Below are 144,179 nucleotides of genomic sequence, written 5' to 3'. Positions count from 1 at the left end.
ATATACATTGCTGAGGTATACATGTGTTACTAAACCACATTTTACTTTGCACTTTCTTTCTTCACCTAGTACTATACAGAGTTTATTTTTCTAAGGTAATGCACATCATATAACCACACAAATTCAACTTTTCAATACCGAACCTCTGTTGTTGTTGTTGTTGTTGTTGTTGTTTTTATTGTTTAATAACGCTTCCTTAACTCCCTGAATAAAAAGAAACTTCTCCTTCATACATACCTTTCTGTGGCATTGTCTCTTTTTTTTTTTTTAAACGTTTATTTATTTTTGAGACAGAGAGAGACAGAGCATGAACAGGGGAGGGACAGAGAGAGAGGGAGACACAGAATCTGAAACAGGCTCCAGGCTCTGAGCAGTCAGCACAGAGCCCGACGCGGGGCTCGAACTCACAGACCATGAGATCATGACCTGAGCCGAAGTCGGATGCTTAACCGACCAAGCCACCCAGGTGCCCCCATTATCTCTTTTTTAATTCAGTAGGTTTCTTATTCTGTTAGTAACTGTGGTCTCTGAGAGTAGGATCTGTTCTTGATTATCCTTATGTTCCTTAAATTGTAGCTGCATAATAAATACTTATTGAATTAATGAACTTTAGCAATGGGAATTGAAATCCTGAACCTTTATGTTTTGATCTTAGTTCTGCTTCTGATTTTAGTTGGTAACTGTTTACCCAGAGACAGAAGGAAAATAAAGCAATTTCTCTCATATTTGCTATGAAGTATGCTGCAGAAGGTAAGTTATTGGTATGATTAAAAATAATTTCTTGGGGCGCCTGGGTGGCGCAGTCGGTTAAGCGTCCGACTTCAGCCAGGTCACGATCTCGCGGTCCGTGAGTTCGAGCCCCGCGTCCAGCTCTGGGCTGATGGCTCAGAGCCTGGAGCCTGTTTCCGATTCTGTGTCTCCCTCTCTCTCTGCCCCTCCCCCGTTCATGCTCTGTCTCTCTCTGTCCCAAAAATAAACGTTGAAAAAAAAAATTAAAAAAAAAAATAATTTCTTAATATTAACCATTTTGAAATAATGGTTTTCATCAATTTATATCCTATGATCTACATCTACATCTCTTTCTGATGCACTACAAGCTTTATTACTTTTTTTTTTTTTGGAAGCAAAACATACTAAACAGTTTGAAAATATAAAGGAGAAAAAACAACCAATCTATAATTCTACTACCCGGAAATAATCTTTATTCTTATTTTGATGTGTGTTTTTCCAGCCATTCTTTTCTATGTATTCAATGCATATGAGATATGATTTTCACTTAGATTTTTATCAAAATGGGACCATAACAAATTACTATTTATAAGTGCTTTTTTCTTAAAAATTTTTTTTAACGTTTGTTTATTTTTTGAGATACAGAGACAGAGTGTGAGCAGGGGAGGGGCAGAGAGAGAGGGAGACATGGAATCTGAAGTAAACTCCAGGCTCTGAGCTGTGAGCACAGAGCCTGATGTGGGGCTTGAACCCATGAACCATGAGATCATGACCTGAGCTGAAGTCTGACGCTTAACCGACTGAGCCACCTATGTGTTCTTATAATTGCTTTTTTTCTCATTAACAGAACATTTTTACATGATGAGTTTATGCCTAATCATCAGTGTTGATGGTTGTATAGTATTCCACGATGGAGATATGCCATGATTTACTTACTTATCCTCCCCTTATTGGGTATTTAAGATGTTGTCTACTTTATGCATTATACAAACAACATTGTAACAGATACCCTGGTTCATACATCTGGGCACTTGCCTACAAAAGGTTTTAAAAATCCTCTTTTAAAATATCAGAAGTTAGGTAAGCTTATAGTCCCCTTTCCTTACATCCCCAAATTAAAACAAAATTGCTTATATGTATTTCTTTAGTGTATGATATTGCTTAAGATTTAAATAATTATTATTAAACCAGGGCATGTTACCCTGGTTGGTGATAATGGAATTACTTTCTGTTTTAAATTCATTCTAGAAGACTTGTTTGGCTTCATTTGATCTTTTGTGACATACAAATTGTACTTTTTTTTTTTTTTTTTAGAAGATATATATATACAGAAGAAATAAAAATTTAAATGTTCACATTTCCTGGAAGAAGCTGATATATCTAGCTAAATCTTTGTGTCATTTCATAAAACTATAGGCTTGTAGGGAGATTGGTTTCTGTGATCCACTCTGTTCTCCAGTTTCCAATTTTGTAAGTAGGGATACTACTAATCATGCTTCTTATAGGGCTGTAAGAGTAACAACTAATGACAACAACAGCAGAGTTATCATAAATGGCTATGAAAATGTGGGCAGTATTACAAAAGTGCCTTCAATTAGAAAACACTGTGCAAACTGCATCCATACCGGTGGGACTTTTTAAATTCTTGAGAAAAGCATTTGCATTTGCCTCAGCTCTTGCTTTAATGCTAAGTAATGTTTATAGCTAAGCTAGTGTTTATACAAGATCGAAATATTTACTAGATCAAAACATTTGTAAGAAAGAGAATGGCAAAGTCAAGTCACTGATGTAGACTGGGAACTCTAGGGCTCCGTGTGTTGTCACACTGAGTAAGTCACATAACTTCCCGGCCTTAACTTCTTAATCTGTATTTTAAAAAATTTAATATTTATCAAGTGTTTACTAAAAGATAGGTTCTTTCTGAGTGTTTCTCCCAAATACATATTTATTATTATTATTATTATTTATTATTATTATTATTATTACTATTATTATTTATTCCTCATTCCATTTTATTGCTTCCTAGGAGTCCATTGTAAGTATCATGGTTTATTCAGTCAGTCTTCTCTGGGCACTTGGGTAGCTTCTGATATTCTGCAAATACAAATACGGTACAATGAAGAAGTGTACATATATAGTCATACGTATTATTTCTGGAAAGGTAAATGCAAAAACCATTCATTAGACATTGGCAAATGACCCATTCAGAGGGGTTGTACTATTTTCCATTCTCTGTAGTACTATTTGTCTCCCCATAACCTCACCAACAGAGTGAGTCTCTAGATGTCTGTACAGTCGTCCCAAGATCATATTAAAAAGCCCTCCTTTGCCTCAGTTGTTTGCTTACCATACACTAGATTTCATATGTAGTTGGACTATTTCTCTACCTTCTATCCTCTTACATTGGTCTGCCTATTCATTTGCCAGAACCACATTATTTTCACTCAAGAGGCTCCATAGTAAGTTTTGATATTTGTTAGAGCTTCTCATCTCTTGTATTTCTTCTCAGTGTTTTATTAGCTATTTTTGCCAAATACGTATTATTTTACTTAGTCCTCACAAAACTAATGAGGTAAATGTCATCATTACCCAATTTTACAGATGAGAATACTGAGCTACATAGAAGATAGTCTACTTGACCAACTTCATAGAATGGAAGATGATGGAGTCAGGATTTGAACTCTGGCCATCAAATTCCAGAACGCGAGCTCTTAGCCACAAGACTAGGTTGTGTGCATATATATATATATATATATATATATATATATATATATATATTTTTTTTTTTTTTAATTTTTAAAAATGTTTATTTATTTTTTTGGAGAAAGAGAGAGAGACAGAGTGTGGGGGAGAGGGTCGCTCAGAGAGAGGAAGACAACAGAATATGAAGCAGCCTTCAGCTCTGCGCTGTCAGCACAGAGCCTGATTTGGGGCTTGAACCCATGAATCATGAGACCATGATCTGAGCCAAAGTTGGATGCTTAACTGACTGAGCCACCCAGGTGCCTCTCTTTTTTTTTGAAAGAAGGCTAGGACTATATGATCTTTATGGCCCCTTATATCTATAACTCATATGAAACTCTAACTTCAAGTATCTTTGTGAAAAATAAAAAATGAACCAGTTTCCTGATGACTCATATGCTCCCAACATCCAGATATCTGCCCTTTTTAAGCTTTTTAATTCCAATGCTTTACATTCTGTGTCCCAGCCTTTGTGGTTGTATTGCCATGATTTTGTGTTTTAACACTGGGTAGGTCTAGGTGAAAAAATCACACTCTGTAGGAGATGACCACCTGGAAGTATCATAGTTGAACTTCTAGAAAGAAAATGACAGTTGTTACTAGGAAAGAACTTTGAAAATCAGGATTGCAGTGTTTACCCATTTTGATGGCATCTATCATGCTAGGTTTTTAAAGAGCTTCAGCCCTCTGATTTGGGGTAGAGGAAGCACTAAAGTAACATTATGCATTTTTGGAATGAGTGAGAAAATAAAAAGTTGCTACTATTTTTGCTTAAAATGAATCACTGTTAATTGGGGACTGTGAGATTTTACAATTGGGAGCTAGAGAATAAAGAGAGATCACTACTTTTGCTTTTTTATTTTTTAAATATTTATTTTGAGAGAGAAAGAGAAAACGAGAGTGAGGGGGAAGGGCAAAGAGAGAGGGAGAGACAGAATGCCAAGTAGGCTCTATACTGTCAGCACAGAGCCCAGAGCCCAATGCAGGGCTTGATCTCGAGTCAAATGCTTAACCTACTGAGCCACCTAGGTACCCAGCTATTTTTATTTTAAATAAATCAATGCTGTTAATTGAGATCTGGTTCTATTCAAAAATAGGGGGAAATAGGAGATTACTATTTAGTATTGTTAAGTAACACCGAATAATATTAAGTTTGGTTGATTAGAGACTCCCCCCACCCTACCCCCAATAACCTACCAAGAGTAAGTGGCCCAGGCTGTGATGTCTTAGAATTAAAAAAACCAAAAACTTAAAAAACAGAAATTAAAAAAAAAACTTTAGAAATTGACAAATTTTGTCATGGTTTCAGTTAGTAAAATCACTGTTAGCAGAAATAAATCTACAAACACATCCTGGATTTTCACACAGCAATTTGGAATATTTAGGTAAAAGCAGTGGTCCTGGCTGCCCAGGATTTTTCTCCAGCAGTTGAGCAGTTGTGTGGTTGTTGACTTTAACCATTCTGTCACACCACAGAAGAATGATCTGCAAAGCAGATGCCAGATAGGAAAGAGGTAGGAGGTAAGAAGGGAAGAAAAGAACCATGGTTGACCAATGCAGTCTGAAAGGAAAGGTGAAAGATGTCTGAGCCTTAGGCCAAAGTGTCAAGGTAAACCTAGCTCTTGCGAAAAGGATCTTTGGGCCCCACAGAGCAGATAGGCCTCTGCTTTGTAGGTCTTACTGGGAGCCATTCATGCAGTAAGTGGTATGGGACTTGAATTTGAATTTGCCTACCTTAGAAGGAAGCTATGTGAACCTTGCTTGAATCTGCAAACTGATGGCTCCAGAGAGCCAATGCTTAGAGGGCTGAATTGTGTAGAGGAAGAAGCACAGGATGGGAAGAGGGTTGGCTGGATTCTAATGTCAGTGCTGCCACTCACTGGCTGCGTTGCCTGGACAAGTCTCTTAGTCTGTGGTCAGGTTCTTCTTGCATAGAACAAGGAGTTGATATCAAATCCTGGTACAGTGATCTCTGAGATCATTCCCAAGTTTTGGGCATCCTGGTCACAGGTAGCCTGTGTCCCCAGGACTGGGGATTTTGTTTGCTGTGGATGATTACAGTGACTAAAAGACAAACTTTGTCCTGAGGCTTACACTTTCTGTCACTGTGATACTCAAGGTGGGGTGCCTACTGACATTAATGTTGAGGTTTTTGAAGTTTATTTTGATATGTTGGTACATGTTATTCTTTCCTAAATTCTTAAACTGGTCTTGTGTATGTACAAGCAGCACATATACCCTGTGAACCTATTTATGTTTTGGAATTTCAGTAGAAAGAAATGCTATCAGTTAATGTTTGAGGTCGATAAGGCATTCTGATAAAAAGGAGTTAATTTTGTTCTTTATTCTTTTTAAAGTTTATTTATTTAGAGAGAGTGTGAGTGGAGGGGGCAGAGAGAGAGAGAGAGAGAGAGAGAGAGAGAGAGAGAGAGGAGAGAGGGAGAGGGAGAGAGAGAATCTCAAGCAGGCTCCACACTGTTAGCATGGAGCCCAACATGGACGTCACACTCATGAACCGTGAGAACATGACCTGAGCTGAAACCAAGAGTTAGACACCTAACCAGCTGAGCCACCCAGGTACCCCAGGAGTTACTTTTGTTTTTGATCTGACTCTAGAGTTATCAAGAAACAAAGAAGGTTATGCTAACGTAATCCTCAGGAAACTACTTATAAATAAACTTATGGATATATAATTTCATTAAATATTATTCTTAGCCATTTACCTTTATCATTTACCTTCTTACCATTAGAATTAAGGTATTTACAATCCTTAAAAAATAGTATCCTTTCTATAACAAAATGGCAAGTTATTTAAAATTTATTTAAATTATTTTAAAACAAACCATGCTAGTGTAATATCTAACAATTCTATTGAATAAATACTTTAAAAAATGTTTACTTATTTTTGAGTGAGAGAGAGACAGACAGAAAGAGAGAGAGAGAGTGGAGGAGGGGCAGAGATAGAGAGGGTGACAGAGGAGCTGAAGCAGGCTCTGTGCTGACAGCAGAGAGCCTGATGCAGAGCTCGAACTCCTGAACCGTGAGATCATGACCTGAGCCAAAGCCAGATGCTTAACCAACTAAGCCACCCAGGCACCCCCAGAAATACATTGGTATTTGAGAAGTTTAGAAAGCAAATTTCCAAATAAACAAGTGTTTCTTTACTTGTTTATGTAAAAATGGCTCATTAGTTATTTGTTTTTGAACTGGTATGGATCCAGAAATACTTCTTATGAAAAATCCTGGCTTTGCATGCAGGTTCTTCTTTATCCAATTCTGCAGGTAGGAGAATAGCCAGAATCTTGTTCATACTCACCAATGTTCCCAAAAGTTATCAATTTTACCATCAGTTCATTTGATTACTAATGCTTACAGATTCACTTCAACTGCCAGTCAGGAATATTTATGATTTAAGTCACTTCCTAGTAGTACCTGTTACTCAATTCCTATAAATTCTTATCAGTTTAAAGCAGGGGTTGGCAAACCTTTTCAACAAAGGGCCAGATAGAAAATATTTCAACTTTGTCAATTATATGGTCTCTGTTGCAACTATTTAACTTTGTTGTTGTGTAGTGCAGACTGTATTGTGTTCCAATAAAATTTTATTTATGGACACTGAAACTTGAATTTTATATAATTTTCACATGTTGAAAATTATTATCCCCCTTTGCTTTCTTTTTCAACCATTAAGAAATGGAAAGACCATTCTTGTGAACCATGTGAAAACAGGCAGTGAGGTAGACTTTGCCTGCAGGCTGTAATTTGCTGAAGCTTGGTATTGAAAATTGTTTATGAAGAAATATTTGAAAGACACAACAGATCATTTGTGGCTGAGAGTATTCTAAGTTCTAGCCAGTGGAATGTGAGCAGAAGTGATGTGTTGTTACTTCCAGGCCTGGCCCATAAAAATCTCCCATGCATGGTCCTCTTTGTCTTTTACCATATGTTGAATATGGTGGAGACTCAAGATGGAAGGAGGCTGGTTCTCATTTTGGCTTTACATGAATGAAACAGACTGAGGCACCTGGATAGCCCAGTTGGTAGTTCTCAGGGTCATGAGTTCAAGGCCCATGTTGGGCACGGAGCCTACTTAAAAAAAGAAAGGAAGAAAAACACTTCTATTCCCCAGGTCCCCAAATTCAGAGTTAAGCTACTGAGATTTTCAGGGGGTTCTATGTCAGCAATTAGTGTTATCTTAACTAACTTGTCATTAATTCTTCTAGATGTTTTTGGTTTGAGTCTTACACTAAATTGAAGTCTAAAACACTGCATGCTTGGATAGACTTTTCTTTGGTCTCCTTCTCTCCTCTTTATCTCCTCCTCCTCACATTTAACTGGCAGATGATAGACAGGGTTACTTTCCATGTTTGATAATATAGTTTGGTGGCCATCAGCTTATACAGAAATGTTACAAGAAATGAGGTGCATTGCTCTGATAGAGATGTCAGTGAGGGAACTGTCCCCAGTGTGAAGCCCACCTGAGAAATTCTTTTAGAACTCAGAGAGGAAAAGTTTATCTTCCCCCAAGGACCTTGTATGTTTTCTTATCAACAAAGAGAGTATCGTTGACTGTGCCTGATTGTATTCCCTTTTCCCTTTTCCCTCTGGTTGCCAAGAAGCTCAGAGACAAATTTTTGGCTCAACATTAATAACTTTATCGAACCCTGTGGCCTACATGTCTGCATTCTTAGTTTCCTCCTGGTCTTGACCTTCTATTCTGCTGTGTGTTTTCCTTGTTCCTGATTTTTTGGTTATTTATATTTTTCAATTTTATTGCTTGTTTTCTTGTAAGCTTCCTCAGACCCTTTGTGGAACAAGGTTGGGTAAATAAAAAATGGCTTCAGCTTATTAATAGAATACACCAAAAGCATTCCTTAATCACCAATTTAGTGGTCTGGGAATTAGAACTTCAGATTTATTTATTATCAGGCTGTCTCCTTAGTCATTGTGTCTCATAGTTTGATGAAAGAATGGTTTTACAATTATAAAAGCTGAAGGCCTTCACATTTTTCCATTCTACTTAAAAAAAGAAAAAGAATGTCATTTTATCAAAAGCTTCTATTGTAGAAATTGTAGAAAGGTCATAGATACATTTGACTGACAGATGATAGACTGGGGAAAGATATTTGCAATGTTTAAAAGGAACCAAATACAGACCTTAATATAAAGAATATACAATGATGTACTGCAAATCAACATGAGGAAGATAAGAAATCCACCAGAGAAATGGTCAAAAGGTATGAATAGGTTATTTTCACAAGAGTATCATGGAAAATCTAACAAAACTATGTATGAACAGATGCTGAAATTTATGAGTAATGAGAGAAGGGCAAACTTAAATAAGTTATCACTCCATACTCATCCAACTGACAAAAATTAAAAGGTGGATAATAACAAGTATTGACAAGGATGTGGGCAGTGGGAACCCCCAAGTACTGTTGATGGGAGTCTGGACTATATAGCCATTCTGGAAAGCAATCTCTTTCAGTATTTATTTAAAGTTTGTAAATATCTTAGGACCCCATCTAGGTATATGTATTCCAGATAAATCCTTCCATAAGTCCAGTAAAGGATAAACAAAAAGTTCATCACCGTCTTCTTTGTGGTAGCAGGGTGTTTGAAGCATCTTACATGTCCATCACAAAGAGAGCAAATGAATAAAATGTGGTGGATGCATATTTTGCAGTAGTTAGGAACCATATAGACTTACAGTAACATCTTACGATTTTAAATTTTTTTTAATGTTTATTTTTGAGAGAACAGAGCATAAGCGGGGAGGGGCAGAGAAAGAGAGAGAGAGAGAGAGAGAGAGAGAGAGAGAGAGAGAGAGACAAAGAATCCAAAGCAGGCACCAGGCTCTTAGCTGTCAGCACAGAGCCTTACACAGGACTCGAGCTCACAGACCGCAAGATCATGACCTGAGCTAAAGTTGGATGCTTAACCAACTGAGCCACTCAGGTGCCCCTAACATCTTACGATTTTAAAAGATAGTCTTCCATGAAAAATGTATGAGAGAAATTTAAAACAGCCACAGAGAAAACAGGGGTGTCTGGGTGGCTCAGTCCACTAAGTGTCTCTGACTCTTGATTTTGGCTCAGGTCATGATCTCACTGTCATGAGATTGAGCCGTGAGTTGGGCTCTGCGCTGATAATGGAGCCTGCTGGAGATTCTCTCCCCCTCTCCTTCTGTCCTTCCCCTACTCTCTCTCTAAAAAAAAAAAAAAAAAAAAAAAAAAGAAAAAAAACAAAGCAGCATAGTTTGAAAGGATTCAGACAAATTAATGTACCAAGCCCATTGTACTATGTAGGCAGTGGAGAAAAGTAGGAGGGACAGATGATCATCTACCATGAATTCAACCATCTGTACTGAAGTTAAAGAAGTGTACGTCACCCTGTAGGAAGTGGGCACTATAGTGTTGCCTTTCTATGTCCTCCAACACTGAAATCTAATATGATAATTAAGTGGGTGTGGCAGCACAGAATGTAAGGGTACATTCAGATTCACCAGGCTTTCATCTTAGCAACAGCTTTGAATTTACCAGTGTAAATGTAAACTTTGTGAAAGTCTCTATCTTGGTAAAGGAAGCACCTCTGACTTTATGTATTTATTCCTAGTGTGGCATGATGGCTGGGGGCATGAACTCTGGGGCCAGCTCCTGGCTCTGCCATTACTTAATGTTAATGACTTAATCTGACATGCCTAAATTTTATCATCTGAAAGATGGGCATAAGGTTTGTTGTGAGGATTAAACAAGTTGATATTTTTAAAGCACTTAGAATGATACTTGGTACATAGTAAGCCTTTTACAAGTACTTATTAAATAAATAAAGCCATTTAACAAATATTGGAGTACTTAACATAGGTAACCACTGTGCTGGGTTCTGAGAATACATCTCAGAAAAGAGGACCTTTGTGGTTGCTCTCCTCCTACCCTGGACCTGCGTTCCTGGATGTTAGTACTTGCTTCATGGCTTGTCCCCAAGCTCCATCTTTTGCTATTTCTGGGTCTTTGTTTTTTTCTCTCATGCTTGAATCTGTCTTTGTTCTCTGACAAATATCCTAATTACTGAAGGTTTGGGTACTTGGGGAGGTGCACTGATGTTTGAGGACCCACTCCAGATCACTAGACTCTCCTAGTGTTAAATGCACACCTGATAACTGCTTTTGCAGTTCCTACCTGGTGATTCCACTTGCCACCCCTCCTTTTGCTGGGTACTTGCCAGAACACCAGCAGGTCTGTCCAAAGATTTTGTCTTTGCTAGTCTTTCCCGTTACAGTAAACAGTCCTTTCCAAAGGTCCTTTCCAGAAACCTAGGAGTCAGCTTTGATTCCTTCTTCTTTGCCTACCTAATCGAATCCATCGCACATCTTGTTAACTCTACCTCCAAAATATCTCTTGAAGCTGCCCAGTTGTGTTGACCTCTGCTGTCATCACCGAAGTTCAACTTATGACCTTCTTGTACCCGGACCCCTGAAGTAGCTTCCTAACTGGTTTCCCTGCTTTCACTCTTGACCCCAGCATTTTATTTGTTACATGGCAAAAAATGAAATTGTATTTTAAAAATACAGATTGGATTATGTCTGACTTCTGCTCACACCCTTCAATGTCCTCCCATTGCACCAAGAATTAGTGCTACTAAATCATTATTTAATTGATAGAAGCAGGGTTTTTTTTAATGAAATAAATTTGGTGTGTAATATTGTGTAAGTTTAAGATGTCTAGCATGTTACTTTGATACATTTATATATTGTAATATTCTTGATGTAGTATTTATCATATTACATCATTATAGTACAATACTATTGTGTATATTCATTATACTGCACATTAGATCCTTATTTATTACTCCTTACAAGTTTGTACCCTTAAACACCGTCTGTCTCATCCACAGCCTCAATCCCCTGGTAACCACCATTTTACTGTTTGCTACAGATTTAACTCTTTTAGATTTCAATGTAAGTGATATCAAACAGTACTTGTCTTCCTATGTCTGACTTGTCTCATTAACACAATGTGCTCAAGGTCCATCCATGTTGTTGCAAGTGGGGGATATCTTCCTCTCTCATGGCTGAATAATGTTCCATTGTGTATATGTACCACATCTTTTTTGATAGGAGCAAGTTTTAAAATCATTGTTTTCCAACACTTGGGTCAACCCCAGAGATTTTTGCTATGAAATTTTCAAAATTAAAAAGTGCACAATTGCAATTTTTAATAGCTTCATATTCTTCTCTGTTATTATATATTTCACTGCTAAAGTTAATTGGCATGGGAAGACATATGATTGAGGCATAGCTGCTGGCACCCTCAGGTCTGAGAGGCCAGTTTCTACATTTTTTTAAAAAAAGTTTTATTTAATTAGATAATCTCTATACCCAATGTGGGGCTTGAACTCACAACCCCGAGATCAAGAGTTGCACACTCCACCAACTGAGCCAGCCAGGCAACCCTGGTTTCTATAGTCTTCAGGCAGATAAGTATCCCTCCCCAGCTCCCCTAGTCTTTGGGGGGAAGGGTTTGTATTGTTTCTTCCTCAGAGCCATGGCCCTCAGAAAGTCTCTTCTAGTTCTGATCAGGATCAGGATAAGGACCAGCCCTGGGTCAGAAGCAGGAGATGTGGGTGAACAGGCAGAAGGGACTGAGAAGTCAGGACCTGGGCGGCAGACAGTACCTGAACCAGGGATGGATGGAACTGGAATGGAGTGGACAGTGAGGGAGTGAAGGTGAAGGTTCCAGGCCAGAGTCCAAGCAGCTGGGTCGAGATCTGAGGGGGTGTGTGTGAAGGGCCAGCGCAGGCCATCACAGCCGAGGGGAGAACAGCAGAAGTCCTACAAACCTGACAGGGCTTACTGGAACCCTTTCCTCAAGTTACAGATGAGCTGCTTTTTACCCACCCAGGTTCTTTTCCCAGTGAGCCCAGTCACCACAAAGACCTTGTCAGAATTTCATGCTGTCTCTGAGCATATGGGTCTCAATCTTGTGAAAATTACCCGGGAATATTTTTTAAATACTAGGATACCTAGGGGCACCTGGGTGACTCAGTCGGGCGAGCATCCAACTTCAGCTTAGGTCATGGTCTTGCAGTTCATGAGTTCGAGCCCTACATCAGGCTTGCTGTTGTTGGTGTGAAGCCTGCCTCAGATCTTCTGTCCCCCTCTCTCTGTCACTCCCATGCTCCTGCTCCTGCTCTCTCTCTCAAAAATAAATAAAACATTAAAAAAAATAGGATGCCTAAGTTGCACCCACCTGAAAAATGTGTCTCTGGGGGGCAGGGTGGCTTAGTGTGGGGGGTAGTTGGGTTTAGGTGGGGTTGGGCCTAGCCATGTGGGATTTCTCTTAAAACTCACACTGGGATTCTGATGCATAGTGAGGGTAGAGAACCACTACTTTAAGCACTCTTGTTTCAAGGAAACAGGATCATTCATATCATTTGAAATCTTTCTTATTTTATTTTATTTTATTTTATTTTATTTTATTTTATTTTATTTTATTTTATTTTATTTTATTTTATTGTGAGAGGGGGGAAGGGCAGAGGGAGAGGGAGAGAGAGAATCTTAAGCAAGCCCCATGCCTGGCAGGGAGCCCAACTCAGCACTCAGTCTCACAACCCTGAGATCATGACCTGAGCCGAAATCAAGAGTGGATGCTTAACCCGCTGAGCCACCCAGGTGCCCTGAAATCATTTTAAATTGGAGAATGCTGCAACTGGGAAATACCCTAGAGTGGTGCTTCTCAAACATTAATGTGCTGTTGAATCACCTTGGGGTTTTGTTAAAAAGCAGATTTTGGGGGCGCCTGGGTGGCGCAGTCGGTTGGTGTCCGACTTCAGCCAGGTCACGATCTCGCGGTCCGTGAGTTCGAGCCCCGCGTCGGGCTCTGGGCTGATGGCTCAGAGCCTGGAGCCTGTTTCCGATTCTGTGCCTCCCTCTCTCTCTGCCCCTCCCCCGTTCATGCTCTGTCTCTCTCTGTCCCAAAAATAAATAAACGTTGAAAAAAAAAATTAAAAAAAAAAAAAAAAAAGCAGATTTTGGTTTAAGTGGCTACAAGTGGGACCTGAGATGTGGCATTACTCAAAGCATCCATGTGATGTGGGAACTGCTGACCAGAGGAGTACCTGGAGCACAGCAGGCCTTTAGATCTAATAGTTATGAAGTGCTGACTCTGTGTCTGGCACAGACACTCTAAAGCTGAGTGCTTTATACTCACTGGATTTTCACAAGCCTGTGAGAGAGGTCCTGTTTTACAGATGAAGAAACTGACCCCTAGATAAGTTCAGCAACTTGCCCAGGATCATAATGCTGGTAAGTAGCAGAACTAGAATTTGAATCTAGGCTGACAGAGGCACCTGGGTAGCTCAATCTGTTAAATGTCGACTCTTGATTTTGGCCCAGGTCATGGTTTCACAGTGGTGATATCGAGCCCTGCATCAGGCTCCAAGCTGTGTGTAGAGCCTGCTTTGGATACTCTCTCTCTCCCTCTCTCTGTCTCTCAAAATAAATAAATAAACACTTAAAAAAAATGAATCTAGGCTGACATTTTCAGAGATTGTGAGCTTAACCACAACTTCAATGGCATGATGGATTGTTCAGGGATTTGGCCCCAAAGGTGTGTTTAGAGAACATTATTCTTACAAGGTTGTGTGTTTCTTTGATACGGTGCTGGAAGAAGGGGATAAAAATGGAGAGGGGCTAAAGAACAAATCTTTGTTATGAACAAACCTGTGAAAACATCTATCCATTCTCCACTCAAACAGTTAGTAGTTATCTACTCTCAGATAATGTGCTGCACACTGGGGAAATGGAGATGAGTCCACAGGATTCCTCCCTCCCAACAGTGCACTTTCTTGTATCTGGGTAGCAACAGTGCAATGTGTTGTGCTGTAACAGAGGTCTGCCTCAGTGAGCACAGGAGGGAAGAAGTGTCAGGGAGGGATTCACAAGGAAGCTAAGTTATATGCACACAATACAGAACAATAGTGTCAGAAGGCAAGGGTAACATTTCAAACAGTACTGAAGGGATAGCTCCAGGCACATGAGGTATGATGTGTTTGTGCATAATAAAATCCATGATACATCATCATGGAGTTTTACTAGAGACCCACTCTCAGGAAATCCCTAAAAGAAGTAATAGTAATATTTCAAAAGATGTCTAATTGACAAACACATGGAAAAATCTGGCTTCATATCTCTAAGTAGCAGAAACGGTTTGCTATGAAAGCATTGAGACTCTGTTGCTTATGGTTTGGTGTACTAATCAGAATAGGCTAGTTGTGCTTGCAATAAAAATAACCCCAAGTATCAGTGGCTAAAACAAGAAAGGTTTATTTCTTGATCTGTAGGGTGATGTGTAGGGTGGATTGGTACATCTGTGGGCAGGGAATTCTGCTACATGTGGTCATCTCCTTCACAGATGGCAATTTTACCACCTTAAGATGTGACCCACCAGTATGATGCTTCAGGGCTCGTCAAAGCAGGGAGGACAAGTGTGGAGTCAAGAACTGCCAATTAATGCTTTTGCCTGGAAGTGAAATACTCACTTCTGCCCTCATTTCAGTGGTCACAAATAACTACATGGCCATGTCTAAGTTCAAAAGGATGAGAGAGTTAGAATCTTTGTGTTCCCTGAAGCGGAGAACAGCTGAATATCAAGGAATGTAACTGTGTCTGCTAAAGCCAGTCTCTTCAGCTCCACTCAGATGTGTTGGAAATAAAAGGGTTGTGCTTTTCCCACATGAAGAAAAAAATGACTTCGTTACTATTAGTTATTATTCTTTTTATATTTTAATATATGTGGAATTGTTGGCAGAGTTTTATTTAAAAGCAGTAGCCGGGTACCTGGGTGGCGTTCGGCTCAGGTCACAATCTCATGGTTTGTAGGTTTGAGCCCCATGTCAGGCTCTGTGCTAACAGCACAGAGCCTGCTTGGGATTCTCTCTCTTTCTTTGCCCTTCCCACCATCCCGTTCATGCTCTCTGTCAAAAGTACATAAATAAACTTAAAAAGGTTTTAAAATAAAAAAGTATTAGCAAGATCCTTCTTCATCAATATTAAAACTATTATTTTAAAGCTTTAAAATTAAATGACCATGGCTATTACTTGAGTCAGCATGAATACAAATGCCAAATTCCAAACAGTATGATGGCAAAAACAATTATAACATATAAAAATATAATATATTAATTATATAAATAACATTAATAAATAGATAAAATAATATTAATTATACCTGAATAAATATGCCCCTGCTAAACATCTAGGGATTACAAGAGGAACTTCCACATGGAAGCTACTCCAGTGAGCTGAATACAAGAGGTACTCACTGTTTTTGTTTTTTCAAAAATTGCCTTCAAAAAACCTCTCACATGCTGCCACCCCTGTCCTCCCCCTGGCTCAGGAAATATGGGAAAGATCTGAGGAGGAGAGAGGGTGGAACCTATGGGGGAAGAGATAGGGGTGCATTTGGAAGCACTAAACACATGCTCTGAGAAATAGTGGATCGCCCTATGTCATCTTCTCTCCTTCTTGGTTGAGGCTCCAAGTGGCAAGGGTACTGTTATTCCCCTCCTTGGCTCTGCTCTCAAGAGACTAGTGCTGTCTGATAGACCTTTCTATGTCTGTGCTGTTCAATATGGCAGTCTCTAGGCACAGGTGGGTGTGGAGTTCTTTGACGTGCAGCTAGTACAAATGAGGAATGGAATTTTAAATTTTATCAAACTCAGCAAATTTAAAGTTTATTTATTTATTGAGGGAGAGAAAGAGAGAGCAGGTGAGGGCCAGAGAGAGAGGGAGAGAGAGAATCCCAAGCATGCTCTGCACTGTCAGTGCAGAGCTGGACTCGGGGCTTGAACCCACGAACCATGAGGTCATGATCTGAGCCAAGACCAAGAGCTGGATGCTTAACTGACGGAGCCACCCCCAGACACCCCTCCAATTTAACAAATTTAAATAGTCACACGAACCTGGGTGATAGGAGAGAGGGAGGTTGCTTTTTTTTCTGCTTTCTTGGTGTAGGTGTTTCTGCACATGAGAGCTTTTGAATCTCCCACCCGAGGAATTGTTAAGGTTGAATTTGGCCACTTTGAGAAAGGGGTAAGCAGAGGGCCTAGCAGAGGCATGAGCCTGTGGCCATGCCTCCCTCCCTTGGCCCATGCAGCCCAGACTCCCATCATGAACAGCAGGGTCCAGGGGACTAAATGATGCCTGAAGACTTGCAGACATAAAAATGGGGACTATTACATGAATCTCAGTCTTCTTCCTTTTTAAAAGGAAGGCTATGGCTTTGGGCATGGAAAAAAAGAAAGAGGCAAATGAACCTAGTGTAGTAACCGTTTAATGTAGCATTACATCTATTCCTTTGTAATATATTTGGGCATAAAATCTTTATTGTGCTCGAAATTCTTATTAAAAATGCAATGAACTTTAGTTTGCACATTTGCAGCCTTTCATTCCTCAAAGCATTCTTCTGTAAGAAATGATTTTTTTTTTTTTTTTGGATGGTAGTTGTTTAATGAAAGACATGGACAGTTGTTGAAAGAAAGCTAATGCCATCAGGCGCTCATCCAGCGGCTCCTGAATGCCCGTGCTGTGCTAAGAATGGATGCACTTTGCAACACTGTTTATGTTTTAGAAAAATGACTTCTTAGCTGTGAAGTCTCCATGAGTGTGTGTCCTAGAAGCCTATTTTTCTACTTTTGTCTGCTGTCCGTTTTGGAAAACATTTGGTTTTATTACACAACAGTAAAAATTAGTGCTCATACTAAACAATTTACTGAACTGAGGGGCTTCAGACCTCCCATAGCTTGACTGGCCTCCCCTAGACCCTTGAGCAGAGGCCAGTACAATTGAGTGTGTTGGCAAGATGCTTAGATTTTATTCTTGGGACTTCATGTGAAGGCAAGAGAGTGAAGAGAGGTAGGAAAACAAGTAAGATTCTGAGACATTTTGATTTAAAAACAAATTCTTACTTTCTCAAGTGAAACTATAATTCACCTTAAATAAACAGCACAAAGGAAGTTCTTTTCAAAACATAATATCTAACGACATCAAAAATTTTTTTCCCACCAGAGCATATGTATAAACAGGAAAATTTTTTTTTTTTCAGTGGAAAGTTAATTGTTGACACCACCATATTAACACTGAAATGCAAGACCATTCCTAGTTCCATCCCCTGTAGCATTCCAGAGCCTACCTTTATTTTACTCTGACATTGTCCCGGCATAATATTCTGATATGCTAATTACTTCTCCAGATCATACCCGTGGTTCTGATGCTATAAGACAAGTGTTAAAGGTTTAGTTTTTGAATTCAGAATAATTGGGTTATTGGCATCATCCTGTGACAAGTTTCCCCTTTTCCTGAGGTCTTTTGACTAATGGCTCTATTGTTATCATTGGAGTAGGTCGAGCTCCATAGAGCCATGACGCAAAACATGATCTTTGGTAGAAATGCCTTACACATTTATTCCTTTCAGGAAACTGAAGGGCAACAAAGCCACATTCCAGGTTGAGAACCTGGCCTTTTGCACCATGACCTAACCTATTCCAGGTGAAAAATATTAGGTCAAAAATAATTTTATGGGAAAACTTTTACCTGGGTTCTTGCAGTGGTCCTTAGTCCTAACTGTACATTAAAATTGGCTCGGGAGATAAAAAACAAAAAACAAACAAACAAAAAAACTACCATTAGGGCGCCATCGGAAACTTGTTAGAAAGACTGATTCCAGGGGCCCCATCACATACCTACTTGAGTTTAGACTCTCCACAGGAGGGCGTTGGGTATCTGTATTTTAAACAAGACTCCCGATGACCACAGAAATTTGACTGACCTAATTTAGGGTGTCAATCTTGGGAAAGATCACCTACTATCACATTTTTGAAATGAATTTAGTTGTCCTAAGACATTACTAATGCCAGTGGCTTATTTGTCTTCTTTTACTTATTCACGTATCAGTACTATCAAAGAAGAGAGATTTAACGGAAGAGAAGGTTTACTGTTTTAATCTCCAATCAAACCAAGTCTCTGATTCTAGGGGGGAGATTTCATGTATTAACAGTAAGTTTTCCCAACAAGTGCCCTCCTTAATGCCCATCACCCATTTAGCCCATCCGCCTACTTGTTGAGATGAGCACCGGGTGTCATATGAATCACTGGGTCCTACTCCTGAAACCAATACTAATTACACAGTATATTAACTAACTTGAATTTAAATACATTTTTAGAAAAGTGAAATTTTCATATGCCAGCTTTCAGCAGCACCAGATGGTCAGTGTGCTGTAGCTCAGAGCCCAGCACAATGGCTGTCCCCCTCTGCTTGTTTTAATAGGGAGCTTAATATTAATGGAGGGGTGTCTTGGGTTCTTATAGTGTGAGACTAATTTGTCATTCTATCTCCAACTGAAATGGAAAGAGATTGATTGGTTCACCCATAGCTTCCATTCAACACTGAATGTCTACCATACGTCAGGCTGTGTTAGGTGTTTGGGACTGAATAAAAGAAATTGAGGTTCTTCTCAAGGAACTGGTAGACTGGAGCAGTGGTTCTCCAAGTGTGATCTTGGACCAGCAACAGGGGCATTCCTGGGAACTTGTTGGAAAAGCAAATTCTCACGCTCCACCCCAGACCTGCTAAATCAGAAAGTCTGGGGGTGAGACCCAGCACTGTGTTTTAACAAGTCCTATGGTGATTCGGAGAAAGTTTGATAACCGCTGGTCTCTAGGAAGAGCATCAGTTTAGCAGACTGTGGTAAGCACACTGGGGATGGAGAGGGGGCTGGAAACTTTGGGACTGCTTCTAGGAGAAGACAGTGTTTGGACTCTCAGAATACCTGGGGCAGAGTGGGGAGATGTCAGCAGGGACCACACAAAGAAGTTGGTATTTTACTCTGCAGCATGGAACCTTCCTGACCTTATATCCAGGTCATTTGCACTCAGTATCATCTTTTGGGCAGTCTTTCAGCTGAGTGGTGCTAGGCTTGAGCTCGGACTTGTAAGGAAACTGTGTAACATGAACATAGAGTGATCATTGGTTTCTGAATTAATTGAAAGTCCCACGGTTTTAAAAGATTACACAGACCTTTATTAGCTGACTCAAAGAAGCTAAGTGTCTCTCCTGTTCCTCAGAGGGACCAGAATCACCATGTAGGAGGGGAATGGAGAGAGTAGCGGGTCTCTCTGCCTCTCTGCCTGTCACATCTCCACTTCCCCTGTGCATGTTTGCACAGTATAGTAACTGAGCACCAACTTGTTCCAGGAAATGTACACATACATACATTACTTTTAATATATTCAACAGTGCTGAAAAGTAGATGCTGTTGTCCTGCAGTTTGAAAGGAACTAAAGATCACAGGGTGCTGGAGTACAAGGAAGAAAATGATTTATCCAGAAATCACTGGGGAAAACGTTGCTCTTCACTCAGGATCAACCTGAGTTGAGAACACTGAGGTGGAAGAAGGGTAAGTGACTTGTTCAAAGTCAACATGCTGGAAATTGGAATAGCTGGGATCCTAAACCAGGCTTGTGGAAGGGGAATTTGTCACACTGCTTTGTGTGACCAGAGGGGGACTGAGTGTCCTACCCCAGGAGATGGCCTGTTAAGTGTCCAGGCCCTCCAGGATGCCTTGTTCATTCTTTACTGGCTCCACAAGTCACTTTCCTTTCTTGGCAAATTCAATATCCACAAACATGGGTTTGCCTCACTATGACCACTGGTATATCTAAACATGCAAAAGATACAACTTGTGTGTTTTCAAGTATATCGAACATTTGACTTTAATCTTTAACTATATTGTAGCTAATGATTTATAGGACTTGTTTGTATGGTTTCTGTCCAAATAATAAACACTGTTTTATATTTATAACAACATAAGGAACAATCTTCACAGATCTGAATTGCCAAATTTTTCATTTTATTGCCCCAGCATTATATGACTCTTTGTCTCTTCAAATGGCATGTGGACTAGGCAGAAAGTGGACTGACTTCTCATGACTAAGATTTTTATAAATTAAATTTAATGGTTGGCATTGCATAAATGTTGAAAAAACAAGAAGTATTTACATACATACATTTACATACATATATGTACATATATGTATGTACATTTACATACATACATACATTTACATACATATATGTACAGATATGTATATGTGTGGATACCAGAAATCTACCTTAGAGCATATTCTTCTACCTAGCATGGATAATGTACCATATATTGTAGGTTTTTGTCAAAATTAAAAGGAAAGGGTAATGAATAATTATTTAAAAAGTCTCACCCATCTAATTCTGTGTTTTGTTCTTCCTATACTTACATGATTTTTGTTAGAAACTAAAGCTTTCTAGAGTTTTATTTCAAAGACTATTGGCAAAATTTTATACAAGAAATGTTTCCTAACTTCTCATGTCTGTGTTCTGGCTTATTAAAAAAATATGGCATGATACAAGCTAAGCACTTAATGTTACTTTCTATCATTTCAGTTGGATTGTAAGCTTTTTTTCCCCTCCCCAGACAATTGTAAATGTATTTTTTTTCCCCCTGTATTCTTCTGCTATAGCCAATTGTGGGGAAAATATAATAAGAGGCTTAGAGGAGGAGGAAATCAAGAAAAATAACACCTCTTTCAAATATTGGAGCAGCTGTTTCTTGGATGTATGATGGAGTCTCCTGGGAACCAAGCAGAATTTGAGAAGGTCTGCCCCTGTCTCTAGAGGCCCTTGTCATGATGGATAAACTACAAATTGACTCAGTACAGTTTAAGAGAAGAGTTCCCTCTCTTTTCCTTATTTGTTTTACTTTCTCTTAGTTAAAACCAGCAGATAGTAACTCAGATTAAAACGCACTATCTCGATATAAACAGCAGTGCTGATTAAATGGATCACTTTGCCAAGGGAGATTCAGCTGGAGTGTCCATTTTTCATTCAAATGTTCCAGCCTAGTAAAAGTAGCTTCCAGCTCTAAATATATTGAATCACCATTAACCTACTGGAAAAATGGGAACACAAATACACACTTTTCTTATTCGATGAACATGGCAGGTTGTCTGATAATGCAAACAATTAAATGGAAGAATTTATTTATAGCTCTCCAAGGGTCTTGACAAAAATCCTTCTGTCAGAGAAATACAATTTGCTTCCCTTGCAGCAGCCCAACTAGAATCTTGAGATGTGATCTTTGGAGTTTGGAGATTGTGTGATTTGTTTGTAATGGATATTGGTTAGAGTGCTCCATGAGGGGTAAATATTCTAGGTTTTCAAAACCCTAAGAATGGCCCAAGACCTGCAGCTTCTAAGGTCATGTGGGAGCTTGTTAAAACTGCAGAATCTTGAGTTCCACCTCTCACCTTCTGAACTAGAATCTGAATTTTAAAAGGTCCCTTGGGTGGGGCGCCTGGGTGGCGCAGTCGGTTAAGCGTCCGACTTCAGCCAGGTCACGATCTCGCGGTCCGTGAGTTCGAGCCCCGCGTCAGGCTCTGGGCTGATGGCTCAGAGCCTGGAGCCTGTTTCCGATTCTGTGTCTCCCTCTCTCTCTGCCCCTCCCCTGTTCATGCTCTGTTTCTCTCTGTCGCAAAAATAAATAAACGTTGAAAAAAAAATAAATGAAAGGTCCCTTGGGGATTTGTATACATATTAGAATTTGTTAAGTATTGTTCTAGCAATGGTTCTCAAACTTTAACCTGGATCAGACTCTTTTGGAGGGTTTACTAAAAAAAACTGCAGGGTTCTATCCCTAGAGATTCTGATTCAGTAAGTCTGAGTGCTCTCTGAGAACTTCTGTTTCTCACATGTTCCCAGGTGATGCCAATGCTACTGGTCCAGAGACCACACTGAGAACCTCTACTCCAGGCAGTGCTGTCTGATAGAATTACGATGTGAGCCACATATGTAATTAGAAATTTTCTAGTAGCCACATTTTAAGAGTAAAAAAATGAAATTATTTTTAATATCTTTTTTTAAAAATTTAAATTCAGGTTAGTTAACAAACAGTGTAGTTTTGGCTTCAGGAGTAGAACCTAGTGATTAATCTCTTACATCTGACACCCAATGCTCATCCTGAAAAGTGCCATCCTTAATGCCCATCACCCATTTAACCCATCCCCCCACCCACCTCTCCTCCAGCAACCCTCAGTTTGTTCTCTGTATTTAATAGTTTCAAAAAAAAAAAAAGAGTCTCTTATGGCTTGCCTCCCTGTTTTTATCTTATTTTTCCTTCCCTTCCCTATGTTCATCTGTTGTGTTTTTCAGATTCCACATATAAGTGAATATCTGTCTGTCTTTGAGTGATTTATTTCGCTGAGCACAATACACTCTAGTTCTATCCATGTTGTTGCAAATGGCAAGATTTCATTCTTTTTCATTGCTGAGTAGTATTCCATTGTATATATGTCATATATATAGATATATATGATATCTATTTATATCTATCTAATCTCTCTCTCTCTCCACACCACATATTCTTTATCCATTCATCAGTCAATGGACATTTGGGCTCTTTCCATACTTGGGCTATGGTTGATAACACTGCTATAAACATTGGGGTGCACGTGCCCCTTCGAATCAGCATTTTTGTATCCTTTAGATAAGCACATAGTAGTGCATTTGCTGGGTTGTAGGGTAGTTCTGTTTTTAATTTTTTGAGTAGCCTCCGTACTTTTTTCCAGAGTGGCTGAACCAGTTTGTATTCCCACCAACAGTGCAAAAGAGTTCCCCTTTCTCTGCATCCTTGCCAACATCTGTTGCATCCTGAGTTTGTTAATTTCAGTCACTCTGACTGGTGTGAGGTGGCATCTCATTGTGGTTTTGGTTTGTGTTTCCCTGATGATGAGTGATGTTGAGCATCTTTTCATGTGTCTGTTGGCCATCTGGATGTCTTCCTTGGAAAAGTGTCTATTCATATCTTCTGCCCACGTCTTCACTGGATTATTTGTTTTTTGGGTGTTGAGTTTGGCAAGTTCTTTATAGATTTTCAGTACTAACCCTTTGTCCAACATGTCATTTGCAAATATTTTCTCCCATTCTGTCAGTTGCCTTTTAGTTTTGGTGATTGTTTCCTTTGTTGTGCAGAAGCTTTTTATCTTGATGAGGTCCTGCAGCAACTTCTTACTTGACATGTTTCCGGAGGCAAGGGAAATAAAAGCAAAAATATCTTTTATTTAAGGTAATATATCCAAAATGTTATCATTTCAACATCTGATCAATGTAAAAATTATTAATGAAATATTTTACATTCTTTTTTGGTATTAAATCTTTAAAAAAATCCAGTGTGTACATCTCAATTCAGAGTAGCCATATTTCAAACGTTCAATAGCCACCTGTGGCTACTTAGGGCTACCTTACCAGACAGCATTACCAGTACCTTACCAGTACTAAGACATTGGCTTTCCAGTGTTACTTCAAGGACTGTCACTGTGAAACTTGCACAGACCTTGGGAGAGTTGAGAAATGTAAATTGAGTTTAGTCCATTTAAATGATGCTCCTTTATTCCGAGGTTTCCTTTCCTCCTATTTGCCGTTGAAATGGCCTCTCTTCAGTCCTACTGAATTAGCAACTCTGCTAGGGGGGCCCACCGGATCTGCGTCTTAATAACCCTCGAGGTGTTTTGATGCATGCTAAAGTTTGAAAATCATTGCTTTAATGGAATGATGACAAAATAAGGGGTAGGTTTTAATTATTTTTTATAACTGTAATTGGCAAAACAAGAAATTGGCAACTTTATGATAGTCCCTCAATTAAAACATGTATTTTTTGTTAGTTCATGGAATCTGAAAGTCAGAAACCAATGTACTGGAGGTCAGTTAAATAATATTTTGTGCTGCTGTGGATAATAAATAGTTCAAAATTAGGAAAAGGCCAGGAAAATGATTGTGTATATAAGCATACAAATGAGTCCCAGAAAGTCAATGCTTGATTCTCATTAGTAACAGCTTCATGCAATTACTGCTGGAAAATAAATACACTCACTAAACAACACTTACTAAGAAAATACACATTTCCTATGCAAAATAGTGAAATTAGAAGAAAAATCCCATAAATATTGATGATCTCATTCTCTCCTTCTCTGGTAATTAGTCAGTATTTGGCTTTTATTGCAACAAAAATTATTCTACAAAAATTATAATATCTGATCCTTAAAAAATCAGGACACAAAACATTTACCAATTGTATATTTCCTTTTAGAAACCTTACTAAGTAAAGCATAGTGTTAGCATATTATATTTGGTTCCTGCAGCCAACTGAGGGCTGGGAGAATACTGAAATGAAATAGAGTAGGTGAAATATGAAAAATAATGGAAGGAATTAAGCATGAATAATTAGACAAGTAGAGCCAAAAGAAAATCTAATAACCTTCAGAAACATGGACATATGCTCAGGAGACTCAGAATCTCAGACCTGGGTTCAGTTTCTGTCTCTATATTTGATGTTAATCATTCTATTCTAAGGCTCAATTTTCTTAAATATACATGAATTGCAATGGCATATCAAGATTGTTGATTAGTGAACCAATGTGTTTTTTGTTTTTTGTTTTTTTTTTGTAACCCAATGTTCTTAAAATTTTTTAGATCCCTGAGGAAAATGGGAAAATGGGCTTAAGAAGTCCAAAGCATTATTATTTCCCTTTTACAAGAAGTTCCTGTTAGGCCTAATCCAGAGGAAATTCAGGGATATAAAGAGAAAAGATGAGATAAAAATGACCGGTTCTATTGTTCTCTATGAATAAGGTACCTACCTCTACTTAATGCTAAAATTAGAAATCTCCTTTGTAGTTTGGAGGTCTAATAGGCCTCTGGGTTTGGTGCGTGGGTCTGTTTTTAGACTTTAAAGCTGAAGCCAAGTGGATCTTTATTCCTTTGGAGACCATAAAGCTGTGCTGTCCAGTGTGTAGTCACAAGCCACATGGGGCCGTTGAGCACTTGAAATGAGGCTAGTCCTAAAGCATAAGAGACTCTTAAAAACTGAGAACAAACTGAGGGTTGATGGGGGGTGGGAGGGAGGGGAGGTGGGTGATGAGTATTGAGGAGGGCACCTTTTGGGATGAGCACTGGGTGTTGTATGGAAACCAATTTGACAATAAACTTCATATATTGAAAAAAATTAAAAAAATTAAAAAAAAAAAAGAAATGAGGCTAGTCCTGATGGAGATGTGTTTTAAGTGTAAAATACACACTGAATTTTGAAAATTTAGTATGAAAAAGAATGTAAAGTGTCTCATTAATAACTTTAAAAATATTGATCAGATGTTGAAATGAGGCTACTGCAAGTTTAAAATTACATCTTTGGCCTATGCTATATTTCTATTGGACAGCACTGCCATAGAGTGATATTTCTTTTTTTTCAACGTTTTTTTTTTATTTTATTTATGGGACAGACAGAGACAGAGCATGAACGGGGGAGGGGCAGAGAGAGAGGGAGACACAGAATCGGAAACAGGCTCCAGGCTCCGAGCCATCAGCCCAGAGCCTGACGCGGGGCTCGAACTCACGGACCGCGAGATCGTGACCTGGCTGAAGTCGGACGCTTAACCGACTGCGCCACCCAGGCGCCCCAGCCATAGAGTGATATTTCTTGAGAATTATGAGTGCTGTTAAGAATTAAGAATGCTGTTATGGCATATGGATATGCCATAATTTTCTACCATGCTTTGAGTGACTGAAAACCTACACTGTTTAACTGAAACCTGTTACTAAATATAGAGGGGTTGTGCATAAGATAGAAAGCTCAGGTTCCGGGACTCCCTTTTACAGGTGTGAAAGAAAAAACTGAAATAATTATTCTTCTAATTCAGGAAAAAAATAGTTTTGTCTGAAAAATTCAGATAATCAAGGCAAATGTCAAATGTTTTTAATCTCATTTTTTACTATAAGATATAGTGGCATACAAAAGAATGTATGAAAATATATGTGTACAGTTTAAATTCTCTTTTTTTTATATTTTATTTTATTTTGAGAGAGAGATAGAAAGCAAGTGGGGGAGGGGCCGAGAGAGCGGGAGACAGAATCCCAAGCAGGCTCTGTGCTGTCAGTGCAGAGCCCGACGTGGGGCTCAAACTCATGAACCGTGAGATCATGGCCCTGAGCTGAAGTCAAGAGTCAGACACTTAACTGACTAAGCCAACCCGGTGCCCACCCTTATCTGTGTACAGTTTGAAGAAAACTAGAACAGATTCCTCTGTATCTAGCACCCAGTCTGAGAAATAGAACATTACCGTAACCTAGAAATACCCATGGTGTCCTGCTTCTCCTCTGGCAGTATCTGCAATTCTGACTTTGTTAATCCTTTCCTTGCTTTTCTTTGTGGTCACCACTGACTATTTATATGTTTCCTGAACATTATATTGTTGTTCATACCATTTAAAAATTTTACATAAGTAAAAAATTACCATACAGATTCTTCTGTGTCTTGCTTCTTTTAACGTTTTATTTATTTTTGAGATCCATTCGTGTGGGTTTGTAGCTGTAGTAAACTAATTTTTATTGCTGTATGGCATTTGATTATAAAAGTGTACCACAACTTACTGATCTCGTCTGCTGAATATATTGAAGTTGTTTTCCAGTTTTCACTGCAATAAACAATGCTGTTATACATATCCTTCTACATGTCTCCTACACACCTACAGATTTCTCTAGGATACACACTTCCGAGTGTGAACATGAGATCATAGAGTACATATGCATGCTTAATTTTACTAGGAAATGCCTAGCTATTTTCCAAAAGCATACCAATTTCCTTTCTTGCCAGCAGAGTATGAACATTCTTATTCTCATTCTTGTAAAGGGCTGGAAGAGTTTTGGAACAGTCTTTTCCGGGTTTGAAATTCCATGATTTGCAAGGAAGGAACACCTTTTCTTGTGTTTATGGGCTATTTGTGCTCCATTATTCTATTTGGTTGTTTGTCATTCTTGCTGATTTGTAGAAATTTTAATATATATTTTGCATTATGATGCTTAATGTGTTACAGTTTTCTTCTTTCAGTTGGGCTTGTCTTTTCACCTTTTATAATGCTTTTCAATCAACAGAAGACATTAATTTCCATGCAGTGAGTATTTTCCCTTAGATTTTGAACTTTTTATGTCTAGTTTAAGACTTCTCCCTACTTGAGACCATAAAGATGTTTGACTACATTGTCTTCTAAAAGGTTTACAGAGTTACCGAGTTACCTTTCACATTTAAGTTTTTAACTTACCTGGAACTGATTTTTATTTATGTATGAAGTAGGAGTTTAATTGTTTCATACTGATAACAAACTGCTCCACCACTATTTACTGAAAAAATTCCATCATTTTGCACTGATCTGCACTAGCACCTCTGTCATATATTAAATGGCAGTTTATGTGCGGTTTGTTTCTGGACTCTTTATGCTGTTGCGTTGGTCTAAGATTCTAACCCCCCTGGATTCTTAAAAATTATATGCCACATTGTATAGCTCTTCATTCATTAAAGTCTTCTTTAGTATCTGTCAATAAAAATTTGCACTTTTTCCCTTAAAGATCTTGCACATCCATTGTTAGATTTATTTCTAAGCATGTTGTAGTTTTGATGCTGTGAGAAATGACATATTTAAAATTTTTTTTTGCCTATTACTGGTATATAGAATTACAATAGAATTTGCATAATGGTTTTACACTTAGCATATACACTGAATTTTTTATTTTTATAGCTTGTATTTGTAGACAGTCATATCATTTTCAAATAATGAGAGATTTGTTTTTTCTTTCTGAATCCTTATACCTTATTTCTTTTTCTTGCTTTATTGGTCTGGTCTGGACCTCCAATTTAATTTTGCACAGAAGTGGGGAAAGTAGGTAAACTTACCTTATTCGTGGTCTTAAGTGGAATGCTTTGAAAAAAATTTAAAATTGAATATGTTGTTTGCTATAATTTTGAAGGTAGATATTCTGTATCAGATTAAGGGAATTCATTTTAATTCATGATTTACTAAACAATTTTACTATTTAGGAATATTGAATTTATCATGTGCATTTTATGCATTTGTTGAGATAGTCATAGTTTTCTCCTTCCATAGATTAATATAGCCAATAACATTACTTATTTTTCCTTCTTTAATTCATTTTTATTCCTGAATAAAACCACTTGCTCATTTGTGTGTGTGTGTATTTTTTTTATTATTAAAATTTTTTTAAAAACATTTATTAGTGAGAGACAGAGACAGAGCATGAGCATGGGATGGGCAGAGAGAGAGGGAGACACAGAGTCCCAAGCAGGCTCCAGGCTCTGAGCTGTCAGCACAGAGCCCGACGCGGGGCTCCAACTCATGAACTGTGAGATCATGAGCTGAGCTGAAGTCGGACGCTTAACTGACAGCCACCCAGGCACCCCAAGAACCAACTTTTGATAAATCTTTCATTTTCTATGTACTTAGTTTTCTCCTAGCTTTATTATTTCCTTTCTTATCTTTTCTTTGTTTTTTTTTTTCTGTCCTTTTACAAACTTTTTAAGATAGGCATAGTTTTCATTATTTTTTAGATTAAAAAAATTTTTAAAGGGGCTCCTGCAGCGGCTCAGTCAGTTAAGGGTCTAACTCAACTCGGGTCATGATCTCACGGTTCGTGAGTTTGAGCCCCACGTCAGGCCCTGTGCTGACAGCTCAGAGCCTGGAGCCTCCTTCAGATTCTTTATCTCCCTCTCCCTCTGCCCTTCACCTGCTTGTGCTCTGTTTCTCTCTCCCTCAAAAATAAATAAACATTAAAATTTTTTTTTTTTAATTTTTTTTTCAACGTTTTTTATTTATCTTTGGGACAGAGAGAGACAGAGCATGAACGGGGGAGGGGCAGAGAGAGAGGGAGACACAGAATCGGAAACAGGCTTCAGGCTCCGAGCCATCAGCCCAGAGCCTGACGCGGGGCTCGAACTCACGGACCGCGAGATCGTGACCTGGCTGAAGTCGGACGCTTAACCGACTGCGCCACCCAGGCGCCCCACATTAAAAATTTTTTTTACTTAAAAAAAACTTTAAATGTTTTATTCGGTTTTTGAGAGAGAGAGACAGAGACAGAGACAGAGAAACAGAGCATGAGCAGGAGAGGGGCAGAGAGAGGGAGACACAGAATCCGAAGCAGGCTTCAGGCTCCAGGCTCCAAGCTGTCAGCACAGAGCCCAACATGGGGCTCAAACTCATGAACTGTGAGATCATGACCTGAGCTGAAGTCACATGCTCAACTGACTGAGCCACCCAGATGCCCCCACACACAAAAAATTTTTTTAAGTAATCTTTATACCCAACTTGGGGTTCAAACTTACAACCCCGAGATCAAGAGTCGCATTCTCTATGGACTGAGCCAGACAGGTGCTCCAGTTTTCATTATTTTTTAGCTTTTCTTATTTTCTATTTTAAGTTTAAAGCTGCATATTTTCCTCTAAGTTTCTTTAGCTCCATAATATAATAATTTGTATGTTACCAATATTTTGATATGTAATATTTTGTTATTCAATTCTAAAGGTTTTCTGATGCCATTGTAATTTCTTCTTTGATCCTTGAGTAATTTAAAAGGTTGTTTCTTAATTTCCAAACATACAGGAATTTTTATAATTATGTGTTTTTGGTTGCAAATCCATTGTGGTTGGGGAATGTCATCTGTATGATACTATTTGGGGGGGGGGGGGTAGATTTGTTGAAACTTTTTTGAAAACAGCATTTGACTAAAATGTTTCAAGAAAGTTTGGGAAGAATGTACATTATGAGCCCTTAAGTGTAGTTTTCATATGTATTCATTAGTTTAAATTTATTCATTGTGTTGCTTAAGTTTTCTATAAAACTATTGATTTTTATGTTGATATCTCAACAGTCAGTTGTTGAGAAAGTGTGTTGAAATCTTTCAGTATGGTGGAGGATTTGTCAATTTTCCTTGCTTTGTGTATTTCAGGGCTTTACTTAGTTGTAGGCAACTCAGAATTGATATCTTCCAAGTGAATCAAATTTCCAACCATTATATAATTTTTGTTTTTGTGTCTAAGAAGTTTGTCTATAAATATATTCATCCATGGAACTGGCTACATCAGATTTCTTTTGTTTGGTATTTACCTTGTATATCCTTCTGTATCTTTTTACTTTTATATTCTCAGTCTGTGTTTTTCATCTTTAACCATTTCCCTTATAAATAGCATAAAGAAAGATCTAAAAAAGTTTAGCATCTTTGTCTTTTAACTGAAGCAATTAATCTGCTTATATTTGATGTAATTTCAGAATATTTAGATTTATTTTTATTGTCTTCTACATTTCCATTTGTCCTACCTTTTCTATACTAATGTTCTGTATCTGATAATTTAAGAATTTGAAGTGTTTTGGGTATGATTGTGCTAACTTTTGTTTCTGTTGGCTCTTACTCATTGCTTTGACTCTTTGTTTAGTAATTTTGACCCTTACATTCTTGAGTTTTCCTTGGAAAATTATCCACTGAGATTATTTGTATCCTAGAGTGAAAGAGACAATTTCCTACAAAGGATTTTCATTTGCCTTTGTTAGACACCCTGGGGCATTACTAGTCCAGGACCACTTTGAATAAAATTGACAGGTTTTATTTAGGTTGCTTCAAAAGTGAAAATTTGTTGTGCAAACTTGTGGGAGGGTAGTTTGTGGTTATAAATTCTCAGGATATAATTTCCCCCACTCTACTCACTGCCAAGTTTTGAGACTGCTAGTTTTCCATGCAATCTTTTCGGAGGGGTGGTGGAAATGGGTAGTTTATTTTAGTTCCCTCTTTCACTGAGTTTCTGTGTTTGGGCCCCAGTTTTATGAGGGTTCTAATATAACACACTCCGACGTGGGTGGTCCCAGGGTTTTGTTTTCTGTTTCCAGAGCACAAAAATCTGTGCTCAAGTTCATTGGGTTCAGCAAATGCTGTGAGGGTAGAGTTGATTGAGTAATGCCTTTCTAGATATTCCTTACTCTTTTGCTTTCATATGGATGCATTCAAGATGTTCTTATATTATATCCAGCATTTTTAGTCACTTCCAGGAAGGGTTGGTACTGATACTTAGTCTGATATGTTGCCAGAAATTCAATTATCTTTTTTGAGTTAGAATTATGCAGATAAATTCTCACTTTTGATAAAGGTTTGCTTATCAATTATGGATTTGTGGAGGGTCATCTTGGTAGGTAGAGTTTACATAATCATTGACTCCCTTCATTCCTTGAACTTCCAGGTATAGCTGGCAAGGGAAGGAAAGGCAAGGGCAATTTAAAAAGACATGATATATAATTCCATACAGTTTGAGAGGAAAGTGTGGAGAGGAAACTATCAACCCTCTGCTTAATAAATATTAAATCATTTATGCTAGTCCTTCACCCGTGTTATCTCACTATGATACTCTTATAAGGCAGACATAATTATGGATCATTTTACAGATGACATGGCAGCTAATATTAGTGTTTACTATGTGTTAGGTCATTGCCAAGTAACTTACATGCATTTTTTTTTCAATTAGCACCATTTTATAGATGAGGAGACAGAGGTTTAGAGAATTACTTGCTCAGTGTTACTCAGCCATGAACCAAATACCCGGAAAGTCCGTTTAGATAATGGTATTTGTACTATTCAGAATCTCACCTGCTTTGCCTCCTCATGTCTTCAACAGAATAGCACTAAAGTATTAACAACAACTAATCCCTATTATGCACCAGATACTCTTCTAATGGCTTTATGTGTATTACTCATTTATTCCTAATAACAAATCTGTAGAGTGGGTCTTATTATCATCTTCATTCTAAAAATAAGGAAATTGGAGTTTAGAGAGTTTAAGTAACTTGCTCAAGGTCATACAACTAATAAATGAGGAAGTGGATATTTGAGCTCAGGTGATCTGTGCCCATTGTCTGTGCTCTTGAGTACCATGCTAGACTGCCTCTCAAAATGTGACCCAAGACTTTGAGAATGGAAAGGAGATTTTACTTTCCAAGAACATCAGTATTTCTTGCTAACAAGTAGCCCAAACTACTTGGAATCAGGGGGTGATTAAATAAGTGAGAGGATAAGGAAAAGACTGGTATCATGTTTTAGAACTCTTGATCTGAGAGTGAATTATGGAATGGGAAGGCCATCTGCCACTGCCAAGATTGATAACCAGTGAGAAAACTGTTGTGTTGGGGAGAACAAGTGCACAGAAATGAAGAGATCATTGGAGAAAAACAGCTCTCCTGAGACCCACTGTCAATTTCTTCTTGTACTTGCATTTAGCCAATTGAAAATTATCCAGTGAAACAGGAAAGAGTTACTGGAACTCTGGGGTATGTTACCAATCTTAGAAGTAGCATTCATAAGCTACTCTTGCATCCACTGAGACTGAGGGCCCAAAGAATTACCAATGGGTTAAAATATTTTGCAATCCGTTTATGACACCGTTAAATATAAGTGGTTCTGTTTGCCTGGCTTAAATACTCATTTACTTTGTGAGAGTGAGCAACTGGGAATTTTAGCATTCATGCTTTCAATTATTTTGGTGAAATTTTATACCAAAGGAAGAAATATAATGACTTGCTCTAAATAAAAAATTTATTTCTCCCCAAATAATAAACCCAAAACTTGAACCATAGAAGCCTTTTCTAGAGGAAACTGAAAGAGTATTTTTTCTTCCATAGTTGGCACTTTCATTTAGCCTTCCAGTAGATGTGATTAATATATAGGGGGATCTCAATTTGAGCCTGAGCTGGGGTTTGACTATGTGTGGATATGTCTGGTAGATGCATGGGACAACACCTTAAGGCTGTATGAAAGGGGGGTGGGGAGCTACCCAGGGGGAGAACTCATTTTAAAGAAAGGAGGAGCCAGGCACACCTGGCCCAGTGATAGAGTTAATCTGCTTCCTGTGGGGGAACATGTTGCCTATAAAAGTCAAAACACAAACAAAACCTAAAATTCTTTTTTTTTCCCATTTCTATTTATTTCTCTATTACATTTTTATTTTAATTTCAGTATTGTTAACATACAGCATTATATTAGTTTCAGGTGTACAATATAGTGAAAAACCTAAAATTCTGTATGGCTCAGTCACACAAACATCACTATGTTGGAACTTTTGAACAGGTTGTAATGTCAGCGTTCATCAACATCACACAGGTGTTGGGCATCATCCAGATCCCACTGCACATCTCTGGTTCCTCTGGTGGCAGAAGAGCAGCAGTGTGGTCTGGCAGAGAGTGCAAGCCTGGTGACATGGCAGTCGTGCCTGGTGACATAGTAGTCTTACCTGATGACGTGGCAGTCGTGCCTGGTGACCTGAAAGTACCCAGAGAGGGCCACAGCAGATTCTCAGATTATTCATGAGCATGCCTGAGTTCCAGAAGCACGTGACTTTGGGGAACACTTGTACTTCCAGAAGCACTTGAGAAATTGTATAGGTTGTTGAGGTCCTGCCGGGTGGACCCAAGGACCATAGAATTTGAGTTCTAATCATTAGTATGATTCCGTTTATATTCACAGGTTGATGAGGCCTGGGGGAGCTCAGGTTGCAGTCTTATTTCACAAGAAAATTTTTCAGCACAACTAGAGGCCACCAAACAGATACAGTCATGCTGCTGAGCATATGGATGCCATAGGATTTGTTATCCTTAAAGAGCTTTCTAAAATAGGCAAAGGTGATCAAAAGCTACAAACTTCCAGTTATAAGATAAGCAAGTTCAGGATGTCATGTATAGCATGGTGACTATAGTCCACAGTACAGTATTGCATAGTAGAAAGCTGATGCTTACTTAAAAAGAAAAAGGGGGCTCCTCGCTGGCTCAGTTGGTAGAACATCCAGCTCTTGATCTTGGGGTTGTAAGCTTGAGCCCCATGTCAGACATAGAAATTTCTTAAAAAAAAAAAAAAAGAAATTGTGAAGAGAGTAGACCTTAAAAATTCTCCTTATGAAAAAATATTTGTAACTGTGTAAGGTGATAGATGTTAACTAATCTATGGTGGTAATTATTTTGCAATATATACATGTATCAAATCATTATGTTGCACACCTAAAACTAATACAGTGGCATATGTCAGTTACATCTCAATAGAACTAGAAAAAAAGGGCTTTCTAAGCATGCATTAATTGACACATCACTGATTTGAAGTGTGGCATTGTTATATATATTCTTAGGCTTTGTGAGAATAGAATCAGAATATAAGAGTAAGTTAAAGACTTAATGATCCTGTAATATTTGGATTTTATTACTTTTCATCTCATATTGGGTAGAGAAGGCTTTGAGGAAGAAGGGCTAATCGTCAACAGTTAGAAAAAGAATTAATGGGATGCCTGGGTGGGTCAGTGGGTTGAGAGTCCAACTCTTGATTTGGGCTCAGGTCATGATCCCAGAGTGGTGGAATTGAGCCCTGCATGGGCCTCTGTGCTGAGTGTGGAGCCTGCTTAATATTCTCTCTTTCTCTCTCTCTCTTTCTCTTTGCCACTCTCTTCAATTTGTGCTCTCTCTCTCTCTCTAAATAAAAAAAAAAAAAAAAAGAATTTGTAGTTTTAAAATTTCCACTGATGAAATAGATAGTTCTTTCCTTTAAAAAAATTTTTTTATGGGGCGCCTGGGTGGCTCAGTCGGTTAAGCGTCCGACTTCAGCTCAGGTCACGATCTCACGGTCCGTGAGTTCGAGCCCCGCGTCGGGCTCTGGGCTGATGGCTCAGAGCCTGGAGCCTGCTTCTGATTCTGTGTCTCCCTCTCTCTCTGCCCCTCCCCCGTTCATGCTCTGTCTCTCTCTGTCTCAAAAATAAATAAACGTTAAAAAAAAAATTTTTTTTTAATTTTTTTATGTTTTATTTATTTTTGAGACAGAGAGAGAGAGACAGAGAGTGAGCAGGGGAGGGGCAGAGAGAGAGGGAGACACAGAATCCTAAACAGACTCCAGGCTCTGAGCTGTCAGCACAGAGCCTGACCTGGGGCTTGAACTCACAGACTGCGAGATCATGACCTGAGCCGAAGTTGGATGCTTGCTGACTGAACCATTAATTTACAACTTTCAGGTCACTTAACAATGCTGAAATTTAAAAACAAATTAAGAGGGGTGACTGGGTGACTCAGTAGGTTAGGCATTGACCTCAGCTCAGCTCATGATATCACACTTTGTAAGTTCAAGCCCTGCATCGGGCTCTGTGCTGACAGCTCAGAGCCTGGAGTCTGCTTTGGATTCTGTGTCTCCCCCTCTCTTGGCTCCTCCCCCACTTGCACTCTCTGTCTCTCTCTCAAAAACAAATCAACATTAAAAAAATAATAAAAAAATAAAAACAAGTTAAGAAGACTAAGTGTGAGATCAGAAAAAACCATGAATGTGCTTGACTGCAAAAACATACCATGTGACATTTTTTTGTTAATCTCTCTCCATATTCTTTTTAAAAAAATTTTTTTTATTTACCTTTGAGACAGAGAGAGAGAGAGATAGCACAAGAGAGAGCGGGAGGGGGGGGAGGGGCAGAGAGAGTGGGAGAAGCAGAATCCAAAGCAGGCTCCAGGCTCTGAGCTGTCAGCACAGAGCCTGACACAGGTCTCAAACTCAAGAACCCCAAGATCGTGACCTGAACCGAAGTGGGAGCTTACTTGACTGAGCCACCCAGGTGCCCCCTCCATATTCTTATTGTACGTCCATTGCTACTGCAGAAACAAAAGCTCTATAGGTGTGGTATAAACTTTTCTTAGTTATTAGTTTTTGTTAGTGAAATTACAACATGTCTCATTTCTATTTAATTTTACTTGATTTTATTTGAGCTTTACATAATTACCCAGAGAAATTCTTGTGAGAGTGGACAGGAAGCTCTGGGTGGTCCAGAGGTGACCATTTCTTCTGGGGGAAGCAGGGGGCAGGGAGAAAGGCCACAGTCAATTTTAATGAAGACTGTGGGCAGGATTGGGTTAATCCTAGCCCCATCAGACACTGTAAATTTTTATTTCATTACCATTTGGCTTAACGACTGAAATAATAGAAATAGAAATTTTATGACAAATGAAATTTACCTGTTGACTGTTTTGGTGGAAAATGGAGAATAGACTGCTAATTTAGGAGACTCTGTCTTCATTATTATAAATCATTACAGTAACTTTATAGTCCTATTAGCATTTATGAAGTAGTTACAATGCTAGGATCTATAGCATGATGATTTGAGAACTGGGTGTAAGTCAAGAATGTGTCTGAACTCCGTGCCCTTCAAAAAATGTCACAGCAATATTGTGTAGTTTTCCTCTCTTTATTGTTTTGCTTGTTTTTTACTAGTAATTGCAATTTTGAAATGTTCTTGTATTGCATTACCATACTGACAGTGCTGATTGAAAGCTATGTTGGGAGTTTTGGGAAAGGTTTGGTAGAGGGAATGTACCTTTTCACTTTTCTACTTTATTCCACACAGATTTTTTGGGAAAAGCTCAAGAAAATTACCTACTTGGGTTTCTTTTTTTTCTTAAAAATTTTTTTAACGTTTATTCATTTTTGAAAGACAGAGACAGAATGCGAGCAGGGGAAGGGCAGAGAGAGAGAGGGAGACACAGAATCTGAAGCAGGCTCCAGGCTCCAAGCTGTCAGCACAGAGCCTGATGTGGGGCTAGAACCCATGAACCCTGAGATCATGACCTGAGCCGAAGTTGGACACTTAATTGACTAAGCCATCCAGCCGTCCCCCTATTTGGGTTTCTTTAATGTCTATAATCCTCTTTATTTGGAAAGTCTATGAAATATCTATACAACTGTAAACTGTTATTTATCAAGCCTTTATGTCCTAAATTAGAAGGCACTTCTCAATCTTCTTTTTCTCTGTTCCTGCATCTTATAGTCTTAAGCACTTGCTCCTTTATTTAAACAAACAAAAAAACCCAGTTAAACAAAAAAATTTTCCCCTAATTTTCAAAGTAATACATGCTTATTAACATAACGGTGAAACGCATCACCCGTAGTGCCATTTCCCAGCGATAAGAGCGATGACTTTGATTTCTTTCTTTCTAGACCGATGTGGATGTACAACTTTTGGTTTTGTTTCTAAATATTGGTATTGTAAGGGATCTATGAGCAGGTACTGGCTCCCTACCGGTTCAGTGTTGTTTTATTAGAAATGGGTCTTACCTCTTGGGGCGCCTGGGTGGCGCAGTCGGTTAAGCGTCCGACTTCAGCCAGGTCGCGATCTCGCGGTCCGTGAGTTCGAGCCCCGCGTCGGGCTCTGGGCTGATGGCTCGGAGCCTGGAGCCTGTTTCCGATTCTGTGTCTCCCTCTCTCTCTGCTCCTCCCCCATTCATGCTCTGTCTCTCTCTGTCCCAAAAATAAATAAAATGTTGAAAAAAAAAAAAAACTATGCTAAGAAATGGGTCTTACCTCTTAAAAACTGAAAACAAACTGAGGGTTGATGGGGGGTGGGTGTTGGGTGTTGGGGAAGGCGCCTGTTGGGATGAGCCCTGGGTGTTGTATGGAAACCAATTTGACAATAAATTTCATATTTAAGAAAAATAAATCTGTAAAAAAAAATGGGTCTTACATTTCATTGGTTTATTTACTTCTAAGACCTACTCAGAGAAGTGGAGTCTAATTATTATAGGCTCGTCTCCTTTCTTATGCTTAGGAAGATAAACCTGAACTAATAATAGGAATCAAAACATTCCTTTAGCCAAGTCATGCTGATACATAAAAGTTTTCTGTAATTTATTTACTGAAAGCAGAGCATTATAAACTAAAACATGTTCATTATGACTAATGGTCTTTTCCTAAGGCAAGATAATCACAACAGTATTCTTAAGGAAATTCTCTATATAATTGGGGTCAAGCTCATATATAGTTTTGTGTCTGTGTTTTCACTCAACGTTGCATTACCAGCATTTTTCATGTCACTAAGTGTTTTACAAAAACATTATTTTTAATGGCTTCATGAAATTTCATTGGATTGGGGATACCATCATTTACTTAACTATTTCTCTATTTTTGGATATTTTGGTTGTTTCCATGTTTAGAAACTTCTTTGCTTTTATAACACTGTGGGGAAAATACTTGTGTATAAACCTTTGACCTTATTTAAGACTATTTCCTTGAGAATATGTGCTTTAAGGATCTAATAACTTCTTAATTGGTCTCCATAACTTCAGAGTCTATTCTCCTGCCTACTGCTGCAAGACGAATTTTCCTCAGACATCAGTCACGTCACCCATCCCATGCTCAGCCCTCAATGACTTCTTGTTGCCTCCAGGAAAAATTCTGTGGATTCTTCAGCTTGGAGATTGGAGTACTTGACAGTCTTGTTCCTTCCAATTTCTATAACCTATGTACCCTAAGTAACTAGGCTCTGTGGGATGATTCTGCTCTTCCGCAGCACCCACCATGAGGACTTTCACTAATTATTTTATTTTTTTTTATTCTTAATGTTCATTTATTTTTGAGACAGAGAGAGAGAGTGCAAGTGGGGAGGGGCAGAGAGAGAGAGGGAGACACAAAGTCCGAAGTGGGCTCCAGGCTCCAAGCTGTCAGCACAGAGCCCGACGAGGGGCTTAAAGCCACTAGCCGTTAGATCATGACCTGAGCTGAAGTCGGATGCTTAACCAACTGAGCCACCCAGGTGCCCCTCATTAATTATTTTTAACTCTCTCCCTCCCTCCCTGTCTCAACCAAACATAAATTATAACTCCGACAGCTCCGATAATGTATGGGTTACATTGCCTGTCACAAAATATTTATCCTCAAATCTCTCAGTGCTCTCCCCAAAGGTTCCCTTCTTCCAATAAATCTCCTGCCCCCATCCCCAGCTTTTCTGGTTTTGCTAGTACTCGTGTGTGTGTGCATGTCCATGTATAAATGCATTGTGTAAGGTCTGAAAGGGCACATATGCCAAACTTTACCTATGAGAAAAGGCTCTGGGATAGAATTTATTGACAGGATTAAGGGAAACTTTCACTTTTTACTCTGTATACTTCTGTATGGTTTTGAAAATTTTTACAAGTGTTCATTTATTTTTAACTTAAAAGCAATAAAATTGTATATATTTGTTTAAAAAAAAACCTTGCAGGGTTATAAGCTATAATGGAGGTAGGGTTTATGAAATTGCTTTCTAAAGTTTTAAAGCTCAGGGCAAGTGCTAATGTGGTTCCATCCCTAGCTTTGTTCTGATCACCTAGGAAGCACTCTGTGCGCGCTTCAACTCCTACCTATCTTTCAAAGCCCAGTTCAGTCTTCATCAAAGCCTGCTGAAACCCACAGTTGTTTCTACAAACTTAAATTCCTATGACATCGACTTCCTTGATCTTCAGTCTGGGGCATATGATGATGGATAAAGAAAGGTATGTTTAGCAGCAATCTAAACCATGAAAAAATGGTTCAGGATAGCTCTCTCTTCATGTTACTTTTTTCTACATTTTTTTTTTTTTTGTGCTTCATATATAAAGGTTATTTATTTTTGCTTTTTGTGTTTAGTGAGGGGCAATGATTGCAAGTGCACTGACTTCTATGTGATGTTGTAAATGTCACAAGTGCTTCCGGGATTTCTTCATCCAGAATATGAAGGGATTGAATATTAGGGATCTTCCAATGTATCTCTGGTTCAAAAAGATTCTGTTAGATGATATGATCTAACAGATCATATCTGTTAGATCTAACATCATCTGTTAGATGATGTGATTCTGTTAGATGATATGATCTTACCTGATAACTGGCTTAATTTGAAAATGGTTACTTTCTCTTAAAAAATGTCATTTCAAATCTTTTTATATGAAGAGATTAAATAGGACAATTCAAAGTAGTAATCTATTTGGTAGGGTGGGAAGGACATTGAAATGCAAAACACCTGCATTTGAATCCTAACTCCACCATTACTAAATTCTGTTATTTTATTTATTTATTTATTTATTTATTTATTTATTTATTATTTTTAACATTTATTCACCTTTGGAGACAGAGCACAGTGGGGGAGGGGCAGAGGGAGAGGGAGACACAGAATCTGAAGCAAGCTTTAGGCTCTAAACTGTCAGCACAGAGCCCGATACGGGGCTTGAACCCACAAACTGTGACATCATGACTTGAGCGAAAGTTGGACACTTAACCGACTGAGCCACCCAGGTGCCCCAAAATTCTGTTATTTTAGACAAATTACTTGACTTCTTTAATCTCAGTTTCCTTATTTATAAAAATGAGGATAATAATCTTTATCTCCCTTAACTATCCATGTGAATGTACCCAAGACAATTCCTGATACACAGTATGCTCTCAGGAAACATTAGTTTCCTTTCTTTTTTCATTAGTAACTTTGATGTGTGAAAGGTGCATTGGGCTCTGTGCTGACAGCTCAGAGCTGGAGCCTGCTTCAGATTCTGTGTCTCCCTCTGTCTGCCCCTCCCTGCTCACACTCCATCTGGCTTTCTCTCAAAAATAAACATTTTAAAAAAAAGCAGCAAATGCTACTTTATATATTTATGTATCTACAAAGGAAATTCAAAGAGAATGAAGTAGGTGCTTTAAAACTGAGGTGTGGAGAGGTGCCTGGCTGGCTCAGTCAGAAGAGCAGGCATCAGGGGCGCCTGGGTGGCGCAGTCGGTTAAGCGTCCGACTTCAGCCAGGTCACGATCTCGCGGTCCGGGAGTTCGAGCCCCGCGTCAGGCTCTGGGCTGATGGCTCAGAGCCTGGAGCCTGTTTCCGATTCTGTGTCTCCCTCTCTCTCTGCCCTTCCCCCGTTCATGCTCTGTCTCTCTCTGTCCCAAAAATAAATAAACGTTGAAAAAAAAATTTATAAAAAAAAAATAAAGAAGAGCAGGCATCTCTTGATCTTGGGGTTGTGAGTTTGAGCCCCATTTTGGGTGTAGAGATTACTAAAAAAAATAAATAAATAAACTTAAAAACCCTGAGATGTGGTAAGTATGCATATGTGCACAAAGTTTGTGTAACCCTCCTCCAACTGTGTGCTGGAATTGCAGAGCTACAACAGGCCTGCATATTATTTTCTTTCTTATAGGACTTTAGTCACAGGAGGGTTAGAAAAGTTGAATGCCTCTTTGATGTCATTAAATGAGTTGCTTAAGTAAGTCATATCAAATATGATAGTACCTCAAATACTTTCAGGACTGACATCTGCTGGACACAGTAGACACAATGCCTTGTGGCCCACGATAGTTTAGGGACCCATGATATTTCTTTTAATTTCTTTTAAAATCAGAAGAACAGGGGCGCCTGGGTGGCGCAGTCGGTTAAGCGTCCGACTTCAGCCAGGTCACGATCTCGCGGTCCGTGAGTTCAAGCCCCGCGTCGGGCTCTGGGCTGGTGGCTCGGAGCCTGGAGCCTGTTTCCGATTCTGTGTCTCCCTCTCTCTCTGCCCCTCCCCCGTTCATGCTCTGTCTCTCTCTGTCCCAAAAATAAATAAAAACGTTGAAAAAAAAATTTTTTTAATAAAATCAGAAGAACAGAGGTGCCTGGGTGGCTCAGTCGGTTAAGCGTCCGACTGGCACAGGTCATGATCTCGTGGTCTGTGAGTTTGAGCCCCACTTTCGGTTCTGTGCTGACAGCTCGGAGCCTGGAGCCTGCTTCGGATTCTGTGTCTTCCTGTCTCTCTGCCCCTTCCTTGCTTGTGCTCTGCTCTCTCAAAAATAAAAATAAACATTAAAAAAATAAAATCAGAAGAACAAAATGAGCTTTTAGGTCAAAAACTATTTTAATATATAACATTAATATATACATCTTTATACCAATCATTTGAAAAATGTAATAAGTATGTATGTATGTGTGTATAATGAAGGAAGGAGACCACAAAAGTCATAACATAGTCCTGGATGCTGTAATGAAGTTTTAGATTTTCTCACAGGAAACACATCTTCTGAACAGGCTGAGTAGTGTTTGTCTATGCCATTGTCATCCTTTCCTGAGCTGCACCAGGAGAGGAGTCTCATTGGGGTGCTCAGAGACCCATTCTACTGCATGGGTCTTTCCGTTTTTATTCCTGCCCCATATGAAGGTAGGAGATAAACCAAACAGAAAAACAAAACAATAAAAACAGGTATTTATCCCAAGCCTCAGATTCTCCTAATATGAGGTTAGAATCTTAAGAACAGAATCTTCCTTCTTATCCCAGGTTTACATAAATTTAATATATAAAGTCCATGAATATTAGTAAATTTGTAAAGGAAGTTTTTGGGAAAAAAAATTCAACAACAAACACACACATATACACCAAGATTGATAATCTAATTTTGGCTGAATAAAAGAACATATGAACTGCTTACAAATAAGATACATAGAGTAGGACTGACCTTCTGAGATATGGAAAAGCAGATACTGTGAGAAGGAAGCTGTGTGGCATAATATCTCCTGCAGAGGACTCATGTAATGTAGGACGTTGGGTCAGTAAATGAGCTGGCCTCAACTCTGCCTCTTAAGAGATCCTTTGGCAGTAGTCAGTGGTGTTGTAATAGTGTTGTATGTTGATAGAGGGTAGCTTCACTTGTGGTGAGCATAGCATAATGTATAGAGTTGTTGAATCACTATATTGTACCACTGAAACTAATGTTATAATGTTGTGTGTCAATGGTACTTCAACTGAAAAAAATCATTATGCTGAATAAAAGAAACCAGATGTAAAAAAAGAGAAAGAAAAGGAGAAGGAAAAGAAAAGAAAAGGAAAAGGAAAGGAAAGAAAAGAAAAGGAAAGAAAAGAAAGGAAAAGAAAAGAAATCTTGTGTTATTAAAGGGTGGGGCAAAGTGGAGACCAGTCACTGTAATTCTGTTTGTTTGTTTGTTTGTTTGTTTGTTTGTTTGTTTGTTTTTAAGGCTATTTACTTATTTTGAGAGAGAGAGAGTGCAAAGGGAAGAGGAGTAGAGAGAGAATCTTATGCAAGCTCCACACTGTCATCACAGAGCTTGACACGGGGTTCAATCCCACAAACCATGAGATCATGACTTAAGCCAAGATCAAGAGTCAGACAGTCAACCTACTAAGCCATCCAGGCATCCACTGTCATTGTAATTCTAAGCCAACTGTTCCTGACAGTGTGGATCTGCGAGTCTGTCTTAATTTGAAAGGCAGCCTTATGTAAAGGGGACTTTAAGGTGGTTGGAGAGGAAAAGGAGAAACTGTTTTCTCTCACCACTGGGTTTATGACCTTCGCTTTTCAGTTTAGATTGATCATTTTGGTTAATAATAATTCATGCTAATAATAAGCAACATATCAGGAGCACTTACTATGTGCCAGACACCGAGCTGAGCACTTCACATGGATTGACTGTTTAATCCTCACTGCAGTCCTATCGGGTAGAAACTATTACCATTCCCATTTTACAGATGAAGAAAAGGAGCTTAAGGAGGTTGAATGACTTATTGGAGTTGTCACAGCCAGCCAAGGGCTCTGATTGGACAACTGGAAACTGCATTCTAACCTCTGCCATTACCAGCACGGAACCCATTTTTGCAGACTATATAATCAAGATGCAAGAGTGTTAGAGTTACGGGCTGAATTGTGCTCCTTTCCAAATTCACATGTTCAAGATGTAAAGATTTCTTCACATGCCTAGTACCTAAGAATGTGACTTTATTTGGAAATAGCATCTTTTAGAGGTAATCAAATGAAAATGAGATCATTATAGTGGACTCTAATCCAGTATGACTGTTGTCTTTATCAAAAAGGAAATTTGGACACAGAGACTTCCATAGACATAAGATGATGTGAAGAGACAGGGAGAAAACAGCCATCTGCCTCCCAAGGAAAAGATGCCAGGAACAGATCCTTCTCTCACAGCCCTTAGAAGGAAACAACCTGCTAACACCTTGATTTTGGTCTTCTAGTTTCCAGAAAAGGATGCAATAAATTTCTGTTGTTTAATCCACTCAGTCTTTGTGTGGTGCATTATTATGGCAACCCTGGAAGGCTGGTACAGGGGCTAAGACATCTTTTGTATGGATCAGTCCTACAAGAAGATAAGGTCCCAATGCTATTTTGGAGGGCCTGAGCAGACTTCTTATTTTCCTTGTAGGTAGAGAATAATCAAATATAAGTAACAGATATTTTTTTCAAGAATTTTGAACAAACTGAAAATAAATGTAGTCCAAGGATTTGGGGTTAATGGTGTAAGACCCCTGAATGGCTAATTCATGGCAAGTTAAGACTTGGTACACAGTAGAATTAAGTTGTCTTCTGTGCTTTCAAATAAATGACTTCTTTATCATAAGACATTATTATCCAAAATGAATTTTCAACTCAATCCAAATACTTAATGATGGTGGTAACAATGGTGGAGTCATTTGTGCTTAAGGACATTTGGACACCCTTGGGACCGAAAGAAATTAGACTGAGCTGAAGTGTTTTAATCACAATTAAAGATGTATCCAATGACGCTTGGTTCAGATTTCATCAGATGCACAGTTATTTTGGCATAAACAATTTAGTGGAAAATATGGTAGGATAAGAAGAAAAAGTTTTTTTAATTTTTCCAGGCAGATGAATTTAAAAAATTTCTTTGTAAGAGACTTTCTGCATTATAACTCATTTGCTCATATTCTTTGTGTATAAATAATTTATTTGCATACTAACAAAGAGAGTGATTTATTTTTCCTAAATTTCTCTCCCTTCTCTCGTAGCACTGGATGTCGTGCTCGCACTACTCTGTTGAGAAAGTCAGTCGTTTGTGTAACTGCCTTCCTGGCACAGTGACTGCCTAGAGAGCTCGCTTGGTTTCTTAGTGTTTCCTTAGAAGCCCTTATTTGATATTTATTTAATTCTGCTAATCTAGAGGCGCTTCAGCAAGCAAAAGTTATCCAGAAGATCAGCTGTTTCTTTCTTTGATGAATGCTTATTGTTTGTAAATGAAATTCATAGGTGAAAACAAATCCTTAAAAAATTATATACTATTATTAGATAATGTTTTTTTTTTTTTTCAAAGGAAACCAGTGATCAGGAGGTATTTTTTCTTTGGTTGTGACTTGAAGACAGTTCAGACATATTTAACTGTAATTTTGGTAGCCACATTTGAGTAGGAAATAGTATACAAGACATTTCATTGCATATGGTAAGTGTATCAGAAATCTCTTTTGTGCCACCTCAGATGCTTTGCCTGTCTTGCTGGAGCTCTGGACGTCTCCCACTGCAGTTACTGGGTGGTGACTGACTTGGTATGGCTCCAGGATCTAATAGATGGGAGGGTGCTGATGGGTAATTTATCTTTCTACCCCTTGATGGACTGTTCTGAGGAAAGCTTTCTCTATAGCTTATCCTGGGAGACTCTCTCTTTGTGAAGAGGCTAATTTTGAAAGACAATATCTTGCATTTGCTTCCCAGTCTTACCTGCCTCGGCTCTCTTTTCCATTATCACCCTCACCTGGGATTCCATCTCCTTATGAAGCTTAGAATTTAAGCCTCAACCAGGCTCAATTTTCCAGGGCATTTATTCCAGGACTGTAAAAGTTCTGTAACTGTTTAGTAAATTGAAATGAAGAAAAAAATAGAGTCTGGGCTAAATGGGGGCTTTTGTTTAATCATTTTCATCTTTCTGTGCTTCAGAAGCGCTTGGTCTGCACCTCTTGACCCAGTCACCTTGTGGATTAGTAGGGGTGGTGCCTGGAAAAAAAACAACCAACATATTAAAGTCTATTTCACTGATAGTAAGGGGTCTACCAGATGAATTGAAGGGAAGTTGCATTTCCAAAAGCCTGTTTTAATAAGGGAAGAGGAAGGGCAAATGATTCAGAGTGAGAATAGTCCAGACTGGGGGCCCGAAGCCCATCTTTCCTCAGAAACACAGTGTACTTCTAGATAAGTCATGGTTGCCTTCTCTAGGTACTTTCCCTGTTAGAAAAACCCCTATGTCATTTCTGGCCTTCATTCTTCCTTAAGAAGAAAACGGAAGTGTTTCTCCAGTGTCTTTTCAATTTCATTGAATTTATGATTGATGTGTATATGAGACTTGAAAGACTGAAAATGTGAAGCTTCTGTTAAAAGGTCAAAAGGAAATTATTATTATTGTTATTTACCACATTCTTGCCTTCAGTAACTGGGAATTGTTAGAAATTTCATAGTAACTAAGGGAAAATTGTTTCAGACATTCAAGATGTTAAAAAAAAAAAAAGATACACAGCCTCTGTTGTATATTTTAGTGCATGTTGGTACCCAGGTCCAAGACCTTTGTGCTCTTGGGAAGAAATGTAGACATTATTATTACTTTTATTGCCATAACTGTTATTAATAATAAAGAGGGTTGTTACAGAAATGAAAGTAAGGAGGCACCAGCTATGCTGACCTGTATGAAACCTTTTGCAATTTAATGAAAAAAGACAAGAAGAGATAACATTTAGAGTATTATCTATTTTTGTGTGTGTATATGAAATCGGGGTCAAGCAACTATATCTGCAGGTAACATCTTTAAGGACTATGTAATCGATCAAATCCATAGTAAATGAGTAAAATTCTAATTTTGTATAATTTGGCAACTGAAAAGTATGAAAAGGAAAGCTGTGTTGGGAACTTTAAAAAACTCCTGAAAGGTCTGCTTTTATCAAGATACATGTTGGGGAGGTTTATTATAAATCAACTGATCAGACCATGACTCATCTTCAGGGATGTTACTGGAAGTGGCTATTTGGATCTTACCATCACTGGAGGTAATGCTTGATCTTGTCACTGACCATAAAGATGTTTCAAAAGCAGTGACATAAGCTGCACTCAGTAGAACCCACCAAGGCCACTGCAGCAGCAGTGTATTTAAGTGTTTAGTCCAGCAAAGACATGATGTTCATCTTGTCTTTACTTCTGCTGTAAGGGCAGACATGAAGAAACATTCATTTTGGCTAACATAAAGTCATTACAAATGAGGCAAGAGAGCAGTGGAGTGTAAAGCAAGCCGTCAGTCCCTATTAGTGGGAAAATTAAGAGAAGTTGTGGTGCTTCATGTTTGTGGATGTGGAAGGAACAGGATTCACATGTGCATTCATCGCCGCCATTTGTAGACTGGCAGGAATCCTGGACTGGCACGGCTGACCTGGGGTGGGCGTGGGGATTGTGCTTCCAGGCTGCATCAATGTGGGGGGGGGGGTGCTTCTAAATGCCATATGTGGGGCAGAGAAGGAGTGTAAGCAATAGGTAACACTAACAGGTTTTGGGTTCAGATAGAGGAGAAAAAAAGTAGAGGAAATAAAATGTAAAGGCTGATCATCCAACCCAGACTCCTCTTCAGTGAAGAAATCCCTTTCATTGTGTCCTGAAAAAAACCACAGTCAATAGTATAGCGCAGGGGGACCCTAATGTCAGTCTGGGGATTGGCTGCATCAGAATTTTCTAGGGAGCTTTAGAAATACACTGCCCAGACGTTCTGATTCACTAATCTGAAGTAGGATTTGGGATTCTGTATTTCAAAAAAATCTCTCCAAGGGATCCTTCTAGCCAGTCATGTTTGGGAATTCCTGAACTTTATTTAAGCACCAACAGTAACGCTGAGCTTGTTACTATTTCGTTCCTGGTTGACCAATGTGATTATAAGTTGTTATCTTATTTCAAACCCAAATCTGCATCTTCAAAATTTCCACCCATTTCTTTTTAATTCTTCCTGGAATTCTTGGAGTAATTTAAAAGTCTTGGGTCAAGTTGGAGAACTTGAATTTGTGATGGACCTCGTCATCATAGATTTATGATCTTAACCAGCAGCAAGGTAATATTGGAGCAAAGAATATGAATGATGAATCGACTCAGATATGGGGATTGGAAGATCAGCGAACTGAAGAATTTTAGGATGCTGGAGAGGGTAAAGTTGAAATGACCATACATTACCGGGGGACTGTTGAGGCCTTCAGAGCAAGTGTGGACTGGGTATGGGGAGCTGCCAAAGGACTAAGAGGTCAAAGGGTAGACTCGGCTGATGGGGGAGATTCAGTATAGGCTGGGCTGGTAGTTAACTAGCCTGCCACTGATTTCCCAGGCCTGGATGCAGTAGGTTCTCATTAGGTGTTTATTGACTGACTGACGATGGCAAAAGGCAGATAGAGTAGAGAGGTGAGGATGGAAGAAGAAAGTGAGGAGACTGTATCAGAAAATAATTGACTAGAAATCTTAGAGGTGAAAAGTTCTTAGCGGTGGGAAAACCCAAGTTGGGGCTAAAGTGTGATGGAGTTGAAAGTGACAGCAGTTGAGAAAGGTTGTGGTTGTCATCATGGGTGATTCTGTTACTGAGAATTATGGCCAAAGATTGGGGAGAGTAACTGTCACTAAGATGTGAGCAAAGTGTTTGGAGATGATACAGACATGAAATAGAAATGGCAAAGGGCATGAGAAATGGCAGAGAGCATGAAGTGTGAGGGCCTGGCTCTGTCTTACGGGTGAGTTTGGGCATGTCCCACATCCATTCTGGACCTCTGTATTCTTTTGAGTTAATAACATCTTTTCTACCTCTGTTCAGAGTTGTTGGAAGCTTATATGAGATACAGTGATAGGTTTGTAAAAGTCACTTTGAAAGGTTAGATGATCTCAAGGGACTGTCCTAGTTTTGAGATCATGCAACATAACTATTCCAGTTAGTTATTACAACATATTGATGTTATGATATGTGACAAAATATGTATGTATGATAAAGCTACAGTTGAACTTGAAAGAAAAATATCTAAAACTAGTACTCTAGCACAAGTAGCCAAACAACAATTAAGCTAAATGACTTCTATCTCTGAAATTAATAGGTCAAGTTTGAGGAAGATGATTCTAATATTTCTTTTTCTTTCATCAAGCACCTGCTGGCACTTTTTGAAAGATCCAGAAATCTACATTTTGGACATGAATCTTGCTGTTGCTGTAAATGCACCTTCCACAACTTGATTTTCTGTAATATCCATTACTCAGGTAAAACTATGTTGCAACTAAATGCTGCTTTGATGCTGATACTTCATTTTCAAGTTTATTACAATTAGTTATAATTCTATAACTCTATAAATTCTAGTGAGTAGGAAGTTTTCCATAATGTTTCTTTACATCTCTCTCTCTCTTTTTTAAAAGTAAGCTCTATGCCCAATATGGGGCTTGAACTCACGACCTCCAGATCAAGAGTCGCGTGCTCTACCAACTGAGCCAGCCAGGTGCCCCTATGTATCTCTTGAACCATGGCTCCTCTTTTGACTTCAGAATATTCAAAACTCAGCACCCAATCTAGGAGGAAGATTGCAGTTAAAAAGATGAGTCTATACAGTTCTTACATTGGCTTTACTTTCTACATTATTATTTCTGCTGTGGAGCACAATCTCAAAGTCTCACGTATATCCAAAGTTGGATTCAGGTATGGTTTCTATTAAGTGGTCTCTTGCCCCTCATTTCTAACACAGTATTTGCAGCTAGTCCTTTAGGACGTTCAAAAGCTTAAAATATGTTCTTTTGGTAAAAGAAGGGGATATTCCCAGATTCATAGTGTTCTTCCTTGAAGTGTACTTGAGAGAAACTGGAAGTCCATTTCCAGGAGCCTAGTCTGTGGCAGAGGCATTATTTATGGCCTAAGAACATCATAAGTACTGTAGGTTCTTTATATAAACCTTTCCTGAATGGTGTTGGTTCTAAGAAGTAGAGGCTAGAGGTGAAGAGAGGAAAAACATTCTTCTGAGAAGGATGAGGTCACTGTTCCAGCATTTGGAAGGGTTTTTATCAATTTACAACTAACGCATGTCTAATGATAATTACCATGCACATGTATTACTCTTAGCAAAATAAGATACAAAGCAAGGGGCTGCGAGTTATTCCAAATTCTCTTGCTAAAGAAATAACAAATACAGAAAACTCAGGGGAACCTTGTACCTAACAGATGAACCTATTTGGTTCAGCTAGATTTCCCAGAACATAACTGGGAGAACTGTTTTCTTTGCTTTGAATTACAGAGATTGAAAGTGGAATGATGTACATGGTGGCTTGCAGAAAAGGAGACTAACCAATGGAGAGATGGTTTTAGAACAGTAGAATGGGAATATTTTATATTACTTTGGCATTTTTCCTGGGCCCCCCATTGCTGTAATATGACTGCACCATTTCCTTATTCTGTTTTGCTCAAAGTTTTGCCTACTATATATTATGGATTAAATAGTGTCTCCCAAAAAGGATTTGTGAAGCCCTAACCCCCAGGTCCTCAGAATATTTGGAAATAGGTTCTTTGTAGAGGTAACTGAGTTAAAATGAGATCATTAGACTGGGCCCTAATCCAATATGACAAATGTCCCTATGTAAAAGAAATTTGGACACAGAGATAGGCATGCATGGAGGGAAGATGATGTAAATCCACACAGGAGAAAACGGCTATGTGAAGATGGGGGCAGAAATTGGAGTTAGGAAGCCATAAGCCAAGGAATGCCTGGGGCCACCAGAAACTAGGAGAGCCATGGAACAGATTCTTCCTCATAGCTCTTAGGAGGAACCAATCCTGTTGACACTTTGATTTTGGACTTGCAGCCTTCAGAACTATGAGACGATAGGCCACTCAGTTTATGGTACCTTGTTATGGCAGCCCTAGGTAATTAATACACTCTACTTACACCAAACCTAGGAACTTTTCATGTTTCCTCCAGTCCTTTGCTGTCTATTGAGAAGTAAAATTTCAGACTCCCTAAAATGTCCTTAACTCTATCCTCCACCCAGTTTCCTCTGCACAGCTGTAGATGAATGGTAGGTAAATATAGTCCTCGTTGGGAGGACTCTTACTTGTCCAGAAAGGTTGAACTGTGTAAGTGACATGAATTGTAATGCAGATTACTTCATGTCAGGACCAGTAAAACCTTGAACCTTAAGCATCTCCCAGATAAAGGAATATTGACAGATCTTAACTATGGAGACGGTGTTGTGATAATAACCAATTCAACGCAGAATATTGCTTTTTTCCAAGGAAGATTCAAGTAGGGAGTCAATAACATGAACTTTCACATCAGCTAGTCCAAGATGAAATACTAGCATGGGCATCGATTAATCAAGATGGTCTTGTCCCTTGTGTTCTTGTCTTGGGAAAGAACTTAGTTCAGTATCTTTAAGATTTATTCACCTTGTATTTGCACTGATCACATTCATTGAACTACAGACTGGAGCCAAGAACTATATTTTGAAGCTGAGCTGGTGATAGGCAGTCTGTCTCAGTCCTTGGAGTAAATCCAGACATCTTAAATATTGAAGTGTTACTTTATGATGCCCTGGAGACATTTTCATCATGCCATATTCTTTGTGATCTGCTGAGACCAACCACTGAATTTGAATGCTTTTCCAAGACAGGTAGATTCTCTCAGTAAAAATTACTTAAAAAGCTGGTGTGAATGACTGATAGAAAAATACCTATCTGGACATTTAAGAAATATAAATAAAATATACTTGGTGGAAAGAAAAAATTATTTTGACTTAACACATGTATAATTATGTCCATACCCATATTCGTACACAGATTTTCTTTGAGTCCAGTTTATGCACCTATAGAGAAAGGACTGGAGCTTTAAAAACTCATTTGCATGTTCATGAGTACTTTACTTTATATCGTCATGGTCCTTTACCAGTTAGATACTGTTAATTACCACTGCTACTACTCCTAACATTAGCATTTAGTGGGTATTTACTGAGTAACAGGCAATGTGATAATTGCTCTTTCTACATAGTCCCTTTTAATTCCTTTGACAACCCTATGAAGTATATCTCTTTGTCTCCATTTTACAGACTAGGAAACCAAGTCTTAGCAATATTAAGTAGCTTGGACGAGGTCACACGGTGAGTGATGATGCGGGGATTAGAGATCCAGATCTTTCTGATCTCAAAGCTTGTATTCTTATCCACTTTGCACTTCAATCTCAAGTGTACTGTTAAGTACAAAACCTCTTATTGGTAAAGGCTCAACTCTGACAGTCCACTTTCAATTGGCAGAGATCAGTTCAGAGCTGACATGTGTACAAGGAAGTAGCAGGATGCCTCAGGGACTGAGTAATGCAAAAGCAGCACCAATGGAGAGAAAAGCCATTCCTGGCACCAAACAGCCAGCAACAGCACCTTTAAATAAACGTAATGGACACCATATGCTAACTAACTTGGATGTAAATTAGACAATAAAAAAAATTTTTTTAAAGGAAAAAAAAAAGGAAACGTAATGGGGACTCAGTCCCTTGTGTATACCTCATGTAGCCATAGCCAGTGACTGAGAATCTTGTGTAATGAGGGTACAATTCAGGAGGTGACCATCCAATGCAACACTACAAGGGACAGGAACATTCAGAGTGTGCAGAACAGGTAGAGGAAGGCTAGAAAACTTGGGTGACTGAGAAGAAGAAATGGGTGGGATGGAAATGGAAATAACTCTTGGCCAAGAAAAGGAATTATAAGAAACCCGTATGTATTTTAAAACATGGCCATGAGTCCTTTGATGCCCTTCTTATGAAGACATAGGGGTCTATGCCTCTTCTGTTGAATTGGGACAGGCTTGTGACTGCTTTGGCCAAAAGAATATTATGGAAGTGATGCTATGTCACTTCTGAGGCTAGGTCACAAAAGACATGGAACTTCTACCTCTCACTCTTGAGCCCTGAGACTCTAGGCAAGAAGTCCTATTACCCTGAAGCTGCCATACTGGCAGGGTCATGTTCAAGTGCTCTGGCTGATAGTCCCAGTGTTACAGCCACTTGCCTTCCCCTATAAGGTGCCAGACATGTGATTGAGGCCATCTGTCAGCTGAATGCAGCAGCATGATCACCGTCAACATCATGTGGAATAGGTGAATCACCCAGCTGAGCCCAGCCCAAATTCCTGATAGACAAAATCATCAACAACAGATAAGTGGAATCCCTAAGTATGAATTCATAGTTTGTTAACCATTTCTATTCACTGACCTGGCAGAATAATTGCATGTGGAACTTTGGGGCAGATGTCGAACGACAAAGGTCTCCATTGTGAGTGGGATTATGAGATCTCAGAATATATGCACAGTTTTATGGAATGACACTGGTTATATGGGAAAACAATCTGCCTGGAGAAGGAATGGATTGTGAAGATTGTGTCTCAAGTTCTGGGCTAGATCTTTGTGGTTTGGATTCTAGTTTTAGGTCTCCTACTGACACACTGCCAGAACTTGGGGAAGTTCTATGGCCTTGTTAATACTTGCTAATAATACCTGCTGTACTTACCACCTAGGGAACGAAACGTGGCCTTGAGAAAAACATGAGCTAGTATGTGTGAAAGTAATTTAAAAAATAGGAAGTGCTACAAAAATGTATTACTTCTTTGTTCATTTGTAGATCTTCACTGATACTGCTGCTCAGCACTTATCACACTGTATTCCCTACTCCTTGTACCAAGAATAGTACAAAGCTCAGAATAAGTGCTTAATGAATATTTGTTGTAAGGCTTCTTAGACTTAATGCTAGATAAGGCAGACTGGAGAAAATTTAGTTGGACACTAGTGCAGATTTTTTTTGTAATGTTTGTGGTATAAAAACCATTAGAGATAAACCATTCCCATCCATCTTAATTTTCTAATGCACTCAATAGAATACCATATGTTTGAGCTTGACAAATATTAGTAAAAAGTCAGATGAGATCTGTCATCCAGAGGTTGTAGTAGGTATAATACTTACCAGTTCTGCCTTAAAGTAGAAAGAAGCATGGTAGGAGAGAAGGATAAAAGGAAGACATAAAGAGGTGCATCATCTCAATGGTTAATAAGACAGCATTGTCCAGATGTTTATGGCCTGGAAACCAACCTGCTAGAAGCACTGAGTGTCCTTTACTGACAGGGAAATGCCTGCATGCCCTGAAGGGTTACACAGGAAGTTCCCAGGCTGGTACTGCCCTAGTTCAGTTAAACAATCACTGTGAGCCTCTTCTGTTCCAGACCCTGCTCTGGCTGCTCAGGAGTATAGACATGCCAAAGATGCGATCCCTTCCCGTGGGAGGCTTATAGTCTGATGCGAGGACGCTGCCTTCAAGTTGTTTGCGAACTTAGTCTGTGAAAGTGTTTCAGACGCCCTCCTTCCTCTGCCCAACACTTTCTTCCTTTTAGGATTTGGGAAATCTACTTGTAACAACAGAAAGCCACGGTGAAGTTGCACAGATATGGAAAGCCCTCCATGTCATTTTCTTTTTTTTTTTAAATTTTTTAATGTTTATTTATTTTTGAGAGAGAGAGAGAGAAAGTGGGAGAGGGGCAGAGAGAGAGGGAGACACAGAAACCAAAGCAGGCTCCAGGCTCTGAGTTTTCAGCACAGAGCCCAATGTGGGGCTTGAACCCACAAACTGTGAGATCATGACCTGAGCCGAAGTCCGGCACTTAACTGACTGAGCCACCCAGGTGCCCCCCATGTCGTTTTCTTAATCATTTTTGGCACGCAGTTCTTCCTTTATAAGGGAGAGATCATAGTTTCTTTACTATGTCTGGAGTAATTAAAACAAAACACCCAGAATGCATCTAGAACTCTGCTGACAATGTCAGCCAGGTTAAAAATATCTTTTTCATAATCTCTCTTTTTCTTTCAAAGGTATTAAAGCATTCTGTCTGCCCACACATTCTGTAACTTGTGCAGCCCTTACAGGGATTAGGGTTAGATTTCTATCGTTTGACCCTGTTCCTTACCTCTCTGCAGAAATGGGGCCGTGAGTGAGAAGAGTCACTGGTATTGCAAGATGTAGAGAGTATCTAAAGACTTCTCATTTCTGAATAGCTCTACCTCTGATCATGCCTGAAATTCCATTACAAATCTATTTCTTGAAAGTATTTGGTTTTTATACTCCCTATTAAGATGCAAAATTTCTAAGTCCAAAGGAGACAGTGTAAGTAGTGGAAATGAGAAGAAGCTTTAAGCCATATAGACCTGAGTTTAAATACCAAATCTTCTGCTTTGCTGCCTTGGGAAAGTTATTTAACCTCTCTGAGCTTCAGTTGTTTCATTCATAAAATATCTTGGACGATTGTTATAAGGCATACAAGTAATGTATGCAAAATGGTAGACAGTCAATGAATGGTGGTTGTTGTTCATGAGCCATTACATCAGCTAATCGAAACTACCCTAGGGTAGGTGCTCTGGGAGGGAAGAGTCAACCAGAATAGTAAAGAGGGAGAAAAAGGAAGGTAGGAAGGCCTTCAAAATATATCCTGAATCACAGTTTATTTAGAGCAGGGTATCCATGAATTTGGATGGGGAAAAAAAACAGAAGTCTTTATTTACACTAAACTCTAATTGAAATGTAACATTTTCTTTTATTATATATATAGCCAACAAACGCCAACAATATTGGCAGTATCTATGAATCATCACCAAATTATACATATTTTATAACATATTACAGTTGTTGCAGGTATTTCAAAATATCATTTACACTAATTACTACTTTATATATTTTTAAGTGTTTATTTATTTATTTTTAGAAAGAGAGGGAGAGAGAGTGAGCAGGGGAGGGGCAGAGAGAGAGAGCCAAGCAGGCTCCACTCTATCAGTGCAGAGCTCGACACAGGTCTCAATCCCATGAACTGCAAGATCATGACCTGAGCCGAAATCAAGAGCCTGATGTTTGGCTGACTGATCCATCCATGCACCCCATAACTACTTTAAAATTATGATAGATATTATTCCAGGATAATATGCTTATCCTGCTATTTAATACATTTGTTAAAAAGCACATATATTACTATGTCACAAAATTGCTTTTAAAAATATTTTGATAACAGTCTTTTAAGATATTTATCTGCTTTTGCAATGTTACTCATTTGTTTTATGTATTCTGAGAAGAGGTCTATGTAATCACCTCCCAAAGAATTGAAATGGGGATCCTAAAGAGATATTTGCACTCCCATGTTAATTGCAGTACTATACACAATAGCCAAGATATGGAAATAACCAAAATGTCTATTGGTGGATGAATGGATAAAGAAAATGTGGTATATTTATGCAACAGAATATTATTCAGCCTTAAAAAAGAAGAAAATCCTGCCATTTGAATTGAATGGATGGGTGGATTGGGTGGGCATTATGCTAAGTGAAATAAGCCAGAAACAGAAAGACAAATACTATATGATCTCACTTACATGAGGAATCTGAAATAGGGTTACAGAAGCAGAGGGTAGAATGTTGGGTAACAGAGGCTGGCAGTGGAGGAGATGGAAATGGGAGATGGTGATCAAGAGGCACAAAGTTTTGGTTATGCAAGATGAAGAAGTCCTTGAGATCTACTGCACAGCATAGTGCCTATAGCTAACAGTCCTGTACATACATCATACATCAAAATTCACTAAGAGGGTAGACCTTATGTTACATGTTCTTTTTAAGTGTATAATGCAATACAAATGTTCTTTTTAAGTGTATTGTACACGTAAACAATTTTGTTAAAAGGTACATCTCATGTTAAGTGTTACCACAATGAACAAAAAAGTATACAGCCACACTGGGGAAAAAAAAAAAAGAAGGATTCACCAGATGACCAAAAGGGCATGGGATGAAAATTTTTTAAATTTTGTCTAGAGCAAAAGCCAACTGGCTAGTGTAGCTAATCAGAGCCATCAGGAGTTTATCTCCTTTTCTGAGGTTTGTTGATAACAATAGACATTCTCATCATTCCAGCCTTCTATAAAGAAAGCAAAGGGAATTGGAGATATCTCTACCTCTGCCTCTACATGTATCTATCTTTATCTATACATCTAAGTACTTTTTCTTCTTATCTTTACATCCAACAGTGGTCACTGTGGACAAAAAAAAAAAAAGAGAGAAATGTGTCACTGGAATGCATTACAAACAAAGTTAAAAAGAAAGGTTGCATTCTGGAAAACAGTGAGGAACTTCCTCAAAAACCTAAAAATAGTAGTACCATATGATCCAGTAATTCCACTTCTGGGTGTTTCCTCGAAGAAACTGAAAACACTATTTGAAAAGACATATGCACCCCTGTGTTCATTGCAGCATTATTCATGATAGTCAAGATATGAAAGCAACCTAGATGTCCATTGATGAATGACTGGATAAAGATGTGGTGTATTTACATGATGGAATATTACATAGCCATTAAAAATAAGAAAATCTTGCAATTTAGGATAACATGAACGGACCTAGAGCGTGCTATGTTAAGTGAAATAAGTCAGACAAAGACAAATACTGCATGATTTCATTTATATGTGGAATCTAAAAAACAAAGCAAACAAATAACAAAAACCAGAAACAGACTCATAAATACAGAGAATAAATGGGTGGTTTCCAGAGGGGGAGGGGATGAGGGAATGGGAAAATAGGTGAAGGGGATTAAGAGGTACAAACTTCCAGTTATAAAATAAATAAGTCATGGGGATGACAAGTACAACATAAGAAATATAGTGAATGATATTGTAAGAATTTTGTATGGCCACAAATGGTGACTAGACTATGGCTATCATTTTGTAATGTCTGTAAATGTTGAACCACTATGTTGTACGCCTAAAACTAATATTAAATGTCAACTGTACTAAAATTAAAAAAAAAAGAGACTAAAAAGAAAAGTTGCTACTTTGTTTGGCCTTGAATATCATATCTATCTCTTTTGAGTGGGAAGGAAATATTAAATTAGTCCAACGGGGAGATGGGGAACAGAATGAGTTCATTATATTTTTATGAAACAGTTGAGATATCCAGTCTGTTCTTCCTGGTCCCCTCATCTGTAAGATGGTCGAATTATTTAGGAAATATTTTGGGGACTTTATGCCTGGCTCCCACAGTTTCTCCCTCTTCTTTTCTGTTTTTTTTTCAGGTGTGTTTTAATTTGTGGGGGCTGAAAAGGATACTGAACACTAGTGACCAAGGACTCTCAAATGCTATGACTGAGAAGGCAGTAAAGCAAGGTAGGGAGAGTGAGGTATGGAACTGGGTGCAGAGAGAGGGGGAAAGAGAAGATACCAAGAAAATTCACGAGCACTCTGACCTGGAAAGAACCAGCTTGACTAGTGGCATCAGTCTTATTTTTTTGCTCATATACTCCATGAAAGAATTCTGCAAGGTTCTTTTTGAGTTGACATCTAAAATTTTTTATCATAAATTTAAGTAGTTGGAAAGTACGTATTAGATAATGTCCTGAATATCATATCTGTGATTAAAATATATTTTCATCAAAACTTTGGAGCTGCAGATTTAGCTCATTAACTTTATGGAGAGTGTCCATCACATAAATTAATTGGCAAAGCTAGTCCTTATTGTCAAACTGTTCTGCCAAATTGGACTTGCTTTATGTCAGAAAAAAAATCACTTCATTTTTTAATTCAAAGAAGGGTGTTAGCATGCAACCCTTTGAAATCTTCTTGCTCCTGAATTCTGACTCTTAAGAAGTGAAGGAAGAGCATCTCACACTCATTACATGCCAAATAAACTATAGAACATATAAAGTTAAAAAAAAAAAAAAGAGTGGAGGAAGAAAAGAAGGAAGTGAGGGGAAGGAAGAAGGAACAAAAGAGGCTCACAATGAGTTTTTCTCCTGCTTTCAATATGTTTCTGAATCTCTCTTGCCTTTCTCTCAAAGGACTGTCCCTCAGAAGGAAGCCATGGATGTTCTGACACCCCAGGACAACGCACCTGAGTAGGACCGTGGTGGGCGAAGGGTATGCTTTCCTTGCAAAGTAGAAAGAGAACTACTGGGGGAAAAAGTCCTTGTGGCATGATCTTAGACAAATTAATTTCAGAAAAGAGGACTGAAGATTTAGCAGTTGATTCCCCAAAGTTATCGCTTCCTTTGGAAAGTCTTCATGCACCAGGGCAAGTGTACCTGTACCTCAACTTAAACACCCCTGAACTAGTTCAGCTCCATCACACTTATTGCAATTTGCCCCCAGTTCGTCTTGATATTAGTGGTGGAGACCAGAACAATCTACTGATCCTGAACTCTTTCCACCACTACATCTGCCACTGCCCCAGCGTGCCTATCAGAATCCATATGGGTGGGTTCAAGCACTGTCGTCCCCTCCAATTAACCAAAGTTAGTGAATGATGATGATGATGATGATGATGATGATGATGGTGATGGTGATTATTTTTCTCTGTAAACTCCACATGGTAAACCAGCCTTTTTGGTTTCACAAAACATGAATGCCCTGACTCTTTCTTTCTTTCTTAAAAAAAACAACAAAACACTGCCTTTGTTCTTGTGATCCCGCTGAGAAGGAGGGGGAACTTGACTTCCCATTTCCACGCAGTCCTTGTCATTGAGCAGCAGTGGGGAGTAACACCCCTTCAAAACACAGGAGTCGTTTATGTTTGGCACGCTCAGAGGGAGAAAAGCTGAACAGATAGATCTCTTCCTTCAAGCCGTGCCTCTACACCCCACTGGAGTGGGAATGGGAGGTCCCATCAGTGTGGTTGTTGGGCCAATTGCATTTTCCCCCATAGGCATGAATTTGCATGGAAATTGCTGCTTTGTGTTGGCAGGACTCTTCTAAACATTTCACCCAAAGAATTATACCCACCATGGGAGTTTGCCCTCTGGGTTGTATCTCTGTTGGACCAGGAAAGTGAAATTCCTCCGCAAGAAAGGGCTTGCCTCAGGAATTAGCAGCAGAACACTCCAGCAGATTTCATCTGTCTCCTGCGTTGTCTGTGTCCGCGGCCTGAATGGTGGTGTGGGGGTCGTGGGGCTGAAAGGTGGGTTAGGGTTTTGATCTTGCCTTAGGGACTGGAGGAAGTATTAAAGTATTTCCCCAAATTGTCCCCAATGGGCAGGCAAAGGTCCAGAGTATGCTCCAGGGTTGCTGGAGGAGTGAAGTAAGAGGACAGTAGGAAAGAAATCCAGGCAAAATTGTGCAGTGGCCGCCCAGTCTCTCTTCTCAGGTTCCTCGTCCCTTCCTTGTGGGGACTCCCACTGACTTCATGGCCCCTATCTTTCCTCACTTGCCTCTTGCTTTTTCAGGAAAATGCCTGACACCTGGTATCTACCCCTCAGGATGGACTGATGTTTGCCGATGCTTTTCCCTGGGGAACAGTCTCCCGCACTTCCATGGTGGAATGAAAAACTTGGCCTGAGGTTTTAGCCATCGTGAACAGGTAGGGAAGTTTTTCATTTTAATTGTTTTTTTTTTTTACTAAATCTTCAGCATATAAGTGATCACCTACTCTCTCTTGATGCAAGATTGGCCCTGTTTTTGACATCTTCTTTCTGTGAAATGGCCAGAACTCAGGACGAATCCAGGAAATGTGGGATGAAAACACCTCTCAGTGTTGGCATAGAGTTTCATTGCTGAGGTGCTAGGTAAATATCTGCAGAATTCCCTCAGAGAGCTTCCAGTCACAGTCATGGTTCCTCAGACAGGTTAGAACCCCCAGAAAGTCCAAAGGGGCTTCTGGAACCACTGTCAGCTGACTCCAAAGAGAGAGGACTGGAATGTTAGCATGTTTACGTTTGTGGAGAGGAACTGGGGGGCCTCTGGGAAGTGGTTGAACAGGAGAAGCTGAAGCAACCCTTTCACCTCAAGAATTTAAAGAGAAAAAGACCACATATGTATGAGGCAATATCAAATAGGAATAAAAAATAAATTCAAGTATGAACCTTTGAAATATTAATACATCTAAAGTGGCTTCAGGAGACAGAGGAGTCTACTAGGTGGTTTTTAATGCCAGGTTTAAAAATTTTTACTCATTTTGATTTTCCATAAATTGCTGTGTTTGATCCGAGGGGTTGGGTCTTTTTATATAATCATGAAGTGGAATTTTGCTAAAAGGACAGCATTAGCGAAGGGAGCAAGGGTTTGGATGGAAGGATTAGGATGATGTGAGCCAGCACAGAAGAGGAGAAGGCAGAGAAAAAGCAGTAAGAGCATGTAAAGAAAGAAGAAGCTGACCTTGATTTTTGGGCACCACGCAGGGGTTGCAAACTGTCAGTCTTTAGGTCACACCTGCGTGTCAAGGGCACATGTAGTTTAAAAATAGGTAAAGATTGCCAATAACATTTCAAAACTGGCAGACTTCACATGAAAATCTGGGTTTTTGAGTTCTCTGGGAAAATCAGAGGAGCTGGCAACACAGACCACAATCCTATGTGGTAATAAGTGGGGTAAACTGAGAAGTGGCTGGCTCTTTCTGCTGGGAAGGAACACTACAGTTTGCAGGTGTACTCCTGATTGTCACACTCCAGATCACCTCACTCATTTACATCACCTGCTCTGCCTGTGTGGCACTTAGTTTGTAAGCTCTGGACTCAGACCGTCTTGGCTGGGGGAAGAGAGACTGGGCATTGCCTGGCTTCCCGAGGGAATTGCTGGTCTCTGCTGATGTTCCTGTTGACTCCTCTGGTCAAAGTCATCAGTGTAAAGGACATCGACACTGGCTGCTCTACCTTGCTTTCATCACGACCTGCCAGGCCAGGCTACCTTTTCCAAGCATAGCTCTGTAATACAGAACCTTGGGCTGGAGTCTCTGGAAGGCTGAGCCTTTAAATGAGGGAGGGTGTGGGCATGGGCTGTGTTGCTATACAGTATGTAAACCAATTTTGGAGTCAGCCTCTAGGGCACTGGGTGGCCTGAGTCAACAACTGTTATTATAACTCCCCAAGTACCTCCCTCTGCTCGACACCCCTCGCCACCTTCTTTACATCTTCTATACTCCTGTGGTGTTGCTTGTCTTTCCATGTTTAGTCCATTAAATTATCATAATTAGGGACAAACTAATAAAATGCTAATGGGTACAGAAAAATAAGCAAATGGTACGTAACATCAGAGTAAGCAGTGAATAGTAATAGAGTATAATGTCAGGGGTACTCTCTGCATTGACTGGAGAGGAAAGGCAGGAAAGATATTCTGTTGAGCATTAAAGGGATGGAGTTGTAGTCATTTAGAAAAACGTCTTCAAAAAAGAGGTCATACTACAGTTGAGTTGGTCAAGGGCTGCTGCTGATGTCTATGGATCTGAGAAGGCAAAGAGTGTGCATCACAGTGGGGTGTTAGAAAGCTAGGAAGACGTGTCATGACATCTTGGAGGGCCCATGTGGACAGCAGCCATGAGCTCTGTTGGACACGCTTAAGATCAGAAACTGGAGGGGCATCTGGGTGGCTCAGTTGGTTAAGCATCCAACTCTTGATTTCTGCTCAGATCATGATCTCATGGTCCAGGTTCATGAATTCGAGCCCCATGTTGGGCTCTACGCTGACAGTGCTGAGCCTGCTTGAGATTCTTTCTCTCCTTGTCTCTCTGCCCCTTCCCCCACCTCAAAATAAATAAATAAACTTTTAAAAAAAGCAGAAACTGGAAATGGCGCTTTAGGGAAAGGACTTTTCCAACTTAAACACAAATACTGAATTAATAATTTTTATAATAATTAATGTACCAATGAGGCTGTGAGATGAATAATTTTTCTGAACTTTAAATAGTTCCAGAAGTGCTGTGAAAGGCAAATATGTAAATTATGTAGTATTCCAAGAGAATAATGCATCTGAGAAATGCGTCTGAGAATACACAGATATGAATGAGGTGAAAACTCAGACCCACATGCCTTGTTTACTGAGACATTTTATTTTCACATTCATGATGCTATGAATTCCATTATTTGGAATTGTTCTTTATCTGTTTACTGAGGTAGAGTTGACACAAATGTTACATTAGTTTCAGGACATTATTATTGTTTTAAATGAATATATTCCTGTTCCTCTGCATAGTAAGACGCATTGGTCCTCCCTTACAGCAGAGGCCCATAATGGGTCAGGAGGCATTTCAGGAACTAAGATTACCCTGTCCAGGACACCCAAATTCAAATCCTGTATTTACAATTTACTAGCTGTTAATCTTGGTGGATATTTATCTAAACACTCTAACCTAATTTCTCAAATGAAGATAACAATACATAGTACTTTGGGCTGCTGTGGAGGTTAAAGATAAATGTATAAACCACACAGTTTAATGTATGGGACCTAGTTAGTCTCAATAAATACTGACTTTTTATTATAATGGTAACAATTTGTGTTGCTATTCCAGAAACTGCTTTTGGAAGGTCCCAGATTCTCTTATGAGCCTATCAAGCTGTGTAGCATGAGACAAAGTGAGACTATGAGCACAGATGTGACTGCTGCCACCAATTTAATATCTTTTGACATCATGTCACCTTTGCAAAGCATTCATGACACTTACGTTTACTGAAGAACCCTAGTGGGTAAAGGTAGTGAAGGGAAAAGCAGAGATGGATATTTAGCACCAGGACTGCGATATCAAACAAGAGAGAAGACAGAGGCTCTTTGCAGCTCTCTAGGTGTACCTGGTAGAGAAGGAAGGCAGGAGAGAGCTGAGGTGCTGGGGGCTCCCCTGCTGATTGTGCTGGGGGAGTGGCAGCCTTGAATCCCTTACTGTGGTCTGAACTTCTACAGCCTAGAAGCTAAATAAGCCTAATTAAGCAAGCAGGCAAGCAACTTTTGCAACTGGGGGAGCTGGAAGGGAACCCATTGGCTGGGGGAGCTTTAAAAGAAAGAGACCAGGGAAGTGGCAGTAGCCTTGGCTGTGGCCAGCACTAGCTGTTTACATGTTCTCTTCTCCAGCATCAGTGGTGACTAGGGAAGGGCAGCAGGAGGAAACAGTCTAGAGCAGTAACACCTGCTGAAGTCAGTGGCACCTGACCCCCCAGTGAGAACGGCTCCAGCCCACGGGGAGGGAGGTGCTGAGGTGTGCTCTGTGCTGGTGAAGGAGACTTCCCCAGGCCCCTTTGAACAGAAATTTCTTCTAATGGTAGTAGATTTTCTTCTAACCAAATTTCTTTGTGATTCATGTGGGCAATATGCTGCAAGTGGGGGAGTTGGTGCAGCTCATTGGGCAGTCTAAATTTCCTCAGCTTTCTGAATGGTGCTTAAAACGTGAAAATGCTGACCTGACCCGCTAAAAGGTGCCCTGAGAATCAAGTACAAGTATTAGAATGGACATACTTTTGAGATTTGTCGGGTACTGAGAGCTGTATTGGCTGGTCACCCCTCTCCTACTTTCCCTGCCTCCGTCTCCTCTGCTTCACTATAAATGCAGTGATGATTCCCACCTGTGAGTTCAGACCAGCTCCAGTACCTGGGTCCAACTGGAGGGTGGGGGAGGGGAAAGAATATAATCTAGATTATTAAGAAACTCCCTCCCACCGGAAGCAGGTGTATCTCCACGGACTCACATTGAGGAGTGCAAAGTGCGACTTCTGGGCTTCTGTGTCCTTCTCTCCTAGGGTGTGCTTGTATGTTCTCAGTTTGTCCCAGCAAATTCATTCGCCACGCGTGTGCGTCCTGAGCTGTGCTCTGAGGGCTGTCTAGTGTATCCCCTCCCATCCCCTCTGCTGCATCTGGCCACGGAACAGAAGACAAGGATGTGTCTGTGTGCGCCTGGGCTCACTCCCTGCCCGGCCTGCGTTGGCAGTGGCTCTGCTCCTCCTTCAGGGGGCGCACCTTCTGTTTGGTGGCCCTCTCTTATAGCCACCCCGACAGCTCTCTATGTCAAAACCCCCTGAGAGACAATTCCCACAGGCCCCTTGCCCTTGACCCAGCAGGCCCAGTGTTAACTCCTCCCTCAGCCTCACTTGGCAGCACAGTGGGTCCCAGGTCAGTTTTCTTTAACCCCGTCCCCTCCGTTGAAAATACTCTCTTCATGAAACTCTCCATTTCCCTTTCTTGCATGCATCTCTTTTCTTCCAGGACCACGACTATCCATCACCTGAGCCCTGGGAGCCCTAGATGTGGTTCCCCTAGCCACAGGGTTATCTGCCTCCACCGTCTCTGTCAGTCCAGGGGCTAGCTGCCTAGTTGCTCTTCTGTAAACCAAAGACTGCTTGCCTGACCTGTGTGCAGTCCCTCCCCCGGGGTGTTGGCTGCTTGTGCAGAACTGTACAGACAGATCTCCTACAGCTGCCGCTGAAGCCCTCAGACCCCTAACACTCGATTGCCATCTGCTTCTCTAGAGGTTCCCTGCCCTGCAGATCAGATCAGACAGCCTCACACCCATCTCAGTGCCCTCATCATAAGGGCTGAGACCACTGCACCCGCTCCTCCGTTGCATGCCTCCCCGCCCCCCACCCCCAGCCTAGTCTAGCCCCCAGTCTGTCTTCTTCCATCCAACTATTTCTCCTGCCCCCTGCCCTCCCTTGTCTTAGTGAGCCTGTGTCACCAATGGCATGAACCCACCTCCCCTGAGCTGTGAAGGAGAGCTGTCTTCCCGAGGCTTCCCACTGAAATAACACAGGCAGAGTAAGAGCTTTGCTGATGCAAAAACTGACCTCTGAAACTGCCCTTGAATTTGGAATGAAGATTTAAGAGGCAGAGCTGAAGAGTTAGACTGTCTTTCTCAAAAATCTGAAGCATTTTCCAGGGAGAATACGCATATCATATTTTACATCACCTTGATTTGGTATAATAGTATGTGTTTCTGAAAATATTTTCCTGAAGTTTATAGAACCAAATAAAAATGTATAATAAATATAAAAGTATAAATGTGTACATATAGTAGTCTTTTACAGTATACTGTTAATGTATATTTTCTCCTTATCCAAGTATGATTGTATGATTATGTGCTTTTAGTCAATGAAAGCTACCAGGGCAAACTATACTGTACCTTCTCAGCTAAGGAGCATTAGCTCACCACACTGCATCTGTGGTCAGCAACGAACCCTCCACCTCCCTAACTTGAGTGGAGGGTATTCATCAATGCCTGTGTTTACTTTGTGCCACTTAATCTAAAGAATATGTTTAATCTCTAATTGATGATATAAAGCCACCAAGGGATAGTTCTGGACTTGCTGCAAAGAAACACAACATCCTGGGTGTTTGTGACTGGAGGAAATGTCAAGTAAGTGGTTGGGAATGAACAGTCAGTTAGGGATGGGTGAGAGGCCTTTGCCATCTTGAGGAAACTCAAAAACATTCCTGTAGCCTGGGAGGGTCATCCAAAAATGATAGCCATGGTAGCTGGAAGAAACAAGGTAAGAGACTTCTCATGACTTGAAGGTGGTTGAAGAGAACGAAGGGAGGATCTGTCTGTGGATGGTGACATTGGTATGTTATTCCTTATTCTATAAAGAGACTATGCTCTAAGCACCGGGTCCAGCCACCCTGCCCGTTTCCAGCATGGTACCCAACCTCTGTGCTAAAAAGACTCTAGGAACCATTTCTTTTCTGCTCTTTGTTACAGTTACCCTGAATATATTCTGGTAAATGAAACAAAGGGAAAAAATGGACTTTCTATCTAGAGCTAGCTACAGCTATGCAAAAAAGGCCAAACAATGCTAGCTACAGCTTTGCAAAAGAGGCCAAAATAAGCAGCTGTCATGCATTTATCAAATTCAGGACTCTCTCAAGTATTAAATCAATCCCATCAAAACAGTTTTATTGCTGATGGATGAATGGATTGAAGTAGATGTATAGCTTTAAAAGGGCTTGCCATTTGGAGTAGAAAACTTGCTGTGAGGCCCAGTGGCTTGGTGCCACTCTCTCAGAGCCCAACAGTATTTACTGAGTAGGTTCCAATTCTGTTGCTCCTGGGCTTACTTTTCTGAATTGTGCTATTTTAAGAGTATTCTATTTTCCAAGAACTTCATTTTTTTTTTTTTTTTTTTTTTTTTTTCAACGTTTATTTATTTTTCGGACAGAGAGAGACAGAGCATGAACGGGCGAGGGGCAGAGAGAGAGGGAGACACAGAATCGGAAACAGGCTCCAGGCTCTGAGCCATCAGCCCAGAGCCCGACGCGGGGCTCGAACTCACAGGACTGCGAGATCGTGACCTGGCTGAAGTCGGACGCTTAACCGACTGCGCCACCCAGGCGCCCCCCAAGAACTTCAGATCAAATTCAGAACATTTCTGTAATTCTGGTGCATTGTAAATAGCCACGGTCATTCACTCAAAATCATTACATGTCTAGGCCAGTGCTTAACCCAGGTTAGTTTTTTGGTGACTATAGCAGAAGGAATAGTATCTGGGTCTAATTGTATTATAAATTATTTTACTGTTTCTCTAATTAGCAATTTGACTCTGTAAACATGGTGACACAGTGGAGTCTCTCATTGTAATTATTGCTGAAATTAAAAAAAAAATTTAGTGTTTATTTATTTTTGAGAGAGAGAGAGAGAGAGAAAGGCAGAGAGAGAAGGAGACACAGAATCCAAAGCAGGCTTCAAGCTCTGAGCTTCCAGCACAGAGCCCAACGCGGGGCTCAAACTCACGAACCGTGAGACCATGACCTGAGCCGAGGTCAGACACTTAACTGACTGAGCCCCTATTGCTGAAATTTAAATGGAAGGCCCTGTTTTATGTATAAAGACAAGCAAAGCGTAAGTTGTGTTTCTTTCCCGGAAACAATGATGAGTTTACATTGATCTACTTATTTTCTTTCACCTGTCTTCATGCTGTGTAGTAAGTGGCTGGGGTTTGTGAATTTATCTGGGACACAGTGGTTCAACCAAGTCTAGCAGCTTCAAAGAGCCAGGCTCTGTTCCCTTGATTTCTTGGGTCTCTAGGAGTGTTTGTATTTCCAAGGGACCGGCAAACTGAGTAGTAAACAACAAGTGGGCAACAAGAAACCAACTGTCACCTGTATGGTCATCTGTATGGAACAGCTTCTCGTTAGACCACTACACCTTCAGTATCTTTAAAAGGACATTCAAAGGACTTTTCTGAGGAACTTTAATGTGGGAATTAATTTGTGATAATGAGCAGAATTCCCCAGTATGAGAAGAATTCTTATAGCACATTTGTTCATTATGGAAGTGTTTCTTTAATTAGCTCAAAGAAACCAAAAGATTTAACCTCCCTACACTTGCTAATCACAGAAGCATGTTATTCAGAGTTGAGAATACTACAAAGTACTTGTCAGCTCCCTGAAGATAGGTAGAAGTGAGTGAATTTAAACAGAACAAGACAAGGGAAAGGGCTTTCTCATTGGAGAAATTGGTGGACGTTGAAATGAGCTACTTTTAGAAGACTATGGAGTTTTTTTTGGTTTAAAGACCTTTAAAAATAGGCATAGATCCCTATTGGTCTGTAGTTTATTTGATTTATAGACATAAAGGAATGGACTAGAGCAGTGCTTTTTTTAAAAGTTTGTTTGTTTATTTTTAGAGAGAGAGTGTGAGCAGGGCAGGGGCAGAGAGAGAGACGGAAAGAGAGAATCCCAAGAAGGCTCTGCACTGTCAGCACAGAGCTGGACACGGAGCTCGATCCGACAACCCACGAGATCATGACCTGAGCCAGAATCAAGAGTCAGATGCTTAACCAGCTGAGCCACCCAGGTTCCCCTAGAGCAGTACTTTTCAACTTGTGCTCAGTGAAAGGTTTCTCAGGGTTGGGTGGGAGAAGGTCAAGTGGAGGCTGGGATGAGCTGGTCAGACACAGGCACATGCCTCTTCTGTGAGGCATGTGCTACTAAACCCAGAAGAGATACAATCTTCATCTAGTTATTTAGTTCCAAACTTTAAACTCAGGCAAGGGATGATCAGGAAGCAAATATTAATGGCTATAAAGCATTGAAAATTCACTTTGGAATGAGAGCATTTCTTCTTTAAATATTGTGGCTAAGAGAACTCTCACCGAGTTTTAGTGTATGTACATTAGAGATCTCATACAAAGAGGTCACTGTGTGTGGCTTATAGTAGGAACTAAATAAATGTTGAATGAATGGGTGCAGAGGAAAGCAGATATAGCAAAACACATTTAGCTTATTTATTACTTGAATATTATTGGTGGAAGAAACATTGAACGTATTTGTTGTGTAGAAAAGGGGTCAACATATCTTTTGTTCTGTAAGTATTCAGTTTTGTGGGTCACTCTATCAATGTTACAACTACTCATTTCTGCCACTGTAGCATGAAAACAGCTACAGGTAATATGTAACTGAATGGACGTGACCGTGTTCCAATAAAACATTATTTGGAAAAATCAGCATCATGTCAGATTTGGTGGGGGGCCGTAGTTCGGTGACCACTAGTGTGGAGCACAGATATGATCAAACCTCTCAGCTTCAAGGTATTTTGTGGGTAATGAATAAGAATATTAGGTGTTAGGAGTGCCTCATTGGTTCAGTCAGTTAAGCGTCCAACTCTTGATTTTGGCTCAGGTCATGATCTCACAGTTAGAGCCCTGAGTTGGACTCTGTGCTGATTGCATGGAGCCTGCTTGAGATTCTCTCTCTTACTTTCTCTGCCTCTCCCTGATTGTGTGTGTGTGTGTGTATGTGTGTGTGTGTGTGTGTGCGTGCACACATGCACTGGCTCTCTCTCTTTCAAAATAAGTAAATAAACTTAAAAAAAGAATATTAGGTGTGAGTATCATCAGTAATAGTGGCTTATTGTTGGATCAACATTTTGTGTAAATTTCTATTTCAGGATAGCTGAATAGAAAGCAACTGCATGTATATGTGGACAAATGTTCATTTCATTTTGCTATCATTCAGCAAACTATTTCTTTCTCCTATTTAAGCTCCTGTAAGGTGCCTCTAATAATAGAATATTAGAAAAAATATGTATTTAACAGAATAAAAAGTCTTATTTATGAAAAGCTTTGTGTGCCATAGATGCAGAATTTTTAACCTATGGAATAGATTCCTTTTCTTTCTTTAAACAAAAATTTTTAAGCTTATTTATTTTGAAAGAGAGAGCACAAGTGGGGTGGGGCAGAGAGAGAGGAAGAGAGAATCCTAAGCAGGCCTTGCACCATCAGTGCAGAGCCTGACACTGGGCTTGAACTCATGAACTGTGAGATCATGACCTGAGTGAAAACCAAGAACCAGATGCTCAACTGACTGAGCCACCCAGGCACCCCTAATTCCCTTTCCTTAACACTGATAAAACCTTTCTTTAGGAAGGACCCAGTAGTAATGGAACCAGATAAAGTCAGTGTATTAGTGGTAGGCAATCCAACATGACCAAAATGCAAGATGTTGAACACAGCAGAAACAAAAATGGCTGACTCATAAATCGGCACGGATTTTGTAAATGTCTCATGTACTACAAAGCGACTCTCTTTATGGAAACCCTGACATATTTATTCTCGTCCTCTCTCTGTCTCTATCTCTATCTCTGTCTGTCTTTTCACACACACACACACACACACACACACACACACACACACACACACAGAATTTTGTATAATTACTGGCACTTTTAAAATATTTTATTATTATAGCATCTCAATACTTATATTGATTACAATAATTGCATTAGTTCAAATCATTTCAAATTTGAACTACTTTATAAGAAGATTAGGACATTAATTGTTTTGGAATTAGAACTGTAAAAGGAAGCAATCTTTATGCAGGGTGGATTTACGATATAATACTAATTATCTCATTAACCTTACCTGTAGAACCATTAACATGGTCAAAAAAAATCCAGGAAGTATAATATTTCAGTGCACAACATTTGTTAGAAAAACAATTTATAGCTAACTTGGAATAAATATCATTATGCAAATTCTTTTTTAAAAAATATCTGATAAGTAGCAAGAAGATAATTAATACAAACTTGCATGGTTGGATCTAGAAAATATCTGGAAATTTAGCAAACTTGGTCCTGGGATTTGTGTGGCCCTAAGTAAATCTTTTAGCCTTTACCTCAGATTTTCCACTTATAATGCAGGGTGTCATTTTTTAGAATCACAAATGTAAGATAATGAGAAATTAGGTGAATTTATCTGACAATAAGCTTTTATTTTTATTTTGTGTTATTTTTACTAATAATGTTCCTGAAACTCAGATGAAATGATTTGTTTATGGTCTCATAGCTCACCGGAGCTTTAGGGGTGCAGGGGGTGCTTTTCTATGCCAGTGTGGCCTGACTTTGACAAGAATGGGGATTTCTTGGTGAAAGCAGGTGGTCCAGGCTGGGGTGGTGAGATCATTTACTCAATAGTCTCATCCGGTTTCCCTCTGGCTCCACCATCTCTACAGTTCTCCCTGAATTCAGCCTTCTCTGGCAGAGCTGGAGAGACAGCGGGAGGTTCTGTCATAGCTGTTCATGTGAGGCTGGTGCCTTGGAGTCCATCTTAGAGAAACAGAAGCCGTTTCTGGCTTCTGTTCTGTAAAACAAGATGACGGTAAATAGGACGTTCTGGGAAACTGACGGTTCTGTTTCTTCCTTGTGTCTGGCACTGTGCTACTGCTCTCGGTTCTCACCAATTATGCATGCCCTGCACATTTTTTTAAAGGCTTAGACAAGAGCACAGCAACGTATGTTGTTCTCTAAGATAATGCACTTTCTTGGAGTAAAATCACCAGATTTTGGGTGAAGAGACCCGGTCCCAATTGTGGTTCTTCTACCCCAGATCTTCTATTATTTGCAGCCTTGGGCTCATCGCCTGGCCTCTGAGCCTCGCCTGTAAGGAGGGGATACTGCTATCTACCTTAAGGTATAGTGGTAACGAGAAAGAGAAATCCCAGCTCCACCATTTCTTAGTGGCAAGTGATGGAGGGAAAGTTACTCAACCTCTCAGTGCCTTGGTTTTCTCATCTATAAAATGAGGATAATTACATAATATCTACCTCATAGGGTTGCTGTGAAGATTGAGTCACTACATGTGAAACACTTAGAGCAATGCCTAGCACATAGCACGTATCAATATATGTTAGCTATTCCAATTACAGTTATAATATAAAACTGCTTTGAATAAAAGAACTAAATTAACGTAAATAATTATTTATTAGTGCCCAAATAAGAGTTGGCTTTAAATGCATTTCTCAGAGTGTGGGAATCCATCGATACTTGGTAGAAAGGACTTGTTCCAAATATTACATTCTCTCCATTTTCCTTTTCGTTTCTTTTTATTGTGGCTGATTTTTCTTCTCCTTATCTTCAATTTCTCTTCCATACTCTGGGAAATGAAAAGTGATCTTGAAGGGAGAAGATGAAATTCTTTCTACTCCTCAGAAAAAAGAGGCTATAAAACTGCAATATAATAATGCTAACAATAAAAATAATATGTAGTCAAATCTGCAAGCAGCAAAAACAAACTCAGCTCAGCTTTGTTTTTTGGTGTGGCTGATGAAAGCCTGCAAGTTTGTTCAGTGAGTTGTAGGAAGCAGAGCACAATTCAGGTTGTAAGGCATCCCTGCAGTCCAGTAAAATTGTTGAGACTGGGTGGGGGAGGGCTTTATCAAATGTTTCTCTTCCATGTATTTGTAAGTTTGAAATGACACAGGCTTATTAGGTAAATAGATTAAAAATGTGTTCCACTGTGAATGATCTATTGTCTGGGACAAATATTCTGCACATAGACTATTAGGATACTAATCTGAAGAGTGGGTGTTGTAAAGGCGGACAATGGTAAGGATGTGGGTTATGTGTTATTGAGGCGACTGGGTGGTGACTAGGAGGCATTTGAGTAGATTTCCTATAAGTTCCTCATGTGCTTCTGTCTGATTTACACAGCTGGCTCCTTGGAGGGGGACTCTGCAGGACACTGCTAGCTGTCTATAAATAACGAATGGTTCTACAGAGAGAAGAGGACTCTGAGACCACCAGATAGTGGTTGATATCCACTGCCACCTCTACCCCAATCTGTCTATTTCTGTCTCATCTATTTCTGTCTATCCATTATCTATCTATCCAACCATCAATCATCTGTTATCTATCTATCCATGTATATCAATCAATTATCTATCATCTATCACATTTATCTACCCATCTATTAACTATTTATGCATCCATCCATCATATGAATTATGTATGTATGTATGTTTGTATGTATGTATGTATCTATCTATCTATCTATCTATCTATCTATTACCCTTCCATTCATCTTTCCATCTATGATCTCAGATTAAATTGAATTCAAAGACACTGTTGCAGCGCACCTGGGTGGCTCAGTCATTAAGCATCTGACTTCAGCTCAGGTCATGACCTCACAGTTCATGAGTTCGAGTCCCACATTGGGTGACCTGGAGCCTCGCTTCAGGTGGGCATGAGCCCCGCTTCAGGTAAGCATGAACCCCACATCAGATAAAACACGAACCCTGTTTGTGAGCCCCACTTCTCTCTCTTTCTGCTCCTTGCATACTGGTGCCCTTTCTCTCTCAAAAAACAGAACAAAACAAAACAAAAAACCAAGACACTGTTGCAGGAATTGTCAAGAATCCACATTAAGTGAGGGGATACTGTCTTTTTTTTTTTTAATATGAAATTTATTGTCAAATTGGTTTCCATACAACACCCAGTGCTCATCCCAAAAGGTGCCCTCCTCAGTACCCACCACCCATCCTCCCCTCCCTCCTACCCCCCCCCCCCCCCCCATCAACCCTCAGTTTGTTCTCAGTTTTTAAGAGTCTCTTATGCTTTGGCTCTCTCCCTCTCTAACCTCCTTTTTTTTTTTTTTTTCTTCCCCTCCCCCATGGACTTCTGTTAAGTTTCTCAGGATACTAAGTGTCTTAATCCACATTAAGGACAAACTGTGAAATGGGTTTAGACAGTCTCAGTGGACTGGAATATCAATAGTTTAGTGGAGAAATCCCTCATCTGCAAATTAAGAAAGTCCTCATTAAAGCTATGTGACTTAGCTGATAAGAACAATTTCAGAAATTATACTGAGTTTGAGCAATAGTATACATATTTAAATTCCCCCAAGAATGTGTATATGCAGAGAAGAGCAACAATAGCCTATTGTACCCATAATCTGTGCATTAAGGAGCCCCTCAGTGCATGTTTACACAGCAGACCATGGCCTGACTTCAGTGGCAATGAGCTGTGGACTGAACACTCATTGAGGGCTCCCAGGCACTTTCCCTTGCTTGGTAGTAATAGTGCCAGTGGAACCGTTACATGTACTTAGGATCCTAGTGTAACAAGCAGGATGAAATGAATGCATTTCTGCCTTTACTGCTACAAAGTTGTTATTTTTTCCTTTAAAGGCTCATTTCTATTGGCATTAACTAAACACAAGAATTCCCAGAAATCTAACTTGAAAATGAGAGTTGAAATCTATGTGAACAATGTTATTCAGAATTGAGTCATGTTATAATATACTATATATCATGTATTGTCAAATATTGCTTTGGTCTGAAGACATAATTAATATAATCCAGCCATTAATAGTATGATATATGATCCAGGGACCTTAAATATAACAAAATGCAACTAATATTTATCTCTAATGTGCTATAATCTTTATTCACATCACAAAGCATTAACAAAGGGTATATTCTTTAATGCTACACTCCCAAGGGTTTATTTGAACTTTTTTTCTGGTTTAATTAGCTTATTCATTTTAATTAGAGTACAGTGCAACATTTACATGGTGTTTAATCTGAAAGCTAATCCTGTTTTCTTAAAAGATTAAGTACAGTAATAAATATAAAATAATGGTGGCTGTATCTCATAGGACTGGTACTTTGGCTACATGAACAACTTCTACTGGAAATTGAAGAAACATAGATTTTCTCTAGTATTCTTTCATTAAGACATAAATGCCACAAGAATGGTTTTCGAACTAATTAAGAGCTTCCACAAAAGCCAGATTCCTACCCTGCCCCCTGACTCATGGATGGTCATACTTTTTGGATTTGAGGAGGAACTCCCATCTGACAGCCTGTATTCGTGTGTTTAAGCTTTTCTTTCATGCCCCCGCTGAAATTCTCCCCTCTCATGCCCAGTGCGTCAGTGCATCCTGATGAGGGAGTCAGACCTTTTTATAGAGACAAGCATGTTTGGCACTGGCGTTTTTCCCCGGCCCAGCTCCTGCCTTTGCCTTTGGCAAATTCGTCACCCATGTGCGCAACCTGTATAGTGAGCACCCTGTCCCTCAGTTCCTTGACCTCCACATTGATAATGACTTTCTCTTCCACTTGGAAGTCACTCACTTCCATGGTCAGAATCTAGACTCGCCATGGCCATAGACTGCACTGCTTTGAAGTCCTTTACTCAAACGTGCTACTCTTCAACCCCTACTTCTTCTCCTTCCTGCTTCTGCTACAGCAGTACGTGGCTAAGACTTCTAGTCCATCAACTTCTCCACTTCCTCCTATCTTTAGTTTCTTCCCAATCTGCTTAAATTTCATGGTCATTTCAACCTCTTTCTTGCAAAGGCCGTTGGTCCCCTTGCCTGACTCATTCCGTAATAAAACTATATTGGATGACCCCAGTCATTCACTCACCTTCCCGGTGTCCATTCCCAAACAAAATCTTTCCCATCACTGTTCAAATGTGCATTTGTATCCCCTGCTTAAAAGAGCTCTCCCTTAGCTTCAGCTTCTCGTCAATGGCCTCTTTCATCGTGAAGAGTCCGAGAAGACTTGTACATACATAATTATTTCACTTCCTCACTTCTTATCTGCTCTCTGTCCAGTTCCAATTTGGTTTCACCCTCACCTCCCCACCAAAATTCATCTTACTAAGGTTGTCAATCACTTTCATGTTATCAAATTTAATTGACACTTTTTAGTCCACAGACCATCCTACCTCACAGCAGCATTTGTCAGAACTGTCAATTACTGCCGTTTTGAAACACTTTTTCTCTTGGCTTCAGCAACACATTTAACTTCTACTCCCTCCTTTCTTTCCAACTCTATCTTGGGAGCTTCTCCTCTTCTTCTCTCCGAACTCTATGTAGAATATCTCAGAAATTGGTCCCGGGCTCTCTTTTTTTCTCAGATTCTTGAGAAATTTCATTCAAAAGCTCCTAAAGATCAAAAGACCCATCTATTTGGAAAACACAAGTCCACAGAAAGACTTGTACATAAATGTTCATAGCAGCTTCGTTCACGGTAGCCCCAAACTGGAAACAACCCCAAAGTCCATCAATGGGTAAATGGATAAACAAATGTGTTATTTATATAATGGAATACTACTCAGCAACAAAAAAGAATGAAAAACTGCCACACACACCATGGATGAGTCTCAAATGCATTATGCTAAGTGAAAGAAGGCTGAATAAAGAGTATATACTAGATGATTCCATTTATTTAAAATTTTAGAAAATGCAAGCTGATCTGTAGTGACAGAAAGCCAATCAGCATTGCTTGAGGCTGTGGGAAGAGGGAGGGATGGACTGCAAAAAGAGCATAGGGAAACCTTTTGGGGTGATGGAAGTGTTTTGTATCTTTACTGTGCAGTGGTTTCATAGAGGTATACAGTAGTCAAAACTCAGGAAATTGAGCACATTAAATAGGTGCAATTTGTTATAAGTTATACCTCAATAAGGTTGGCTAAAATCTATCTGCTGACAAGGCTTGCATTTCTGTCTATAAACACAGATCTCTCTTATGAGCTTCAGACTGTGGATCCAAGTATTCATGTGATATCATAATTTTTATATTTCATAGTCATTTCAGACTCAAGTATAAACCTGAACCCCCAGGGTGCCTGGGTAGCTCAGTCAGTTAAGCGTTCAACTCATGATTTCAGCTCAGGTCATGATCTCACAGTTCACGAAATTGAGCCCTGTGTCATACTATCAGTATGGAACCTGCTTGGGATTCTCTCTCTTTCCCTCACTCTCTGTCCTTCCCCTGCTCGTGTGCTCTCTCTTTCTCTCTCCCAAAATTAATAAATGAACTTGGAAAAAAAGTAAAATAACACTGAACTCTGGATTTATTCTCCCACAGGCTTCCCCACCAACACCTAGATAAATTGCTATCTTAAGGAGACCTCAAAATACAGTGGCTTAAATTAAATAGCATTTTATTTCTGTCTCCCAGGACAATCTAGAGATAGGGGAACCATTGCCTGTAGTGTGACTCTACCTTCCTAATCCCAAGACTCCATTTCCGGTTCTAAGAGTGCTCCAGTTCTCTTCCAGTCCCAGCCAGCAAGGGCAGGGAAAGGGTCAAAGAAACACTTGCACGTTTCTTTTTCAGAGGCATAACTTAGAAGTGTCAAGTGGCCATACTTCACAACAAAGGAGGTTGGGAAACATTATCTTTATGAGATTATATATATGTTCAGCTGAAATTTTATTTCTGTGGTAGAGGGCAGAACTGATGTCAAGAAACAGAGCTTCTGGCTTCCTTGAGGGCATGTGGAGACCTGGGCAAATATGTTTTTGTGGGACTCCATCTATTTATGCAATTTGGTTAAAAATGTGTTGCAAGGGGCGCCTGGGTGGCGCAGTCGGTTAAGCGTCCGACTTCAGCCAGGTCACGATCTCGCGGTCTGTGAGTTCGAGCCCCGCGTCAGGCTCTGGGCTGATGGCTCGGAGCCTGGAGCCTGTTTCCGATTCTGTGTCTCCCTCTCTCTCTGCCCCTCCCCCGTTCATGCTCTGTCTCTCTCTGTCCCAAAAATAAATAAAAACGTTGAAAAAAAAAAATGTGTTGCAAAATCCACAGCCTATGTGAAGTTAAGTGATTTGTTCATGGAGATTTAGATAATGGGCATAGTATAGAAGAGATACTTACATATTTGTGTATTGTCTAATCAGTGTACATGTCTAAGCATCTCTTTATGTTCTTTATTGTTAATTGCGTTATTCCTGGCTGATTTCATATTTCCCATGCAATAAAAAAGTAGAAATACTGTTATTACAATGACATGGCTTTCCATAACTTTTTGCATTGAAATAGTATACATCTTATTGTTGCGGCAGTAACTAATACCATTTATTTTAATGCTGGTTATATCGCTACTCATGATATGACATCATCTACCTTGCCACCCTTGAATACTGGCTTCCAATGATCTCAGATTGTCCTGTGCTTCCTTGATGACTACAAATGTAAGTCTTACCCAGAGTATGTGGGAAAAGACAGTTATTTTCTTGTAGTTTAAAATTTGTCGTTCTTAAATTTATGGCATAAATGTGGAACAACACGTCTTCCAGCCATGCCTTTTCTTGAACTCTTCAGGTTGGAATCACTGCATTCATAGAATGTGATCTCTTACAGTGTTGACTGCATGTCTGTAGGGCACAGGGATGAAGGATCCATGGGCAGAGAGGAGCAGTCCATTTGCAAAAGGAATGTCCGTTCTTCATCCAGCACAGTTTAAGATTGACATGAGACAGTATGGTATCACCACATCCATTGAGGGCAAGAGAAGACATTGCCTGGAAGGGTGTATTGACAGTGGGGAGCAATGGTCTTGAAAGCCCTCAGAGGGGATACACACTCCTCTGGCCTTGAGATGTCTTTTTTTCCCGCCCTCCTTGGTGCAGGCCCTGGGATGCAGGCTGCTTTCCTCTGTAAAAGCAACCAGCAGCCACATTTCACCCTGCTGTTCTTTTCTCCAGAAGATAGCTATAGAGTGAGATATGGTGTTCTCAACCTACTGACTCCCAGCTGACTTTGAGTTTAAGCATCCAGTACCCTTAATGAGAAAGGTATGGGATAACAAGAGGAAGGTGTAAGCTTTCAGAAAAAAGTTGCTGAGTTCTCATCGTCATGGTTCCTAGGATAGATACTGTTCCTTTAGAGTACTGTAACTGGAAGGACTTTTGGACTCTTACTCTCAGTTTTAATTTCTTTTTTTTAAAAAAAATTAATTTATTTTGAGAGAGACAGAGACAGTGCGAGTGGGGGAGGGACAGAGAGAGAGGAGACAGAGAATCCCAAGCAGGCTTCGTGCTGCCCGTACAGAGCCCAAAGCAGGGCTTGAACCCACGAAACTGTGAGATCATGACCTGAGATGAAACCAAGAGTCAGACTCAACAGACTGAAACACCCAGGCCCCCGTTAGTTTTAATTTCTAAAATTACTTACTCTTAATTTAATTTCTTTTTTTAAAAATCTATTTTTATTTATTTTTGAGAGAGAGAGACAGAACATGACAGGGGAGGGGCAGAGAGAGATGGAGACACAGAATCTGAAGGAGGCTCCAGGCTCTGAGGTGTCAGCACAGAGCCTGATGCGGGGCTTGAACTCATGAACTGTGAGATCATGGCTTGAGCTGAAGCCAGATGCTTAACTGACTGAGCCACTCAGATGCCCCTCTTAATTTAATTTCTAAAGGTGAAGTTTCTCAAATCACTCTAAATGCAGAAGGCTTCTTTAGCTTCTTAGGAAGTACTGTCCAGGCCTGGCCAACCAGTCTAGGCAGAATCAAAGTTGTCGTTTTATCTCTAGTGAACAGAGGCCCATAACACCACCTGTCCCTATTTTCCATTGGTGGGTGGCCTTATACAGTTTTTTTTTTAACTTTTAATTTTTTAATTAAAAAAATTGTAATTCCAGTACAGTTAACATACAGTGTTATGTTAGTTTCCGGTGTACAATATAGTGATTCAACAATTCCATACATCACCCAGTGCCCATCACAACAAGTGTACTCCTTAATCTCCATCACCTATTTCACCCATTCCCCCCCCTCCCCCCCTCCCCTCTGGTAGCTGTCACTGCAATAAGACTGATGAAATCTATTATCTGTTACATTTTATAATCATCATGGGAGAGTGATGATTTACTCCAATTTTAAAGATGAGCAAAACGATATGCAGAAAGATTAAATAATTTTCCAAAGTGTTTCTACCTCTAAAGAACTCAGTGTTTGTATCTCAGTTGTTCTCTGAAAGGGAATAAAACACAGTGTATGCATCTGACTCTGATGTCACCTGAGAAACTGGTTTGGAGAAATTTTGATGAGCCAGTGCCAGATTGCTGTCTCATAGGGTACTTGTTCTTGGAGGTTGTAAGCTGCAAGAGGAAATATACCTCCTTAGGAGATTAAGCTGGACACAGCCTGGCCATCTGCTCTCTTGGCAGGGGCTGACATAGGCTGCCTTTATGAATAAGGGAGATGGAGCAGGGCATGTCACCGGCCAACAGTGCTGCTGGCACTGAGGCATGGAGGCAGACAAACTCCTAGTCTCGTTGACTGCTGTCAACATCTTAGAGTCCATGGAGTTGACCTACTGAAAATTGTAGGTCTGGAAGGAAAGGGATGAAGGGGAGTCTTGATAGCAGTACAGCTCCAATGGTGGAAGGAGACCCTATTTTGGCCAAACGACTCTGCTGGGTATCATGCTAGGTGCTGCAGTTAGAGCAATAAACAAGAGAGTATAGTGGGATAGCAAGACATTAAGTATACACTGACGCACATAATTATTTGATTACAATTGTGATAAACTCTATGATAAAAAGTAGAGTGTTCTTTGATAGCATATAGTGGGGAGGTCTGAGTCTGGGTGTGGGGTGGGTTTCAGGGAAGTCTTTCCTTGAGAAAGTGACATCTGTAACAAACCCAATGGGTTGTTTGTAGCACACCTTATAGATTGTTTACCAAATATCCAATTTCTGTTTCCTCTTCTTTCCTTAAAGGACTACCATCCTCCATTTTAATTTTTATGTATCCAACTTCCTCTATCCAGCCATGTTCTTCAGGGAAGATGGCCCCAGAATGTAGGTCTTGATTGATCTGAGTTAATAATGATTGTTTTGCCATTGATTAGTTTAGGTATGTGTTTAAGTTAGGTATGTGTTAAGTTTAGGTATGTGTTAAGTTAGAGCCTAGAGGCAACCCTTTCTTCCTCTGAATGTTGTCATGTCTGGTGACCTTGAGTGAAGCTTACTTGAGGACAAATCCCACTCACCAAAGGCAGAGCAAGAAGTTGGAAAGAATCTTGGTTCTTAGCTTTCTGAGCTCAATAAATCAACTGTGGAGCACCCCTAGCTTTAGATTTTTTGAAGTGTTTCTCATTATGTGAACCAGCTGAGTTCGAGTTTCTGTTATTTACACCTCGAAAGATAACAAGAATTATCTAGGTGATGAGTGTGAGTGGGAAGACCACTCCAGACAGAAAAACAAAGCATGTATGCCCTGAAGTAAAAATGGAAAGTAGTTCCATGTGGCTGAAGAGCAGTGAGCGAGGAGGAGTGGAATAAGATGAAGCTGGAGAGTTGGCAGAGGTCAGATCATTCCACTGTCCTTCTTGGACATTACCTAATAATTTATATTTGAGCTCCTAACAGGCATATCCAGGTTTATAATTCTTTTTTTTAATGACTCCAACAGAATGCTGAATGAATCTTACTTTTACTTCTGTATAGTGGAGAGTGGGAATACTTATAAACCTTGATGATTTACAATGTGAATGAAATTCACTTGTAATTGCTGTTCTCTAAATTACTTGGCTTATGTAACTATAGCTTGAAGTGGTTTCTATATTGTAGCTCCTGACCTGTTGTCTGGTGGGACTGCCTAAAGGTTACCCAGTCTCAGTGGCCTTGAATTGGGTCTTCAACATATAAGCATTTGGGGCAATACTTCAGAGAGTAGTTACTCTGGTTGTGTTTGTTATTATGAAGCTGGAGATATTCAACTTCTTTGGTCTAGGGATCTGAGGGAGAATCTGGGAATTCTATCAAGTAATGAGGAATAAGTCCATTGGCTCTTGCAGAAGAGTTCCCTTGTGATCTCAGCAGGTGGGAGAGGCTCAGAGGAGTAGTAGGTCCAAATATATGTCTACTGAGGGTACAGGCTCTAAGAAGCTAAATTATTAGACAAGAAACCTGCCTGCTCAGCTCAACCTTGCCCATTGTCTTTGACTCTTCTGCACTTGTGGGGTGTTTGCTTATTTCTTACCAGGCTCCTCTGGCTATCTGCTGGCAGGGGAGCCTTCTCTGGATGTTAGCCTATAAGATTTGGACCCTGGATTCCAAAAGCTCGGGCTTTGGAAGCAGATGCCACCTAACAGCTGTGTGAACTTGAGCACATTATATTTACTCATCTATAAGATGGTAATGATGATAGAACTTAGCTCCTAGAAATGTTGTGAAAATCAAAGCAAGTAATCTATGATGAGGGCTTAGCACAGTGCAGATATTCAGTCTATGATATTAATTATTTAAACTCACAATTGCTAGCCATTTCTACCATCAGTATTTGTGGGTTGGGTCCTGATCCTCCAATGAACACAGTATGGAGGACCTTATCACCTCTGCCATTGTCTTGGTTAATACAGTGCCACAGTACAACGGTTTACTGAGCTATGTCTTAGGCCCTGTGAAGCAGCAACAACAACAACAACAACAACAAATTCTACAGCTTTCAGTGTTCACAAGCCAGAAGGAATACCTTGGCTTCACCATTTATTTCTCACAGTAAGATCTAATCCAAGAATATGATTGTTATTGTGAGTCTGAATTTTAAAAACTAGGGCTGTAAAAATCTTTTAAAAAGTTTCCTGGTAAAAACAGTATTTTGATTTGTGCTCTTTGATAGATATGTTGAATCACCTAAATCTACAGATTCATTACAAGTGCCACTTCATATTCAGAGAGAGTGATTTTTTTTCTCCCTTTATGTGGACCCCTCTGGGATGTCTCCAGCGTAAGTACCGCTCTGAGCAAACCATGCTTTGCAAAGTCAGTTATTTGTTTTACTTCTGCCAGAATATTGAAAGTTTGCCTGGCGAACATTCCCTGAAATCAAAATGACTTATTATCAGGCTTCCTTTGCTTTTGATCCTGCTGCAGGATGGTGTGTTTTCCTAATGATGCAGAATCTCTCGTTAAGTTCAGGAAACAGGATATAAGGATAAGTCAATTGACTCAATTTATGGACATAATAAAACGGTCCCTATTACCTTCAGCAGTCAAGGCAAGACAAGGTGAAACACAGTGTTGTAAAGTTATTATGACAAAATAGTTTAGTATTTACCTGACCAAATAAAGTGAAAATACTGCATTTATTTTTGAAGCGGCATTTCAGACATTATGACCGAAAATTAATAGTGGTAGACGATCATTTATCCTGTCGCACTGGGATATTGCAGAGTTCACTCAAAGCCAGGAATATCTGCTATTAAATCATGGCAAACTAAAAAAAAATTTTTTTGAAGTATTTCCTTGTGTCTGCTCTATGTCTACTGTTGGCCCCACTGAGCCAGTGTTAACAGCTAAGGCATTTCTTTTTCCATCTTGTAATATAATTAAAAACAAATTTAGAAGCAGAATAGATGTTTTGTATGTTAGAGCCCTGTTAGTTTTGGGGAAGGCATTGGCAATGCACACAGCTGTTCCTGACAATTATAAACTCAGAAAAGAAAAAAAGAGAGGACAGAAACCAAATTGACCAAATATGGTTGCTTTTATCTTCCAGTGGGAAGCAAGTCTTTGGGGTGGCCACAGGAAGAATAGACGTATATCAAGTATTTTTAATCTGCTTTACATTAAAAAACGATGGACATAAGGCTTAAGGGGTATAGAAAGTTTTAAGTAAAGATACCCAAGGGGTACGTAGGATATTAGTAGCTTATGAAAATACTTGAGGTTTGGGCTAAATTTCAGTTTACTTCTGGTTTTTAGTTAATTTCTAGACTCTGGAGTCTAAAGTAATTTTATGTTTCTAAATTAAAATGGGACTGTGACTCTAAGTTGGGTAAGCAAGACTGTTGACATCGAGCAAACATGAAAAACTCCTAAGTTTTATTTTGAATTAGTAATAATCTGTTTGCATGGGTCGATTGTGAGTTGCAGAGTGACCAGCAATAAGATGCTTCAAGTCTTTGCTAGCTATCACTGGTATTAGGCCTATCCTTGACTATGAAATTGCATCTGGCCATGCTCTCTTCCTTCTCCCCCACTCTCAATCCATCTTAGCCTGCATGGCTTCGTTTTTAAATTTTTATTTGTTCTATTTGTTCTGTCTCCTTCTAACATTCTGCATAATTTATTTTTTATGTTCAGTATTAATTGTTTGCCTTTCCCCCCCCTCCACTCTGCCATGTAAAGCCTGGGTCTTTTGTTTTGTTTTGTTTTTCAGTAGGCCGCACGCCCAACGTGAGGTTTGAACTCATGACCCTAAGATCAACAGTCACACCCTACTGACTTACCCAGCCCTGTACTCCCAAGCCTAGATCTTTGATTTATTCACCAATTTATTTTGAGCATCCAGAGCAATGCCTGGCACATAGTAGGTGCTCAATAAATATTTTTGAATGACTGAATCATATCCTTCTTTTGCCTAAAACATGATAATCATTTTCATTGGCTTTGTGATAAAGTGTAGCTTCTTTATGTGGCATGTACAATCGAGATCCAGTTTAAATGTCCAAATATATTTCTTTTCACTTTTCTCCTGAATGGTTCCAGCTGTACCAAACTATGGCCTACCTTGCTTGTGGGCTTTTGCACATGCTGATTCTTTTGCTTGGATTTCTCTTTGTCTTCTTCCTGAATAACTGATCAGGTTTTGGGGACTCAGTTTAGATTTTTTTTTTCCCCAAGAAGTCTTGCCAGGCCTTCCAAGTCTGGGTTAGGAGCCCCTCCTATATATTCTGCCCTTATCATAGCAGGTTTATATGATATTGATTGCCATGGACTAACCAACTTTCTTTTTTCTCCTTTAACTTGTCCACTCTAGGGAGCAAGAGCCAGACCTACCTTGTTCATAGTTTTCTTCATATGAAATGCGTTGCTTAGCACCTTGTAGGAGCTTCATTGTATATATGTGGAATCACTGAATCAACATAAAAGGAAGGGTGTGTAACTCAGACATCAGCTTCGACCATCCTACTCAGAAAGATCTGTGGAAGACTGGCTCAATGCCCTTGTCTCAGGCATTTTGACTGTTTCTCAGGGCTTATCACCTTCAGCCCCAATTTCCCTTTTGTCCCTTAATTTACGATGGTGCAGTGGTTAAGCATGTGGTCCTGCAGCTCCATCATCTAAGCTAAAATCCTACCCTTGCCATGCTGTGCTGAGGATGAGATCAGAGGAATGCAAGAAGAAACTCATCCTCCCTGATCTTCCTTGGGTTGATCGTCCTTTCAAGGATAGAATAAAGATGAGCTCTAGAAATGTATCACATTCAGCATTTGACACCAGATTAAAAAAAAAAAAGTGTATCAAAAGGTTTCCCTTCGTTTGAGGAATTCAAGGCATTCTTGTGTTATGTGGGAGGAAATCATGCTTGATCCAATTTCCTGAATGTATTTGTGTGTGGCTCTAGTCTATCCCAAACCGAATATTGTTGACAGTAGAGAGGTATGGAAAGGGGTTCCTGTTATCAGTCAAATGAAGGTATTAAACACAGAAAAAAAATCCTCCGTGTTATAGTTGAACCCTGTGTATCTTTTTAAAAAATGAACATTTCTGCATTTATTTATTTATTTGAGAGTGAGAGATAGGGAGAGTGCACGAGCAAGTAAGAGGGGCAAAGGGAGAGAGAGAGAGGCTCTTAAGCAGGTTCCACATTCAGCGCGGAGCCCAATGTGGGGCTTGATCCCACGACCCTGGGATCATGTGACCTGAGACAAAGTCAAGAGTTGGACACTCAACCGACTGAGCCACCCAGGTGCCCCAACATCTGCATTTAAATTATATTGTGTTTCTTTGTACTGTTAACAATGCATCAGAACTGGATTTTTTCCCTCATCTGAACATAAAATAAAAATTTAAAGAGTATTGTGATGCAAGCTTACATGCACGAACATACAGACATAGGCATACACAAAATTAAAATTGTGTTTGAGGGTATTAGAGTCATGTGCATTCCTGGTTAGACAGTTCCAATTCAGCTGGAGAAAAAAGAAAAGGTTTTGGTCTGTGACAGTTTTACTTTGCAAATTCAGAATGCTAAATGATATCAACACAAAAAGTCTTCTTTGAGCTCTTCTTTTTGTTATGTGAGAACAAATACATATTTTATGAAAAAATAAAAAATAATGAAAAGTATTGTGATGTCAAGCACTTTAACATACATAGCAGAGAAACCGATGTGGGTGTTTTGGGTTTCAGAGTACATTTAAATATGACTTTTCATACTTTGTTCTTTACAGATAAAACTTTGGCGTTGATAAAAGAAGAGCAACAGCAAATCCCACCCCCGGGCTTTTACTGGCCTGTTAACTTCTCTCTGCCTGAATTTCCTCAACTGCTAAGTGGGAAGGATCGTGATAATCACAGCATGTACCTCGCGATACCTTGGTAAGGATTCAATTCATTTGCACTTGGGAAGTACAGAGAGTCTAAGACATAGTAGGTCTCAGTAAGTCTTAACCCATCTGATCAACTACATAAACAAGGCTGTTGCATTTAGCAGAGTCTGCAGTGAAGTTTGACAGGTCCCATGGTTACCTCACAGCAGAGAAATGAGGCATCCCTTTTGGGAAAAGTGCTCTCCTCCCTCCCGCCATCAGGATCTCTCCCCAGTGCACTCTCCAGCAGAGAGCTCTGGCCTTTGGCTCTCTTGCCAGCCCTTCCCTTCCTCCCCTGTGCCTTTGCTTTTCCACGGTCCACACCTCTGCATTTCTCTGTGCCATGGCGGCTGGAAATGCCCCCTTCCCTCTGTCTCTTGCAGCAAACGTAAGCTCTCCTCTGCCTCAGGCGGACTTCCAGACTGGATCGACACCCTCTATGTGTTCATTCCAATGACTGGGCCGTCTCCAGCGTTAGCAGATGCTCATTCTTCCTTGAACACGGCCATTTTCCTTCAGAGGCAGCTGTGGTTTTAAATGGCAGATTGCTTTTCTTCATTACAAGTAGAAGGAAAAAATAACGATAAATACCTTAATGGGTGTGTGTGTGTGTGTGTGTGTGTGTGTGTGACATGTAATCACATTGTTTGTGAAGCAGAAAACACTAACCAGTCCCAAGCTTTTGCTTTTAAGTCAATGCAGTACCCCTTTGTGTGAACAGGCCTGGGGGAGGCCTTTTACTCTAGAGAAGCATCCTTTTGCTTTCCTCTCAGAAGTCCTGCCTAAGTGCTGTGTTGGAAGCAGCCACATTAGCAGCGTTGAGCTGCTGCAACATTGTAAATGCCAGCAAATAAAAGTGTCAGCAGCCTGGCTGTGGGAGGCTGGCAGGGCCCGGAGTTTAGTGCTGTTCTGTCCAGATCGGCCTTTCGAAGGGGGCTGGTTCATATCCAGCCCACACGAGTAGTGATTCAAAGTTATTTCCTACTGATGGCTCTTCCTGACCCCAGGAAAAGGTGTTTGGAGTTCTCCAGCCGCAGCCCACCAGGCAGGAGGAGAGCCTAGTCAGCTTGAACCGCCCTCTCTCTGCAAGCGACGGCTCCATTCTAGTTAATTGGTGGCATTTCGAGTGGTTGGTGGAAGCTTCCCTACCCCCGCCTATACTGATAACAGAATTTTTGTATCACTTCTGATGGGACCCATAATCGCAGGAAAAATATAAGCAGACTTGTCTTCTTTTCACCACTGGATGTATTTATTTACAAAGAGGGACTTTAAACCACCAGAGACACATATCACTTATGGGTAGTAAAACTCTTCCCCGTGATTCACAGATTTCTCGGGCTGTGCTTCCTGCAACATGGAGGGTCTGTAACAGCACAGTGCTCATGAGGGAACTTCAGCCATGTCTGTCTTGGGCCGTCGCACAGATGATTCCTGCATTTGGTGAGTTGGCAAAAGCAAATAGTGTTTTAGGCCTACGGGTACATTTTACATTTGCATTTGAGAGGAAAATGCAGCTTTGGGCCTTGGAATTGACTGTGTAAAAGAAAATGCTTGTTGTGTGTAGTGAATATTCAGTGGCCTGGCTTTCAAAGCTCATCTGTCCACCCACAGCAGGATCCTGGCTGTCTAGCCAGGCAGGTTTCTCCAAGGTGAGGTCTTAGGAGAGGAGGAAAACAGAGCCCCCTGTCGCCTAACACTCTTTGTAATGGGCATGTTAAAGTCTTGGGAAACCACAGCCAGCCATTTCAAACATGTTTTGAAGGCATGGGAAAATGCCACAGATCATTAATAAATGAAGGAAACAAGCATGATGTCAAATATACAAGTATGATCTAAACCCTGTGAAACAATGGGTGTTAGACATACACCAAAATGCCCATGGTTGGTGGCAAGCTTGGGCATCTATTTCAGTCTTGTGTCTATTAATAATATCCAGTGATTTCCAGGCTTTCCATAGTGAGCATATATCACTTTTTAAATCTGCATAAAATAAGTGTTTATTTAAAAAATAAAGTGTAACACCCTACTCCCATCAGTGATGGTTTTAAAGGTTTTAATTCTACAGTGAGGCAAAATCTATTATTACTCTCTTTTATTATTCTCTGTTGGAAGGTAAAATGGCCCCAGCCTTCTTTATCCATCTCTTGTGATTACTGTGTCTATGTTCACCTCAAAAATAATGATGTTTTACATATGCCCTGGGTTAGTGTATTTGTGATAGATGCTAACTTTTGGGGGGCAAGTCAGAACCACTTGGTTTTAGCGTTGATGTGAAAACTTTCACGTTTTCATTTTAGAGCAAAGTGATAAAATTCTGTAAAAAATTGCAGCACACACACATACAGCACATATATCTACATATAAACATTTGCCAGCGACGGGGCACATGGGTGGCTCAGTCGGTTAGGTGTCCCGACTTTGGCCTAGGTCATGATCTTGCTGTTCCTGAGTTCGAGCCCCGCATCAGTCTCTGTGCTGACAGTGTGGAGTCTGCTTAGGATTCTCCCTCTCCTTCTCTCTCTGCCCCTCCCCTGCTCTCTTTTTCTCTCTCTCTCAAAAATAAATAAATAAACCTAAAAAAAGAAGTTGCATAATGGTGGAAGGTGGACTATGATAAGTTAAAGATGAATATTGTAGGGGCGCCTGGGTGGCTTAGTCAGTTGGGTGTCCAACTTCAGCTCAGGTCATGATCTCACAGTCTGTGAGTGGGAGCCCTGCATCTGGCCCTGTGCTGACAGCTTGGAGCCTGGAGCCTGCTTTGGATTCTCTGTCTCCCTCTTTGCCTTCCTCCATTCATGCCCTGTCTCTCTTTCTCTGTCAAAAATAAACATTAAAAAATTTAAAAATTTGCCACTGTTATTATTATTATAATAAAATCTTATTTTAAAAAGTAATCAGGTAATTAGATAGCCTAAGTTGCCAAGCTTTTATTTCATTTCATTTCATTTTCTTTATTTTTTTGCCAAGATTTTGTTTTTGATATTTGACTATTATAGGGAGAAAAGAAAAATTTCTTTATGGGATAGCTCCAATCTATTTCCTTTCTTTATTAAAGTAACAGTGGCATATATGTTTTTAATGGGTGTTTTACAAGATATAACCTTAGGTTATATCTATTCTGCCTATTCTCATGAGCCTTTCATATTTACATTTATGTTCTCAAATAGAAATTCTAGAAGTGTATTTTGAGGAAAAAATAGTTCCATGACATATTTTTGATAAAAGGATTCTGTGCCTCAAAAGTTTTAGAAACACTATGTACTATGTCACTTTCAACTCTATTCTCAACTCATAGACTCACATTAAATGTTTTTGAAATGTTCTGCAACTAAGAAATCCCTTAAACTCTCTTTAAAACAGTATTTCTTAAATGCATCCAACCAGGATATTCAGAAGTACTGCTTTGAAAGCACTACATGAGCCCACATCATCAAAGAAATATTAACTGACTTTCTTTTGCTGTTCTGAAAAAGAAGCAGGAGAGAAGACAAATAAAATGAGCACAATTTTCTATAAAAATAACTCAAGAAGGGTTTTATGCTTAAGTCATAATCCTCTGCCCCTAGCCCTTTGATTAACTGCAGAGTCCCTCAGCTTCTCAAGGGACTGTAGCAGCCATTGCTTAAATTCAAGTCACAGAAACACTAGAAGCCAGAGTGTAGTTCTTTCTGGCCATCTCTGATAATTTTGATTTATCCCCTAACTTTAGGGTAATGATTGTAGTAGCTGCATGTTGATATATTTGGTGTAGACTGTTACCACGACCACCACCCAGCTCCCGCCCCCAACCCCAACACCATCCTTTCAGCTTCATGTCTTTCTTGTTTCTTGACCCCAAAGTGATTGCATGAGTGCTAGAAGTCTCCTTTTGACACCTCTTGCCCTCCCAACCCTATTACATGGGTTGGCCAATGGATCAGCATTCTAACAGGTACATGCATGGTCTGCAAAAGAATGGCTTTAAGCTTCTTAGCGGCAAAACTTTGACAGTATCGTGCCTTTGAGAATGTCCATGAAGTCTTCTGGGCCTAGTTTGTCTGTGATATTTATAGTTTTCAAGGACTGTGGCTATGTTTGTTTGTGCAGTGCCTAATGTATCGGAATCTTTCATTATTATCTCTTGGTGCTTTTGAAATTAGTTTTTGCACTTATTGAAGGATGGGCAAATCCGTAAACAAAGAGAAGTGGTTGGGATGTCATAGCTGTTTTATAAAAGGTATCCATGACAAGGCTAATTGATTCAGGGGACTTCGTTTTCAATAAAGGAACAGAGATTAGTTTACTGTCGATCTTAATTATTCCATCCATCAACCATTTGTTGCCCGGGGCAACTGGCATCATCTTTGCTGCTTGCTAATTTTAGCTCATTTTACTTAGTGAGGCTTGGTTCTTTTGTTTCGTTTTTGTGGATTTGGATGAGGAAAGAAGGACCTGACATTTCTATGGGTGAAATTCTAAGCTGTGCTATGCTGAATTCACCAACAGACGACATTTCTGTTTTTAAGCACTTGATTGAAATTCATATACTGTAGGTGTTTGTGGATGTATGTGCAGATGTACAGATGAACCCATAAATAAACGTAAATAACATGAACCTGTAAGTGAACATCATCTAACCTACTTGCAAACAAGCCAAAAGTGAAGAGAAAACATAATTACCATCGCCAGAGGATATTTGGTCAAAGTCTCAAAAGAGTACTGAAGTTCTGGCTCTTGGAATTTAAATATGCCTAGTGTTCTCTAGTTATTATTTTTAAATTAGTTTTTGGTTTTGTTCTGCTGAACTCCAAGTACTATTCCACCTTCCTGCACATCTCACCAATGGATTCTGTTCCTTCATGTACCCTTGCTCTGTCTGCCTCTGCATTGCACTCTCTTTCTGGACTGCTTTGAATATGTGCAATTTGGATAGAAGGGCATTCTACCTGGATCCATAATGGAAGGAAGAGAAGCAAAAGACAGGAATTTGCACAGATAAGACAAAATAAAATGCTTTTAGAAAAAGAGCAATTTTGGGCACCTGGGTGGTTCAGTTAGTTAAGTGACCAACTTTGGCTCAGGTCATGATCTCATGCTTCATGAGTTCAAGCCCTGTGTCAGGCTCTGTGCTGAGAGCTCAGAGCCTGGAGTCTTCTTTGGATTCTGTGTCTCTGTCTCTTTCTGCCCACCCCTCCTCATGCTCTGTCTGTCTCTCTCTCAAAAATAAATATTTAAAAAAAGAAAAAAAAAAAAAAAGAAAAAGAACAACTACACAGCTAAAAATGCTGGGCACATATATTGTGAATGCAACATCATAAAACTTGTTTAAATACTGCATTTAGATTTTCAATTGTCCGGAAGGTAACTTGACTTATTTGGAGTTTTATGTTGGGCCTCAGTCACAACTGCTTGGTACCTGCTATTCCTTCTCATTGTTTTACATTCTCATCATATGACTATGCTGGGTAAATGCTATCATACCTATGCAGTTTTCTAGGATAACCAGATGAAATTCATAACAACCTAATCCAACACATTTAACTGATTTCTCTTCCCTTTTTTGCAGCATAGCAGTTAGCATAATAGTCCCGAGGTCACATAAACAGCTCCTGTCTTTGTTAGATATCCTGTTTGCAAGGAACAGAAATCCACTTAAGGAAGGTTAAGTCAAAGTAGTGCTGATTAAAATGGTATAACATTAATCTCATGGAACCCAGTTATGGGAAACGTAGCTGGGCTTTTTGGGAGCTAGAAAGCCATCAGGAAGCCACTCTCGATCTTTCTGGTTCTCTATTTGGGCCTAAATATTTTTGCATCTATGCTTTCCTTTTATGCTATTCTCTTCTGTGGTGGACAAGCTTTCTTAGCAAGACTCTCAGGTTTTTCTCCTTCAAAATTTATGCATGCACAGAGTCTGGCCACCACTTGTGATGATCTCATGATTTCAGGCCTAAGACCATCAAATGGACTCTCACTGACTTTTCATTTCTCCTCTTCAAAAAAATTTTTTTAATGTTTATTTATTTTTGAGAGAGAGAGAGAGAGAGAGAGAGCGTGAGTGGAGGAGGGGGGAGGGACAAAGAGGGAGACAAAGAATCTGAAGCAGCCTCCAGGCTCTGAGCTGTCGGCACAGAGCCCAACGCAGAGCTGGAACTCAGGAACTGTGAGATCATGACCTGAGCCGAAGTCTAGATGCTTAACTGACTGAGCTACCCTGGCGTCCCTATTTCTCCTCTTCAAATGAGGGATAATTATTGATCTGTTACAGCAGACTAATGCTTCATGAAGGCAGGAGTCATAACTGTTTTGCTCATCAGTATATTCTCATTGCCTAGCACAGTTTATGACATGTGAACTGGTGAGTAAATCTTAACTCTAATATCTGGATCTCCTGATCTTGTCTCCTATATTTTCATCTGTTGTCTCCTATATTTTCTGTTGTCTTCGATATTTTCATCTCTTGGGTTGACTAAATGGTCTCCTACTGAGTGCTGAACATGGCATATGAAAAATTGAAGAGATCATTTGAAGTCCTGGATATTATCATCCCCCAGAGAGGATATACTTTCGCTGCTGATGCTTGGACAAAACTAACAGGATAGAGGCTAATTACCTTAATCCAATTTGAGATTGAGCTAATTCAAATTTGTGTTTCAGTCTTTACAGAGACTGTTTCTAGTTATTGGTTCACAACCTCCTCGGAAGCTTCCTGAGTATAATCTGAAACCAGCTCCCTTATGCTGAGGGCAGAGAGAGGGGGAGGAAAGAAGCAGACCACTCCAGACTGGTAGGTGGCAGGTTCAAATAAGAAGAGAACTTATGAGGCTCATCTCGGTGGCGGCAAGAGGAGTGCATCTCCACACCTCTCTGCCCAATCTGAAAAGTTTATGCCGAAGCCTTAACTGGGTTCTGTCATGTAGACTATCCAGATGGTCACAACACCACATCACTGTCTCAAGGCTGTATCCTTGGGGAAGCTTCTGAGAATGGGGAAGGCAGCAGTGGGTACATTCCAAGGACCAGGGTGGGGGGTGAGGAGCCTCTGAATGCCCAGATCCAGCTCAGGGGACACGTGGTGGACATGTGCTCTTGATGATCTCCCCCAGTACTAGTAAGCTCTTATTCTTAGGGTGTCATCCTTCAGTGATTCCAGTGGAAAGTTTAGGGGTGTTTCCAGGACCCTTATTCTTGGTGGGCCCGGAACTCTGATGTGTGTGTGTGTGTGTGTGTGTGTGTGTGTGTGTGTCAGTCAGTAGCAGAAAACTGAAAGCAGAAAGCTCTTCTCAGCTTTCCAGTCTCTTGGCCACTATTTAAAATGTCTCAAGGAGAAAAGTGTTATTGAATGTCAGGCTAATGTGTGCGTGCTTTCTTTTCCTGCTCTCTAGGATCTTAGATCTCAGGTCTTGCTACCTTGGTGGCTATTTTACTTTGATTTTTTTGGTTTAATATTTTATTTTATTTTATTTTATTTTATTTTATTTTATTTTATTTTATTTTATGTCTTAATTTTTTGAGACAGAGAGAGAGAGTGGGAGCAAGCACATACAAGCAGGGGAGGGGCAGAGAGAGAGGAAGAAAGAGAATCCCAAGCAGGATCTGTACTGTTAGTGTGGAGCCTGATGCAGGGCTAGATCCCATGGACCATGGGATCAGGACCTGACTAGAAGAAATCAAGAGTCAGAGGCTCAACAGATTGGGCCACCCAGGTGCCCCATGGTTTGGTATTTTAACTTGTTTGGCTGTTCTTGGTGAGAGGGTTGGTTAGATACAAGTCTGTTCTATCATAGCCAGAAGTGGAAAGCAAATATTGAGTAAATGAATAATATATCCTAGAGAAGGAATCTGATGGGCCTATCTTGGATTAGAAGTTTCCATTCATTTAATCAACTATGGCCAGAGGGGAGCGATAATGTAGGACTCAGAGAGCACCATTGCTCCCAGCCAGCCGGCTGACCCAGGGAGGAGTGGGACAGGGCACTTATTGTCAAAGATGTCTGCCTCAGTGATCTTCATCATCATCATCATCACTCTTATTAATTAATGCCTCATTTTTTACACTTTATGATTTATAAAACTCTGCAATCTGGATTTTCTCCTCTGCTTTCATTACTCTAGGGTCTGTCATTGGTATCTATGTTAGCATTCACTCTAATACTCTACAGCATGTATCTTCCCTCATTTTTACCACTGTCATCAACAACCCACCTAAAATTGAGTGTTATGGATCTTATAATGACCAGTTTTCCATTGTTCCCAGCATTGTCTCTTTCCTCTTGCCTCTCCCACCCCCAAACTTCCTGATGCCCCAGGGCTGGGATAGCCCGTGTTTGGTCATTATACCACTTCTCTCTCTGTCCTCTTCAACACTTTCCACTCCTTGCGTGCTGAGCTCCTGAACAGCTAATATGTGTTTCTGTGCCTCAAGCCAAGTGTCCAAGAGGGCTGGAGGGTTTGAGGACAATGCATGATAACTGAATAGCAGGGCAGAAAGAAGGACCAATGACAATATAAGTTTCAATATAAATTTAGTAAGAGGCCCCACCAGTTACCTCTCTTACCTAGAATATATTGCTTGGGGTTTCCTGAACAAAGACTCTAAATAAAAATACCTAGGCGAACTTGTGGGTTGATGGGAACATATCCATTTTTGCTTGACTGACAGGTTAGAAACAAGCAATAACTCTGGGGAAGAGGTGCTTCATTGGGGGAAAAGAGGAGGAAGGCAATGAGTAAAAAAAAACAACTTTTTGTTTTTGTTTGTTTGTTTTCTATTTTGCATCATCAGTTTTGGTTTGGCTTATCCGAGTCTGGACAAATTGGAGCTATATTCCACAATACTTTTTTTCCTATATGGCTTCTTAAATCGGTCACTTAAACATAGCAACAACATTATCATTATCATAAGAACTAACACCTACTGAGAACTTACCATGTTCTTAATGTGCATTATCACTCAATTCTTACCACAACTTTATGACGTAGGCATTATCACTGGCATGTTTATAGATGACCAATCTGATGTTAGAAAGGGTGAGTAATTTTTCCAAAATTACATAAAGCTTAGAAAGTGGCCAATATTTGAATTCTGGGCCCTGACTTCAGAACCCTCACTTTGCTGCACTATGTACATATAATATAGATTTAAATGTTTACTTTTTTGAATTTCCACATAGTAAGAAAAATACATGGGAGAGTACAATTTTCTGTAGGAAAGGGGCTATACAGTAAAAGGTTAAATTAGTATTTCTGCATTTGAGTATTTACTAAACTGCTGTAACAAAATGCAATGTTTAGTCAAAATAGATGATAGATGCCAACCTCTATTTCATACAATAGCCTACGGGAAGGCAGGGGTCCAGTATCATCTGGGGATTGAGACTCTACTCTCCTGTTACTTCTGTTACCAAAGTGTTGCTCATGTCTGCCTGGTTGAAGCTGGCATCATGTCCACATCCTAGCAATGGGAAGGGGAGAGAGAAGGGTGCATATTCAGACTTCTTAAAATGCCAAGAGCTGGAAGTTGCACACATCCCTTCTGCTCATGTCCTGTTTGTAAGAACTTAGTCACGTGACTACACATAGCTGCACAGGAGGCTGAGAGATATAGTCTCTATCTGGTTGGGTTTGTGCCTGGCCAGAACCTAATAGGGCATCTACCTCTAAAAGGGAGAAGGAGAAGATAAATACTGGGGGACAGTCTGGCTGATTTCTCTGACTGATTTCCAAACTAGTAACACAAATGATGATATATTTATGAGTTTGGAGTTTTTAAAGTTAGCTGGCATTGGTTATAAGTGATTCTTTTCGGGGTGCCAGGGTGGCTCAGTCGGTTAAGTGTCTGACATCAGCTCAGGTCATGATCTCGTGGTTCATGAGTTCGAGCCCCACGTCGGGCTCTGTGCTGACAGCTCGGAGCCTGGAGCCTACTTTGGATTCTGTGTCTCCATCTCTCTCTGCCCTTCTGCTCACGCTCTGTCTCTCAAAAATAAATAAATGTTGGGGCGCCTGGGTGGCGCAGTCGGTTAAGCGTCCAACTTCAGCCAGGTCACGATCTTGCGGTCCGTGAGTTCGAGCCCCGCGTCAGGCTCTGGGCTGATGGCTCAGAGCCTGGAGCCTGTTTCCGATTCTGTGTCTCCCTCTCTCTCTGCCCCTCGCCCGTTCATGCTCTGTCTCTCTCTGTCCCAAAAATAAATAAAAAACGTTGAAAAAAAATTAAAAAAAAAAAAAATAAATGTTAAAAAAAACTTAAAAAAAATAAGTGATTCTTTTCCTTATTTTAGATAAGACTATCCAGTCTTGGATACAATCAAGATAATCTGTATAATACTCTAACTCAAAACAAATTCCATAGTCTAAATTATATTAAAACCAGAAGAGATTACAGGCCATTGTTTTACTGCAAAAGAGATTATAAATACCATTAAGATAAGCTTCACTTTATAACTAAAGGATATTTATGGGTGCACTTGTATAGGGCAACTGACTAGATATTTGGAAACAGCTTACAGGGATTAATTATAAACATGCTATCCCTTCTCTATTTGATTTGTAAAATAAGATTGATGGGTGTACACGCAGAACAAAAGGGGATTTAATAACAGAGATCAGCCTCACACCAAGTAGGCGGTCTGATTTAAAACAAACACAGCACATCAACAAGCTCATGACTCTTAAGCCTCTAGGCTTGATTAGCATCTTTGGGTAAATTAAGATTTCTTAAGCCCCCTGTGGGGGCCTAGTCACCTGAGTGACTCACAGCCCAGGCAAGATGGTGACATCTAGGACTGCAGTTTTTATTTCCAAAGAATGTTTGCTTTGGAAATTTCTGTGCGTGGGTGTTTATGAAAATTCACCATTTTCACATATCCCACGTATCATGTAAAAGGAAATGCCCTTTTGGGTGCAGTGAGCCCACGAGTTACTGCCGCTTCCCATTATTTGGTGTAGCTTGGTCTCTGAAGTCAGGGCTTGTTTGTTTTGGAGTTGCACATTCTCTTTTTTCTCACACAGTTTCATGGTCTTGCTTGCTTGAAGCGATCGTTAGTTTTAGTTCATGGACCAGGAAGGAGCTTCTCCAGGGATGGGCACTCAAATCATAGAACATGAAGCTATAAACATCTCCCATAGCACAGTCCAGCAATGGATGGACAGACGAAAGAACTGAGCCCTGGGAGGTTAGGGGCTTCATCATAGTTTCCTGGCTACCACAGGACATTTGGGTCCAGGACCTATGTCCCTAGACTCCTAACCTAGTGCTCTTTGATGCCCATTGGCATTTATTAATTGTGAATCTTAGGCAATTTGGGAATTTAATAAAAGTTCTTTGAAGTCCTATGTCTTTGTTTAAAATCCATTTTAGAGTCTAACAATGTTTGGATTCTCTAGCAAATTAGGCATTTCCTGGCATAGGTAGAGTCTGTCCCAAGGGCCAGGAAGGTCTCACCTTGACCTACTAAGATTTTGTCCAAATCTTATCTATATCCAGTCGTTGTAATTGTGTGTATGTATGTTCAGCACATTAATTTGTTAACACTAAGCATTAAAATAGCCTCAGTTTTTGGAACTATTTTGCATAATAATTTTGTTTTAATAAAATAGGAGTCTGGACAATTGAATGCTGTGGGGGGGGTCTCATGATTTTATATATATATATATATATATATATATATATATATATATATATATATATTTTTTTTTTTTTTTTTTTTTTTTTTTACATTTGTTCATTTTTGAGAGACAGAGAGAGACAGAGCATGAGCTGGGGAGGGGCAGACAGAGAAGGAGGCACAGAACCTGAAGCCGGCTCCAGGTTCTGAGCTGTCAGCACAGAGCCCGATGCAGGGCTCGAATACACAAACCATGGGATCATGACCTGAGCTGAAGTCAGACGCTTAACTGACTAAGCCATCCAGGTGCCCAGGGGTCTTATGCTTTTTAAGAGATGTTTGGGGGGGCGCCTGGGTGGCGCAGTCGGTTAAGCGTCCGACTTCAGCCAGGTCACGATCTCGCGGTCCGGGAGTTCGAGCCCCGCGTCGGGCTCTGGGCTGATGGCTCGGAGCCTGGAGCCTGTTTCCGATTCTGTGTCTCCCTCTCTCTCTGCCCCTCCCCCATTCATGCTCTGTCTCTCTCTGTCCCAAAAATAAATAAACGTTGAAAAAAAAAAAATTAAAAAAAAAAAAAAGAGATGTTTGGGGTGTTGCCATGTGTAGGCACAGAGTTAAAGCTGAGCAAACATTCATTGAACTGAGTTTGAGTTGAGTTTGAATCAGAGAATTAAATCAATCTACTTGATTGCTTTGCTGTTGATTTCATTCCTGGTGAAAATCAGCAGAATCTAGCAGAAAGGGCATAGGAGCTGATGTGAGGACATTGACGCCCAGCACTGACTCTGTTTGTGAGTTGTGTGGCCCTCAGGCAGTCATTTACGCTTCCAAACCTCAGTTTTCTCATCTGCGATGTGGGGAGAAGATCACCTACTTCATAGCAGGGCTGTGAGGCAAGGTTACGTCTTCAAGTGAGATGATATTTGTGAAAGTCTTTTAACTTGGGAGGCACCATTCAAATGTGAAGCACATTGGTTTTTGTTATTGTTGTAGTAGCTTTATTGCTGTATGAGTTCATTTGTAGTTGATTTCCAGTTTAGTGGCTGTGTTCTCGTATGTTAGGTTTTTGCATGCTAGATGGAAACAGTGTCAGGCTGATTATAAGGAAGTGTTTGGCCCATACATTCAGATGGGGACCTGAGAACCAGACATCCAGCAGTACACCAGCAGATCCAGAATATCTTTGTCAATTGATGGGATACCTTCTTTGGGTACCCCCCAACCTGCTGGGGGAGGCCACTCAGCAGCTTCAGATCTCCCCAGGAAGTAAGCAAGGATGAGCTGTATCTGACCAGCAACACACTCCTCTGGTCTCTAGGGTATTTGTTCTCTGCAAATCGCCTTCATCTCCTGAAGTCTACAAGGCCATAGTAAGGTGGCCAAGAAGGCAAATACTGTCTTTGAGCAGTCACAGGAAGTCTCTGAGCAGTCACAGGGACTTCCCTGTCTTCTGCACATGCATGACATTGCCAGTATGAAACCCTCATCCTGCCTTGGTTTTGTCTTGTTGTCTTCTTCCTCCTCTCCTCTCCTTCTCATCCTCCCCTTCCACTTCCCCTTCCCCTTTCTCGCCTTCTTCTTCTCCTTTTTCTTCTCTTCCTCCCCCTTTTCTCCTCCTCCTCCCCCTCTTCCCCCTCCCTCTCCTCCTCTTCCTCCTCTTTCTCCTCCTCCTTCTCTTCCTCTCCCTCCCCCTCCTCCTCCTCTTCTTCTTCTTCTTCTTCTTCTTCTTCTTCTTCTTCTTCTTCTTCTTCTCTTCCTCTCCCTCCTCTTCTCCCTCCTCCTCCTCCTTCTTCTCCTTCTCCGCCTCTTCTTCCTTCTTTGCTTTCTTCTGATAATGAAATCCTACAAACACAAAAATCTGGGAACTTTTGTCCCAGACATAAAATGCTGCTTCCAATAGTTATCCACTTCCTTCTTAGAGCTCTACCTTTGTGAGGATTTTTATGTTGCTTCTGCTGATCAAGATGGGGAGAAAATCTTAGCAGAGACCTGGCAAGGAAACTGCACATGCAGAAGTTTGTAGGTCATTAAGTCCTTGGAAATCCAAGTACCTGAGGGATTCATTTTGCGAGGCACTGAGGCAGGAGAGGGCAAAGGGTCAAACAGGTTGGCCTTGTAAGCCAATGGCAGGAGTTTGCAGGTGTCCCGGTGGGCAGTAGGGAGCCACAGAAGTGTGTTAAGCAAAAGAATGACATGACAAGATCAGGTTTGCATTTGACCCCCCTACTCCTTCTTGGAACCTTTGCTTGGAGGGCCACAGAGCTCCTGTGTCTTTGCATGTGGGAACCAGAGAAGTGATATCTGAAGGCTTATGTTCCAGAAGAATAGACTAGTGGAATAGAAGGGCAAGTGATTTCCTCGATAGGGAGAAATAATAAAGAGGTACATTATTTTTGGCTTTATGGCAGCAGAGAAGATTAAGTACTCTAAAGTCAGAAGTGCTTGTTGTCAGGACCCGGTGTGAGGGGGCCATGACCAAAAGTCTTCCACAACCTTACCATGGTCACATACATGCTGCTCCCACTGACTGGGGCCTACACACTGTTTGAACAAGTTCAATTTTTTTTTTTTAATTTAAGAGAGAGAGAGAGCAGGGGAGAGGGCAGAGGGAGAGAGAGGGGGTGGGTAGAGAGAGAGCAGGAGAGAGGGCAGAGGGAGAGAGAGGGAGAGAGAGAGAGAGAGAGAGAGAGAGAGAATCTTTAGTAGGCTCCACGCTTACCGTGCAGCCCAACATGGGGCTGGATCCCATGACCCTGGGATCATGACCTGAGCTGAAATCAAGAGTCTGGATGTTCAACTGACTGAGCCAGCCAGGTGCCCCAGAACAAGTTCGACTCTGATCAGCCCTGACCAGATCCATCTCCAGCCAGCCTGTACTTTCTCTGGTTTGGAAGGAACAGAGCACAGCAAGTTAACTTCCATTGGAGCAAAGGTGTCCCTAAAATCAAAGGAAATTATACTAAGGTGGCATGGTTACCAAGAGAAATCACTGTGTGATCAGAAGTTCTCCTACCTCATAGGTCAACATTCTTGGCCTCTCAAGACAGACACAGCTTTGGGCACAGAATAGAGTTTGCTGGTTTACATGCGGGCATGTTGGTAATTCTGTGACAAACCTGAGTCACCGAGACCCATCCTGAAAATTATCATGTGAACAGGCTCTGTGTAATTCGAGGCACAAACTCCACAAGAAATGGGGTGATTTGAACTACTCTTTGACAAACTTATTTAATACAATTAGGATATTTTGGCAAACTATACCATGAGGGAATTAACATCTTAACCTACAAATTGGAGTAGGACTGGAAGGAGCCAAAGACGTCCTTGAATGATTTTACAATTTTGCCCGGGTCTGGCCCTGGTCTCTTCTATCCTGAGAACAATTGGGAAGCAGCTTTGCTTTTGGAAAACCAGACGTGAGGTAGGGGTGTGCGTGCATGCGTGTGTGTGTGTGTGTCCCTTTTCCTCTCTGACTGATTTCACCCAGAACACAGGGACTGCTTTTGTTACACACAGTTAGTAAAAAGACAGAGCAGTGCCTAGTCTGCAGGGCTGGCTGATTGGTGTGCAGTACTGTCTCAAGAATTACTTTCAATTTTCATTGCTTCAAAGAGCAGCCTAGGACCCAAAGTGAGAGTGACAGAGAGACCGGGAACTTCTCTCGCTTTCGGGGGTGTCCACTGGCAACAGAATGACCTGCCTTTTAAGCAAATCGGCTAATGCTTTGACATGATAGGCTGGCATCTGTGAGGGATGCATGGAGGACATTCTCGTATTGATGGAAGATGAGCTCAGAAGGCTGCTAAAGTCCCCTCTAATTGTAGGGTTCTGCACTCTGGGGAAAGAGGAGGGCAGGGAGACGAGATGGGAGGGAGGGGGGAGGAGAAGGATGAGGAGGGAGAGGGAGAGAGAAACAATTACTTCCTGTCCTAACTGTAAATATGCCAGTTGAAGTGTAGAGAGATTATCATTGCAACTATTGTGTGAAGCCTGACTTAATTTCCTTTTGATTTTTTCTTTCCCCCTCCCTCTATTTTGTCCTTTTCTTCTCTCAGTTTGCTGCTGCTACTGCTTCTCCTTTTACTTCTCATTTTCCTTTCAGAAGAAACTGGTAAATAGAAGTTTTTCCCAATCTAGTACAATGCTACTGGGGAAAAAAAAAAAATCAAGAGTTTATTTTATCTGGGGATTTTGGAAACACTGACTCTAATAGAAACCATGAGAATGTGTGGCAGAAAAGAATTGTAAAACGTTCAGTCAGTTACACAAGTATTTTAAAACGGATGGTTCTGAGGGGTGATTTGATTAGGTAAATTACCCTTGTAAAAGAGTAACTTAATCTGTGAGACACTCCCCCAGCAGAAAATTCATACTGCCCTGGTTTAAAATAATTTCTTCATAAATTGCACTTAAAAATAATTGGAAATTTTAAAAAAGCAAATCTAATTTTTCAATAAAAAATCAACTTTTAAAATTCCTCCCTGGTGGTCCAGTATTATTAAATATTCTTCTGGATTTTTTTTATCTTGCTTTATTGGAAGGAGAAAAACAATTATCTGTAAACGTAATTTTTAATGCATGGTAATAAAAATAAATGGCATAGTTCTGCCGCAGTTCACCTAAATCTTCTTCCCTGGTGGTCTAGTGGTATTAAATAATCGGTACCACATGTATTCATCATTTGCTGACAGCAAAAGAAAAACTTTGGCATTTTATTGTCTAAAGAAACAGGCATGATGTTATTTAGGCTTCTGGGGTGACTTTGCTGATGGTCTGTGAAGAAAACATTTTCCTTGCTGGTTGGGGCTGTGCTTTTTGTTAATTTACATGGCAATTAGTACAGAACCAGAGACAGGCACTCTTTACAAGGTTGATTTGAGTTTCTCTTGCAGGTTGCCCTGAGAATTTTCTAGCTTTTTTTCTGCATTAACTGGGGCAATGAAAATGTATTATATATGCTTAACTCTGTGTTGGGTGGGAAACTATTGCAATTGGGTAGAGCCAGAAAATGGGTGTTGGAAAAGGTACAGTTTTCTTTGCACTGGTGTTGAAGGTGAATTGTTAGCAATCTCAGGAGAACACCTCAACTCTGGTTCCTTGCACCTACTCCCTTAACTTGGATGAGCCTGAATTCATTGCTCCTTATTTCAAACTTGAAAATTGATTAATATTTCTTCAGTGTGTATCAGAAACGATGCCTTGTTTGCTTTTATGAAGAAAGACTTATAAAAGCTGAGGTAAGAAAGTAAAGTCAGTGCCCTTCCTGGTATATGTAATAAATACGGTGGTTGTCTGGAGCACCAGAAAACACATTGGTTGTCTGAAGTTCCCAGGTGTGATCTGTGCGTCAGGTTTTAGAAGGTACGATGAAAGACAAAGCAATCTCATTTGCACATCTATTTATTTATACATATTTATTGCAAAAGCAATAACGTGACTTCTCCCTTAGAAATACGTACCTTACATAACTGAAGTGATCGGTAAAAAGTAGAGGCATGATGGTTATGGATATTGCTAGGTGTAATGAGGCAATTTTGTTCCCTGATGCATCAATAGAGAGAAAATGGAGGTCCCACACCAGTGTGTCTTCTATTGTTATCTCTGATGAGGCAGCACCATGTCAGAGCAATAAACTTCCAGACAGTGTTGAGTTCAAATCCTACTACCACCATGCCTCATTAGCTGTGTTGTATCAAACAACTTAATTAAAATGCTTAAGCCTTAACCTCTTCACTTATAAAATAAGAACACCTTACTGGGCTCTAAAAGGATTGAGTGATCTCTTAGGACAATGGCTAGCACATGGTAAGTGTTCAGTATTTTCTAGCTTAAAAAAAGAAAAAGAAATTTACAGAGTGAATTACCACTTTTCATGTTTTGGGGGGAATTTGTTCCCTTGAATTAAAACAATTCTTCTCCAGGGGCGCCTGTGTGGCTCAGTCGGTTAAGCGTCCGACTTCGGCTCAGGTCATGATCTCACGGTTTGTGAGTTCAAGCCCCGCGTCGGGCTCTGTGCTGACAGCTCAGAGCCTGGAGCCTGCTTCGGATTCTGTGTCTCCCTCTCTCTCTGACCCTCCCCCATTCATGCTCTGTCTCTCTCTGTCTCAAAAATAAATAAACATTAAAAAATATTAAAAAAAAATTCTTCTCCAAAACTACTCAATCTTGGGTCATTCCACAAAAATGAGATCTTTTTTAAAAGGGAGGTAACAACCTTATAAATTCATAACCCTATATGGCTCCAAATCTAGAAAAAGCATCACTCCCCAAGCCCATTTTCCTTAGAAGCTCCCCAAACTGCCTTCAGAGCTGTTTTATTTGGACTGCCTTAAGCCCTAGAAAGGGCAGAATATGAACATTCGATGTTGTCCCAAATGTCCAGAACTTGCCATGCTCCAAAGAGTCTATAAACAAGAAGTACTTGTTAGATTGTCATGAGATGCAACTTTGATTTCACTGTTTCAGGAAGGTATGATGATAACTCAAGGAATTCAAACCAAAGTTGCACAACAGATTTCACTTTACCAGAGTCTCAACACTTTCCCATCCCTGAATTGGACATGGTATGTGTGGGGGTGCATCTTCCCAAGAAGTCCAAGCACGTGAGCTGTAGACATTTTCTCTCCTCAAAGGGTTTCTCCCACACCAGCGGTATAAAACAATTAATTTTGACTCTGATAGAAATCTCCAGTTTGTAATTGAAAACATGTGTGCTGGGATTGAGTGGCGTTGTTGCTGCCAAGCTGTGTGTGGCAGGAGTGAATCTCCGCTGAGCTCCAAAGCATTCCTGATTTTATGACAAGTCTCTCCATTGGAGTCCTTATTAGTAGGTTTTATGTAGGTGGCTTTTTTGTGATCGGCCGGAGAGGAGAAAGCTTTTTGTAAAAGCTTGGAAAGCTGCATTAAAGCCTTGGAGGAAACAGGTTTTAATTTTGTGGTGTTTTGATTTTAGATGATACTTGATGCTGTGGTTTTACCTTTCAACGTCTCCCTTCATCGATGCTAGCAGCATCTCTGCACTTGTGGGGGAAACTCCCTCACAATGTAGCAATTACTGATTTATGTTCCAGTGATGAGAATGTGTTTTATTGTGGTCATAATATTTGTTCAATTTAACTACTATGTACTGGGAAGTATCATAAAAACTTTTCCTCTGATCAAATGTTATGAGACAAAGGATCATAAGCTGCTGTTGATCCATGCACTGTACTCCCATGGTATCTGTGTTCATGCCACCGTGAAGAGAGGACAGGCTACGGTCCTGTAAATTTCTGTGTCCTCCTACCCAATCTTAAAGTTAATCCCCAATATATGTCGTTTGAGCATTTCTGACATGTTCTTGTCATCAGTCGGGCCCCTTTTCAAGACTATCATCTATTCCTTTATAAAAAAGTTGAGAAAGAATGTTCATTTCTCATGGCCAGATCTCAAATTCCCATTAATCTTTCCCCAGACAGTCTCTTTTGGAAGATGTGAATTCCACTGCGTTTTGCTGTTAACATTTGAACCTTAGGCTCCTATGTAGTCTATGATCATTGCTAAAGAAAAGGAAAACACAAAAAAGACGTTCTTATCTTTTATTTCGATCTATTATTATTAGGGGCAATGTGGAACCTCTACTAAGTAGGCAGGGCTATTTCCCTGATGCGAGGTCACCACACAAGTTCTAGGGAAAGGGCTTTATATCTGTCCTCTGTACTGCTACTGACAGAGGAGTCTTCCCTGGTTGGTCTTCTCCAGCAGTTCTCCGTAGCCTCCAGAGTCAAGTCTATACACCCTCAGTGTTCTAGCCCCTGGTTATGTCTTTATGCCCATCTCTAGGAATGCCCCACCTCACTCTCACCCTCTGTTTTACCCACTACTCTATCCTTCAGTCATAGGAAACGACTTGGATTCTCCAGTGGATTTACCATGCCATGTTCTTCAAGGCCAGCATCTTCTATGAAGTCTTTCCTGCTGCCCCAATGGGGCATGGAAATGTCATAGCATTTCCATAGCATTCAGTGTGGACCATTGGAGCTGGACAGGTGAGGGAATATACTAGATAGTGCAATGGAACCACCACGAGAGGATTCTAGATGCTGATTCTGATCCATTGCAATGTGAAATCAAACAAGAAATGATTTTTTTATGGCTCTTTACATCTCCTGATAGGATGAAAAGAACATTTTTTTGTCTGTGCTTTGTTTCCTCTTCCACTGAGGACAGTGCTGACGCCAGTCTGTTTCTCAGCAGACTCTGCCAGAGGAAGTCCCAGGACTGAAGGAGAAGAGTAGAAACTATTTTAACGTGTAGTTGTTGGACAGCCCTTTGTTCCTTTTCCCCTGCAAAATGTGGTGACTTGTGTGGTGGGTATAGCGGAGGACTCCTTCATCGTTTAGCCCCAGGTAAAGGGAGAAGCAGAGATGCAGACAGGAATGGGACGTGGTCAGCGGCTGGGGTTCCTCCCAGGGAATAATCTGTATTCATCTTTTGAGACCATGTTGGTATTTCGATTCACAAGTGGAAGAGTTTACAAATTTGACCCCGCTATAGATTTTAAATGCCATGTTTATTGAAACACTAATAATTCATTATACTTTAAAAATGAATCATTGAACTTCTGATAACTTAATTTGTAATTGTTAGGTCTGATAGTCATGGCGGGATTAGGGAAGGGAGTAGGAAGATAGGTTGAGGCAGGGTGGCACTGTGGTAAATCAGTGGGCTCTGGAGACCGGCTGTGTGGCCCTAGGCAAGTTACTTAGTCTCTCTGTGGCTCAGTCTTCTCATCTGTGAAAATGGGGAATAATAAAAGTACCTACCTTACAGAGTTGTTACTGGGAATCATTGTGTCAGTAGTAAAGTGCGCATGTCAGCGCCTGACGCATAGCTTATATCTCCTGAGTACTTGCTATGATATGTTGGTCACTTATTTCTTTTAAAATAGGAGCTGTCAGCTTCGAATACCTCTAAAGAGATAGCAGCCTCGCCTGTTTACTTGCCTTTCTCCCCACTAGACTCTGAGTTCCTTTAGCCATCTTCGTATCCCTAGCCCTTGGCCTGTAGGAGACACCCATAATTATTTCTTGAATGAATTAATGAGCAAATGGTAGTGAGCTACTGCTTCTTCTTTCTTTCTCCTTCATCACGGAAGAATGAAAAAGGAGCGTGAATTCTGCCACGGTGTATGATTACTCTCTGGGGGTTGTCTGACCACAGCAATTAAGAATTCACAAAGATGATTAATCTTACACAGCTGTGCTAGTAAAATAACTTTGATAGGCTCATTGAACGGGAATTTCCCTAAAGGGTCATAGAAGCCATCTCCCTGCTTTTGGGCAGGTGGTTCTAATATAATGCAGAAATGTTAGCTGTGTACTATTTCTAATAAATCTCCAAAAGAGAGAATTACTTATCTTCCTTGATGCTAATATATAATAATTTAGTGGCCTATATCTCTTATATAGGAACTGCATTGGGTAGTTTTAAAGGCATTAAAGATTTAGGTGAGGTACAATGAAAATGGATGTCAGATTTTGGAATGAATTCTCATTCAAGTGGCTGTTTTTCCTACGTTAGAGATTCTTTGAAAATAAAGTCACTAAGTATCAATACTATGTGGCCTACTTGGCATTGTATCTAATGAGAGGTCCGTTGATACACCAAGTGATTTTCCTTTGTGAGGTCTTTATCAAGTGCCTTCTGTGTAGTAGGCATCTGCTTGGGGCCGGGATATAGTAGTGCATACTGTACACATGGTCCCTGTCCTCTTGGAGCTTGTACTCTAATGGTAAAGTTAGAGTCTGAGCAAGCAATTAAGAGGGCACTGAATGTTTTTAAAGAAGATCTTGGTCAAGGGATCTTTCTGGGAGAGTGACCTTTAAGGAATGAAAAAGGGAGAAATTCACTCAGACGAGGATGGAGAAGTAGGTAGGGGCTAGATCATGCCAGGACTTACAGGTCACGTGTGGTGACTTTGAACCATGTCAGCTTACCTAAGGTGTATCATGTTTCCCAGAAATCCTTTCCTTGTATCGCTCTGGCTTAGTGTAGGTCATAAGAGACATGTAGCAGACTTGGAGGGCGGAAGTGAAGCATAAGCCACACTTTTCGTGTTCTGAAGGTTGGTGCAGGGCTCCATGTGCTATGGCAGGTTGTGCGTTGAGATCTGCCAGCTCACCCCACTGGTGTGGGGCAGCCCCCGCCAGATCTCTTCCTTCAGCTTCCTCAAGCCCCGGCCAAGTGCGTGTTCAGCTCCATGGCTAAAGTTGAGGTTGGGGTTGGTGAGTGACACATGGGTTCCAGTTTGTCCTCGCAGTTTCCAGTTGTCCTGAGATCCCAGTTCATCCTCAACATTTCCAATGTGTCCTTGCTCTTGTCCACATCTGGCTGGCCTTCTGATCACCAGTCTGGTTGATCTATGATAACTGCTGGCTCAGAACTGGAAGCAGAGGCAATGGTTAACACAGACTGCTCCATCAGCTCCCACAGTTGTGTAGTGTCTACACCCTGTGATGAATCTCTTTCTTTATCATGGTGATTCTTCTTGTTTGATCACATGCCGACTGATACATCATAAGAAGGATTTTGGTGTTTATCCCAAGAGCAATGGTGACTGTTGAAAGGTTCTAAGCTGGATCAGAATTTTTTCTATTCTTTCTGCAGCATGAAGACGGGCTTAGAGCGGGGGTGGTTAGGACAAGGACAGATATGAGGAGATCTATGGGTAGAGAATGCCAATGTTAGCCAATAAACAAGTTTGTTAGTTTGTTTTTTTCTCTCCAGAATTAGGTTACTTCTCCAGCTCTTTCACAATTTGGTAAGGCCCCATGGCTGGGTCTTGAACAAGGAATGAAAATGGATGAGATGTTTGCCCTTTCAATGCTTGGCAACCCTTTATGCTCTCTCTCTTCTCCGATCTGCTAGCCAGAAGCAGAAGACCCAATAGAGGACTCAAAAGCCCTAGAAGATGGTGGAGCCATAGGATAGCAAGAGTCTGGGTTCCTGGACAACAGTTTGCAACAGGAGGCCCAGCACCAACTCTCATTGAACTTTGCTGGTTGGAGAAATACATTTTTATTTGGTTCAATCACCCAGATTTTGAGCTTGTTTGCTAAAGTAGCAAGCATTATTTAACCTAAGTAATATAGAATGTGGACAATAGATAATCATGGAATAAGGTACTGGCAGTGGAAATAGAGATATTTAGAAGGTAGAATTAGTAGTTCCTGGTGGTCAATTAGATGGAGTGGTGTTAGAGAAGGACACGTTAATCATTAGACAAGAATATGTCCAGTGTTCCTAGGTTGAATAGCAGGGTGAATACAGTGAACTAAGTGAACTTGATATTGGCTCGACCGATAGCTTGTAATGTCTCATGATCCACATGGCATTTTGTGTTGTTTTTTCCTTCTACTTCTTAAAGCATCTCTAAGATTATATTACAAAGTCTTATCTCTATCAATTTCTAATTTTTAGATATAGGGGTCAGCCTGCAAAAGAGGAAGGTGGTTATCATCAATCTTGCTAGGTATTTTCCTCATTTTTGTCCTCATCCGGGCCTCTTAATGAAAGACAAAGGTGATATAAAATGAACATCCCCAGGCACATTTTTTTTGTTTGGGTTTTCATGGATTGCAGTTGCCAAGAGGTGCTGAGGATGCTTCTAGGGGAAAGATGATTGCTAGCCTCTACTGTCCAACCAATATTTATGTCTTGGAGGATATTGACAATTAAAATGGACAACAGTGATTCTTCATTTCCTCTGGCTTTGGATATCGGCCCCTTGGAGGGGTATTAATACCCATGGCCAAATGGGAATTTATTGATATCAGTTTTTATAAGTCACCTACCAAATTTGGGTGCAAACCAGTAATCCAGATGTGGGAGACATAATACGCCATCATTAGTCTCTAGATCCACAATCTTCATTTCCTCTGCTTGCCTTCCTTTCCTTTTCTCTGGATAACAATGAATTGTTAGGCTGGTCTAAGTGTGCTGATTTGTTCACTCGTTCATTCAACCAGTAATCTGTTCCAAGTAATGAACAGAGTACTGGGGATGCAAACCCCAACAGGTCGGAGGTCCTATGTTACAGGAGTTATATTTTAGTGAAATTATAGAAAAATGATTAGGCAGTTTTAGTCCAGAGTGGTAAGTTCTATGGAAACGTGTAGGAAGGAAACCAAACCCAATCTTAAGGAATCAGGAAGGCTTCCAGAGGAGTGGCAGAGAAGGAGTCATGAGGGGAGCGGAGGAAGGACGGAAACGCTTTTACTAAGGGGAAGTGTGTTGGACGGGAGCAATTTCTTGATCTTACACTGGTGATCTTTGCGAGGCACTGTCCACCACACAAGAGAGAGGATTCCTTAGAGCTGCTCTACACTGTTCACAGAAGACTCTGTTTCAAGGAAACTGGGAAATAGGGAATGTCTTCAGCTTGTTCCTCCTTTGGGATTTGTTTGGGGTGTGAGTCTTTCAATATTTTTCATCTAAATTTGTCTCTGGTTGTGTGCACACATCTTCCTACTTCTTTTACTCCCTCTAATATCGTTAGACTGCAGAAAAAGACCCCGATGAACTAGATAGGGTAAGGTCCTGGGACTGGATTCAAACATACATTATTTTCATTCTTCTACAAGTGCCTGGTTATGATGTGAGGGAGACAATGCTTAAAAACACAAAGGTAAATGGACCTACAGTTTTAGGCACCAACATACAGGGGCAAATGTGCCTGAAAATGATAGTTCAAGAAACATGGCTCCTGATGTATGTATGCAGCTGTGATTGGCAAGAACATGATTGTCAATGTGGGAAAAAGCTGAAGTAACCTGGAATACACAATATATAAAACTTCCCTGGGATCTCCAAGGAATGCTCAGGTGATTCAGATGCAGAGATCCACGGAACATGATTTTAGAAAATGGTGCTCTAAAGAAAATCAGCTTAAAACGAGAGGTTTAATTTCTTTTTTTCCCCAAAGCTCCATGGAATTGTTTTCCATTCGTTTTTGGCTCTTCCTGAAGACATTTCCACATGATGACATAGGGAGAGCACATTTGCAAATCACATTCAGGGTGGTGAGAGATAATGAAATTGAAGTGTCAGCAGTTTGCAAAAGGAAGCTTTCTTTTTTTCCCCTCCCAAGCCCTGTTATTACCTTATTCGATTTGCACTTTATTTTGAAGCACATATATAGAAATAAGCAAATTATTAATTCAAGCTTGTCTTCAATTTTGTGCTTGGCCTGCAAACCTCTAACATCTCCCCTAGTTCCCCAGGCGGACTGCTGAAGGCTTGGTGATAGGCTGAGGCGGGCATATTCATTATTCAATATGAGCTGCAAGCAATTTGATATTTCATGTGAGCATGTGGCAGAGCTGAGGGCAGCGGGGGGGGGGGGAAGTGTCATTCAGGGGAACATGGTCTAGGCTACTACCATTTTCATGTTTAGCTGAAGGCTTAACATTAGCTGTGCTCACATGTTTCAAGGATAAGGATAATTCCATCGAGAATCATGGCTGCAACCAGGTGTTTTTGTCTCTGTGACATGTCCTATTTCTTTGTGCAGGGAGCACTTCTTGAGCCAAGCCATATGCTCAGCATCACGGGAGCTTCATGTGTTCCGTCTGGAGCACTGGGAATAATGAGATCCTGAACCGCAAAGGGCAGAGTCCCTGGAAAGCAGCCATACTTGGTGGAGGTGGGGAATGCTCATGGTCCCCAGTTCCTGAGGCCTAGGAAGCAGTTCTATATGATGTCTGCATTGTCTGTCCACACCTCCATTCCCAGGGTGGGCATACACACCGCTTGAAGGAGTCCTGGGCCTTCTTAGTCCCCCGTATAGGAGAAATGGGCCCTGCAGTCTTCCTTCTGCACACATCAAAAAATGTCTTTTCTTTTGCTTAAGAAGGTTACCACCACGCTTTAAGATCATAGAGATTTAGAATGAAAAGATCATTAGAGTTCACTTTTTTTTAATGTTTATTTATTTATTTTGAGAGAGAGAGAGAGAGAGAGAGCGCGCGCGCGCAAGTGGGGGAGGGGCAGAGAGAGAGGGAGACACAGAATCAGAAGCAGGCTCTGTGACTCGATCTTACCAACTGTGAAATCACGACCTAAGCCAAAATCAAGTCGGATGCTTAACTGACCGAGCTACTCACGCACCCCAAATTCACTTGTTTTAATGCCCTCATTTTTACCTATGTGCAATCTTGATATTAGAGAGATTAGGTGATTTGTCTGGGGACACACAGCTAGTTAGATATAACCTGGGGACCAGACCCCAGATATCTGGAATCTCAGTTAAGTGCTCTTTCTACTAAGACACCAAATACTTAGAACAGCGTCTAGAACACAGAGGGAACTAAATTTATGTGTGCCGAGATGAAAGTGTTTTTTGAAAACTCTAACGTTCTCCTGAAATGTTCGGTCCAGCACATGTTCATTTTCAAAACCTTTCCACCATGTCGACAAAAGTTCTGAAAAATGCCCGCTGGGCTATCTGAGAGAGCTGGTCTGCAGCTTTTGGAGTTCTGGAGATTGCATGCATACCCCTCCACCACCCAACCCCCTTTCCCTGGTGTTTCATGGCGGGATGGCTCAGTCTGCCATGGCTGATCTGCTAACTGAGTAATATCAATGGTCACTTTGGGATGAGCACAGTCTGTGTGTTTGGAATAAATAATGAGTAAAATGATATTGGGTTATCAGGGACAATAACAATGAAAAAGCCTGGGCTGCCCTCACCCCATTTAGGCACTAAGTGGCTTCCTTAAGCAACAGACCTGCAGCTGATGGTCTCGGCGGCCTCCTTGTGGCCGACTAACGTGCCTGGTTAGTTGACAGACGAGGACACTCAGGGCACAGAGCACAACTGAGGAGTATGGGAGATGACAGGTTTTAGCTGAGGTGCTGGGCAAATGAGCACAAGGTCCTGTTAGGGCACCTTGTGAAGTTAGAAGTGAAGTTAGAGACATGAAGAGGGAGAAATAGGAACATCAGGGCAATGTGAAGAAGCTACTGACATCACATTCTGTATTTGCTTTCGCTTTAGTTTGTACACACACATGCGTGTACACACTGTTGAGTTTATGGTCACACTCCAGGTGTGACTTTAAAGTAGTAGTTTTCCCATGTGATCTGGGAAACGTGGAGGTCCTGAGACCTTTCCAGGGAGTCTGTCAGATCAGAACTACTTTCATCGTAACATTAGGATATTACCTGTCTTTCTCACTTTCAATTTCTCAGAGTGTTTTCCAGAACGCACAACATGTGACACACAGCAGATTAAATGTGGGAGGAGGTATGAAAATCTGGTAGTTTTCTATTAGCCCAGGTATTGAAGGGATTTGCAAAGATGCAAAACCATGCCATTATTCTTACTACATTTTGTTTTGCTCTGAAAATGTAGTCATTTTTATATAAAAGTATGTTATTTATATTAACATGTAGTGGGTTTATTATCATTCTGAAACGAATCAACAAACATTTTAGACATTTCTCAGTTTTAATTTCTAATATGGTAAACATCAATGGCTAGAACTCACATAAACAAAAGTTCTCTGGAGTCCTCTGCAATTTTAATAGTCTTTTTTTTAAAATGCTTATCTTGAGAGAGAGAGAGAACATGTGCTTGAGTGGAGGAGGGGCAGAGAGAAAGGGGGAGAGAGAGAATCCCAAGCAGGCTCCACACTGTCAGTACAGAGCCCCAAACGTGGGACTCCATTTCACAAACCATGAGCTCATGGCCTGAGATGAAATCAATAGTTGGACACTTAATTGACTGAGCCACCTAGGTGCCCCTTGAAGCCTTGTTTTTGATCCATAATGTGTGATCCTTATCGATAACCTACATTGCTAATCAAACCGGGCTTCAAGTGACTTTGGATTCTTTGCGCAATCAAAATCCATCGCTCGAGGTACCAACATCTGCAACCAATGAGGTTATATCAAAAGGATATGCCCGAGTTCAGAATGCAGATCCTCAGTATCATGGAAATTAAGTAGCTTTCAACGATTCTGCTTCGAGGGAGATATGTGTATTAAGAATGTTTAAGTCCTGGCATTTTTGTTAAAACTTGATCTCTTATTACTTTATAGTTTTATCTCACAAAGCTCAAAGCCATACTACACATACACCAAGTTGCTATCAAGCAGAGTGCTTATTTGTATACTAAAATAAGACCTTATGTGTTGTCAAATACCTTTTTGATTGGGTAATGTCTTTATCTTGTTTTCAGTGCTCTGTGCTAATCCTCACAAACGGATACGTACAAGTGAATGCCTTGTTCCACTGAGGTCTCACATCCTCCCATCCCCCACCATGGAGCAGGAAGCCTGTTGGTGCTACTTTTAAAAGGGTGCATTATTTTTGTGTGTGTTCACAGGAACCTGCCTGGTGATTATATTTTAGAACAATTTGCACATTTTCTAGGAAAGAAAAAAATTGGTGTAGTGTTTTGCAAAGCTCTTAGGAAAGAGAAATCTCAGCGTTTCCCATTAGAATCACCTTTCACTAGGCTGTGTGGCATCCTTTGCAGGTGAATCACCCAGGGCAGTTTTGGTGGTGCACACAACAGGACTGAAGGGTTAAAAGGCAATCAGAACTCTGAACGGTGGAGGTTTACCTTTTCTGTCTTCTAGAGATACGGGGTATTGATCTAGTTCTGCTGCAAAGCTCTTTGCTTTATCACTGAATTTTAAACAGAAAGCATCTTGAAGTGCAGAGGCTGGCGAATTACTAGGAGCAGAGGTATTTTCACAAACATCAAGGATAGGCAGGCTTTGGAGTTTGCAATGGCAGGGCCCACAGCTACATCACTGTATTTTCTAATGTTAGTGCTTTTTTTTTTTTTTTTTTTTTTAAATGGGAAACTGCATTGGTTGATAGATTATAAACTGCCTCTCCCACCTATTTACCCCACTTCTCTTGACTTTTCCACTTCTCCATTCCAATCTCTGGTACTTGTGACTTACTTAATGTGTTCCTTTCTGGAGACTCTGGGGAATAATCTCTTTCCTTTACTTTCCCAGCTCTTAGAGACTGCCCACATTCCTGGACTTGTGGCCCTCTCCTTCATTTTCTTTTCTTTTTTTTAAATTAATTTTTAATGTTTATTTATTTTTGCAAGTGGGGGAAGGGCAGAGAGAGAGGAGACAGAGGATCCCACGTGGGCTTTGACAGCAGGGAGCCCAATACGGGGCTGGAACCCATGAACTGTGAGTTCACAATCTGAGCTGAAGTCGAAGGTTCAACCAACTGAGATACTCAGGTGCGCCCACCCCTGCCCCCCTTCATTTTCAGTCACAATGTTGCATCTCTCAGCTCATCTTCTGTGATCATACTCCCTCTCACTGACTAGGGACAGGTCTTCTGCTTTTGGGGACTTGTGATCACATTGAGCCCACTTGAATAATTCAGGATAATCTCATCTCAAGGCCCTTAACTTTAATCACATCTGCAAAGTCCTTTATGCCAAGTAGGATAACATGTCCATGGGCCCAGGGGATAAGGGTATTGACATCTGTGATGGGCCAATATTCTGCCTACCACACACATGGAACCTGGCTGAGTGTGCCAGCATCCCTATGAATGAAAAGCACCAATCTGTTCTCAGAGAGATGCCCCTGTGTCCAAATGAACCAAATGTCATGCTGAATCAGTGACTTTACTCAGTATTTATTAAGCCCGTTGAACACTCAGTATTTGTTGAGATTAGCGTTCCTTTCCTAAATCAATGTTATATATTTCTTTAAAAAAGTTTTTTTAATGTTTCTTTATTTTTGAGAGAGAGAGAGAGAGAGAGAGAGCAGGGGAGGGGCAGAGAGAAAGGAAGACACAGAATCCGAAGCAGGCTCCAGGCTCTGAGCCGTCAGCACAGAGCCCGACGCGGGGCTTGAACCCAAGAACCGTAAGATGATGACCTAAGCTGAAGTCAGACGCTTAACTGACTGAGCCACCCAGGCGCCCCAAGCTATATATTTCTTTAGCCCAGTTTTAGGTTTACCGAAAAATTGAAGAGAAAGTACAGAGAGTTCCCATATATTCCCTCTCCTCTGATTTTCCCTTAGTATTGGCATCTTGCACTGGTGTGGCCCATTTCTTACAACTGACGAATCAGTACTGATACATTAACTAAAGTGCATAGCTTACATTAGGCTTCACTTTATGTTGTGTAGTTTAGAGGTTTTGCCAAATGTATAATGTCCTATATCAGCCATTTCAGTATCATACAGAATAATTTCACTGCCCCCAAAATTGTTTCATCTGTTCCTTCTGTCCCCCTGTCCTCCAGCTCTTGATAGCCACTGATCCCTTTACTTTGTAGAATACCTGGGCCTTTTTCAGAGTGTCATACAGTTGGAGTCATAGTATGTAGCCTCTTCAGACTGGCTTCTTTCACTGCATAATATACATCTAAGTTTCCTCCATGTCTTTTCGTGACTTGACAGCTCATTTCATTTCATCATTGAATAATATCTACTTGTACAGATGCACTGCAGTTTATTTACTTTTCACCTACTGACAGAACATCTTGGTTGCTTTCGATTGTTGGCAATCAATAAAACTACAATTAATATCTGCATGCAGGTTTTGGTGGGGACATAGTTTTTATCTCATTCAGGTAAATATCTAGGAATGCAATCACTGGATCATATAGTAAGACTATATGGAGCCTTGTAAGAAACAGCCAAAAGATCAGTGTCTGTCTTTCTTTCTTTCTTTCTTTCTTTCTTTTTCTTTCTTTCTTTCTTTCTTTCCTTCTTTTTCTCTTTCTTTCTTTCTTTCTTTCAAATATTTTTAATGTTTATTTATTTTTGAGAGACAGAGAGAGACAGCACGAGCTGGGAAGGGGCAGAGAGAAAGACACAGAATCAGAAGCAGGCTCCAGGCTCTGAGCTGTCAGCACAGAGCCTGAGGCAGGGCTTAAACCCACAGACTGTGAGATCATGACCTGAGCCAAAGTCAGACACTTAACCAACTGGGCCCACCCAGGCGCCCCATCAGTGTTTTCAATTTAGAACTTCAGAGTAATTGAGGAAGGTTGAGCTGGCAGTGTCCTGGGCCTGCTTCTAAAACCTAGACCAGAGAAGTACTGTTTTTATGAACTTTACATATTGAAGTTCTGAGTAAGATGCATTTACAAAAGAATGATGCAGCTGGAAAGCAATTTGAACGCTTTTGAAAATCTGATGTGCCATTACAGATGTCCTTTCCTCCCACCTTCTCCTCCACTGTTCACCTTGCTTGGGAGCCCCGAAGGTGACTTGTATTATAACAGGGGGTAGTTAGATTCCCCCTTACAGAATCAGTGACTTTGAGGGTCACACTGCCAGATCTGATCACACTGGTGAGAAGGCACACAAACCTTGTCTCCTGGAGAAAGATAACACTGCAGTCTGGAAACGATGAAATTATTGTCCTAACAATAACATATGAGAGTGCTCTGCAGAAGAACATAACTCCCTAAGGGCTTACAGCTATGCAGCTATTTGTCTAGATAAATACACACACACCACATGCCACCTACTCGTGTACACTCCACTGATGACTGATATGCACAGCCTTAATGGACTCTTTTATGCTGCTACGGAGACTGTCTTAGTAGTTGGCAGGGTGACTCGGGTTTGAATTCCAGTTCTACCACTAACTTCCTGTATGACTTTAGGAAAATGATTTATTCTCTGTAAGCCTCAGTTTCCCCATCCATAAAATGGAAGTAATAGTAGTATCTACCTTGTAGGGTTGTTGTGTGGATATGATGAGACGATGTGTGTAAAGCCCAGTTCCTAGCACCATAGTAAGTCTTCAGTAAGTGCTGGATATACAGAAACCACTGTTCTTCTTAAACCCCTACTTTTTGGTAGGAAAGGCCATTCCCTCCCCCCGCCCCCCCCCCCCAGTGAAATCCCTGAGGCAGGATTAAGTAAGGATGGTGTTTAGTACCCTTCATTTATCCCCCTCAAGAATCCCTTTCATCCTGGCAACTGAGTCTATTTAATTCCCATCCTCCACCTTCCCCACCTTCCCCACCTTCCCAGCTCCGTCTGTCCAATATTTTAGTTCCATCCCTGACTCCAGGCAGATGGTTTTAAGGAGTCTGAGGACATGTGCTCATTGATCTGGTGTGGTCGGCTTTTGCATCTGGTCTCATTCTGAGCGGACGGCTCAGCTTTTCTGTGGCTGAGTCCTGACATGTGTGCCTCTTCATCATTGATATATATTTTCTTCCCAGCATTTTATTTCCTGCGTGGATTTCTGCCTCTGAACTCAAGTTCTCTCCATATTCTCTCTCAAGTTTGAATCATCAAAAACTCGCCGCCTGCTAACCACCTCCACTCCCGACCCCGCACTGAATGCCTGTCATTCAGCTGGAAGCTGATTGCCTCTCCTGCCTTGTCCCAGATTACACCACTTGGCACTTGTGCTGGTAGTTCTTTGTGCCTCTCGGCCTGGGCCGGACAAGGCTTCAGCTTCACTTTGCAAGATGTCATCCCTCTTAGCTCAGCTCCATTTTTGCGGCTCCCAGACTTTGCTGTCTGTTGCAATGTACATGCCGGGCAGTGACTCTGACCCTTTCTCGGTCTGACATATCCCACTGTGGTCAGAGGCCTGGATCTGTTACTAGGACCTGAGCTACTGGCTATAGACCCCGGTGTTACAGAAAGGCATACCCTGATATATCTTGGAAATTGGTCCAAGATGTAAATTGTGATGTAAGGAGCAAATTATTCAGGTCTTTGGCAAGAAACAGATGGCGTATTCAAGATGGATAACTGAGGAGAGATTAATAAATGGACTATTTAAGTGTGGGGGTAGGGTTTGTAAAAAGCAATAAAGCATAGTGCAGAACTGCTGGGTTAATCCCAGGAGAGAGCTATGCCACCACTATGCCTTGATGGAGGAAGGGGAAAAGTGGTAACCAGAACTGGGAGGGAGACAGAGTGTGCATCAGGGGGAGAGGGCTACTTGGCAAGGCCTGGGGCCTTCAACTGAGGCAGGCAGCCCACCCAAAGCCACCATGCTGGGAAGCAGTCAATAAAATAAATACCTTTATATCATTCTCCCCTTCCCTCTGACCTGCTGATATTCCCATTGGCCGAACCCACCTAGAAGCCTGAGAGCAAGGAAGCTCATTGATCCAGTTCACACAGGTTACCCAGAGTTGTGAGGACAGTGGGACCTGGAGAGGCAAACAGAAAAAAGGGGTCACCAAGCTATGCATGATATCTGGCCGTGTATGGCTGTGTTCTTTGTGCACATGGAGCCCAATTATGTCATTGTAGTGTTAAGGACATTCTACACCTTCTCAGTGACCTTATGGTTAACACTGTCTATGACCACTGACTACAATTCAGGCAGAGTTGTATGAGGTTATAGATCCAGGACTTTCACGATAATGGCAATGCTGTTTTGAACCTATATTTTTTTGTGATGGGTCACAAGAAATGACACCTTAGAAATGATGCACTGAGGATGGAAAGAGAATCTATTGTTTTATTTATGATTATTAAGTAAATTCCATGGGCTGAGTCACAGTACTCCAAAAAAAAAAAAAAAGCTCATTCTTCAACCTCCATAATTCATAATTTTATGCTCTTGTAGAAGTATAAAATCTCTATTAATAAATTCTGGGATGTGCTTCTTGAAAAAGAATCAAATGGGTCCAAAAAAATCTAGGATGTCAAGATAGGCAAAAGGAGGTTATTCACACCAATAAATGTTTCTCACCTCTCAAAGTGATTGAGTATATGTTCCTTTAAAGTAGCAGAATCACAACAATTGAACATGAAATATGATGTGATTTACCAGACTGTAATTTTCAATGATGCACCTTGAGTAAAGAAAAGTAAATTAATATTAATAATACTTGTACTAGAGGTGCCTGGGTGTCTCAGTCAGTTAACATACAACTCTTGATTTTGGCTCAGATCAGGATCTCATGGTTGGTGAGATCAAGCCCCAAGTCATCGAGCCTGCTTGGGATTCTCTTTCTTCCTCTCTCTCTTCCCCTCCCCTGCTTTGTCTCTGTCTCTGTCTCTGTCTCTGTCTCTCTTTCAAAATAAATAAACAATAAAAATAATAATACTTGTAATAGTAAGTAATATTTAGAATTAGCAATAACTTCATCGATTCTGTGGTTGGAAGGGTCCTTGAGGATATGTGGTACATCTACTCAGCTAACTCCTGAATCCTCTCTTCTGTACCCTCCTAAAGGGTTATACAAGGTTTTACAACCACCTTGGTCTATGTAGAAGTCCACTGACATTATTTCCTCAACCAACAACAGTTGTCATGGTTCAGATAAACATAATCTTAATCTATCATAATAATGTGGCTAATTGCATTATAACTGTCTATTATTGAAACAGAAATTTACTAGTGGTTTGAAAATAATCAATCAGATTTGAACTGAGCCCTCATCTGCATCAAATCGTTCTAACTGGGGGCAAATGACAGGGTCGAGATGAAATTAAGATAAATTCTGAAAGAGACCTAGAGAGAGGGAGGGGCCTAACATCTCCTTGTGGATAGGCAGGGACCTGGATACTTGGATGCCCATTGTACAGATGCCATGAGAGGCCCCGTAAGGGTGAGTATGATGCTCAAGGTTGTAGAGTTGCTGAGTTGGAACTTGAACTCAGAGTGCCCTTCTCTAAGTCAGAATTCTAAAGGGACTGTGAAGAGAATGTGAAGAGAGAATCTTCCCCTGGCTGGGTTGGGAGTGTACTTTGCAGAGTGTCCTTCAGCTACTTGGCGTTAATATGAGGGCTCTACTTAATACAGGGAAAATGGAAGCGATCATTGCTCAACATCGGTCTGGTGGGGAAAGTGGGTGATGGGCATTGAGGAGGGCACCTGTTGGGATGAGCACTGGGTGTTGTATGGAAACCAATTTGACAATAAATTATATATAAAAAAATAAGTAAAATCTGTGACCTGATATGGGGGAAAGAAAAAAACAACACATGTCAGACTGGGTTTAAGGGACGGCCAGGGTTCATTCTCATTTCAAGGGAAGGAAAGAAAAGACCTTTATATGCACCTATAAATCCTGCCTTTTACAATTGCCTAATGGAATGAAGAAGTTAAAAGTAGCTGATGCCATTTTCTTACTGGATACAATTAGCTGATCAAATATGTCATCTTGCAGATTCAGCTGATTGAATTGAAGCTAGCATCCTGTTTAGCAAAATAAAATTGTGGTGAATGTAACTGATTCTTTTCTTCCGTTTTTGTAAATATCATGGTTTTCGCCTTTTCTAGTAATTAATCCTCTCAAGCTCCCATTTTAACTTGTCAAAAGCAGGCCCAGTTTTGGAGAAGGAGCTTAGTTAGTAGATCATTTGATGATCCCCAGTAGACAAGCTGCTGCTCATCCGTGGCCTGGGCAGGGGTGCCTGGATGGCTCCATTGTTTGAGCATCCAACTCTTGATTTCAGCTCAGGTCATGATCTCATGGTTTGTGGGTTCAAGCCCCACACTAGACTCTGCTTTTACAGCATAGAGTCTGCTTGGGATTCTCTCTCCCTCTCTCTCTGGTCCTCCCTTGCTCTCTCTGTTTCTTTCTCTCTCTCAGAAAAAAAAAAAAAAAAAAAACTGCTAGGGCAGATTACTTGACTGCCCTCTGCCCTCTAGAATCTCCAGTGTTCTGTGGAACACATCCAAGAATCTGTATTTTTAACAAGTTCTCCAGATAATTTTGGAAGTCCTCTAGGTTTGGGGGCTAATGATCAAAGATTATGTTTCTGGAGACTTGCAATTCTAAGTATAATTTTCTCCCTAGCCTTTAACAGTCCTCTGAAAAAATGTAAAAATCCTGGCTAAGTTAATACTGAAGGCTTTTCATCTTGTAGGGGTGAGCTGTGGGGCTGGGGAGGTGAGGCAGCTGAGAGAGAGTGGGGGTAGGAGGCAGAGGACGATGGTGGTGGTAAGGCCTGAGGAATGAAGGCTCAGGAATCAAAGGGTCTGGAGTGGGGGTGGGTGGGGGAGAATAAAAGAGAGACTTGGTCTGTTGGACAAACGTGTTCAGGGCCAGCTCTGGATGAGTGAACACAGCTCATAACCTTTGCTCTCCTACTTCCTTTGAGATGAAGATGATAATAGTAAGTGGGGTAGAGGGTTGTTATGTTTTCAGAATTTATATGGTATTGTGGTTTTTATCCTCTTCTCAACCCAAGAAACCACACGAAATTGAGCAGTTACGTAAACTAACCAGTGGGTCTGAGTACTGAACACAGTTTTAGAATTTATTAGATGTGAAAATATCTGACTTCGCCGTGAGGGGGCCACTTCGGCAAGTAGATGGTGGAAAGCTGAATGTTCCGGTTTGTTAGTCCTGTATTTTTCTTAAGGCTGAAGAAAGTAAATACACAATAATTGAGCATCTTCTGCAGACCTACGGGGAGTAGAGTCCTCACGTGATGTGTGGTGGGAGAAGTGGAGTCCTGGGTTCCTATGGAACTCCTCAGTGCCACCCGGGCTGGGGCTGTGAAGATGAATGTCGCCCCAGCACTGCCCATCCACCTGTGTGTGGCCAACAGCCCCAAAGCCCAACAACGAGCACTTCAGTCAATTGAAAAATATTGTCATTTGAAAAGAACTACTGGTACTTCTTGCTCAAGAATTAGAAAGAAAAAGGACCCCATTTTCACAAGTAGTTCAGCAATTTTTAGGTTGTCTGAGATTTTCTCCCCAAGCTTTAAGGCATTAGCTTCTCCTTGAATCGTGCCTTTTCCCTTTTTCTTAAGACTATGACATGTTAAACTGTGATTTACTCATCTCTGTAATTAGATGCAGTGATTAGAATCCTCTTTATCTTACTCTGCAGTTTTCCTTTATGGGGAATTATGAAAGAATAATAGGTAAAAAGTTCAGAATGGGGGAAAGAATAAACAGAATGCTGAATGGTAAAAGGAGACAGAATGCTGAATGGATAATAAAATATTTAGTGCTTTTCAATTAACTGTTCTCACGATTAGTACACTAGTATATTATATCATAAAAATCATGTCTATTAATTTTTTGCAGCCATTATCTTGACTGTGATTTACTCCCCTCAAATCATTAACAATGCCATTAAAAAGGTGGATGGAGATGAACGTCCTGGATAGAGTTCAGGGATGTAATGGGATTATTGTTCAGGGTCATGGAGAGATTGAAGACCAGCGAATAGAAGGAAGGGGGTCAGAGAGTGTGGAGTTGGTGAGGGGAGAGAGTAGAGGAAGAAGGTGCAGAGCCCCAGGGTTTGAGAGACAGCCACCCGCTTGGTGCCAGAGTTGGGGAGGAGTGCCTTAGATGAGGCAATGTTGTCATCACCCCTGGAAGATGCAGGCTGAGGGAGCCCAGTGACTGGGAGAGCATGGGCTTTCCTTCCTGTGGAATTTCACACGCACAGAGAGGAGAAGATAAATATGTGTGTGTACAAGAGTCCCCAGGGTCCCATCGGAGGCAATGGAGCGTTCTTGTTCCAGGTTATGCTGGTGGTTTGAGAGCAGCATTTCCATCCAGCCAAAGAAAGGGCCATGACTCTTCATAAATAGTTCTCTTCTTGGGAAAATGAGATAAGCTGTAGAATCAGAAAAGTGTTAGTCAAGTAGACCAGGGAAGACTGAGGCTCTGTGGACTTGTACTACAGCTGGGCATTTTGAGAAGTTTGCTCGTGGGAACACCTGTCCATTGTTTTCTTTACCTGCCTGGGTGTCTACCTTCAAGTAATCAGTTAATCAATATTCAGTTTATCAGTCTGTTCTTGGTTCTGCACCTTTAGAGTCTTGAAATATCTTTTGGCTATATTTAAAGATAGGAATTTTATTGCTATAAAATACAATGTTTGCAAGATTTTATTCTTTTTTAGTTCACACCCCCTCCTGCCCCCCCCCCAACTTATCACTAGCACCTGGGACAATCACAAGGCCTTTGTGAATATAGAATCTATTTTAATTCAGGGTCTGAAATTCTAATTTTCTATCTGGGCTTCTTGGAGTGTACATTGGAGATGGGCCAGAGTCTCCTTTATATTTATATCGTGTGAGTCAGTGGTAGAGGCCAGAGTCAGAAGCCTCTGGTTTTTAAATTTTAAATGTTTTTTTTCCAAGTGGTTTGGCCACAAGACATGTCCTCCTAAAGCAAGTTAATCTGTCATAGTCAATCAGACAGCATTTTTAGTAGCTTAGTAGTATACTTATGAGTTAATATCATTTAGAAGTTGTTCATTATAACTAGGAAACAACATTTCTCTAACAGCCATGGAAGGTAGTATAGCTGGTCATGGTCTGATCTTGAAAGATGTCACTGAAACCTCACTAAATCTTGAAAACAAAGTTTAATAACAATATTTTATTATATATATATATATATTAATGTTTATTTATTGAGAGAGCGCAACTGGAGGAGGGGCAGAGAGGGGGGGATAGAGGATCTGAAGTGGGCTCCACATGGACAGGCTGACAGCAGCCAGCCAGATGTGGGGCTCAAACTCATGAATCGTGAGATTATGACCCAAGCCGAAGTCAGATGCTCAACCTACTGAGCCACCGGGTGCCCCGATTATAACAGTTTAGATCCCAGAGTTCAGGTGTCACATTTTTTTAGATTACTGTCTTCTTAATTCCCATTATGAGATTTTATGTATAAATATATAATAATTTGTTATATATTTAAATGTATAATTTATATTTTATGATAGATAAAATTATATCATAAACAATATATATTTCGTAGATATTATAGATAAATGATATTTAATAAATTATATTTATGTGTATGTATATGAGTAGGATATATTATCCACTCTGTGTGTGTATGTATATATATATGTATATATTTTATATATACATATATATATTTTTTATATATACATACATATATGAACAAGCTCATAGTAAAAACCTGTGTGTCAGATTTCTAGATATATAAGCCTTAGTGAGACCTAGCACCTTTTTACTAGAACTAGGCACTCTGGAATCATCTTTATCACCTCCTCCCCTGTTCTCTGCTCCCTCCTCTTTTTTTTCTTTTTTTTTCTTCTCTTTTCTCCTTCCCCCTCTGCTTCCTGCTTCTTTTTTTCTCTGGTGCAATTAAAACAAATCTCAAGAGCTAACTCTGCACCTCAGAGCTTCCCTGGCATTACTGAATGATGCGTGGCCAGCTCAAAAATCTAACGCATCATTCCAACTAGTGTAACTTCCCAAACATGCAGCTACATGCTCCAAAGCAATGCTTAGCTGTTGTTAGCGTGCTGCCTTTGAACATTAAATATGCCAAATCCATGGTGTCTGTAGCTGTGAGGACGTGCCCAGAGATGCTACCAGTAGTCTGCTGTGATAAGCAGTCTTATTATATACTCTTGGCCCATAATGGTGACAGGTGACATTTTGCCTAAACAGTGTCAGGGGTAATCCATCACTGGTTACCCCTAATCACTATCTGCCTTTCTATGGGGATCATGTCCTTTCAATACCATTCAGAACGTGCCTTAGCTAATGTAATTTCTGGCTCTGAGATATATCAGGGGAGACAAAGTCTAGATCACTCACCATAGGAAACCAGAGGAGCGTATTTTGCATTAGCAAAACGTGGATGCTTACATAGATGTCACCTAACATAGGTCTCCAGTGTGGTCCCATTTACATGTCTACTATAATTGCTCTATGTTCTCATATTCTCAGCTTTAAAATCATCAATAAAAAATGAATTAAATAACACTGTTTTCTTTTAGCCCAGGGTGCACTGCCCAAATCACCCCTTAGAACAAACACTGCCCTTCACCCTGCTGTCCAGACTTTTGACCCCTGACCCATCACAGACAAGTCCCTCAACAGGAATTGCCCTTGACTGAAGGCAGTTTCCTTACTGAGGTTAGTCCCCAACTCTGGAGGTGGGGAGGGTGAGGGAAGCTCACATTCAACGATGGGTGGCTAGAGAGGGTTCAAAGGTCTGGCCCCCTCACCTCCACTGGGACGACTCTATAAGTTTATCCCAGTCACAGAGCTTCCTATAGGATCAGCTGATGCCCTGTGTGTCTTGAGGCTGCACTTGCAAAGCAAGCACACACTAATACTATTTGTTGGGGTCACGTGGCAGGAGGCTTATGGAAATTACAGAGGACCCCTCAGCCCTGAGCCATCTTTGAAATGGCCATGCTTGTGATATGGGAAGATATTATTTTTATAGAAATTGGGAACTGAACCAAGTTTCTTATTACCACAGCATCTGCAGGTTGTTCTTTATCGGAAGCCACCAGTCCCTTCCCAACCACCTGAAAACACTTATCTGAGGCTATTTTCATGGCGTAACTGGTCCTGGTGGTAGAGTTAGTGCTACCATTTCTACCGTCATTACCATCCTGTTCTTCCACCCCAGGGGGACGGAGCCCCAGAGTAACTGAAATGGGCCTTTCTCTGAGAGGTTGGTGATTTCTTCGGCAGCCTGCCTGGCATGTGACATGGGAGCTTTCAGCATGGCGAGGAAGGGGAGAGGAGGGGCTGGAGGTGGCAGGTACAGATAGGTAGTCTGCCAGGAGCGGAGTTCAGAGATTTAGATCTTAGCCCGGCATTGCTGCGTGGGCCTTGGCAAGCACTCCTCATTTTATCACACAGCACTCTACCTCCGTTTCTATAACCTCCTGCAGCCTTCCTCCCAAGCAGCGTGGGAAGACAAAAACAGCTGTGCACGTTAGCAGCTTCAGCTGTTCCCACAGCAGCGCTATGCTGCAATATCCCAGGGGTCATCAAATATTTAGGAGGATGTTGCAGACCTTTGTATCATGGCCAGAAATGCCATGTGCTCAGGTCTGGATTCCACTGGGTTCTTGTTCGCGTTAGCAGAAACTCGTGATGAAAAGGAAATGGCTCTTTTACCAAATTGTACCGCACTATAAGATCAACTGTGTCTTCATGCTCACCAGATACAGCTACAGCTTTTCAGTTTCTTGTTAGAGAAAATAACTAAGCGAGAACAATACTGGAATCAGAGTCTGTCCCAGATGCAAAACACTTTAGAATATTTATTTCTCATTATAATCTATTCATTAAATGTCATAGCCTGGCCCTCTGGGGAGAGTCACATACTACAATCCGTACTGGAGACGAGGTTGTGTATTTAAAGTCGGCCTTGGCTGATAAATGTGGAAAACTACAAGCTGCCTGAAAATTCCCTGGTGATGGTTGATGCTGGAGAATGCAGCTGGGGATGCTGAGAAGTATGTGCTATTACAGCAAAGTGTGGTCTAAATTTCCACTAAATATTTCCTTTCAGATGTGTGACTTCTTTGGGGGAGAGATATATAGCTCTTGTAATCAGGGACTAGAATACCCACTTTGGTAAAATTTGTTCTCAATTTAAAGTTGTTTTCTTTTTTTCTTAACACAGCTAAAATAGCTTTAGAGTTTTGTCTTTTTCTGGATGACTGCAAAGCCAATTTTTAGAGACCTGCATTGTAGCTTAATATTATGTCATTGGTTCAGTGTCAGCCAATGGGAAGATTAAGTGGATTTCCATATCCATAATGGCCATCTTCAGTCCAGTTCTAGTCAACATTTCCTTAATGACTGGAATGATGGAATAGGAATCTGTTCATTAATTTTGCCAATAAAAACAACTGGTGGGTGGCTTGTGTTTTAGACAGCCAGTCTTGAACTGTATTAAACAAAGAAGAAATGGATGATTAAAAACCATAGAAGTTTAGAGAGTGGTTACCAGGTAGTATTAGGGAGAACCACTAAATTGCATAGCACAAAAGGGTACCTAGTTCCTGGGACATAGGCATTGTAGGCAATGACTTGAAGGCCATAACGGACCCCAAACCATAGCAAATGGAAAATCAAGATGTATATCTTGAAATAACCAAGTTAGCGTCTACAATTCCAACACTGGGTCTTTTGACTGCTTCCTGGTTATGAAACATTTACTCTGCACTGGAGGTGGTGAAAATGGATCCCTTTGCAATTTTGATGAAGGCTGGTGTTGACTTTACAAAATCCAGATTGCAAAAAGCCCTGGAGTAATGGTTTCAGTGGGAAGAAAGGACCTAACTAGATATACGGATTTAGAGTAGAAAGCTGTCAACGCTCTCAATTGAGTCAAAAGATTCAGTTCCTGGCTTAGATTTGATTTAACTGGCTAAGTGACCTTGAACAAGTCCCCCAACATCTTGGGTCCTCTATTTCTTAGCCTAGAAATGAGGAGTTGCATTAGTACAGAGATTCTCAATCTGTGGTCCTTAGAGAGTAATGGGAGACTGAACCATTTTCAGTGCTTAGAAAACCTAAAGAAATAGTCTATTTCCTAATAAGGAGGCCATATAGACTATTATTTCATTAACCCTGATGACAGATGAAAACTTTTGAAACATGAGTACACATAGGAAAAATAATAAAAGTCTTTTTCTTGGTAATCAAAAGGCAGGAAGCATTTCAGTCTCTAAACTAAGGCTTATGATGACCCTGGTTCCCAACAGAACTGAGAAACCCTGAAGACACTGCATTTGTATTGCATGAAGAGGGAGCCAGGGAAACATCTCTCAGGGGCAGGCTGGCTTTGGGTGCAAGATTAGAAGGAAGGCAGGGGGTATCACTAATACTAGCTATGTGACAGCCACTTATCTAAATGCATTATTTCATTTAATCCTCAAAACCAGGTACTGTTAATATCCCACCTTGAAGATGAGGAATCTGAAGCACAAAGGTAACACTTACTAAACTCTTTAAATGGTAGTTATTATTACTAACCATCTGGATTGTTCCCAGTGGCCATTAATCCCACAGAAATGAGAGGGGCTGGATAAAGAGAAGAAAAAAAAGGCTTCTCATCTTCAGGCTTCTTCAAGGAGAAAATTTATGGTCTCTCGACTAGAGGACCTATGTTCCAGGTAAGCCTCTGTGTGATCTTGGGTGAGTCATTTTACCTTTCTGAATCATAATTTCACACCATACTGCAAGATTATTGGGAAGACATAGAATAATGCATCTGCAAGTGCTTTTGGAACCTAGGAGGTGATACACACGTGGGAGAATGAGGGATACCTGCCTCAGTGGAACTGCTCCTCAGTAGCATCAGTCATTCACTTAACAAACATTCATGGTATGCTCATTATGTGAAAGTAGAAGATTAGGTAACCCTTATCTCCTGTGTTGAGATGAAAAAGTGGTTAGTGGTTCTGTAGCTCTATTCCTTGCTCAGGTATTCTTGCTATAAAATAATATCTTTAGATAGCAATGTGTACCAAATTTGCAGTAACCCAGTGTCCTGCCGTTAGTTCATGGTCTTAGTTGGCGAGTGTCAACATTTCCTTGCTTCTACCCCATTACCTCCCAATGATGTGTGTTGTCATTGCTGCTTAGTGTTCAGCATCAATTTGTGACCTGCGGCCGATTTTATTCCATTCTTAGAGCTTATCATTCCCCTCCAGAAAATGAGATCAAATACTTCACATGACCGAGATCAAGACCAGTGAAAAGGTTTTGATGTCTCCCCGGGAGGTGGGATGGGCAGAGTCATTTGTCTATGCAGTTTCCTGTTCGTGCACAACCACCAGACAGGTGCGGAGAGGCATGCATTCATCTTGATAGGTGGATGTTGTTTCTGGTTGTGTGATAAGAGTGGATAGGATGGGAAGGCAAACCGTTCTCAGCCTTAAACATGGAAAACATGGTCTGGTTTCAAATGAAATGCCCTCAGCTTTCTGCTGTGATAAATTATATCCATATAATGTCACCATCTCTCAGGTCATAGGTGATAAACTAATTAATGCTGTCTCAGTGGTGGAAACTCTATATTGAGCTCGGAATCCAGAAGTCTCTTGCTGGAAATAGAAAACCTTGTTAAGGGCTCTTTTTCTACAGTAGGCCGTGGATAGCTGGTATGTCATGCCAGACTGGCATGTCCAAGATCGGCTGGAGAGTGGGCTCTGGAGATGCTGGGATGTGATCATTCAGGGACAAAAAGGTTTAGTTTTAAAAAGGAGAACTCAGAGTGCCTGGGTGGCCCAGTCGGTTAACCATCCGACTCTTGATTTCGGCTAAGGTCATGATCTCACGGTTCTTGGGTTCAAGCCCCACATAGGGCTCTGTGCTGACAGAGTGGAGCCTGCTTGGGATTCTCTGTCTCTCCCTCTCTCTCTCTACCCCTCCCCTGCTCATTTTCTCTCTCTGTCTCTCAAAATAAATAAATAAACTTAAAAAAATATAAAAAGGAGAACTGAAAATAGAGACCACAAAGATCCAGTGACTTTGAACATAAGTGCCTTTAAATTGAATGTAAATGTTAAAAGAAAATACAAATAAATATTCACCATTGAGTGGTTTACAAAGAGTGAACTCTTAACTGGGTGGGTTGAGAGGGAGCTGAGAACACACAACGTGAGTATTTTTGTATTTTAACCTTTATGTTCATGATAGCATCTTGTGATTTTCTTTTAAATATATATTTTATTGCAGATCTTAAGTACTTAGCTTACTTACTAAGTACTTAATTAGAAGTATTTCTTTTATTTTTTTGCATTTTTTATTGAAGTGTGGTTGATACATGTTGTTATATCGGTTTCAGGCATGCAATATAGTGATTTCACAATTATGTAATTACAAGATACTCACCACGATAAGTATAGTTGCCATTGTCACCATACAGTGTTATTACAATATTATTGATTATATTCTCCATGCTGTACTTTTCATTTTTGTGACGTATTTATTTGTAACTGGAAGTTTGTACCCCTTGATCCCCTTCACCTATTTTGCCTATCCTACCATCCTCCTGCCCTCTGGCAACCACCAGTTTGTTCTCTGTATGTATGAATCTATCCCTGTTTGTTTGTTTGTTTAGTTGTTTTTTAGAATCCACGTATAAGTGGAATCATATGGTAGTTGTCTTCTTCTTTCTGACTTACTTTAATTGACATAATACCCTCTAGGTCCACCCATGTTGTTACAAATGACAAGACTTCATTTCTTTTTTATGGCTAAGTAGTAATACTCCACTATGCATATATATCACATCTTCTTTATCCCTTCATTTATCCGTGGACACTTAGGTTGCTTTCATATCTTGGTTATAGCAAATAATGCTAACACTTACCTTTTCAAATTAGCGTTTTTGTTTTCTTTGGGTAAAAACCTCATAGTAGGGTTATAGGATGATATGGCATTTCTATTTTTAATTTTTTGAGGAAACTCCATACTGTTTTCCACAATGGCTGCCCCAATTTACGTTCCCACCAACAGCGCATAGGGTTCATTTTTCTACATCCTTGCCAATATTTGTTATCTTCTGATTTTTTGATAATAGCAAAAATACTGCTATTGCCTGTTAATATCCATGGAACTTAGAGAAACATTCTATTCTCTACTCCTTTCAATATCCATAGCATCGTGTATGTGTCCTATTATGAAACTTTAAAATTTTGTAATTATTTCCATGGTTGTCATATTTCTTAGTGGAGAATGTATCTTTTAAAAAGGTTTTTTTTAATGTTTATTTATGTTAGAGAGAGAACGAGAGGGAGAGGGAGAGCACCAGAGAGAGAGGGAGACAGAATCCGAAGCAGGCTCTAGGCTCTGAGCTGTTAGCACAGAGCTCGAGGCAGGGCTTGAACTCAAGAACTGTGAGATCATGACCCCCACTGAGCTGCCCAGGGGCCACTAGTGGAGAATGTATCTTAATGCACGTGTAAGAGTTTTGGATCTATATGAGAGACCCAATTTTGCATTATGGTTCTGACAAGACGCAGGACCTTGGGCAACTCACTTTACCTTTCCCCAAGCCTCTGTCTCTTCTGATAAAAAGTGGGTAATAATATGTATATCCAACTCTTGAGAAATAATATAGTATCTGTAAAAGCACCTGGCACAGAGGCCAAAAGATATTGTTTCTTTTTTTACATCTATTTTTCTTAGCTTCTTAAGTTGTAGAACCAAGTTTTGTGTTTCCTGTAATTCATCATAGAATATTTATTGGGTACTCAAAAATACTATTAAATGAGAGAATCTATTCTATGTTAATACCAAAGACATAAAAATGTCACTTTCTTGCCTTTTTAACTTACCTTTATTCTGGGGCAGTTGATTATTTTCCCTTGATAATTCTGTTTTACAACTTATATCTCTCTTCAGCACAAAGTAACATTTGATAGGTACTGCTACAGGGAGGATTAGTTGCTCGTCCAATTATGAATCTCATTTAAGTTTATACTGCCTTGTTACTTTGGCTCAAGCCAATTCCAAATCTGTAGAGAAAGAGTAATGCTATATATATACATCCTTTAGCAAAATTGCTCTTTATGACAATTATATTCTTGATGGGAAGATAGGCAAAAATATATGCCCAATGAATGACTAAGTTTATGCAGTAAGTTCCTGTGAGAGCCCTGTTCCATTTTCCCAGGCTTCGTTGTTCTCGGTAACCATTGTCTCTTGCCATTAACAATCTCTTTAAATGATGTATGGGGGCTGGGGAAAAAAAGGAATAGGGCATGAAAATATCCTGAAGAATTTTTCAGAAAGAGGCTAACAGGCCAAGAACCTTGGCATTAGTTTGGCTCTTAAAGGTCTAAAGAAGAGATGCACATCAGCAAACATCATGGGTGAGAAATTAATCATAAGGCTATGTGGGAGGGCTGAGCAGCTCCAGGAACCCTCTGGGCACTTATACAGTTGCTTCGTATCCCAGTGGTAATGTCACCGGAGTTCAGCAGGACTTTCCCTAGTCTTGGGAACCTGCTTCTTTCTCAATCATCTGACATTTATCCTGCCTAAGAAGTGGGCTCTGATTGGATATGTTTGCCATTATACAACAGCTTTCCTGGAGGGCACAGTTTTCTAGAAGTTGTCCGGAGTTGTTTGGTGTCTCCAGTGTCTGCCATATTCTCTGACTTGAGAATAATCACTTTGGAAATGGGAATAGGGATTTGGGAGCCTTGTAGGTGGTTGGAGCCATGAAAAGGGAATAGTATGAACAGAGGCAAAAATTGCTGCATGGAGCATGTTTGGGGGGACATCAAACAGTTCATGTTGGTTAGTGAAATGTTTCTCAGTTAGGGGTCTGTGAACTTCTAAGAGGCCATGAAAGTGTTGTTAGGGCAGCTGTGAGTTCTCTTTATGCATTAATATAACTTTAGTTTAATTGCAATAATAGCCCTAAAATAATGAACATAAGCATGTATTTGACCAGCGATGTGGCCACCTTATATATAATCTGCACTGAGCAGTGTATACCATATTCATGGTGGTGTGAGTTTAATTAGAACATCATGATTAAACACACAAAATTGATGTTATTTGAATTTTATTGGTTTTGTAAGATTATTTGTATTTAATTCATAAATAATTTTTGGTTTGTAGTGGTTTAAAAGCTAAGAGAATGGGGTGCCTGGGTTGCTCAGTGGGTTGAGCATCCAACTTCAGCTCAGGTCATGATCTCATGGTTTGTGAGTTTGAGCCCTGTATTGGGCTTGCAGCTGTCAGTGCAGAACCTGCTTCAGATCCTCTCTCTCTCTCTCTCTCTCTCTCTCTCTCTCTCTCTCTGCACCTCTCCCACTCATACACTCTCTCTCTCACACACACACAGAAAACATTAAAAAACTTAATTTAAAAAAGTAAAATCTATGAGCATAAGGAGGTTTTTTATTTTTATTTCTTACTAAGTTTTTGTTCACATTTGATAACATTGTAATGAAATGATTTAATTCAACACTGGGCACTTGAAAGAGTATATTAAATGGGGCCCATGTTCATTAAGAGTGCACTTATCATGATGAGCACTGGCTGATGGATGTATGGAATTGTTGAATATAGTACAATATAGTGATATTGTACACCTGAAACTAATTAACACTGTATGTTCAGTATACTGGAATTTTAAAAAAGGGTCCATATTTTACTCATATTTGAGAAACAATTGGCTAGAGTAGGAGTTGGCAAACTCTGTGAAGAGTCAGATAGTAAATATTTTAGGATTTTCAGACCAAGAGGCAGAACTGAGGGCATTATATTGGTGCTTATATAATAACAAAGCAAATTTCCAGATTAAAAAAATTTTTTAATTAAACAAAATTTAAGTTTATTTATTTGGAGACAGAGAGAATGAGAGAGCACGAGTGGGGTAGGGGCAGAGAGAGAGAGAGAGAGAGAGGGAGAGAGAATTCCAAGCTGGCTCCACACTGTCGGTGCAGAGCCAATGTGAGGCTCAAACTCATGAACCATGAGATCATGACCTGAGCTGAAATCAAGAGTTGGATGCTTAACCTACTGAGCCACCCTCATGCCCCTCCACAGGTTTTGTTTTTTTTTTTTTATTGATGAAATACAAACACCAATGCTGTTGCTACTGCTGCTAATAATGATGATAATAATATCTGAATACATTTTTTTTTTTTTTTTGTAATACAGGCCTACTAATGAAAAGAATGAAATTTCTCTTTTGGGGAGGATAACATCTCATTTAATTGGGGTCCAAAGTTAGTGTTCCCTGTCATCAAATAGATAATAAACATTCATCTGTAAAAACAATTGTGAGCTTGCATGTTGTACAGAAACAGCCAGCAGGCCAGATTTGACCTATGGGCCAAGTTTATTGACATCTGAGTAAAGTATAAGGTATGTGTTGTGGGTGGAGAAATTTAGTCAACCTCTCCACACTTATTTTGTCTTCTGGAAGCTCTTCTATAAACTGGGGGCATTAAAAGTAGCAACCTTTATGGGATATTGTAAAGATTACATGTGATAATTCATAAGAAGTACCTTGATCCCTGTCTTATCATCATCCTTACATTTCAGAGAATATTTTATACTTACTTTGGAAAGTAATATAGGTCACTGGAGGATTTTGAACAGGAAATAAGCAACACTGGAGCTGCACTTTGGAAGAGTCATCTGGCAACAGCATGAGGGATGGATCAAGGCTGGGGCAGGAGGACAGTGAGGAGGCAGCTAAAATAGCTCTCAATCCTATCATGGCTTCTTGATACTTTTATCCATGTCGGTTTTATCTACCCCAAGTGAGAGGCTGTGGGGGGAAGAAACTAATTGTGGTAGACAGAGTAATGGTTCCAAAGATGCCCTTACTGTAATCTATGAAACTTGTGAATATGTTACCTTACATGGAAAAAGAGACTTTACTGATGTGATTAAAGTTAAGTACCTTGAGATGGGGAGAATGTCCTGGATTATTAGGCCCAGTCTAATCACATGAGTCCTTAAAATCAGAGATACTTTCCCTGCTGTAGAAAACCAGAAGTAGCATTGTGAGAAAGTCTTGGCCCACCATTGCTGGCTTTGAAGATGGAGGAAGGGGACCATGAGCCAAGGAAGGTAAGCAGCTTCTAGATGCCAGAAAAGGCAAGGAAATGCATTTTCCCTAAGAGCTCCCTGGAAAGGAATATAGTCCTGCCAATACCTTGATGTTAACCCTGTGGGATTTGTGTTGGATATCTGAACTATAGAACTATAAGATAATAAATAATGTTGTTTAAGCCACTGACTTTGTGGTAAGTTGTTATGGCAGCAACAGAAAACTAACACACCGATACTATCCAGTTACACATGATAATAAGAAAGTACAATGAAAGACAATTCCAGATAAGTCTAAATATTTTAATATAATTTATTGTCAAATTGGCTTACATAAAACACCCAGTGCTCATCCCAGCAAGTGCCCTCCTCAATGCCTATCACCCATTTTCCCCTCTCCCCCTCTCCCCCACTCCCCCATCCACCCTCAGTTTGTTCTCTGTATTTAAGAGTCTCTTGTGGTTTGCCTCCCTCCCTCTCTGTTTGTAATTATTTATTTCCTCTTCCCTTCCCCCATGGTCTTCTGTTAAGTTTCTCAAGATCCACATATGAGTGAAAACACATGATATCTGTCCTTCTCTGACTGACTCAAATAAGTCTAAATATTATGTTGCATTCCAAGCACTTTCCTTTTTTTGGAACATAAAGATTATTGTTTTTATGAAGATAGTTTTTCTTGACCCCAATGAATAAATGACAAACCAATATTTAAGAATATTTGTTTGAAAGGCACCAAATATTGGCATATATGAGATCTCAGCTTGGAAACATGTGGAGGTCTACCTAAGTTTGATTCAATAAATTCTACCAGTACTTCATGAGTACTTTATTCCAGGTGGGGCTTTCAAAAATGGTTATTTTATAGTCCCTGCTAACAAACTAGTGATCCATGAATGAATATGAGTAAGGATATGAACCAGGTATTACAAACTGAATTCCTAAATGTTCCTAGGAAGTGTGGATGGTGCTATAGCAGCTGACATTCTTGCAGATGACCCCAGTGCTTGGTCTTGAAGGATGAGCAGGAGTGATTGGAGGAGGAAAGATCCAAGGGTAGTCAAGCAGGGGTACTCAGTGCATAGTGGGATGAGTTTGCAGAGTCCTAGGCAGTCTTGGAGAGCTCTGACAATGAGCTGGCCAGCTTGGAGCTTTCTCTTTCTCCTTTAGCCGTCACAGTTCTGTGGAGTTGAGTGGAAAAGAGGAGAGATGTCTGGGCAGAAGGTCTTATTCTCTAAATCTTGCATCTTGACTTAACAAGCTGCTTGGCCTGTCCCGCACTCTTTTCTTCCCACATTGGTCCATTCGACATTTAGAAAAATTGGAAAAAAAATTATTATCTGTAGAATAGCAGCAAACATGTTTTTCCCCCTGTCCTGTAGAGAGAAGGAATATTTAATTAGTCTACCTGTGGGCCTCATAAACAACAGGGAGTTATCTCAGGAGGGGGGAGAATTGAGGATAGATTAAACTGAATGATACTTATACATATTCCACAAACTGACTGACATAGTTGGGCCCGAGATGGTGTGGAGGTATGTCAGCACTTGGGGGAAATGGGGAAATTAATGAGGCAGAGATGGAAGGACAGATCATCTGGATGGGGGATGGTGAGGGCCTTCATTAACCTTGAAATTTGCTTCAGGGGAAGGCATGTGCTGGAGGTTTCTTACCCAAGACTGTGAATCCCAGACTTCGAACGGTGGAGAAATTGCTAACCATGATAACTCATTCATTGTTGCATCTCTTAGCTGAATCGGTACTCATAACTCATAAAGCTGCCTCATAGCAGTTTGCACATAAGTCAGACACATAGCTCACAAGATAGCTTCTTGTGCTTTCAGGTTTCCGCAGGGTCTGGTTGGAGTCCACCTGGTTCCTGAGCAAATCCTACTTTAGTAACAACAAAATTCGATTAATCATCATCATCGTCGTCATCGTCATCATCATCAGTAGCAGCAGCAGCAGCAGCAGACACCCAACATTTCTCAAACAAAGAATAGTTTACAAATACCTTCATGTGTGGGGAACCATTTGCTCTTCTTCAACTGCCTTCTATGGCCAGGCGGGGTATGTAAGAATGTTATCAGGACACTGAGCCACTACCTGGTGTAGATCAATGCAAACTGTGATGTCGTGTTCACTATACCCTTAAATGAGACCTATACCTGAGGAATCCTTTCTCGAGATGGGCTCAGACATTATGGATATGAGAGGAAGTCTGCTGGCCTGGAGCATGAAAACAGCAAGGATTGAAATATATAAGCAGAGAGAAGAATTCTGTACGTTAGTGTTATGTTTCTGAGTTTCTCCTGGGACGAGGGTGATTCATTATATAAACAGGGATGAGATCACATGGGCCGATCAGGATCTACAATAAATCTTGAGACAACTCCGGGAAGGGTACTCTGTGGTGTTAGCAATCAAATGTAAGGAGACCACACCATCCCCTTCTTAAGTATCAACGGCAACAAAGTGAAAGCACACAGGTGTCTGATTTGTTCTTTCTAATTCGCTATGATGACTTGAGGAAGTGTGGCTGCCAAGTGCCGGTTCCTAGTGTGCATAAAGGCAGTGATTTCATGAGAACTATCAGAAGATTAAAAAATTCAAAGACGAAGGATGACAAGAAAGATGAACTGAACTAAAGTAATTAGGTAAGTATCTGTGAGTAACAGAAGCCTCAGGATGGTTGTCCTGAGTTTTTGTTGTAAAGTACTTGTCTGCAATATTTTAAGGACTTAGTAGAATTTTATTTTAAAGCCATGACATTAGCACAGTTAAGCCAATCAATGTTTTTTAATAGCCTTTTAAAGGTGCCTTTTTAATTGTGCTCTGTGGGAGGGAAAGGCACATGGAGACTGCAAAAACATCTAAAAATGGCTTAGTCAGATCTTTCAAAACTATTTGCAAGTGCAAATTTCTGGCTTGGTTTGATTGCTGTAGAAGTGGGGTTAAAGTGCGAGATCTAAAGGGCTTATTCCCCAGCGAAAAAACAAAGACTTAGCTCTTGTGTACATTCATTCAGCTTGGCCCCAGAGCAAAAATATTTAGAATCTGCACCATTTTCCCTTTAGAGATGCAAGAGAGTTGCGGTTTCTCTTAGAGGAGAAATAGCTCTACGCGGAATTTTTCCTGCCCACGTTGGGGCCCAGGAGGTCCAGAGAACACTCACGTTGCTCCTTCTAGCAGTCCTCTGACCTCCTGAATGTTTGCCAGTGATCGCTTCAGTTTTTTATAGTTAGAATGTGCCTAACATCTGGATGAATAGCAAAAAGTACTGTTAACTTTCCAACTTGCTATTTGGCGCAATGCCCACGTTGTTGGCAGAACCATCATAGTTCATTCCCCTTTCTTCATAGCTTAGTTTTGTGTGATGCTTTGTTGTTTAAAAAATGCTTTCATATATATTATCCTGTTGGGAGCCCATGATAGTCATGTGATACAAGGAAGCTATTATTAGTTTCTGTTTTATAAATGTAGAAACTAAAGCTTGGAAATATGGAGAGGTCTATCCAAGGTCGGTTAAACAAATTCAACCAGCATTTCATGAGTACTGTAGAATGCTTTATATATCCCAGGGGACTTTCAAAAATGATTATTTTATAGTTCCTGCAAACAAACTAGAAGCCACATATCTACCATATCTCACTTCTTCTCCAGTGCTATTTCTATGAAATTACATTGTCTCTTGCATGGTATGTGGACTTCTCTGAAGAATTTACTTAAAAAATTTTTTTTAATTTTTTCATTTATTTTCTTGAGTTTTACTGAGATATAATTGATATACAGCATGTATAGCATACAAGTTTAGCATGTATAGCATAATGACTTGACTTACATATGTTGTGTAATGATTACATTAGCAAGATATAAAAAAAGAAAAAGAAAAAAATGGATTTTTCCTTGTGATGAGAACTCAGAATTTACTTTCTTAATAATTTTCACATATACCATATTGATAATTACATTAAATTTATTTTATTTTTTTAATTTAAATTTTTTTAAATTTCCGTCCAAGTTAGTTAGCATATAGGGCAACAATGATTTCAGAAGTAGATTCCTTAATGCCCCTACCCATTTAGCCCACCCCCTCTCCCACAACCCCTCCAGTAAACCCTCTGAACCCTCTGTTTGTTCTTCATATTTAAGAGTCTCTTATGTTTTGTCCCCATCCCTGTTTTTATATTATTTTTGCTTCCCTTCCCTTATGTTCATCTGTTTTGTATCTTAAATTCCTCATGTGAGTCAAGTCATATGATATTTGTCTTTCTCTGACTAATTTTGCTTAGCATAATACCCTCTAGTTCCACCCACATAGTTGCAAATGCAAGATTTCATTCTTTTTGATTGCCGAGTAATACTCCATTGTATATATACCACATCTTCTTTACCCATTCATCCATTGATGGACATTTGGGCTCTTTCCATACTTTGGCTATTGTTGATAGTGCTGCTGTAAACATTGGGGTGCATGTGCCCCTTCGAATCAGCATTTTTGTATCCTTTAGATAAACACCTAGTAGTGCAATTGCTGGGTTGTAAGGTAGTTCTATTTTTAATTTTTTGAGGACCCTCCATACTGTTTGGAGGGAATGCAAGCTGGCTGCCCCAGTTTGCATTCCCACCAACGGTGCAAAAGGGTTCCCCTTTCTCTGCATCCTTGCCAACATCTGTTGCTTCCTGAGTTGTTAATGTTAGCCATTCTGACAGCTGTCAGGTGGTATCTCATAGTGGTTTTGATTTGTATTTCCCTGATGATGAGTGATGTTGAGCATTTTTTCATGTGTTGGATGGCCATCTGGATGTCTTCTTTGGAGAAGTGTCTATTCATGTCTTTTGCCCATTTCTTCACTGGATGATTTGTTTTTTGGGCGTTGAGTTTGATAAGCTCTTTATAGATTTTGGATACTAGCTCTTTATCTGATATGTTGTTTGCAAATATCTTCTCTCATTCTGTCGTTTGCCTTTTAGTTTTGCTGATTGTTTCCTTCGCTGTGCAGAAGTTTTTATTTTGATGAGGTCCCAATAGTTCATTTTTGCTTTTGTTTCCCTTGCCTCCAGATACGTGTTGAGTAAGAAGTTGCTGCAGCTAATGTCAAAGAGGTTTTTGCCTGCTTTCTCCGCAAGGGTTTTTTTGATGGCTTCCTGTTTTACAGTTAGGTCTTTCATCCATTTTGAGTTTATTTTTGTGTATGGTGTACAAAAGTGGTCCAGGTTCATTTTTCTGCATGTTGCTGTCCAGTTTTCCCAGTACCACTTGCTGAAGAGACTGTCTTTATTCCATTGGGTATTCTTTCCTGCTTTGTCAAAGATTAGTTGGCCATACATTTGTGTGTCCATTTCTGGGCTCTCTATTCTGTTCCATTGATTTGAGTGTCTGTTTTTGTGCCAGTACCATACTGTCTTGATGATTACAGCTTTGTAATACAGCTTGAAGTCTGACTTCTTTAAAATTTTTCAATCCAAGTATTTGTTGATTTGGAGTTGCAACATAATGACAGAGTGTGGTATAGATAATTTGGGGAAATGAATTAACCAATAGAAAAGATTATCTGGTCTTGCTTTTTTCTGGATTAGTTTTAGAAAGAAGAGTGATTTGGGGTATTTGTTTTTCTATGCATTTCACTGCAGTGTTCATCACAGTACTATGTGCTGCTGTATTGACCCGCTATGATCAGTTCCAACAAGAGGCCACGAATATACGTACAAAATGGAAGAAACTGAACAAGGTGGAGAGATGGGTTGGAGAAGAGGGGAAGTGGCTCTGGGCCACCATGGCTATCTGTGACCAGGCAGGCACTACACCAGTACATTTTAATGCCTTTGTATTTGTCCTTACACTTGGCTAGTCCTATTAGTAAGTGACATGCTTGATGGTTTGTTGTTTTCCTTAATTTCCTAGAGAAAAGGTCTCTGAAAACTCTAAACTTTTCTGAGTGAAACTAAAAGAAACAGTTCCCCCCGCCCCCTTCACACTCCCACCCACCCGCCCTGCCTGCATTTCTCAGTTTTGACTGAGGGTCCTGGATGAAAAGTTTGTAGGAAGCAGAAAGTAGGGGGATTATCAGGGATGGTGCTGTACTGAAACCAAGGAAAGGATGTATTCTAGGGCAGAACAATGTGGAGTAGTCTCACAGAGCTGAATTGGCACACTAGCTCTGCTGTGAGATCCTGAAGCACTTAAACCTTGTGAGACTCAGTTTCCTTACAGTAACATTGATCTAATGATGCCTATTTTAATTGGCTGTTTAAAGGTTTACATGAAATAACATATCTGTGAAGGGTCAAGAGGACTGTGTGGTATACAGCAGGTACTCAGTCATGGTAGCAGCTACTTCTACTACTCTTGTCACCCGCACTGCCACTAGAGCCGCCATCAGGTTGGAGAAAGCAAGAAACCAGGTTAGCTCTTGTCTGCCACTTTTCCATTCTCTTGGATCCTGTTATTGGGGATAGAAAGGGCAAGACTTCTTTCAACAAAACCAGTTAGAAACCCATGACTCCATTGTTTTAGCTAAAGAAGTCGGTCCTGCAAAGATTTTACCAATAGTAGTTTAAAACTGCTTTGGTCTGGGAGGCTACACCAGGCACTAGAATTCTGATTCCAGGTATGTTCCCAACTGCAATTCAACTGTTCAGCCATTGTGATGACATGCCTTAGTTTTCTGAACTTCAGTTTGCCTTTTGCTAAATGAGACTGGAACTAGATCTCAATCCAATCAAATTGGTAGAAATGTTTGAGTAACAAAGGCCAAATAGCAAAGGATTTCTTGTGTATTTCTTCTGCTCTCTTGTCTCCCACTTTTGCCACAAACACACACATTCCATTGCTCTTTTTACAATAAAGGTTTTGATACAGTGAAGACACAACTGGGGAGCCCATGCGTCCATTTGTTCACTTACTCAAGGACCCTTTCTGAGCACTTATTACATGTCAGGCATTGACCTATTTAGGGAAGTGCTTGGGCTCCCCCAGGCATTGTAATGGAGGGTGCATGAATCATGGCTTCATATATGATCTGGCAGCATAAGAACTTTGTAAGTGGAAACAGTGGGTCAGGAAGCAAGGAGGCAAAGTCAGTCTCTGCATAATGAGAGAATGAGCTTGGAATGGTGCACTGTGATCTGGGAACCTCATTATTAGCAAGTTGGAGACACACTGGAGAGTGTTCAGAGAAAAGCCACAAGGATGATAAACGGGCGGAAAGACTGATTTATGAAGACTTACACAACAAAATATGTATTCTTGGATCAACAAAGACTTCAGAAGAAAGTGATCACTATCAACAACTCTCTGAAGGTTGTGAATTCCCCAGACGCACCCCAGAGGTGTTTGCCTGATATGTGAAATGTGACAAGGAATCAGAAGATGGCAAATTTAACCTGTGGATCAGGGAAAAACGAGAAATATAAATCTATCCAGGCCTTACTGATGGGAAGTAGCTTCCAAGGGCAATATCCTTAATCTGTTTTATCTCCTATATACATTTCTGCAGTTGTAATTATGCAAATCATTTGTTGTTTCTTTATGTTCAGGGGTTTTATGTGTGTTTCCTATTTACACACACCTTCCCTGAAGATGTCAAGAATGAAATATTTGATTTTTTTTTGTAACCTTCCACTTCAAAGGCTTAAAGATAAAAGCAGTTGAGTTATGGACAAATTGTTTTTTTAAACCAAAGTTTGCATGCTTAACCTTTGTTGAAAGTCGTTGTCATAATGTGAATTTTATTCCTATGAAAAGCCAGATGGGTGACTCTTTACAAAACTGTCCCTCAGTGACCTGATCAACAGTTTTACGCACACGCACACACACACACACACACACACGCATACACATGATACACCATAAAGCTTTCAAAGGATATAAAATCAATTTAAGGGCAGAATCCAATCCCATGCAATTTTATGTATTCGGGACTCCTGTGAGCACAGCAATTTTAGCTATGGGATAGAGGTGCAATACTTCAAGAAAATAGCCCAAGTGAGACCTGGACCTAAGGTTTGGGCCACAGAAACCCTCTAAAGAGCTGGGTCCTATGGACTGGCAGGGCTATTTGCTCTCAGCGTTGCTCACGTCAGTGTCAGGACATGGAACTGGGTCCAATAGAAGACTAACATTATATCTATTAAAATACTTTTTGGTCTCACAACCCTGGTTTCCACTGATGATCCAACCGGTTTCTGGGTGGTGAGTCTATGTCTGGATCAGGGCTGGGGTCGAGCACACAGCCAAGCTAAAACTGTGGGCTTGGTCCATCTCCCTGGCCACCACAGTGGTTGGCTCAGGGGCAGGCCTGCGACCTGAGCTGGGACTCAAGGACATTTTCTAAGATGGTACAGCTCAGATCTTCTCTTCATGGCCAGGGCAACATGAAGATATGAAAGCTGGAACTGCTGGGGTAAATTTTGTTGTCATGATGGGGGCCGGCCCGAGAAGGAGGCCTGTGCACGGACCCATGCAAAGTCAGAGGAAAATCACGGCGGGTGGAGCCAGAGTCCTGCTGACAAAATCCTATCTGGCTGCCTATCTCTGCTCTTTTCAGTTATTAGCATTAATAAATGCCCTTTCATTATTAACTGCTTTTGACCTGGGCTTTGGTGCCTTGTGGCATAAAGAATCCCAATTACTATTTGAATAAGGGACCAGGTTGTATGGTAGAGGTCATGATTTCTGTCTAGGTGTGGAGGAGAGAAGGTCCATGTGAGCTGGGAGATAGTTACAGCCATCATCGCAGGGTGGGGAGGAGGGAATAGAAGGCAGGAGGTAACAGTTGAGTGTCTCCTAGGTTCCAGACATTGGGACTAGTCTTCACAGTCCACACCCATGACCAAACTGTTCTTTTTGTCTCCTTATCCTATTTTGTAAGTGAGAAAACTAAGGCTTGGACTAGTTGAGCAACTTGCTCCAGTCAAGTGGGGGAGACATAAAGATTTGATGAACCTGTGCTCTTCTCACGGCTCCTCGCTCTTTCAAGCCTACAGCTTGGGTTCCAGATACCTGTGTGTCAGTCCCAGTTCTAGGTGTTCAGCCTTGGACAAGTCACCCATGTTCTCTGTGCCTTCGTTTCTTCCCACGTAGCATGGTGATGATGATGCCCGCCTCTCAGAAGCATTCTGGAGCTTCATGTGTGGGAAGCCCTTGTGAGAGGTGAGTGTGAGGCATTATTCTTACTGGGGAAAGCTTCAGGGAGGAAATAACACCTAGCCTGGGGACAGTAGTAGGGGTGGTTTTCTGTGGGGAGTTAGCAGGGGAAGGATGAACTGAACAGATC

The 144,179-nt window shown here is 40.4% G+C and overlaps 1 long non-coding RNA gene across 1 annotated transcript; it reads left to right on the top strand.

The window, feature by feature from the left end:
* The first annotated feature begins 54,522 nt into the window (after positions 1 to 54,522).
* LOC147578558 (uncharacterized) lies at positions 54,523 to 115,383 on the top strand. Its single transcript, XR_015255338.1, has 10 exons — positions 54,523 to 55,061; positions 58,058 to 58,148; positions 58,820 to 58,898; positions 60,200 to 60,333; positions 82,357 to 82,464; positions 84,499 to 84,616; positions 85,916 to 86,063; positions 87,385 to 87,496; positions 111,191 to 111,322; positions 113,862 to 115,383. It is a non-coding gene; the product is annotated as an uncharacterized LOC147578558 (long non-coding RNA).
* The last annotated feature ends 28,796 nt before the right edge of the window (positions 115,384 to 144,179 follow it).

The sequence above is a fragment of the Puma concolor genome, chromosome C1 (genome assembly GCF_028749965.1).
Source record: "Puma concolor isolate L17-30 chromosome C1, mPumCon1.1.hap2, whole genome shotgun sequence".
Classification (NCBI taxonomy): Eukaryota; Metazoa; Chordata; class Mammalia; order Carnivora; family Felidae; genus Puma; species Puma concolor.
Note: the sequence above shows the minus strand (reverse complement) of the source record. Positions and strands in the feature narration are given on the sequence as shown.